Source organism: Sus scrofa, chromosome 1 (genome assembly GCF_054392235.1).
Source record: "Sus scrofa isolate SSC_HxYL_T2T_F1_AM1 chromosome 1, Sscrofa_HxYL_maternal_Yorkshire_Landrace_v2.0, whole genome shotgun sequence".
In the NCBI taxonomy this organism is placed as follows: Eukaryota; Metazoa; Chordata; class Mammalia; order Artiodactyla; family Suidae; genus Sus; species Sus scrofa.
This window is the reverse complement of record NC_139383.1, coordinates 206,992,097-207,136,275: the sequence shown is the minus strand read 5'-3', so window position 1 is coordinate 207,136,275 and position 144,179 is coordinate 206,992,097. Positions and strand designations below refer to the sequence as shown.

Here is a 144,179-nt window from a genome sequence, read left to right as displayed (position 1 = left end):
ATGTCTTCCCTGAGATCTGAAAGTTTCTGATCCATCATAGACCTGGAGGCACTCACAACTCTCAAGCAGATTTCACTAAAACCTGGAGGTGTCTGGGAAAAAAGTGAAAGTTCACATTATCAGGATTATATCATTTTTTAGAAGACAGCTATCATCTATATATCAACAAATGGAGCCTAAGGCAGCACTTTCTTCAGTACTTTTCTGTGATTCCATCCCCTGACTAAAGGAATATTGCAAAGTCTGTGATAACTTGCCATGTCCCACATATTACCCACCATTAACATAAATCAAGGCTTCATGTTTGTAATTTATGTTTCAGCACTTAGAGAATACCTTGCAAGTTATTTTAAATAGATAAATCAAATCAAAATTTTGTTAATAAAATATTAGAAATGTCATAAGACCTCTGATTTATTTAAGGATGTCTAACATTCTTGATCTCCATTTATTTCAAGTTTTAGGAAGAAAAATGGTTAGCTAGATCATCCTGCTCTTATTTTTATTCCTTCATTTAGGAGATTACATCTCAGCTCCAACACCATTTTTAATAATAAGATATGCAATTTTTAACTGTTGATATTTTTTAAAAGAATAAACATGATTAAGATTAATCACACTGTCTAAGATACACTCAAATAATAGATTAGTCTGTATAGCACATTTGATTCATGTCTGATAGTCAAGGTTTTTTCATTTTAGCTTCATCCATATATACAGAAATTTACTCCTTTGTTTGCTTAAAAGCCAAAACTACTTATGCAATAGAAGGAAATGAATGTAGACTGAACACCGCTAGGTAGAACATACCAATTACCCAGCTTACAAATTGTATACATTTACAGGCAATAACTAAAATATAGTCATTATAAATTATAAAACAAAGGCAAATGGTGTCCATGGATTACAGAAAGTTTCTTTTCAAATGTAGAGTGTCAGGAGATAAGAATTAAAATTTAAAAAAAAAAAAAAGTAAAGAGGGCAGCAGAAAACTTTTGGATGTGATGGGTAGATTTAAGGCATAGATTATAGTGACAATTTCATGAGTGTATATACATCTCCAAACACATCAGGTTGTATACATTAAATATGTACAGCCTTTGTTATGTCAATCATACCTAAATAAAGTGATTTAAAAAAAAAATAATTCGATAATTAGAAGACAGTGAAAGGAAAAGACAAAACCCAGATAAGCACACAGATGAGGAATAGAAGAGATACTTTCTTTTTCTAGAAAAAAATTAAATCCAGGGAGTTCTTTTGTGGTGAAGCAGGCTAAGGATCCAGCATTGTCACTGCTGTGGCCCACGTTCAATCCCCGGATCCATATTCTGAATAGTGTGGACGTGACCAAAAAAAAGATACATAAATCCATACCAGGTCTCAAGCTAAAAACTGATTCTCCATTTTAGGTGCTGCTTTATTTATATTTTCCTTCTGAAAGTCTGAGGGGCAAAAGTTTTATGGTTGACCTTGGAAATAATTACTATATGACTCATTTTTGTACTCCCTGCATTGGTGAATATATATATTTTGGATGTTGATGAATACTCAGGCATAACAAAATAAAGGAGTTAGTCACTGCTTTTACAATTTCAGAATGGATAGCAAAAGGATTCATGGTCTGTCATGGTGTTGGAGGAACTTAACATATTGCTTTTTAAAGTATTTGCCAAATAATAATAAGGAAGAATATTGGACATCAAAATAACATTCATTATAAAAATGAGAAATAATTCATGATAGGAAGTTTAAAAATGCAAAAGGAACCTGGTAGTTCTTAAGGTCATTCCTACTTAGTGTTACTAAACAATGCATAGTGATGGGAGAGACTTAACTAGATTCAGCAACCAAGTAACCAGGTAACAGAAAACCTCAGGAGCTTCAGTTTCACTTTGTACAAGGAAAGAGTATGAAACAGTATGACTTCTTAGGTTCTCTTTTAGCTCTAAAGTTCTATGATTGATCTAAGGGTCATGATACTGTTGCCTTCCATTGAGTACAGAACCTTATACATTAGTTTCTGACTTTTAAGTATGCTTAACTGACAACTTACTGGCTAGTCTAATAAAATACTACACTCTCCAGCTTAGGTCTTGCTACTGATGACTTTAAAAAATACATAAACTAAAAGTTGAGAGTTAACTTTTATTGGGGACAAAATGAGGACTTGAGCCTGGGAGGCAGCATCTCAAGTAACCCTGAGGAAACCTCTCCAAGGAGGTGAGGGGTTAGTTAGGATATATAGGAGTTTTGTAACAAAGAACAGGTAGTGGGAACAAAAGATTACTGCTAATAACAGAATACCAGATATCTTAAGGAATTTAGCACTTTTCTGAGGGAAGATGCAAAGGTCTGGGTTCACTGAAATCATTCCTTGATAAGCACTTCAGCAATCTAGGGCCAGTATCCTGTGTTTTCACAGCCTGGGTTTCCTTAGGGCTCACTGTTAGGAGTGGCTACAGTCTGATGGCTGCTAGATGACAGGTATTCTTTGTTTCCTTCCTAAGGTCCCTTAGGGCTCACTGGCTCCCCCTTGGAAGTGGCTGCACTCTCTGATGACTGTGACATCTTTTGTTTTGTATATACATGTGATAAAGGGAAAGGGGGAGGTGCATGCAGCCATGCAGACATTTTACAGAAGTTTGCTGCTGGTTTCATCAAGGTTACTACTAGTAATGAGGAGATTTCACCATGAAAGATTTTAGTGTTTTTCTAGATATGAGGAGATGCAAGAATTGGGCTCATAAAATCTTCTCCTAAAAATATCTGTCTCTCTGAAGACCTGTTCTGCCAGTTTTCTCAGAGCACAGAGTGCCTCACTCCTGATCTCCACCCTGAGCTCCACTCAGGGGGTGTTGCAGGTCAGCAGCTGGAGTGGTTCATGATTCATTCCAGGTAGAGGCAGATGGTAAGGGCAATCTCCAGTTCACAGTACCTTTGAGAAATACTGGACCATAATATTGAAAGAGATCTTTAAAATTAGTTAGTTGTATAAACTCCAGCCTGAAGCAACATCCTCCTTTCAATTTCATTTCTATTCCTTACATGACTTATTCAAAACCAAAAGAAGCCAGGCACTGTTCTCTCCTCACATTTATAGTAGTTCAATACTCTATTGCACACACATTACTGATTGTATTCATACCAGTTCTTACACACACATTACCTATATACTTCCTGCACATTCATTATAGAATTATCAAAAGAGTAATAAGAATCATATAGTCAAAGAACAAATGATGCAAACGGTGCAGTTTGCCACAGTAGCAATTTAAAAACCTCTAAACACTGTAAAGGTTAAATAAGAAAGAGAAAGAATTGCTTACTATGTACAAAGAAGCATACCTGGGGACAATTAGGATAGAAGAGAAGAGTAACAAGAATTCTAAGTAATATCTAATACATACCAAAGCCATTTCTTAGGGAAAAAAAAAAAAAGGTTAACACTAAGCTTAAGCTGGGAAAAGATCAAGTTGCTTAATATAATTTTAAACAGAGATTTACAGGATGAAACAAACTAATGTCTTTTTTTTCTCCATTTTCAGATTTGCAATTTCTGACTCCTTCCAGTGAGGCTTCCAATACCACACAATGGTAATTGAAGAAAACAAATGAGCCAGCAGAAGCTGAAAGAATGAAGACTGTCTCTGTATTCCTACTGCTCAAAGTAAAAATCAAAAGTCGCCATTCCATAGCCTGTCCAGTAAGATAAAAGAGAAAAATTTAGATATTTGAATTTAGTCCCCAAAGAAGAGTTGCCCCGTTAAATCAAGTGCTTCCCAGTCCTCCTCTCTCTGAAACTACTGTCATTAGCCCTTTTCATCTTTGTTCCCATTAAGACAATAATGTAACTGCCTCTGGCACATATGTGAAAAATATAATAGCACCATGATCTAGCATTTCCAGTTGCAGGGAATCCAGGAAAGAAGGGTATGATAGGAACCTCTGTCTTCTCGCCCAGTAATGCTGGGTTTTACCTGTAGAGTCTGAGTGTGCAGAGTGTGAAGATGCGGCGGAATGTGGATGATGTGACTGTCTAATGACCTAACAGGAAAGCCATCTACGCCCTGCAATTTCTTGGGACCAGAGGGAAAGGAGAATTGCTCTGCCTCTCCCAATTCCTGGACACCCAATTCCTGGACACCCCTTTCCTCTGGCAGAATTTAGGTATCATGTGGCCTCAAAGAGGTGCCTCAAACCCCACGTCTAAAATACAAGGAGGACTGTGTTATCACGAGATAGGGAAGTGCCCCACTCTCCTGCTCTAGCCATGGATTCCTTATTGCACCCAGAGATTTAGAGTGATGGAAGAAGATTCCTCAGAACTTATTGCTTTATGATGGCCTTCAACATTAACACTCTTTAGACACCTCATTTAGACCACCCTAAACTCAGAATATAGAGGCAGAAAAACAGATGTGTGTCTCAGCCTTTGTCTAACCTGAAAGACATCATTATAATGATCATACCCAACCTCCCTGAATTTAACCTGTGAACAGAATATTCAGTGCCTAAGGTTGAGCACTTCCTCATTTATCAATTATTCCTCTTTCACATCCAGGTTTTTCTGGTGCCTTTAACAGCTTTGAAGAGTATTTCAGACAATTCCTAATTTTCTACCAAGGTTGAAGGGGCTAGAATTAAATTGGTTAAAGTAAACACTGGATGCCAGAGCAAAAGAGGCTGGGACTAGTAAGGATCCAGTTACATGCATTTGACATGAATGAGTTTTTATTTGAATAAGTCTATACAAGAGACTTTCTAACAGAACCAGAAAGAAAAGAAGCTTAAGATGCGGCAAAATGTTCTGAGAAGTATGCTAAGTTTGACCTCAAATTGAAAAGGACCCTATTATAAAACTATTCTTTCTTAAAAATTGAGTCACAGAATTCCTGCTGTGGCATAGCCAGTTAAGAACCTGATATAATGTCCATGAGGATGCAGGTTTGATCCTTGGCCTTGCTCAGTGGGTTAAGGATCTGGCATTGCTGCAAGTTGCGGCGTATGTGGCAAATGCAGCTTGGATCTGATGTTGCTGTGGTTGTGGTATAGGCCATCAGTTGCAGCTCCAATTCAACCTCTAGTCCAGAATCTTCCATACACCACAGGTACAGCCCTAAAAAGAAAAAAACAAAACAAACAAAAAACCCAACTCTCAACAAATTAAGAATAGAAGGAATGTATTTCAACACAATAAAAACCATATATGAAAAGCCCCAATACCTGGCATGTAGTAAACATTCTATAAACAATACTTATTATTATTGTCATATTAAAAGTGGGAGAGCTCTGAAAAGAAAAGACAAACCTGATGATGAAATGACTGCAGATTTTTCTGGTAGTGTGGCTTTTACACAAAAAATGAAGATAAGGCAAAATGCAAGGATAAAAATGAAGATAAGGGTAAAATGCATGGATAAAAATGAAGATAAGGCAAAATGCCAGGGCCAGTTGGAGGTAAGGGCTAGCCAGAGAGAGGCCAAGGCTGGTATGAAGTACTGGTGTAATGAGACAAAGGAACTCAATGAGGAGGTGAATAAGAACAGGGAGCCATGTAACACCATGCCCTGTTCAAAATACCCTGCTGCTTCAGAACAAAGCTGTAGTTCTTGAGGAAGGATGAGGAAAGTAGGGAACTAAGAAAAAGTATCTAGAGAACCCCAAATCTGAATAAGGTACAATAAATGTTTCAGTGTCTTTTATATGGGGATTCTTGGCAATAACAGACAACCCCTAACTGGGAATATTATAACAGATGATAGAGTTTCAGAGCTTCAGTGACCTGGAATTCTTGAGAATTATCTCATCTTGTCTCTCCTTCAGAAAAGTAGGTTCAGAAAAACGAAAGGCTCCAGGGACTACAGCACGATTCTATGGCAAAGCTATGACCAGGATGCTAACTTATGAACCCTGAGACCAGTGCCCTTGTCATACATCATTATGCCATCCTCCAGAATTGCTCATCCCATGGCCTCAACGAGTCAATTATTTTACCCATATTTATTAAACATATGTAGCTTTCCGTGTCTTAAATAATACAAGCACTTATTTTCTTCATTAATGCCTCACATGTCAAAAGCTCCCTTCTAACTTCAAATCACTTTGTTGCATGAAACAAGAGAATGTATTGAATGTTTCTTCAGCAAATGTTCCAACAGCGCCTCCTACGTACCAAGAATTTAAAAATGAATGGCACAGACTCTGTCCCCAGGGAGCTGACGATCCAGTGAAAAAGACAAGCATACCTGCACATAAGCATAATCCTGCAGGTACAGGTTTCAATGCTCAATGTGCTGAGGAAATAAAGAAAATATAGCTCATCAGACCTGAGAAGGAAGAGAAGACAACATTGAACAGGTATTGCTGGAGGAGACCCTGAGTCAAGGACAAGAGGGTGGCCAGTGCCAATAGGTGCCTGGCACAATAGTGGTTCACTGGTTAATGAATCTGACTAGCATTTATGAGGACTCAGGTTTGATCCCTGGCCTCACTCAGTGGGTTAAGGATCCAGCGTTGCTGTGAGCTGTGCTGTAGGTCACAGACGTGGCTCAAATCCCGCATTGCTATGACTGTGGTATAGACTGGCAACTGCAGCTCCGATTTGACCCCTAGTCTGGGAACCTCCATACGCTGCAGGTGAAATATGGCAAGCTTATAGAGGAGTGAGAATTGGGTGGGGCTTGTGGTAGGAAAAATTTATCAGCAAATTGGCAGCAGAGTCAAGACCAAAGTAAAAACCAACCTCTTTTAAGTTGTCAGAAAACATAAAGAGAAGGAGAGAGAAGAAATGTATTTCTAGGCTCTGAGCTCTAAGTGTAATCAGGTAATTAAAAGTGAATCATTGGAGTTCCCATTGTGGTTCAGTGGTTAAGAACCCAGCATAGTATCAGTGAGAATGTGGGTTCAATCCCTAGCTTCACTCAGTGGGTTAAGGATCCAGCGTTGCTGCAAGCTGTGGTGTAAGTCAAGATGTGGGTTGGATCTAGTGTTCACCATGGCTGTAGTGTAGACCTCAGCTGCAGCTCCTATTTGACCCCTAGTCCTTTTGTTTTTGATTGTTTGTTTGTTTGTTGCTTTTTAGGGTCTCAGTGGTGGCATATGGAGGTTCCTAGGTTAGAGGTAGAATTGGAGCTACAGCTGCCAGCCTATATCACAACCACAGCAACGCCAGATGCAAGCCACATCTGTGACCTACACCACAGCTCACAGCACCACCAGATTCTTAACCCACTGAGCAAAGACAGGGATAGAACCCGCAACTTAATGGTTTCTAGTTGGACTCGTTTCCACTGTACCTCTATGGGAACTCCAGCCATAGCCCGTTCATATGCTTCAGATGTGGACCTAAAAATTTAAAAATTTTTAAAAATTAAAGTGAGTCATTGCCAGCTGAATTGTAAGAAGCCTCCAAGAACAGAACTAACTTTGGTGCAGATTTCAGCTGCTATCACCAAAACTACCTCTGGTGGTGTCAGTCCTGAGGCATGTATGCATACAGGTTCTGTCTTCCTTGTAAAAATTCCTTTGTTCCCTTTTTTCTAGAATCATGCCTCTTTTCTTCTGGCTTTTCCCCCCTTGCTCTAGAGATCCATTGTGGTATTTAGATTAGAAATTCCAACTGAAAAATATTTGTTCTCTCTGGACCTATATGGCTTTCAACAAATGATCATTCAAAGCCACTCAGTGATGAAAGCCCTCAATAGGCAGACCCTCTCTCTCTGAAGAACAACAATGGGCATCAAATCATAGGGACATATTATTACAAGAGAGAACTATCAATGCACCCTCAAATCCAAAGTCTACTCCAAGGAAATTTTTAAGAGTGCCACAAAAGGAAGGCGAAGCAAAGATTCCTGAGGAAATGGGCCTCTCAGAAGCAAAAAAAGAGCAGGAAAACAACACTGCTGCAGCTCCGATTTGACCCCTAGTCTGGGAACCTCCATACGCTGCAGGTGAAATATGGCAAGCTTATAGAGGTACTTTACGCATGTCATTTAATGTTTTCCTTTCCTTCTTCCCTGATGTCATTCAGTTTTATTCCTCCAAGTATCTCTCAGTAATTTATACACATTATAGCTTTTTTATTAAGGATGAATTTGGAGATGATTAGAATAAGGAGACTGCTGTGCTAGAATCAGAGAAAACCTATTTCTTCAAATTCATATATACACAACACACACACACACATGCATATACAAACATATGCATATACCTGTATACATGTGTGTGTATATATGTGCTCTTTTAAGAGTTCACACTATGTTTCAGATGACAGAGCACTTAATGATATACATTAACATAAACACTGAAATTTCTTAAGATACATTGTGGGCATAATGGATGCTAAACATTCTGGAATTCCCACTGTGGCACACTGAGTTAAGAATCCAGCTATAGCAGTTCAACTTGATGTGGAAGCATGGGTTCGATTCCAGGGGGATCTGGCATTGCCTCAGCTTCAGTGCAGGTCATAGCTGTGGCTCGGATTCAGTCCCTGGCCCGGAAACTTCCATATGCTACAAGTGTGGCAATTATTTTTTTAGAAAAAGAATGCTAAATGCTCTGTGTGTTTTGCCTCGTACTAGCACACCCTCCTGTTCAAAATTAGTACATTTTTTGGAACTGGGTACTGAGATGAGAACAAACACAAGAGAAATTAAGAAAGCTTTACAGGCCTTAGCCCTCCCACCTGGTGGACTCTCTTGAGACTGCCCAGCAACCCTGACCACTGATTTACATTCTTCCTTACTGCATGCTTGCCTGGGCTTATTAGACTATTAAAATATTAATAAGGCCTTGGTATCTGTCATTATTAATTTTAGAGAGTAACAAGGTTATGCTGAGCCAGAGTATTGATAGATTTGTAGAATATGTTAATTGGAGCACTCATTACTCAGCTAAGTTACCATTTTGGGGGGGGATATTTTTTCTCCACCAGTCATTTCTGATATTGAACAATTTGTCATTTCCAACTGTGCACACTTGTTCCTTAGAAATCTATTTATATGTGTATTTTGTAATGTCTTGATAGCAACAAATATTAAATGATTGTTGTGCCCCATCACAGAAGGAAAAATAATCTCCTGACAAATATCTGGAGAATTTAGCTAACAAATGAGTAGATTATGAAACACTGCATAAAAATAATAGGTTTCTGCTTTTGAAATGAGAAAACTAAAGCAAAAATCTAGCTGAGCTCCTGAGAACTAACTTGCATGAAGATCTATACTTTTCTAGTTCCAGAAGCTTGACATGTACCAAGTTTAGATTTTGAGTATGGATTTAATGAAGGCAAACTCAGCTATTTCTCTCGGTCAGGGCAAACAACTCAAATATAATTTAAAAGATAACTTGGAAGTATTGTTTTTTGTTACCTAAAACACAAATTCTCTCTTCAGGTAATGATTCTTATCCTTCTTTGTGTGTGAATGCCATCATATCCACATGGCTCCCCAGTTTTGTTTTGTTTTTACTTCTCAGTCTAATTCCACTATCATTCCTAAAAGATCAGTACTTGGGAGAGTATTCTTGCAAATGAAGTGACAGACAAGGCATTTATCTCCAAAATATACAAACATCTCATGCAGCTTCATACATTTAAAAACAACCACCACCACTACCCAGTCATAAAATGGTCAGAAGGGGAGTTCTCATCGTGGAGCAGTGGTTAAGGAATCCGACTAGGAACCATGAGGTTGAGGGTTCAGTCCCTGCCCTTGCTCAGTGGGTTAACGATCCGGCGTTGCCGTGAGCTGTGGTGTAGGTTGCAGACGCGGCTCGGATCCCGCGTTGCTGTGGCTCTGGCGGAGGCCGGTGGCTACAGCTCCGATTGGACCCCTAGCCTGGGAACCTCCATGTGCCGTGGGAGCGGCCCAAGAAATAGCAACAACGACAACAACAACAACAAAAATGGTCAGAAGGGAGTTCCCATTGTGGCTCAGGGGTAATGAACCAGACTAGTATCCATGAAGACTTGGGTTCAATCCCTGGCTTTTCTCAGTGGGTTAAGGATATGACATTGCCGTGAGCTGTGGTGTAGGTCGCAGACATAGCTTGGATCCAAAGTTGCTGTGGTTGTGGCATAGGCTGGCAGCTGCAGCTCTGATTCAACCCCTAGCCTGGGAACTTCCATATACATGCAAAGACAAAAAAAATTAAATGGTCAAAAGATCTAAATAGACATTTGTCCAAAGACAGAGAGATGACCAAAAAAGCACATGAAAAGATGTTCAAGATCACTAATTTTTAGAAAAATTCAAATCAAAATACCAATGAGGTATCACTTAACACCAGTAATAATGGCCATCATCAAAAAATCTGCAAATAATAAATGCTGGAGAGGGTTTGGTGCAAAGAGAACCCTTTTACAGAGTTGGTGGGAATGTAAATTGGTATAATCACTATGGAGGACAGTACAGAAATTCCTCAGAAACTAAATAAAGAACTATCACATATATGATCCAGCAATCCCACTCCTGGGTATATATCCAGAGAAAACCGTAATTTGAAAAGATACGTGAACCCCAATGTTTACTGAAGCACTATTTACAATAAATAAGACATGGAAGCAACCTAAATGTACATCGAGAGAGGAATGGATAAAGAGGATGTGGTACATACATTCAATGAAATATGACAGCCATAAAAAGCACAAAATAATACGATTTGCAGGAAAGCAGATGGTCCTAGAGATTGTGATACTAAATGAAATAAGGCAGAAAGAGAAAGACAAATATATGATATCACTTAAACATGGAATCTAGTTTAAAAAAATTATACAAATAAACTTATTTACAAAACAGAAACAGACTCACAGATCTTGAAATCAAACTTACGGTTACCAAAGGGGACATATGAGGGGAAAGGATAAATTAGGAATTTGAGATTAACATATATACACTACTACATATAAAACAGATAATCAACAAGGACATATTGTATAGCTCAGGAACTCTACTCAATATTCTGTAATAGTTTATATGGGAAAACACTCTGGAAATGAATGGATATATGTGTATATATAACTGATTCACTTTGTTGTATACTTGAAACTAAGACGACATTGTAGAGCAATTATACCCCAGTAAAATTTAATTAAAACGAAACAAAACAAATAAATAGCATCATCACTTTATCTGCCCATAAAAGGGATGATGGTAGCAAAATGTATAAGCTACAGTCTTAAATCAGAAAAGCTTATGCCTCATACCCAATTCCATGTAATACAGTCCATATCTAAATGCTCAGGATGGATCGATATTCATGTTGGACTTCAGAAAACTGTGGTACTTACTGTAGTAGCCTGGCTCTCCAGGATGAGGGCTCTAATGAAAGGGTGAGGAATGCAGGTGGAACAAGAGAAGAATTTGTCTGTTTGCAACATCATCATCACTATTTACGAAATACCCCTTAATATGGCTTCAAGCAAAAACAGAAGTTTTTCAAGTTGGAGGCTGAAATAGCCTCAATTGAGCCAAATCAGATTGTGATATATCTTTTTTGACATGGCCATGGCTGTTCATGGACCAGACTCATAAAACTACAAGTTAAAATAACAGGTTGCTTTGCTTGTCCTCTTGAGCCACAACTAAAATTCAAAAAAAAATCCCCAACTCACCCAAACAACCAAACAGTTGAAGGAAGTGTTTTCTATTTTTCAATATTGTTCAGTTCATGTTCAAATCGACAACCCAGATCTCTTCTCATGACCTTGAAGATGCTTAAAATTTTTCAGTTGTAAAAGGTAAATCTCAGCCCCCCCCCGCCACACACAATAATGAATAATGAATTCTGTGAAAGAAAATGTTATATAAAATGGGATGCTCTGGAAATAGGGTGTTATAATAAACCCATGATTCTCCACAAACTCCTATGTTTTTTTGTTTATTTTTTGCTTTTTAGGGCCACACCTGCAGCATATGGACATTCCCAGGCTAGGAGTTGAATCATATCTACAGCTGCTGGCCTATGCCACAGCCACAGCAAGTCCAGGTCCTTAACTCACTGATAACTGAGCAAGGCCAGGGATTAAACCTGAACCCTCATGGATACTAGTCAGGTTCATGACCCAGTGAGCCGCAATGGGAACTTCCACTCCTTCTTACTTTCCACTCCTCTCATTAGAAGTCTGAAAATCAGTTCTCTCTGCATCCTTGGTATTCAGAATATAACTGAAAACTCTTAGGTAAGTGAAGCTCCTAAGTGAGTTCATTTGTTATTCTAAAATGAATGATCAGGAGTTCCCATCGTGGCGCAGTGGTTGGCGAATCCGACTAGGAACCATAGGGTTGCGGGTTCGGTCCCTGCCCTTGCTCAGTGGGTTGACGATCCGGCGTTGCCGTGAGCTGTGGTGTAGGTTGCAGACGCGGCTCGGATCCCGCGTTGCTGTGGCTCTGGCGTAGGCCGGTGGCTACAGCTCCGATTGGACCCCTAGTCTGGGAACCTCCATATGCCGCGGGAGCGGCCCAAGAAATAGCAACAACAGCAGCAACAACAACAAAAGACAAAAAAAAAAAAAAAAAAAAAAAAAAAAAAAAAAAAAAAATAAAATGAATGATCAGTCCGTGTTACTGCAAAGTGTAATAGAAAATATTATTGACCTAAAAAAAATATGCACAATCTAAAATTTGAGAATTAAGTTTTATCTGGGGACAAAATGAGGACTATAGCCCAGGAGGCAGCCTTTCAGATAGCTCTGAAAAATTGCTTCAAAGAGGTAGCAGAGAAGGTCAGCATATATGTGATTTTGGTGAAGGGGGAGGTACATGCAATCAAGCACACATTTTGCAGAAGGCTGCTGCTAGTCTCATGAAGGTTACTACTGGTCACAAGGAGCAGATGTCACCATGAAGGATCTGAGTGCTTTCCTACATACAAGGAGATGCAGGAATTGGGCTCATAAAATCTTCTCCTGAAAACATCTAACTATCTGAAGACCTGTTCTGCCAGTTTTCCCAGAGCACAGAGTGCCTCACTACTGACCTCCACCCTGAGCTCCACTCAGGGGGTATTGAGGGTTGGTGGCTGCAGAGGCTCATGATTCAATCCATGTAGAGGCATATGGCAAGTGTCAGTCTTCAGTTCACAATACCAGAGAATGTTAACGTCATAAACATCCTGAAGTTAAGGCTTTCTCAATTCATTCCTGACACAAACACTTTCTCTTGTGATCTTTTCCCTAAGAGTGGAAAGTGGTTTGGAGGATGGGTGAGTGCATATATGGGTGTGTGTAAAAAGGAGGGGTAAAGAATAGGGCCATCAAGGGCTCCAGTTAATTGACATTTGCTCCATCATGGACCAAATTATGAATATTCTCCATGCCGGCCTTCTTGGCCACACAGTGGCTCAGTCTCAAGCCTTAGTAATTTTGCCACAATAAGATGACTGGATGATGCTATGAACTGAAGTGTATCCCTCCAGATTGATGTGGTGAAGTCCTAACCCCCAAAGTTCTGGTATTTAGGGATGGGGCCTTTTCCAAGTAAAAAGGTTTAGATAGGACATGAAGGTGGGGTGCTCATGATGGGACCAACGTCTTTCTAAGAAGAGACACCAAAAGTTTGCTCTCTCCATGCGGATGCACATAGAAGAGGTTAGTGAGCACATGTGGAGATGGCCATGGTGTGCAAGGCAGGAAAGAAGACCTCTCTAGATCTCAACCATTCTGGCACTCTGATCTCAGACTTCCAGCTTCTGGAATGGTAAGGTAATTTATTTCTATTGTTTACACCATGCAGTCTATAGCATTTTGTTATCACAGCTTGAGCTGACTAAACCAGGTGAAGAGACAGAGATATTTTGGGAAGAGTGGTTTCTATAAAAATAGAGTTGTTTTAAATGCAATGGATGGTTATTTCATCTCCTTCATACTCATACTTATTCAAAGTTTCATTTAAAGAGACATCCCTTGGCCAGTGCCATGGCTACCACCCTTAGAAAAGCCAACAAAAGCATAGGAACTGAGGAACAACAGGGTGAATATGGCCCTTCCCTGAAGATGAAGCAGTTGATGCCATTTTCTACACAAAAAGTCTTACTCCAATGGTAGCAGGTTATAAGTGAAGGCATTTCCTGATCCTTCCATTGGAGAGGCCAGCACTGCGGCAGAATGTAAGCTAAACAGCCCTTCTGCCCACCACTCCCATGCCCGCCCTGCCTTGCATTTCCCCTTGCCTCTGTAGTACCCAGTAAACTGAAGGGAGTTAATCAAAGAGATCACTGGCCACCAACAAAGAATAACTTAAAGGAGAAGCAAACTGCTAGATCCCACTATACAAACCAGGTTTGATAAGTTCTGACTTTTGCCAATCGGAAGCTTTCTATTATACTCCTTATCATTCTGTTACATTTGGCTTGTGCAAGGCCAAGAGAGACAGCTAGTTTCACTCGTTGCCAAGGGTCAAAAGTGGAGAAGCTCTCAGAAAAAAATCAGTTTTTAATAAACAAAGTTTTCCCCTGCTTCAGAAAAAAAAATAAGAATAAAGTGCAGTGCCATGCAAGCAAGTACAGAGATGGAAATGAAAGCTCTATCCCCGCAAGCTTTATTTTTTAAAGATAAAATTGATTTGGATCAATGCGAAGTAACTGCTGGGAGATGCCAGGTTTTATTTTAGATACGTCATCTGTTTTTGTTTCTGATCTGGGCTCAAAAAGGAACATTGCCAGTGTTTTTCCAGTGGCACAATGCAGTTCTAGAAGAGTTAAAATAAGAAACCTTACCTGCTTAATCTGCGAGAAAACACATGAGAGGAGCAATCAGCACTGGGAAGAGTTGCTCTGAATGAGGTATGCCTGGCTGCTTTAGGCCATGCTGTTTGTCAGTCTTTCAAAATTCAAGTCATTACCAGATGCTGATCTACTATAATATTGTGATATTTTATCTGATTACACATACCTGATTGTGCCTTATCTGCTATTTGCCTTCCCATTCTTCCATGTATATTAAATGCAGGTGCTTTTATTATTCTGAGAGCTGGAAAGTGTTGACTGCTCTGAATATAAATGGGGATATTATATCATTAACTTGCTCCAAAAGCAGGGCCATTCACTGCATAAATCACATGCAAGGTACCTTGTGGAGACACAATAAACCATAATGTCTTGAGAAAGAAAGCAACGAGGAATGGATAAGGAGATAAAAATTTAAGGCATTGTTAAAGAAAGGTAATCTTCAAAATCCTATTTGGTTTTTTCAAACTAGCATTTGTTGATAATACAACCTTCATATTAGGAACTTTTTAAGTTTCTAAAAAAAAAAACTTTGAAGGAGGCATCATGATATGGAACATTATAACTTATAGGATTGCATAAAAACACCATCAATAGCCTTCTATGGCTTGTCTAGGTTAGAAGAACATTCTGGAAATACTAGTCTAATCGTTCAGAGACATATACTCTGCTTTAAAAAATAGAGTCTTACTCTACCTGAGTGTACAGCTTAAACAAGGTGAATAAATGGCCAAATGCTTTCAGCATTTCCAGACATTTAAAGCTGAATAGTTTAGAATATGGCTACAAATTTCAAAAGAAGTAATATGCAGAGATTTAAGGCAGAACCATGACAATGTGCAGCTTCCCAAGAGTCTGGGGTTACATGCTCTGCTTAGTTTCTACTATGCTGGCCTCACTAGAAGTTAATCCACAGCTATTTAAGTGGAGAGTTTCAGAAAATCCATTTTCGGAGCAAACATTATGTGAGAGATTAAATGAATCACTGCCCTCTGTTGGACAGAATATCAGACGGCCTGTTCATTTATCAGAGTGTCATATTCTTCCACCATGTAACAGCTGGGAGCCAGGCCTTGTAAAGGAACACAAGTGACACTCTTTGCCTGAAGCAGGGTAGCCAGAGTCATCACCTGACTATCCGATCTGAATGTGTGAGACAGAAAAAACAAACTGTGAGGACAACTGGGAACATGAGAAGTAATCAAGGAGGATGTGGTGTCTGCTTCACTTTCCTCCCAAATTCCACATGAACAGAGAGAAGTACAGAACATGGGTGCTACCCATGTGTCCATGCCACTTACCTTTCCTTAACAAATGCCCAAAACAATTCATTTTCTTTTAGGCGAACAAGTGTATATTTCAAACACCTCTTTAAGTCAAGATCGCTCTTTAATCGGAATCCCTTATTATTCTTAAATTATATGCTTGAAAACAAAGCAGGAATATGGAAGATGGTCTAATCTTTTCAAAAATTCCATATTTATGTATATTTTCTCTGGAAAGACGTTGTCATAGGTTTCTTATAACATGATGCTGGGCCTCAGCAGGGGGCACTCCAAAATATGCCATACTGGCATCTTGATTATTTTGAGATGAAGTTGCTTGAGAAGCAGCAGATACAAGAAGGAAACAATGACCCTCCTCTGTCTCCCTGAAAGTGGGACATAAATCTCTCATGTGAAAGGTGCACTCTCTGCATCTGGAGGTAGGACAGCCTTATCACCAGAGACAGGGAATTGGGGCCAAGACCCCACTATAAACAAACCTTCTTACTTCTTTAATTTACTACCCCAAGCCCAAATTCTGTTTAGATTCTTCACTAATTAAGCATCCCAAACCTAAGTTTCTTTGTTCCACCAATTTTTCACAAATTCCTTTTTTCTTTGACAGATCATACAACTCAATATTAAAAACAAACGATTAGTCACAAAATGGTCAGAAGACCTAAATACATTTCTCCAAAGGAGACATAAAGACATACAAATAAGAGATACAAAGATGGCCAACAGGGATCTGGAAAGATGCTCAACATCACTAATAATTAGAAAAATGGTATAAATCAAAACTACAATGAGGTATCACCTCACATTGGTCAGAATGGCCATCATCAAAAAGTCTACAAAACAAAAAAATGATGGAGAAAGTATGGAGAAAAGGGAACCCTCCTACACTGTTGGTGAGAATGTAAACTGGTGTAGCCATTATGGAAAAGAGTATGGAAGTTCCTTAAAAAACTAACAATAGAGGTACCATATGATTGATCTAGCAATCCCACTCTAAGGCATATATCCAGAAAAGATGAAAACTCTAATTTGAAAAGATACATGCACCCCAATGTTCATAGCAGCACCATATACAATAGCCAAGACATTGAAGAAATCTAAGTGTCCATCAATAAATGAATGTATAAAGAAGATGTGGTACATATATACAACTAAACATTACTCAGCCATAAAAAGGAATGAAGAATTGTCATTGGCAGCAACATGGATGGACCTAGAGAATATCCTAGTAAATGAAGTAAGTCAGATAGAAAAAGATAAATATTATATGATATCACTTATATGTGGAATCTAAAAAAAAATACAAATTAATTTATTTACAAAATAGGAGTTCCCGTCATGGCGCAGTGGTTAATGAATCCAACTAGGAACCGTGAGGTTGCGGGTTCAATCCCTGGCCTTGCTCAGTGGATTCAGGACCCGGCATTACCATGAGTTGCGGTGTAGGTCACAGAGGTGGCTCGGATCTGGTGTTGCTGTGGCTCTGGCATAGGCCAGCAGCAACAGCTCCAATTAGAACCATAGCCTGAGAACCTCCATATGCCATGGGTGAGGCCCTAAAAGAACAAAAGACAAAAAAAACATTATTTATAAAACAGAAACAGACAGACATAGAAAATAATCTTATGGTTACTAAAAGGGACAGGAAAGAAAAGAGGGATACATTAGAAGTATGGGATTAATAGATACACCCTACTATATATAAAATAAATAAGCAACAAGGATTTTTGTATAGCACAAGGAATTATACTCAATATATTATAATAATAATAATATATGAGAAAATAATCTGAAAAAAATATATATATATATATCACTTTGCTCTATATCCGAAACTAACACAATATTGTAAATCAACTATACTTCAATTTTTTTAAAAAAATGTATTGTTTGTCTAAAAAGTATAAGAGCTGCCTGCCTTAGCCCTCCTTAGGTCTTATTTCTATGAGATCTCTGTGTGCATAAATTAAAATTTGTTTCTGGAGTTCCCATCATGGCACAGTGGTTAACGAATACGACTAGGAACCATGAGGTTGCGGGTTCAACCCTGCCCTTGCTCAGTGGGTTAACGATCCGGCATTGCCATGAGCTGTGGGTAGGTCGCAGACGCGGCTCAGATCCCGAGTTGCTGTGGCTCTGGCGTAGGCCGGCGGCTATAGCTCCGATTTAACCCCTAGCCTGGGAACCTCCATACGCCACAGGAGTGGCTCAAGAAAAGGCAAAAAGACAAAAAAAAAAAAAGCACATGATTCTTTCAGCGGCAAATAGGATAAATACCTAAGTAACAAAAAAATGGAGGTTTCTTCCACCTTCCTGAGCTTCAGATTCTTCAACCAGATAAAATAAGGAAGTATATTCCACGATCTCTATGACCACTTCCTGTTACAAAATTTTGGTATTAGACCAAAACAGGGCTGGTTGGTTTGGAGAAAGTCTCATTCACTTGGTCCTTAGAAAGGGTGCTAGACACCAAGTGAAAATCAAGGTTCACTTTCAATAAACACTGGCCTAAACTGAGCAGGAGAGAAGGTCAGGGGCATTGCACAAAACTGTGAATGTGCCTATACATGATGGGTACTCAAACCATTTAATTAATCATAGTTACCATTTATTGAACACTTAGAATGTGTCAGGAACTGTCCTAAGAAATTTACATGTATTAACTTACTTTAACAACTCCTTGAGGTAAATATTATTACTCCCATTTCATCAATGAGGAAACTGAGGCACAGAGAAATTTGAGGCCAAAGATCACAAAGGTGGCAGAGCCAAGATTAGAACCCAAGCAGTCTGACACCAGAGCAGAATTACTATTAGGTTATATTCTGAAAAAATTACTCAGCACTTGAGGGTCTTTCTGGAATACATTTTAATGTCCTAACAAGAAGTGATAAACTCATGGCACATTGTCCTTTCTGTATGTAGACATCATTAATAGAAGGTGGCCTCCTGGAGGGTTCTCAGAGTCTTTTCCAATACAGAGCTCAGAGCAGGCCTTATTGTCATTTGGGGTGGACATGTGAGAAACCTACTACTCCTCACATAAAATAGACAACTGACTGAAAAAGGGATGTATATACAGTACTAGTTCCCTGCCCTTGCTTTCCTTCCAATTAAAGGACCATACCCACATGGCACTCTCATGCACCATCTACGATTAGTGACTTTTATGCTATTAGAGCACAGCTAAAAAACATAAAATGCCTCCATCAATGATTAATGATGCTCTTACCCATTGCACACAGCTACTCAAGTAGGGAGATGTTGCTTCCCCTGACATTCACAGAAGGGCACAAATGGCATTCGTTCAGCAATAAACAGGAGCAAAGTGGTTGACGGTCCATGGGCACCATGCTTTCCCAGGGCAGTATTCCAGTGAGCAGACAAAACCGCCTGTCATCATCAAGGCATTTTATTTGTTTGTTTATTTTCTTGGCTCATAGCTCCATCATACATTTTAATTTACTCAGAGCCTCAGAGCCAGGAGAAATTTGTATGGTATGTAAAAGAGTCCCTGATTCCAGAATTAACTTTGTCTCTTTGTAATTTAAGGAGGTTAAGAAGAGTACCTATCCTAAAATTATGTCCCCTTGTGATGTTCAATATTCCAGTTAAAATTATGTCCCCTTGTGATGTTCAATATTCCAGTTATCAGTCATTCATAGTGGAAAATGCTAGCACAAAGGAAAGAGCCTGGCTTTGGCATAAGACAAATGAACATTGTCTCTGCATTTTTCTGTGTTATTGTGGGCACGGAACCCAAGAAATGGGGAGAAAAATCATTTTCCACTGTTTTCACGAGGGAAGACAATGTATATAAAGTAGCTGGCACAGTGCCTGACACACAGGTAACTTATTATTAGCATTACCTTTATTGCTATCATTGCCATTTCCCTGGATTCCCTCTTAAAAGGACACTGCTCTTGGTATGGTTAATTTATGAAGTCCCCACTGTCTTTGTTTGATGAGGTTTCTTCCCTCCTTGGGGCCCAGGCAGCACTGATGGCACAAATCCCTTTAGCAGGAAGGACACTTCAAAAGAGGCAGTGGGTTGCCAGAAAGGCACTTGGCTTATTTTACAATTCTAAGGCCATCCATTCCAAATTAGTTAACATTCCCCATACAGTGGTTTTGTCCCTACCAAGCGACATACAGAAACAAAAATCTTTTTTAAAAATACGTGTTTGTCCAAATGTAAAAAGGCAATAAAAATCAGCGCAAAGGGCCAAACACTGTATGAAGACTATTAAAAACATGACATAATTTTTTAAATTCTGTTTTCAAACTTATAACCACCCTAACTGCCTCAACCTGCCAAAGCCTGAGATAGCAGCTGATGGCACCTTAGGGACCATTTCCAGGCATCGCCTGCTTCCTCATTCCTCATCTGTAGAGAGGCGTAAAGGATTGCTTGGGTTCACGTCTCACTTGAAAGTTCACATCATATTCACTTGCTTTTAGATCATCTCTTAGTTCATTTATAGAGCCAGGGAATGTTGCCAGGTTCCAAACAGGGAAACAGGGGTTATTAGGCAACATACCTATCAAACAACTTACAAGTTTATAGTCCCTGTGGCATAGTTACTAGAGAAACATGGCAAGGGCAGGAAATGCTTTTTGGCTACCAAAGTTATACTTTTATACAAGGTAATTGACACACACACACTATATATATATATATATATATATTCAAAGGCAGTGCAGAACCCATCCTCATAAATGTGCCAAAAATAAAACCACCAAGCCAAACAATGATTTTACTGGCAGTTTTCACAGATCACTGATGCAATATACACTTTCTCATCCCAAATCATCAGGGTCAAATTCAACTCACTAAACAGTCATGGCAAATTTCCATAACAGCAAGTTAAGGAGTAGAGTTTCTAAAAGCAGTACAGGGGTGTCTCCTGCTCAAATCACAATGTACCTCCACACGCCAATGTTCAGCTGCTGACCTGTTAGTCTTTGTTAGCCTGCAAAAACTTCATGATCTCCAGGGACTCACTGAAATCCAAGGGTCTGGATTAGAAAACCCATAGAGCATTCTTAAAAGTCAAACGAAGTTGAGCAGCTATTTGCTTATAGACTGACTCATCCATCTAGAGATTGATCTCTGCCAAATTCTCCATGATTCTTTTACTCTGTTATTTATGAGGACTGTAGCATCATGCTTCAGAAATTACCAACCAGTCAGCACTGATGGGTATGTATTTTTCTTGCTCACTCAGTGGCAAAACACATATATAATACAGTCTGAGGAACTTTATCTCTTTCAGCAACAGTCAAAATAACTGCTGACTCAATGATCTGCCAAGAACCTATTCCTGAATAAAAGGAAAGTAAAGTATTTCAATACTGCAGCATTTCTTTCTTTCTTTTTTTTTTTCTTTTTTCTTTTTAGAGCCACACCCACAGCATATTGAAGTTCCCAGGCTAGGGGCTGAATTGGAGCTACAGCTGCCAGCCTGAGCTATAGCTGCCAGCCTGAGCTATAGCTGCCAGCCTACACCATAGCCACAGCAATGGGGGATCTGAGCCACATGTGCAACCTATACCACAGCTCACAGCAATGCCAGATTCTTAACCCACTGAGCAAGGCCAGGGATTGAACCCACATCCTTATGGATACTAGTTGGATTCACTTCCACTGCACCACTATGGGAACTCCAATATTTCAGCATTTTCTAACAAGAACTGAGATGTATCAATGAGAAGCAAAATAATAAACTATGTTCCATGACTGATAAATTGTGTCTGAATATTTTTATATCATTTTTAATTTGTTCTCAATGGAAAGATAGCAACAAATTAACTGCCAACATGTTCATTTGATTAGAAAAAATTTAAAACAAACTTATTTTTTTAGATGCAGATAGAAGTTATTAACCATCTGCTTTTGTATTATTTAAACATTATACAAACTTATTTTACAACCAGAAAACAGTTAGTCATAGAATTGTACATTTATTCCCCAATAATTCTTCTTTGCCACTTTAATAAAGGGCTAAAGTTACCATCACTTCAACTCGCTTTAAAATTCATTATCTACAATATTAAGAGAAACAGATGACAATGCAGTTACTTCACTGAAAATGAAGGAGGCTTTAAAAAGATTTTTTTTTAATTTACTAGGAGTATTAACTATCTCCTTTTAAGGAAATATTTAAAAGGGGAAAGATGACAATCAAAATCATTACTCACACTGTTAAAAGAAATGAGGGTGACACAAATAATTACCAGTTGACAGTTTCACTAATACTCTTACATAGGCAAGGATCATCTTGCATAACAACAAAACATGGATAAACAAACCCATGTTTTGCTTCTCTACTTCTATGAAACACAGAAATGAGTATGTCTCCAGAATTAGACCATATGTTACATAAGATAAATAGATAGTTCTTTGCAATGTATATCAAAGAAATAGAGAAAATTAGGGGAAAAGACAGGTGGAGAGAAAAGGCTTAAGATCTCCTGAAAAGAGTATGATAAATCCAGATTTATTAAGAGTACATAGAACACATGCCAATCCCAGATATGCATATTGAGGTGTGTGGAATAACTGGCCAATGCGGACCTGCTGTGTAACACAGAGAACTCTACCCAATATTCTGTGATAATCTATGTGGGAAAAGAATCTGAGAGAATGGATATGTGTATGTGTATGACTGAATCACTGTGTTGTACAGCAGAAATTACCAAAACTTTGTAAATCAACTATACTTCAGTAAAACTTAAACAAACAAAAAAGACTACATAGAACACAAAGAAATTTACTCAACACTGTGTGGTAATGTATATGGGAAAAGAATCTGAAAAGGAATGTGTATATGTAGAACTGATTTACTTTGCTGCATACCTGAAATTAACACAACTTTGTAAGTCAACTGTATTCCAATAATTTTTTTTTAATCTTACAAAAAAAAAGGGTACAGAAACACCCTAAAGAACAGAAGTCAAAAAATTCTGATGTGCAATTCCAAACCAGATATAAAAGAGCAACACAGAAAGAGCACTGGAAAAGTACAGAGGCTTCCTCAAGTACTCAGCTGAAGTTGAACAGGCAATGCAGATACCAAGGCCAGAAGGAGAACCACCTTAAGGATACAAGGTGACAGTGCCCAGCATTCACATAAAGCTAGGAGCAGCACCTATTCACAATAGCCACACTTGAAAACCTCACGACTCACAGGGCATTCGGTTAAGAATTCAGGGGGCTGTTCTTCAGTAATGGGAGTTAATTACACCTAGAATAAGAATATTTCTGCTGAGGCTTAACAAACCTTAAAAACAAGAATGGAAGGGATCAAACTATTTACAAGTAACTTTACTGTGTCACAGTGAAAAGGCTCAAGACTGCTTATATGCATAAAAACATCCAGCATCCATCAAAGTAAAAGTCACATAGTCTGGCATTCAATCAAAAAGTGCCAGGCTTGTTATAGGAACTACGAAATACGACCAATCACTAGGAGAAAATACATCAATTGAAAATGAGTTGCATTTCTCTAATAATTAGTGATGTTGAACATCTTTTCATGTGTTCTTTGGCCGTCTGTATGTCTTCTTTGGAGAACTGTCTGTTTAGATCTTCTGCCCATTTTTTTGATGGGTTGTTTGTTTTTTTGGTATGGAGCTGCAGAAAGTGTTTATAAATTTTGGAGATTAATTGCTTGTCAGTTGATTCACTTGCAAAGATTTTCTTCCATTCTGTGAGTTGTCTTTTTGTTTTGTTTAGGGTTTCCTTTGAAGATCCAACATCACTCATTATTAGAGAAATGCAAATCAAAACAACTATGAGGTACCACCTTACACCAGCTAGAATGGCCATCATCAAAAGGTCTACAAACAATAAGTGCTGGAGAGGGTGTGGAGAAAAATGAATCCTATTACTCTGTTGGTGGGATTGTAAATTGGGGCAACTACTGTGGAAAGCAGTATGGAGATTCCTCAGAAAACTAAACATAGAACTACCATTTGATCCAGCAATCCCACTCCTGGGCATCTATCCAGAGAAAACCACGACTCACAAAGACATATGTACTCCGACGTTCATTGCAGCACTATTTGCAATAGCCAAGACATGGAAACAACCTAAATGTCCATTGACAGAGGAGTGGATCAAGAAGATATGGTACATATACACAATGGAATATTACTCAGCCATTAAAATGAATGAAATACCAGCATTTTTAGCAACATGGATGGACCTAGAAATTATCATGCTAAGTGAAGTCAGTCATACAATGAGACAGCAACATCAAATGCTTTCACTGACATGTGGAACCTGAAAAAAGGACAGACTGAACTTCTTTGCAGAACAGATGCTGGCTCACAGACATTGAAAAACTTATGGTCTCCGGAAGAGACAGTTTGTGGGGTGGGGGGATGTGCTTGGGTTGTGGGATGGAAATCCTGTGAAATTAGAGTGTTATGATCATTATACAACTACAGATGTGATAAATTCATTTGAGTAATAAAAAAAGGGAAAAAATAAAAAATAAAGAGAGTCATCACACCACAAGAGAAGAGAACAGGAGAAGAAGGGAAACAAAAAACAAAAAACCAACAAAAACAAATCCAAGACAAATAACAGGAGTTAACTAGACAGTGAGAGACAAACATCATATATTACTTATGTGTGGAATCTAAAAAAAGGACACAAATGAACTTATTTGCAAAATAGAAGCACACTCATAGACTTTGAAAAACTTATGGTTACCAAAAGGGACAGGTTAGGGGAGAAAGGGGTGCCCTGGGGTTGGGGATGGAAATGTTCTAAAATTAGGATGTGATAATGGTTGTACAACTATAAATATAATAAAACTGATTGAATCATTTAAAAAAAGAAAGAAAATGAGAACTGACACAGAATAAGTAGACAAGGAGTTTTAAAGAGTTATAACTATTTCCTATATTCAAAATTTTAAGCAAAGATATGGAAAATATAAAAAAGATGCAAATCAAACTTCTTAAATCAAAAATAACAATGTAATGATGGAGGATAATGTGAGAAAAAGAACGTATATATTCATGTGACTGGGTAACTCTGCTATACAATAGAAATTTACAGAACACTGTAAACCAACTATAATGGACAAAATAAAAATCACTTAAAAATACAATGTAAAATGTGAGAAACTTTTAAATAGGATAAACAGCAGGTTCGATATTACAGAATAAAAGATTGGTAAATTAGAAATGTAAAGACAAAAGAGAATTTTTTTATATATATGCAATGATTTTTTTTCCATTATAGCTAGTTTACAGTGTTCTGTCAAAATTCTACTGTACAGCATGGTGACCCAATTATACATACTTGTATACATTCTTTTTTCTCACATCATCATGCTACATCATAAGTGACCAGACATAGTTTCCAGTGCTACATAGCAGGATCCCATTGCTAATCCATTCCAAAGGCAATAGTCCACATCTTCTAACCCCAAGCTCCCAATCCATCCCACTCCCGGTCCCTCCCCCTTGGAAACCACAAGTCTATTCTCCAAGTCCATGATTTTCTTTTCTGTGGAAAAGTTCATTTGTGCCATATATTAGATTCCAGATGTAAGTGATATCATATAGTATTTGTCTTTCTCTTTCTGACTTCACTCAGTATGAGAGGCTCTAGTTCCATCCAAGTTGCTGTAAATGGCATTATTTCATTCTTTTTTATGGCTGAGTAGTATTCCATTGTGTCTATAAACCACATCTTCCTAATCCAATCATCTGTCAATGGACATTTGGGTTGTTTCCATGTCTTGGTTATTGTAAATAGTGCTGCAGGAAGTTCCCATCGTGGTACAGTGGTTAACGAATCTGACTAGGAACCATGAGGTTGCAGGGTTTGATCCCTGGCCTTGCTCAGTGGGTTAAGGATCTTGCATTGCCATGAGCTGTGGTGTAGGTGGCAGACTTGGCTCACATTCCACACTTCTGTGGCTCTGGTGTAGGCTGGCAGCTACAGCTCCAATTTGACCCCTAGCCTGGGAACCTCCATATGCTGCAGGAGGGCCCTAGAAAAGGCAAAAAGACACACACACACACACACACACACAAATAGTGCTGCAATGAACATGTGGGTACATGTGTCTTTTTCAAGGAAAGTTTTGTCCAGATATATGCCCAAGAGTGGGACTGCAGGGTCAAATGGTAGTTCTAGGTATAGTTTTCTGAGGTACCTCCATACTGTTTTCCATAGTGGTTGTACCAGGTTACATTCCCACCAAGAGTGCAGGAGGGTTCCCTTTTCTCTACAACCCCTCCAGCACTTGTTATTTGTGGACATATTAATGATGGCCATTCTGACTGGTGTGAAGTGGAATCTCATGGTAGTTTTGATTTGCATTTCTCTGATAATCAGCGATGTTGAGCATTTTTTCATGTGTTTGTTGGCCATCTGTATATCTTCTTTGGAGAAATGTCTATTCAGGTCTTTTGCCCATTTTTCAGTTGGGTTGTTGGTGTTTTTGCTGTGGAGTTGTATCTGTTGTATAATATTGTTTGTATATTTTAGAGATTAAGCCCTTGGAGTTCCCGTTGTGGCTCAGTGGTTAACGAATCCAACTACAAACCATGAGGTTGCAGGTTCGATCCCTGGCCTGGCTCAGTGGGTTAAAGATCCAACATTGCCGTGAGCTGTGGTGTAGGATGAAGACATGGCTCAGATCCCACGTTGCTGTGGCTCTGGTGTAGGCCAGCAGCTACAGCTCCGATTTGACCCCTAGCCTGGGAACCTCCATATGCCACAGGAACAGCCCAAGAAATGGCAAAAGACAAGAAAAAAAAAAGAGAGAGAGAGAGATTAAGCCCTTGTCAGTTGCATCATTTGAAACTGTTTTCTCCCATTCTGTAAGTTGTCTTTTTGTTTTCTTTTTGGTTTCCTTTGCTGTGCAAAAGCTTTTCAGTTTGATTAGATCCCAATGGTTTACTTTTGCTCTTATTTCTGTTGCATTGGGAGACTGGCCTAAGAAAACATTTGTAAGGCTGATGTCAGAGAATGTTTTGCCTATGTTCTCTTCTAGAAGTTTGATGGTGTCTTGTCTTATATTTAAGTCTTTAAGCCATTTTGAGTTTATTTTTGTGCATGGTATGAGGGTGTATTCTAGTTTTATTGATTTGCATGCAGCTGTCCAGGTTTCCCAGCAATACTTGTTGAAAAGACTGTCTTTTTCCCACAATTTTAGCCAACTGAATCCAACAACATATCAAAAAGATCATACACCACGATCAGGTGGGATTTGTCCAAGGTTCACAAGGATGGTTTAACATACACAAATCAATCAATGTCATACACCACATTAACAAAAGAAATGTCAAAAACCAATGATCACCTCAATAGATGCAGAGAAAGAATTTGACAAAGTCCAACATCCATTCATGATAAAAACTCTTACCAAAGTGGGTATAGAGGGAACATAACCTTAACATAATAAAAGCCATTTATGACAAACCCACAGCCAATATAATGCTCAGTGGAGAAAAGCTGAACGCCTTCCTACTAAAATTTGGAAGAAGACAAGGATGCCCACTCTCACCACTGTTATTCAACATACTATTGGAAGTCCTAGCCACAGCAATCAGACAAACGAAAGAAATAAAAGGCATCCAAATAGGAAGAGAAGAGGTAAAACTGTCACTGTATGCAGAGGACATGATACTATCTATAGAAAACCCCAAGGACTCAACCCCAAAACTACTTGAACTGATCAACAAATTCAGCAAAGTAGCAGGATATAGGATTAACATTCAGAAATCAGTTGCACTTCTGTATACTAACAATGAAATGTTAGAAAAAAAAAATACAATACTTTTAGAAGAGACTTTTTTTTTAATGAAAAGAGTTCTCTTGTGGCACGGTGGAGATCTGGCATTGTCACTCCAGCACCTAGGGTCACTTCTGTGGTGTTCAATCCCTAACCAAGGAATTTCCACAGGCCATGGGTTTGGCAAAAAAAAAAAAAAAAAAAATCAGTGAACTATGAGAAAGGCTTAAATTTCACTATGTATGTGTAATTGGGGTCCCCAATAGAAGGGGGCAGAAAAAATTATTTGAGGTAATAATGGCTGAAAATTTTCCAGGTTTGATAAAAATAAACTCACAAATCCAGAATACCAATGAAACCTCAAGCACCAAAAAAATGAAGAAAACTATACAAAGCCACATTATAATCAGATTACTCAAAACTTCTAATAAAGAAAACTGCAAAAGGAGTCAGAGAAAGACATGTTATACACAGAGGAATAAAGATGACAGGAGATATCTCATTGGAAATGCCAATGAAACCACAGTGAATCAATGTTTTTTAAAATACTAAAAGACAGTCATCAAAACCCAGTGTGGTACTGGTATCAAAACAGACAGACAGACCAATGGAACAGAACAGAAAACCCAGAAATAAACCCTGACACCTATGGTCAATTAATCTTTGACAAAGGAGGCAAGAACATCAAATGGGAAAAAGAAAGTCTATTCAGCAAGCATTGTTGGGAAACCTGGACAGCTGCATGCAAAACAATGAAATTGGAACACACCCTCACACCATGCACAAAAATAAACTCAAAATGGCTCAAAGACTTAAAAATAAGACAAGACACCATCAAACTTCTAGAAGAGAACATAGGCAAAACACTCTCTGACATCAACCTCATGAATATTTTCTCAGGTCAGTCTCCCAAAGCAACAGAAATAAGAGCAAAAATAAACCAGTGGGACCTAATCAAACTGAAAAGCTTTTGCACAGCAAAGGAAACCAAAAGGAAAACTTATAGAATGGGAGAAAACAGTTTCAAATGATGCAACAGACAAGGGCTTAATCTCTAGAATACACAAACAACTTATACAACTCAAAACCAAAAAAGCCAATCACCCAATGGAAAAATGGGCAAAAGACCTGAATAGACTCTTCTCCAAGGAAGAGATACACATGGCCAACAAGCACACGAAAAAATGCTCAGCATTGCTGATTATAAGAGAAATGCAAATCAATACTACCATGAGATTCCACCTCATACCAGTCAGAATGGCCATCATTAATAAATCCACAAATAACAAGTGCTAGAGGGGTTGTGGAGAAAAGGGAACCCTCCTGCACTCTTGGTGGGAATATAAGCTGGTACAGCCACTATGGAGAAGAGTCTGGAGATACCTTAGAAACCTATACATAGAACTTCCATATGACCCCGCAATCCCACTCTTGGGCATCTATCCAGACAAAACTCTACTTAAAAGAGACATATGCTCCCGCATGTTCATTGCAGCACTATTCACAATAGCCAAGACATGGAAACAACCCAAATGTCCATCAACGGATGATTGGATTCGGAAGAAGTGGTATATATACACAATGGAATACTACTCAGCCATCAAAAAGAATGACATAATGCCATTTACAGCAACATGGATGGAACTAGAGACTCTCATACTGCGTGAAATGAGCCAGAAAGACAAAGACAAATACCATATGATATCATTTGTAACTGGAATCTAATATACAGCTCAAATGAGCATTTCCACAGAAAATAAAATCATGGACTTGGAGAATAGACTTGTGGCTGCCTGGGGGGATAGGGAGGGAGTGGGAGGGATCGGGAGCTTGGGGTTATCAGATGCAAACTATTGCTCTTGGAATGGATTTACATGAGATCCTGCTGAGTAGCACTGAGAACTATGTCTAGATACTTATATTGCAACAGAACAAAAGGTGGGGAAAAAATGTATACATTTAAGTGTAACTTGGTCCCCATGTTGTACAGTGGAAAAATAAATTAATAAAAAAATAAAATAAAATACTAAGAGAAAAAAGACAGACAATAACAAGTACTGGCAAGGAAACTGGAAACCCTGATACAATGCTGATAGGAAAGTCAAATGCTACAGTCACTTGGAAAAATGTTTATGAGTTCCTCAAAAAGTTAAACATAGAGTTACTATATGACCTAGTAATTACACTCCTAGGTATTTATCCAAGGGAAATAAAAACATCTGTCCACAGAAAAATTTGTATGTGAATGTTTGTAGCAGCATTATTCACAATAGCCAAAAAGTGGAAATAACACAATTGTCAAACAACTAATGAATGGATAAACAAAATGTGATATACTAATACAATGGAAAACTAGACATAAAAAGGAATGAAGTACTGACATTTGCTACTATATGGATGGATCTTGGAAACAAGGAAGCCAGATACAAAAAGCCACCTATTGCAAGATTACATTTATATAAAATGTACAGAATAGGCAAATCTGTACAGAGAAGGTATATTAATGTTTCCTGGGGCTGGGAGAAGATGGACATGGGCAGTGAATGCTAATAGGTATAAAGTTTCTTGGGGAGTGATGAAAATATTCTAGAATTAGATAGTGTTGATGGATGCACAGCTCTGTAAAAACCTCTGAACTGTACACATGAAAACGGTTAACTTTATGGTATGTGAATTATCTATCAACAAAACTGTCAAAAGAAATGATAGAAATATATTGTGGAAGGTATATAAAAGGTGAGAGATAGTGTTACAAATGATATGATATCTACAAATACTACAAATAGAAAATAAACTGTAATGAAATTTTAAAAAATAAAGGCAGAGAATGCAATATTGGATAAAAATTAAGACCAAACCATACACTGCCTGTAAGAATCACAATTTAAATTTAAAGACACAGATTAAAAGGTAGGATAAGATATACCATGCTAACACTAATCAAAAGAAAGTAGAAGTAGTTATAATACTAATACAGAAATAAATTTCAGAGCAAAGAACATTATCGGGGATAATAATGTTATTCCATAATGACAGAGATCATTTTTTAAACAGGATATAACAATCTTAAATATTTATGCACCTAATAACAGAGCTTAAAAATACCTGAAGCAAAAATGATAGCATTACAAGGAGAAACAGACAAATCCATAATTATTGTTGGAGATTGGGCAGAATTCTAAAAACATCCCTAGCATTCTCACCCCACTGCTATACATGCCCTGTATGAAAAAATCCCTAGTTAAGACCCGTAAATATGATGGAATTTCACTCCCATGATTAAGTAATGTTATATAGCAAAAGTGAAGGGATTTTTCCAAATATAATTAAGGTCACGTACTGGTTGACTTTGAGTTAATTAAAAGAGAATTGTCTTTGGTGGGTCTGACCTAATTAGGTAGGCCCTTTAAAGCAGAGTCTAGCAATAAGAGATGGAAGAAGTCAGAGAATCTATCCTATTGGCAGTGAAACAAACAGGCTGTTATGAGTTCTAAAGCTGCAAGGCAGTTAATTTTGCCAGCAACCACAAGCTTGGAAGAAGCCACCAAAGTTCAGAGGAGACACCAGCCCTTGCTGATACCTTCATTACAGTCTTCTGAGACCCTGAGTACAGGATCCACCTAAGCCATCTCCAGGTTCCTGACTTATAGAAACTGTGAGATAATAAATGTGTGTTGCCTTAAGCCCAATTTGTTGTAATTTGTTATATAGCAATAGAAAACTAATATACCCTCTCAATTAGTAAATATAGACAGAACATCAGTACAAATACAGAGGATTTGAACAATACCATTAACCCACCTCACATTAGTGAGATTTATATAAGGTTCCACCAGACAACAGTAGAAAATGCATTCTTTTTAAGTGGGCAAAGAATCCTTAACAACATAGACCCTATTTTAGGACATGCTACAAATCTCAATAAATTTAAAAGGATCCAAGTCATACAAAGTATGTCCTATGACCACAGTAGAATTAAGTTAAAAAATCAGTACTGAAAGATTTAGAAAATCTCCCAATATTAGGAAATTAAGTAACACATTTCTAAGTAATGCATCAAAGAACAAAATTAAGAGGGAATGATCCTATCAGAATATTGCAAATCACCACAAAGACTGAGCAATTGTAGCATCCCAATGTTTTATGTAAATGAACAACCAAATGTGGACTTAATTATTGTATTTAAATATTTTAAAACGCAACTATTAGAAGACAATGAGCTTCTATTGCAGGTGTAAAAGCACTATCAAATATTTTTCCCATAAGCTGACAAAAAGCAGCTGTCTCAGTTTGATGGCAATGAAAGACAGAAGATGAATCATCGCTTGTAGAAATCAATTTATGTAGTCATTTTGGACTGCCGTTATTTATTATGTGTCAGCACATGCTATTAGTTCAATTAAATACAAAAATCTAAAACTCTTTTTCAGTCCCTATCCCCATCTTTAAAAAGATGACAAAATTTAAAACATTAAAAGAACATTTTAAATTTGTGTGTTTCTACTATTTTACTTAGGCATTATTTGTTAAACATTCTACAACAAAAGAAAGCCTTTTTCATTGTTTTGACTTGTTTAATTTAAATGTTTACAGGGACTGAATATGGAAATCTGATTTGGAAGCTCTCTTTTCAAGATAATACAAATGCAAAAATTTTTTAAATAAGGCACTCAGAGAAAGTGTTCATTGCAACACTATACTGAATTGTGAGGAAGCTGGAGAAAGCGAACTCACAGTTAATAAAAAGTTTGATTTCTTGACTTAAGATAAATACTCATACTTGTTATATAAGAGTTTATGATATTTCACTCTGACCATACCACAGGCTTCTTAACATTTAACTGCAATCAAACATTTTCAAAATGTCTTGTTCATATTAAGTATCAAACATATGGGGGCACATGTTGCCATGGAAAAAAATGATATTTGGAGAACCTGTCAAGAGAGTAATATTAAGTACTGTATGTTAAGTAAATGCACCGCCTACCCCTGCCAAGCATAAAAGCCTGTTATGCCTAATTATGTTCCTCATTGGTTTTATACCTTTAAAGTGTCAAACACGGCCCAGCAGTTCTGGGGCTAATTTCAGCTTTCAGTGATAAACGCATCTTATGCTTCAAATGACATTAAGTGGCCACCTACCAAGGAGTACACAAGTCCATTTTCTTTATTCTATTGTTTCAGAGAACAGAAATTATATATATTCAGAAAAACTTAAAGAGTTTGACTACAACTAGAACTCAAGCAGATATAAGTGAATATAATAGGGTGTTTCCAAATAGTTGCCTAAAGAGAATGCCTCACAATCAATCAAAAAAAGAAGCTGCCTGTATTTATAGTCTGCTTACACCAAAACATCTTTTTACACATTTTTACAACAAAACTTAAATTTGCAAACAATTCCACACGTATTCCATTTCTTACAGACTCCAATTCATCATTAGAAACATCAATTATTACATTGTGGTGTGATTCTTAAGAGCAAACAAAACCTCCTGAGTATGAAACTATTTGCCCTTGAATTAGTCTCCAAGGACCACATAAGCAGAGTTCTCTGACTTCTTTCACTGAAAGGTGTCACTTTTCCCTACTGTATGTATGTGCTTTCTCCCACCCTCCAATATTCTCTGAGCTTGAAGAGTCAGCAACCACAATTCACACACAATTCTACCACACTGACACTCTGTGCTTTCTTGATTATATGTATTAGATCTTAATATCTTAAGGATATCAACTCTATGGCTTTCATTTGTACAAACACTTTTTTTCCCTCCAGATTGTTTCCCTTTTATTTTTTTTATTCCTTATACAGATGGTCTCTAACTTATGATGTTTGACTTATGATGTTTCAGCTTTATGGTAGTGTGAAAGCAATATACATTCTCAGTAGAAACATACTTTGAACTCTGATCCTTTCAGAGTGACATTCACAACGATACTCTCATGATGCTCAGCGGTGGTCGGAACCACATCTACCAGTCTGCCAGATGATCATGAAGGTAAACAAATAGTACCTTTACAGCCATTCTGTAACCATATGACCATTCTGTTTTTCACTTTCAGTACAGCATTCAGTAAATTACATAAGATTCAACACTCAGTTATAAAAAGGCTTTGTGTGAGATGATGTTGCCCAACGGTAGGCTAATGTGAGTATTCTGAGTATGTTTAAGGTGATCTTGGCTAAGTGCTGATGTTCAGTAGGAGTATTAAATGCATTTTCAGTTTACAGTATTTTCAACTTACAATGGATTTATCAGAACATAATCCTGTCTCAAATCAAGGAAGCTCTTGACAATACTGAGTATCTTGTGTGTGTGTTGCTAATTTGATCAACAGAGGGATTTTAGATTTTGGAGAACAAGGCAAAATAGCCAACAGATTACATCTGGACAATGAGATTCCTCTTTAAACTTTTCTCTTTTGTCCAAGTTATCTGTGATGACAAATGACAAATTAGGAAACAGAGCTTGTCTTTTAAAAAAAAGAAAAACCTTTCAACTAAAAATCACCTAGTGTTCATGTACTTTTGATAATTTAAATTGAAGCTGTGGGAGAAGATAATTAATATTTGAGCGACATTTGTACTGACATTATTGTGGGAAATGGGGGAAGGAAGTGGCAAGGCCAAAAACTTTAATCTTTTTTTATAATGGTAAAACACTAACTTGACAATGAAATTTTTTGAAAAACATATACAAAAAAAAAGACATTCAATTTGTTGGTATTTTGAACCTGATCTTTAATATCCTACTCAATCAAAAATTCTGTTTTCTCTGATTCTCTGTCACTATAAAATTCTCAATTGTCTACTTTAAAGAAAAACAGGTTTCTAAACATAAAGTTGGGAGGAGTTGGTTGGTTTTTGGTTTTGTCTGTTTAGGGCCACATCTGTGGCATATGGAAGTTCCCAGGCTATGAGTCGAATCACAGCCACAGCAATGCCAGATCTGAGCCACGCCTGCAACCAACACCACAGCTCACAGCAATGTCAGATCCTTAACCCACTGAGCATGGTCAAGGATTGAACCCGTATCCTCATGGATACTAGTCGGGTTTGTTACCACTGAGCCACAATGGGAACTCCTGAACATAAAGTTTTCTGACATTTTTTTTAATTTGCAGGGTGAAAATAAAACAAAGAATTTTCTTTTTAAAGTCTCAAATAATGATCAGTTACTGAAGAAAATGCAGACATGCAGAGCAAGAAAATGACAAAAGAGCAATGGAAAGAGTTAATGTCAATAGTGAAGTGAAAGAAAAAAGGGAAGAAAAGTAGACAAAAGACTGACTAAAAATGTTGGTTAGGGAGTTCCCCTTGTGACACAGTGGAAACAAATCCGACTAGGAACTATGAGGTTGCAGTTCTGATCCCTGGCCTCGCTCGGTGGGTTAAGGATCAGGCATTGCCGTGAGCTGTGGTGTAGGTCACAGATGCGGCTCAGCTCTGCTGTGGCTCTGGTGTAGGCTGGCAGTATAACCTGATTAGATCCCTAGCCTGGGAACCTCCATGTGCTGCAAGTGTGGCCCTAAAAAAAAAGCAAAAAAAAATAAAAGTTGGTCAGTAGGGATGGTTCAAAACAGACACACCAACCAAGCTAACGTTGGATCCCTAGGCCTCCTATCAATCTGCTAATTCCACGTACTCTAAATATAAAGTTCATTCTCCTACCAATCAAGACTCTATTTTCTGATAATACCTAGCTAATAATGACACTTAGTTTTAAATTAATTCACAACAAAATGTGCTTAAGATTGACAACTCGAAATGTTTAAATAGTTTTGAGAAAGAACTACAATTTAAAGTTTCTGATTTCTAAATCAATGCACCTAATAAATGTTCCTTTTGGAACTCAAAAAATACCTACTAACAAATGCCTATCCTCCACTAAAGACTAGCAGCCTTTTAAAAAAAAAAATCAATTAACATACAGGTGGATATGAAAACCAAGTTCTTATAGTTGTCACTTGTTGATGTAAGCATGTTCCATAACTGGGAGGGACTAATTACATTTAATCAACACAGAAAACAGTAAGTATTTATATGAGAGTAATTTTTACCATAGGCTAAAAGTCACATTAAATTCTGAAAAAAAGAATCTACAGATTAGGTAGAAAAAGATGATATCTTAAGGTGTATTTTAAAAAGAATAATCAATTGCATGAACATATATTTTTAAAAAAGAAAGAGATGGAATGACCAGCCAGTGGGGACCTGCTGTACAGCATAGGGAACTCTTCCCAATATTCTGTGATAATCCACATGAGAAAAGAATGTGAAAAAGAATGGATGTGTGTATATGTATAATTGAATCATTTTGATGTACAGCAGAAATTATCACAACAATGTAAATCAACTATACTTCAATAAAACTTTAAAAAATGAAAAAGCAAATAAAAATAGGAGTTCCCATTGTGGCTCAGTGGGTTAAGAACCTGACATAGTGTCCATGAGGATGTGGCTTTGATCCCTGGCCTTGCACAATGGGTTAAGGATCCAGTGTTGCCACAAGTTGCAGTGTAAGTCACAGATGCAGCTCAGATCTGGCACTGCTGTGGCTCTGGCATAGGCCTGAAGTTGCTGTTCTGATTTGACCCCTGGCCTGGGAACTTCCATATGCCATGGGTGCAGTCTTAATAAGAAAGAAGAAAAAATAAGTTAATAAATAAATATATACATAAAGAGAGAATTCCTTGTCCTCCACAGTTTCATGAATATACAGTACTTACAGTTATCATCTTTGGTTCTGTCTCATGTGGCTACAGGAGAAGTTTGATTAACTAGTATGCAGCAAAAATCTTTTTGCAGAATGCATAAGTATTCCATTTATGCACATAAATGTTAATGGAAAGAACTTATAAAACATGAAACCTGATCTAAAAATGAAGTATTTTAACCCCTGAATTTGGTTGTAAGTAAGATAAACATAATAAACACTTTTTCTTTTTACATACTGCATATTTGATGTAAACATAAACGTGGAAATTTATGTAACTGTGAATAAACCAAAGGTATAATCAGATTTTAATTTGATATCCTAGTGTTCTTGATATATTCTCTTCTTCCATGTTTACTAATAGAAAAATTCCACAAATAAGCTATTACACAGATATTACATAGTGTAACATTGTTTCATAGCTCTCAACCTATCTTTTAAACTAAAAGACAGAAAAAATTTACATAATAATGGTACTAATATTTTCTGAATCTCTTTTCAGGCAGAGAGTTTGATTTTTTGTGACCATGTTATAATAGACTGACAAACATATGATAATACCAATTTTTCATTAATGCAGTGATTTTAAATATCACATTAAAGATAAATCTTATTAAAAATCCTACACCAATTGTATTTAGAAGGAAAAAAAAATCAGTTACCAAAATTGTCACTCTCTTTGGGACTCCAAAAAAATATGTTCCAGGCAGAGAAGATATACTAAAACAGAAGAATAATGAAAAAATATAAATTATTCTAAGAAAAAATTATTTATCCTTTGAAAGTGACACAGTGAGTTCAATTCTCTTCCAAAAACATTTAAAACATTAAAATATTGGTTCTCTGAATCTATAATGTCATTTTTTTTTACAAATGACTTTTAGTCTTAATAGAGTAAAAAAAATTTCAACTGACAATAACTGTTATAAGAATATACCCAAAGCTAATTCCTTTGCTATTAAGGAACAATGCTAATTTGTATTGTTACATTTAAGCTAACAAATACTTCTACTGAAGAAGATAAAAAACAAGCTTTGCTTTTAAATTTTTTTTTAAAAGTAAAAACTTAAGAAAAGACCTGTCAAAATTAACAAAATAATTGTAAGAATACTTTGAAATAATTCAGTAAGATATATATACAAATATATATCAGGTCTCCTTGATATAAAATACATTTTTTATTTGTATACAATGAAGACTAAATATCTATTTTAAAATGACATTTTAAACAGCGGAGCATCCTGGGAAGATAGTGGTAGCAAAAGCAAGAGTTTTTGAGTCTACATAAAACCAGGTAGAGCAATGAAAAGAAGAACCAAAAGCCACAGGCAACAAGACTAAGTATAGATATGGCACAACCTCAATATAAAAGTATGTGAAACAAACCACTAACAAGTCATTAAGACCATACTATTAGCACTTCTATAGGAGAAAACAAAAGGAAGTCAGCTGGGCATCACACAGACCTGATAACAGGAAACGCCCAAAATGAGTAGAAATTAGGTGAGGCAATTTAATACAGCAGCTGAAGCTGAGAGGGGTTTTCCCTCTAATAACAGCAGGTGAATGCAAGGATAATAGTGAGACAAAGGAGCCGGAGCTCTCTAGACTCTAAGCACTCCTGAAACAGACCAGCCAGGGCTTTCTTCCAGGACAGAGTCCCACTAAGGAGAATCACTTGGTTGTGGAATCGAAACTGATCAGGATGGAGAAAATCGACAGATGGAAAGTGAAGTTCAGGGAAAAGTCGGCAAGGGAAACAAAGCTGGGAAATCTCTGAAAGCAAGGCACCATATTTTGAACATTACAGAACAAAAAACCAACAAAGGAGCATGAAGGTAGAAAAACTAATCTTAACTAAGTTCCTTTTAAAAGTTCAGAAAAATGATCTCCATAAAAATGAGAACCAAACTATCAAGGTCAAATCCTATGCTATATTGTTATAAACTTAAAAAGAGAGATAGCGAATAAGGAACAGAATAATATCCCTCCAGTCATTAAAAGTAATGTCCAGAAAGACCTATAAGAATATATCAAAACTGTTACTTTATATTTTAAAATGAGATTAAAGTCATTAAGAAAACAATACAAGCCATAAAAGAACGAAATAGGAATCAGAATTAGATATGAAGGGACAGAATTCAGGGAATAATTACACATGAAAGAAAAAAAATCATTCCAGAAATGAGAACGAAACTAGAAGGAACATAGGAGTGAATAAACACAGCAGATAATGCCTTAAGAGAATTAGGTGAAAAGGAAAAAAATTTAAACACAAAACGAGGATCAAAAAGATTCACAAGAACTTGATATGTACTGAAGATAGGCAAAGACACATGGCAAATGACAGGAAATCCAGAAGGAAACCCCAAAGCAAGGGCAAAAGAACAAATCCTATAGTAATTCAAGCCAACGTTTGTAAAATTAAAAAGAATGTGAAATTATATAATAATACAGCACAGGTATATTTGAAAATATCAATACAATACCTAACACCAACACATATTATAGTAAAAGTCACAGGTGAAGGAAGAAAAACATATGGTCACACACAAAAACCAGCCTCAGGTATCACCAATTCTAATCTGCCCTCATCCTTGTCTACACTGTTCCTCTCAGACCTTTCCACTTGTAATCAATTAAACATGAATTTAAAAAACAAAACAACTTAGAATTGACGAAAGCAAAAGCAAGTTAAAAATTCAAGTAACAACTGCTTCAAAGTATACTTTGCCACTGCTCGCTCATAAAAGTCTGCTAAAATGACAAGAAAATTTCAGAAGCTGAAGCACAAATAAATGAGTGGGATTGACTTAGCATGTGAAGAAGGTTGCAACCTTAAGGCCTGTAGGAAACCCAGAAGCAACTTGATTCTAAGCAGAAACCCAAGTAATTGCTCAGTAATGAAGGCCCCAGGTTCCTCCAAAGTCAGAGCAGAGAGGAAAACATGCAAGTTGATCTCACAAACCCACTCATTCACCAACTCCACAGAAGACTCTGGGAAAACAGAAGCATGAGACTCTGAACTCAAGATACCAAGCCAGGGTTAGCCTACTGAAACAGGGGTGTTTAGTAAAAACCCTTAGAATAAACTGTGGCTATCCTCAGCCAACCCAAAGAAAAGCAAACTCCACCAATTAACAAGCCTCATCCACAAACAGGGCATCCAGTTTTTTAGTCTTACTCTTACTTACAAAAGCAGCTAAATATCACCACAGATTTAAGAAAATTTAAGAAAACATCTGAAAGCAAAACAAACAAGAGGAAAAATTAAATTGAAGGAACAAGAAGGCAAAAAGCAGAAGAAAAGTGAAATCAACCACTAAAACTAACATCCTCAGAGAGGTAAAATGTTACTTTCAGGAAACTACAGAGCACAAGGCCAAGGCAAGGGCTAAGCAAGGCCTGACAGAGTTAGCCATTAAAGAAAAACAATGAGCTCTTTTTAGATTCTGTCAGCTTATTACTTACACAGTGAGAAAAACAGTAGTCAAAGGTGTCAAGTCCCTGTGGCCCTTGTGTAGGGTGACACCAGTAAAAGGAACCAGATGTAACAGGACTGACACCCTGGTGCTGAAGCCCCAATGCCAAGCTGCATCAAAACGATTTTATAGCTTGCAGCTGTGCCCTAAATGGGGCAAGATAGAAAGCCTCGGGTCTCCAGGGAAACAGGGAGGCAGCTGGGAAAACTACATTCTTCTGCAAATCAGGAAAAAATGGAGATGAGAAAATGTTCTTTTGACAGCTCTTCTTAAGACTGCTTGTCTGACCATGTTCCGGGAAGGATCACAGTGAGTTGTACCAAGACTTAAGCCAGGAGGTTCAAGTCTCCCTCCACAGCCTACCATGATACGTGCAAGGTCACCAAGATGACCTATGTTTCTATAGGACAGGATAAAGCCACTGTCCTTTAGAAACAACATACTGCTACTTTTAAAAGGGAAATATTCAGAGAATAAGAAAATCTTTTGGATATTAAAAATATGACAAGAAAACATTAATCATTGGAAGAACTGGAAGAGAATGTTGAGAAAGTTTACGAGAAAGCAGAAAAGGACAGTGAAAAATAAGAAATTTAAAAATCAGGCCTAGATATCCACATCTTAATAAAAGGTGTTCTAGAAATAGCAACTAGAAAAAATTAGAAGAAAGGAAATTATCCAACAAGTAGTATTTAAAAACTTCCCAGAACTGAATGACATGAATTTCCCCCTTAAAGAGTCCATCAATAATTAAGCAAGGATGAAAAAAGATCCATCCTCTAACACATCATCAAGAAATTTCAGCATACTGGGAATAAAAATAGGACCCTAACAGCTTCCAGAGAAACAGGACACAAATGAACTCTCGACAGCTTCACGGAAGTTGGAAGGCACTAGTGCAATTCTGTAAAATTCAGAACAATTTCCAGCCTAGATGTCAACACTTACATTTCAATGGAGTATATAGATAGAACTGAGCAATGCTGAGTCACACCAATGAATCAAAACAATTTGTTTATGCATTCTTTCGCAGGAAGCTGTTGGAAGAGGTACACCACCAAAATGAGGGAGTAAACTTAAAGGAGGAAGACAGGATTCAAGAAATGGGATGTCCAGGAGTTCCTGCTATGGCTCAGTGGTTAACGAATCCGACTAGGAACCATGAGGTTGCAGGGTTCGATCCCTGGTCTTGCTCAGTGGGTTAAGGATCTGGCGTTGCCGTGAGCTGTGGTATAGGTCACAGAGGTGGCTCAGATCCCACGTTGCTGTGGCTCTGGTGTAGGCCGGGTCCCCTAGCCTGGGAACCTCCATATGCCGCAGAAGCGGTTCTAGAAACGGCAAAAAGAAAAAAAAAAAAAAAAAGAAAAAGAAAAAAGAAAAAAGAAACGGGATATCCAGCATGAGCGAGGTGAAAAGCAACCAACCTAGACTGGCACAGGACAGCAAGCTCCAGGAGGAATGTCTTTAAAGAAAAAAAAAGGTAGATTATATAATGTGTTTGAACCTGAGAAGACAGTGATGCTTCGGGGGCTGGGGGGAGGCAGTTAGGGTATAATTTAACAGCTACTACTGAGAACACTGAGCAAATGAAATAAGGTCATTATAAATTAATTCCAAAAAGCTTAAAACAAAAATTAGAAAAAAAAGGAAATTAGAGATACCTCATAGCCTAGTTGTGAATAATATTCACATAGTCAAATTAGTATAAATATTGAATGCTAACTTAACCAAAACCCATGATGTAACTTCACTGTATTGGGAGGATGAAAGAAGCTACACTTTTAGGGAAGAAGAAGAAGGAATAGAGCTTAATCTTCATATTCCAAAACAGATGAACAGATAAAATCTAAGACTGAAATATCAAGGAATAGCAAAAATTCATGTTACTTAGAAATACAAATTTGTAAAGGGGATAAAAGATTTGAAAATGGTTACCTCTCAGTAGCAAGAAGTGGTGTAAAAAGAATAGGAAAGACGAATACTGTTGTTCATTAAAAGCTTTGGAAAAAATTTTTTGACTTAAATCTATCTACTATTATTTTGAAATAAAGCATTAAATTAAAGATTATCTAAGTTTATGGGCCAAAGTGAATAATTCTAGACACTATACTTAACAAGTGATCCTAACAATAAAGACTTATAGGTAAAAGAAAAAAAACAACCCCCAACACTATATCTAGCAACACTATAGGACCAAGAAAAATCAGATTGTTTCATTTTGAATAGAGGGAAGGGGAGGAGAAGAGAAGTGGTAAGAAATACTTGAACTCAAGAGTTCTCTAGGTTTACTAAATGTTATAGTGTTCTCTACTGGAATCACAAGATATATCATTACAGCAGAAAGAAACCATCTATTGGCTAATGATTCATTTCCCCCATTTTATAGTTTCTTATCCAAAGTTACACAGATGGATTGGGCAGAACCAGAACCCTCTGTTCTTAACTCTCACCCTCTTTTCATTTTATCACAATTCATTTTAGAATAATGATTAAATATTAAGGAAATTGAGTTCTTGATATATTCATTATCGCTTTTTATTTTAAAAAGGAAGCCTACCTGAAGATTAAAAAATGTAAAAATATCTATTAAATTAAAGCATATGGAGTTCCTGTTGTGGCGCAGCAGAAATGAATCTGACTAGTATCCATGAGGATAAGGGTTTGATCCCTAGCCTCGCTCAGAGGGTTGGGGATCCGGTGATGCTGGAGCTATGGTGTAGGTCGCAGATGAGGCTCAGATCCCCGTTGCTGCAAGCTGTGGTGCAGGCCAGCAGCTGTAGCTCTGATTCAACCCCTAGCCTGGGAACTTCCATATGCCTCGGTGCGGCCCTAAAAAAAAAAAAAGTGTAAACCATGTTAGTCTTTTACTTCTAAAGAATTAAACAGATACAGACTCTCTTTTCCTACTTTCCATGATGAAGTAGAACTGAGAAATTTTTTTTTTTAAAAGCTTTTAGGCTGCCATCTATATTTTGCCTGAATTGTGGATTCACTCCTGCTTAATCTGCCTTGAAAATGGCATTAAATTCTACTCCAGACAGATGTTGGATATTTGGCTATGTATTTTTTAATATGGCAGTTCTTTGAAATTTGTTATGATATATACTTTATGTAGGTATGATTTAAAAAGTAATAATTATAACTGAAAAAAGAAAATGGCATTGAAAAATACATGTTTTGACCCCACAATCCCACTCTTGGGCATATATCCGGACAAAACTCTACTTAAAAGAGACACATGCACCTGCATGTTCATTGCAGCACTATTCACAATAGCCAGGACATGGAAACAACCCAAATGTCCATCAACAGATGATTGGATTCGGAAGATGTGGTATATATAGACAATGGAATATTACTCAGCCATAAAAAAGAATGACATAATGCCATTTGCAGCAACCTGGATGGAACTAGAGACTCTCATACTGAGTGAAATGAGCCAGAAAGACAAAGACAAATACCATATGATATCACTTATAACTGGAATCTAATATCCAGCACAAATGAACATCTCCTCAGAAAAGAAAATCATGGACTTGGAGAAAAGACTTGTGGCTGCCTGATGGGAGAGAGAGGGAGTGGGAGGGATCGGGGCTTGGGCTTATCAGACACAACTTAGAACAGATTTACAGGAGATCCTGCTGAGTAGCATTGAGAATTTTGTCTAGATACTCATGTTGCAACAGAACAAAGGGTGGGGAAAAAAATGTAATTGTAATGTATACATGTAAGGATAACTTGATCCCCTTGCTGTACAGTGGGAAAATAAAACAAAAACAAAAATAAAAATACATATTTTATTGCCATTTGTATTACTGTTCAGATGATTCAGAACACCTTTATTCAGAAACCTAATCACGCCCTAGGATCTAACAATTTGTTGAAAGTAGATTTGGGGAACAAGATTCATAAGGAAATGGTATACTGCCCAACAGTTTTAAGGAACTAATGGTATTCAACAAAAGGATTTGAGGAGGTTAGCTGATTTTTCCATACGTAGTATATTACACTCATAACCTAGTGATAGGTTTTTAGAATATATCTGAGTGTGTGGATTAGCAGGAACGTCAAAAAGTGGGTCAAGGTCTAATGCAGAGGACCCATGATTATCAGTTGCCATCTATCATTCAAGACGGGTCAGTTCCTAATCAAATATCAGAATTACCCGACTTTGGATGGAAAATTAGGTTGTCAATTTTTTCTCTTAATTACTAATTAAACATTGACTAAAAATTATCTTTACTTTAGCACATGGGAGGAACTAGGCATAAAATGAAGTAGCGCTCACATCTTTCTTTGTCTTTTTTTTTTTTTTAAGGGCCATGCAGCATATGGAATTTCCCAGGCTAGAGGTAGAATCAGCTGCAGCTGCTGGCCTTCGCCACAGCCACAGCAATGCAGGATCCAAGCCTTGGCTGTGACCTACACCACAGCTCATGGCAACATGAGATACTTAACCCACTGATCAAGGCCAGGGACCGGACCCACATCATGAATACTAGTCAGTTTCGTTACCACTGAGCCACGCCGGGAACCCCAGCACTTGCACCTTTATTAATCAGTCTATTTCAAATCTACACCATAATGCTCCTATACCTTAACAGTTTAAGATTCTGAACAGGACTAAACAACTTAGAGGTAGTCAATAAATACCTATGAACTGATGATTTAAATGACAAACCGATATATATTCTGCCATTAAGTAATGTCTAAGGCATTTCTAAAATAACCTTATTCCTATTCTGTAAAGGCATTCATTTTCAAAACCTCTCAAGTCTTTCAACATTATAAAAAGAGAGATAGGGTAGATATTCCAAGGTAGGAGTCTAAGTAGCCTCTAATATGTTCAGCTCATTCTACCTCACACACACCCACTCTAGCTCAAAGTCCCCTAAACCATTCTGCACACTGAATAGAGCAGATACACAATGCTTCATGAAGGTAGTAACTTTAATCAGCTACAAAGTACTCAGACCTTTTTCTATTCCTTCATGTTTAATCAAACAAATGTCATTTACTGCATTTTATAATTAGTAAGCAGCAATAAAGTTTATTCCACTCTACTTTGTTATTATTCTTTTGGTTAAAGTTGAAATAGAAAAGTGATTTTTTCATCTTGAAGCAGCAACTGTGAGAAAATTTAAATCATATCCATGTTTATCAGCCTAAGAGGAGTATTTCAAATTATATAGGCCTCTGTGCTTCATTAGAAGGATTCAGAGAGGGAAAAAAAAAATGACAGAATTATTTATTTATTTATTTATTTATTGAATTTTAGAATTATTTAAAGGCATGTTCAGGTAAAACAATGAAGATGAATTTCTAACTGCAAATCTAGTGTTTCATAAATACTATTTCCATAAGAAACCCTCTAAAATTTGCATATAATTAAGCCAGCTAATAAAATACAATCCCTGTAAGTTTTATGTATAAGGAAAATCCTCATATGACACTAGAGCATGGTTTATATGTAAAATATACTGTATTTGTTAGCAAATATAAAAACAACAGTTCCAGACTTATATTTTAGAAAAAAAATTAATTTATTTTAAGAGTCTCAACCTAAATTCATTTTGGTATCAAACAACTACAATTAGTGGTGGGGCAAAAAGCATCCATAATTATGGCAGGATGTTAATTTATTTACAAAAACTATACAAAATTAGATTAATTATAACATCAACTTATCAATGCTTCCTGAAATTACTTTTGGTTTTGGAAATATATCAAAAGTCTTTAGCTCCAGAATGATAATCTTTATTATTTTTAATTCATGGAATTATAGCACATCAGATCTTCAAGCAAAAACATCAGATGAAAGCCAGTACGATAAAATAGTCTCCTTTTCCTAATAGCTTGGAATGTAAATGAATACATGTTCCCTTTTTATTGAAGGAAAAAAAAAAACGACCTAATGTCCAATAATAGCAAATACCTGTTCGAATGGCTTGTCTGCTGGAATTAAATTTGGGCAATTACTTCTACATTGTTAAAAACTGCCTTATATTAGGTCCTTTTTCCTTTTATTAAAAAAAAAGCTTTTCTCATTCATTTTGAATCTCTAAGCCTTAAAACTAAAAATGTTCCTCAGTTTTTTTGAACTTTATATATTTTAAAAGTGCATAAAAGCATAACTAAATTTAACTGTTAACAAACCTAGGAACTGTAATTTAATATTCTATCATTAAATATAGGTAGCCTAAGGAGAACATGCTTGGTCAATCTTTCTTAAATGTTTAGGTGTGATGCCAAAACATTTCAAAATAAAGAAAAAGAAAAAAAATATATCACCATGACTCCTTCCTAATGGCTTTTCAGATATTAATTTGCAGATATAGCTGAATATTCATCTAACAAAGTATCCAGGTTACCCAATGATATTTGCCATGAATTCTGAAAACAGCAACATTATGTAATACAAAAGTAACAACACAACAACAAAAACATGTATTTTAGACATAAGGCAAATTTATCTAATAAGAGTTACAGAGAAGTATCATGTAAGACCCCAAAATAAACTTTAGATACAAAATTATATGACATGGCTTTGTTCAAACACATCTAATATTCACTCAATTTAAATAACTAGGCTGGCTTTTTTATATCACCAGCTTTCATGAGGGCTTTAATAGCTCTTGCCCTCATCTCAAGTTCTAGCAGCTCCAGCTGCTGTGCAGAAGGCTGAACATCTTCAGGTGGAGGAACAGTCAGGGTGGCTGCTTTGGGTTCTTTTGGGCTAGATTCTGCCAGTCCCAGAATTTCATTCACACTTTTCTCAATGTCTTTCTCCAGGTCATCTATCTGACCAGCTTCACTTTGGACTGTATTTTCTGGGACCTCAGGAGCAGCTGCTTCTTCATTGCATGGACCTTCTATGTCGCTGTCGTAAGCATCTGCATTTATACTGAGTACATCACTATCTTCCCCTTTGCCTGTAACAAACAAAAAAGGGAAAGAACCATGTAACCTAAGAGGCCTGGTCAAAATTTCCTTTCTATTTATGCTGCTTTAACCCCACCACCCCTCATGCAGTCCCAAATACATTCCATAATACCCACTTTACCCCCTTTTCCCCTGACTCAACTTTGAAAACAGATCTAATTTAATGTAAACTTTAATGTAGTTCTCATTCCAATTCAGTAGAACATGGAAGCACTGGGAAGTGAATACCATCATATGGATGTCCACAACCAATTTTCCTAATTAAAATGTCATAACACTCTAGACCACAGAGAAGCTTCTAAATTACAAAACGTTGACAGCCTTTGGATAGAGCATTGCTTATTACTGAAGAAGTAAAATTCCATTCAAGATGGAGTTTAAAATACTTTGCCTTATAAACCACAAAAAATGAAAAAAACATCACTGTTAAGCTGGACACCATGTGCATTGCAATTGTACCAAAGCTTTTCATATCCTTTTTCAAACACTTTGTTCTAAATCAATAAATTAAAGAAGAATGCCTTAGGCCATTTTCTAAGATAAAGTAAGTTTTCATCAAGAGGATTTTAATTAATACAGTTAGTATGCCATAATTTTTAAAAATGCATTTGTTACAAAACTTCTAAAACTGATGCTAAGAACTTGCATATAAACACAGATTGTACAGACTGTAGCCGTCAACCACCTTGGCCGTGGAGCATTATTAAAGTCCATGAGTCATTTACAACGGTGAGTGCTCCTTTATACCTCCAATTTGCTTTTTCCTTTTTTTAGGGCCACACCACAGCATATGGAAATTCTCAGGCTAGGGGGTGAATTGGAGCTACAGCTAGCTGCAGGCCCACGCCACAGCCACAGCAATGCAGGATCCGAACCACATCTGGGACCTACACCACAGCTCATGGCAACATTGGATCCCCAACTCACTAAGTGAAGCCACGGATTGAACCTGCATCCTCATGGACGCTAGTCGGATTCATTTCCGCTGTGCCACAACAGGAACTCCTATGCTTCCAATTTATTTGTCTTTTAAATTCCAACTATGATTTTTAAAAAGAAAGTAATTATCCCCCAAATGTTGGCTTTGTTTTCTTATAATAGGGAAAACATTTACAAAACACAGATTGACAGATGGAAAATTCTGATAGTAGAATCATAATTCTACTCCACGGATTTTAAAACAATTGCTTTACTGAACTTGACTGATTTTCCTGCATCCAAATTATTAAAAAACTACCTCTTACTCCACAATTAAAGTGGAAAATGAATCAACAAATTATCTGTGTCCACAAATAGAACTTGTAAAAAAAAAGTTCCATTTTAACTATTTAATGCCAAAGAATATTTTACATAACTCCTCAAAGCAACAAATAATCTACAAATAGCTACAGAAAAATGAATATAGCCTTTTAGGGTAAAGAAATAAATGTTTTACATAAGTATTCTAATTTGAGACAAAAATTTAAGAAAAGTAATGCTAAGTTGTTCACAGTCTCAAAAGGTTAATAGCCACTGATTCTGAGTGAAAATATGCTGTTTAAAAGATTATAAAAGTTTTTAGAAAAAATGTGACTTGGTTTTTCAGATTAGAAGCTGTTGCCTAATAATGAATGAAGAACAATATAATGAGTGGTGGGGAGAGAGGGAGATTCTTAGAATATCTGAGTACTAATCCTTACTCTGCTATTAATAAGCATGTGATTTGGGGAAAATCCCTTACTTTTTCGGTTTTTCTCTTCTGCAAAAATTAAGGCAGAGTTCCCACTGTGGCTCAGCAGTAATGAATCTGACTAGTATCCATGAGGATGAGGGGTCGACTCCTGGCCTTGCTCAGTGGGTTAAGGATCCGGAGTTGCTGAGCTATGGTGTAGACTGTAGACACGGCTTGGATCCATGTTGCTGTGGCTGTGGTGTAGGCCAGCAGCTACAGCTCCCATTTGACCCCTAGCCTTAGAACTTCCATATGCCAAGGGTATGGAACTAAAAAAAAAAAAAAAAAAAAAAAATTAAGGTAAATTCTCCTAGGATATCCCTAAAGTCTAGTATCATACAAGTAAATTAAGTCCATATAAAAATACATAAAATGGTAATATTTTATTTTTTTATTTTTTAAAAGGCAATATTTTAAACTATTTTCCTTTTTTCTCCTCCTAAGATATAGATATCACTTATCTTTCACTTAATGTATTTGTCATCTGGATAATAATCCACAAGAACTTCCTACTAGCCAATGAAAGTAGCCAATGAAAGATCAGTAACAAGTCAGTAAATCATTGTCTGCTAAAATTTTTTTCACCAGAAAATCTTTTTGGCAACAGATTTTCTAGTGAAAAGAAGTATATTTGTAATGTTAAGGCATTATAACTAAAATTCACTTTTTATCTTGGGTCCAGGGCATCAGTCTGTAATGACACAACTATGGAATATCTTATATGCTAAATCACAAAATTTGAAGTAGCTGTACTTTTATGAAATTAATCTGTTTTGATCTATATGCGGGTAAATAAAAGAATGATAGCAAGGAGTTCCTACTATGGCATAGTGGGTTAAGGATCCAGCATTGTCACAGCTGAGGCTCAGATTTGATCCCTGGTCCAGGAATTTACAACTTCCATATGGTGTTGAGTGAGGCCACAAAAAAAAAAAAAAAAAAAAAAAAAAAAAAAAAAAAAGATGGGGTAACTTAATTTCATTAAGTAAGTAGAGAATATACATTAGTAGATCCTGAAAACATACATGGAAAATCTTCTAGCTGACTGTCATAGTCATAAACTATCAAGCTTATATTTCCTACCTAAAAGGAGTATAGGGGTATACATAAGTACAGATAATTTTAAATGAAATGGATATTATGTTCATCTTTCCCCCCACCCTCTGGGAGAAGGTCCACAGTTTTCAAACACTTTTCAAATAGCTAAGAATTTGAGCTATATATTTTCACTTAGTTCAGATCACTTTTTAAGCCTACTTATAGAAGCTTATTTTAAAAGTGGCCACAGCTAAAGAGCTCCTCTGTCCTAAGCTTAAAATAATGAAATCCTGGGAATTCTCATGTAATACAGTGAATTAACGATCCAGCATTGTCACTGCAGTGGCCTGGGTCACTGCCACGGCATCAGTTGATCGCTTGCCCAGAAATTTCCATATGACATAGTGTGACAAAAAAAGATATAATAATAATATAATAATAATATCCTTATTTTATAAAGTTATCAGCACCAGAGATTCACGATAAAAATGGTATACTCACCCTTTCAATGCTTCAAAAGAAGAAAATCTTGAAAACATTTTTTGATTTGTATTTTCTTTTTTCTTTTCTTTTTAGGGCTGCACCCATAGCACATGGAGGTTCCCAGGCTACAGGTCGAACTGGAGCTATAGTGGCTGGCCTACACAACCGCCACAGCAATGCTGGATCCAAGCCATGTCTGTGACTTACACCACAGCTCATGGCAATGCTGGATCCCCAACCCACTGAGCAAAGCCACAGATTGAACCCTTATCCTCGGATATTAGTCGGGTACCTTAACCACTGGGCCACAATGGGAACTCCTGATTTGTATTTTCTATGGGTTTGTTTCAAACATTTTTAGGGGTCAGACATGGAGTTTATTTATTTTTAAAACAGAAACACGTATACATATAATTCATTGAAGAAATGATGCTCTATAAATTCATTATTTTCCTCTATTTACAATTAAAACTTTCCCAAATCTAAGTGATTGAGTTCTCTGTAACACAGTATTGGTAATTGCATTCACAAGTTCCATCTTCCCTTACTACCTGCACCATGGAGGCCAAAGCTTTGCAGAATTTGTACCTGAAATAATTTAGCATAAGCACTTCATTTCACAAATGTGAAAGCAAGATAAGTAACTTGGACAATAAATACAAACTATTTGAAGGTCTAGGGTCATACTTCAGGTCTTTTCACTATTTCTTAATTTTCTTTATTCTACTGACTCACTTTTAAAGTATAGTTTGCAAACATGAGTACATTTTCAAAGATAATTTAATCTCATCCTATTAGGAAATTGTAGGATTCTTCATTACCAATTATGATCCTCAAATGGGAAGGGAGTAAAATGTGTACATTCTTTCTTAAAATTAACTTTAACCTACAATGCCTCATTCTAAGTCCTCAAAATATCAGTGTGGTCATGTTCTGTCCCTCCACACCCCCTATTCTGTGTGTGTGTGTGTGTGTGTGTGTGTGTGTGTGTGTGAGTGTGTGTGTTCAGGGAGAACTGAGCACCCATTTAAATTATATGAGAATTCTACAAACAAAGAAGCATCTCAAATTTTCACACAGACTTGGGAATCTGAGAGTAACAAATCAATCTCAGGAAAATTATTTGTATTCTCTAACTGAAATAAAAACTTTCAATGTATGCATGATGTTAAACTAAGACTATTAAAATCCACCAGGAAAAATAAAAGATAGTTGGGCCTGAAGTAAAATAGTACAAATGTAATTAAAAGTTATTGAGAAAAAGTATTCAGACTATTAACTGTTAAAGACATCATAATCAAAAATGACTCAGGGAAGAGAGCAAGCATAAAATTAGATCCAAGTTACTGATGTCACAGAGGAGCAAACTAACTAAAGTAACTTTATGCACAAACAAACAAGAGGATATGACATACTCCTTACATTAATTATGCTCCTTTATATATCTAGTAACATGGGTTGTCCCTAAAATACTACATCTCATTTAGAGAACTTCAGAGAAAAGCAATATAAAGGAAGAAATAAAGCAAATAACTTAAGAGGAAGGATTAAAGAAGTTTAAGAACTTGACTAAGCAATAGTTACAGGAAGACAAAGTACAAGTTAAAATATTTTTCAAGAAAAAAGTAATAAACGAGTTCAAGGGTTTACTAAGCACTCATCTCTTATGGTTGATACCTTAGCCAACTACTCACGAATATACATTCTATTCCATTTTACTCTGGTCTCCATAAGTTCATCATTTCTCTTTTGTTTTCCAACTTGATTCAGGCCCTAGTCAAACTCTGAACTCAAGTACCAAAGATTTATTTAAATAACAAACCAATCCACCTAGATTCAATATCTATAGACAGTAAAATGAATCAATCATTATCAAAATTCATCACTAACACAGATGAATAAATGGAATAATTTATCAGAGAAAATATTTACTTATAATATTTATGAGTCATAGTTATAAACATGAGATAAAACCATAAAGGGAAAATATTTAGCAACTAAACAGAACAAGAAGAAAAATTACAACCTCAAAAAATAGTACAGTTTCAGTATTTAGAAAAGAGTACACTACATAATAGGAAAAGTTAAAATGCAATTCTTGTATTATCATCTGTAACAAACCCCAATGCTTGAGAGCTACAGGGATTTCCTAAGCCAGATAAAGGAAAATATTTTATGTTTTAGGTTTGCTTTTTGTTAAAATAGAAGTTTTAATTACCTAATGAAAGTAAACAAACACAAAAGAATTACTAATCACACATTTTGAGTGATAAAAATTAAAAAGAACTTTTAAGTTATGCCAGCATATTTAAACCTTGATAGGGCCTAAAATATTTCACTTGCTAATAATTCAACATGTCAGAACAGTTTTGGTGCAAAAAATGAAAGCATACCTAATGTTATGAGTGACTACATCCTCATGAAACTTCTTGATACGGCTTTTTTGGCATGTGAAAGTTCCTGGGCCAAGAGTTAAACCTGAGGCACAGCAGTAACCCAAGCCGCAGCAATGACATAACCATTAGACCACCAGGGAACTCTGCGGGTGAGTTATTAAATGAAGCCAAGAGACAAACCCTAGAATGTGGAATGATTAAATATCTGTCTGAATTCCTGCTAAAGGGCAAATTGAGCACATGTATCTAACTCCCTTCCCTATAAGGAACCCACTGAAGTGACAGAAGATACTTAAAAATAATAGCAAGAAAACTGTAAATTAACTGAGGTTGAAATTAACAAAGATCAATCATTCCTAAGTGAAACACAAAATGGAAAATTCACAAAAGAAACAAATCAACAAAGCTAAATAAAAATGTAAAACTTCTGAGAAAGAAAATACACTATAAAGACAATTTTCAGACCTACAAGAAAATATCAGCAAACCGTATTTTTTAAAAGGACAATTGTAAGATATATATGTCTAGGTATCATTAGAAATAACTAAAAATATAGGCAAAGGATTGAAATAGCTTAAGCATTTCACAAAATATGAAATATAAAGGATCAATAAATATATGAAAATGCTCTAGGGAGTTCCTGTTGTGGCGCAGTGGAAAAGAATGTGACTCATACTGATGAGGACGCAGGTTCGATTCCTGGCCTGCCTCAGTCAGTTGGGGATCCTGAATTGCCGTGAGCTGTGGTGTAGGCCACATACAGTTCTTGGATCCTATATTGCTGTGGCTGTGGTGTAAGCCCACAGCTGTAGCTCCAATTCAACCCCTAGCCTGGGAACTTCCATATTCCACGAGCGCAGCCCCAAAAAAGCCAAAAAAAAAAAACCAAAAAACTTTTATCTTTAAGAGATATATATCATTACTAAAACATTTACAAATGAACTGAAAAGCTATAGTTTTTGCTTTAAAGTAATCTAGTGGTAGAAAGCAGGTAGGGGTATAGATGAAAAAAGATTAGATATAGGTAGATAACTGTTGAGGATGGAACTGAGTACATGGGAGTTAATGTTCCTACTCTTTCCTATTTTTGAAAGTTTCCAAAATAAAGTTTTTTTAAGCTGATTTTTATTGAGAAACCTGAAACATCTCTGAAAATATTTTTAAAATATATATACATCTTCAAGGAGAAAATGAGAAAATCAAAATCCAGTATTCTTAATCAAGCAATCAGAGAGCTGGTTATTAAAGGGGTTAAACTATTTTACTTTGTTTTCTCTTTTAATTAGTTTTCTCATCTGATTTTAAGTTATCCATGTTCAGTGGTTATGCCATTTAGAAGAGCACATTTCATCATCCTTCCCTCTAGAATCTTAACTCTCCAAGGACTCCAGTGTTATCAATCTATTGGAATCTCATTAGTAACAAAGCCTATGATACATTGGACAGCACTGTTATGCCTCCATGGATGTCTTCAACTACAGATAATTTTGGTTTTATAAAATTTTAAATTTTAAGTTATAAACAACACACTTTTATTGTACTCTCACTGTAGAAAGTTGGCTTGGTAACTTTTTTTTTCTTTTTTTTTTTTTTGCCTTTTAGGGCTGCACATGTGACATATGGAAGTTCCCAGGCTAGGGGCAAAATTATATCTGCAGCCACAACTACGCCAGATCCAAGCCCATCTGTGAGCTACACCACAGCTCACAGCAACACCACAGCTCACAGCAACACCGGATACTTAACCCACTGACTGAGGCCAGGGGTCAAACCTGCATCCTTATGGATATTAGTCAGGTTTGTTACCACTGAGCCACAACAGGAACTCCAGATAAGTGAAGTTTTAGTGAGTTCCAGCCTTTTCAAGAAACCAAGACTTTATTTTCTGGGGAAAAAAAAAAAAGTCTTTTTAACATATAAGAATAATCTTTCCTGAAGAAGGCTTCAATCTTCCCCTGAGCAAAACTCACGGAACTTGGCTATTTTTTTTATGTAGCATTTTAAACTATCGTTATAAATTTAAGTCCATCATGTTAACCATCATACTCAAAATTTAATCATGTTATAAACTGATTATTACTCATAAAGAAGGAAATGCAAACAACTTAACAAAGAAAAACTGTCTAGTATTCTATCAAACCCCTTGAACTATCCATTGAACTTCTGGATAACTGAGTGTCTACTAGCCTGTGAACCTAATTAACTTTCAAGAAACACAAACCCAGGAGTTCCCGTGGTGGCGCAGTGGTTAACGAATCCGACTAGGAACCATGAGGTTGCGGGTTCGGTCCCTGCCCTTGCTCAGTGGGTTAACGATCCGGCGTTGCCATGAGCTGTGGTGTAGGTTGCAGACGCGGCTCGGATCCCGCGTTGCTGTGGCTCTGGCATAGGCCGGCAGCTACAGCTCTGATTCGACCCCTAGCCTGCGAACCTCCATATGCCGCAGGAGCAGCCCAAGAAATAGCAAAAAAAAAAAAAAAAAAAAAAAACCACAAATCCAGAGATTATTCTAAGAATCAATTTAAAATTAATCAATATCTATTACATACGCCAAAGTGGTGCTATAAAGGCCAGAGAAGAAGTAAGCCTTACAAAACACTACAGGTAGGATAGACCAAATATGTGTGGCATGATTTAAGACCAAAGTTTTGCCTTCATGGTGCTTGTGTATGCTTAAGACATGAACATCACACTTTAAAGTGCTAAATTGTACAATATAAAGTATAATAGGATTTCAGAGTATGTGTGGCAATAGGGAAAAGACAAGCTCTTTATAGACATGTATTATGAAGCAGGTCTTAGAAGCTAATAAGTGATATTGACGGGAAGGAAACTCCAAGTGTAAGGGGCAGAATGGACAAAGGCAAAGTGCTAGGTGTAAACTCAGTACAATACATGAGCCTAACAGAATAAAATGTTACATGTGAGAATATATACAAGAGTATTACCTAAAATTACTGCCTCTGAAGACATCACTATTCTATGACAAAAAACAGCATATGGACCCCTGCCAGCCTTTAAAATGTATCATGAAAGTGAGTATTTGTGGTCTCCTCGGGATGCACAAACAAGCTAACACATGAGAGATTCTGACTATAATCTTTCCTCTAGTAATCTGAAAGTAAACAGGAAGAAAAAAACTTTAAATATAATGCATCATTTCTCCTACCATCTGATTAAAAGCAGGATTTCAACAGAATAAAAGCCTGGTATCAAATTCTTGGAATGGGGGATTCCCTGGTGCCTCAGCAGGTTAAGGATCCAGCATTGTCTCTGCTGTGGCTCAGGTCCCTGCTGTGTTGCAGGTTCGATCCCTGGCCCAGAAACTTGCAGATGCCATGGGTATAGCCAAAAAAAAAAAAAAAAAAAAAAAAAAAACCTAGAAAGAAAAGGGGGGAAAATGAAAAATGAAGACAGAATAGGATATTTACAAGCACTGGGGTTTAGAATCAGGCAACTATTCTTCCCAAAGATCTGTTGGAACTTAGGATTTTTTCTTTCTTTCTTTCTTTTTTATCTTTTTAGGGCCGCACCCACAACATATGGAAGATCCCAGGCTAGGGGTCAAATCGGAGCTGCAGCCTCCAGCCTATACCGCAGCCACAGCAATGCCAGATCTGAGCCATGTCTGTGACATACACCATAGCTCACTGCAATGCCGGCTCCTTAATTCACTGAAGGAGGAAGGGAACAAACCCGCATCCTCATGGATACTAGTTGGGTTTGTTACTGCTGAGCCATGATGGGAGCTCTGGAACTTAAGAATTTAAAAGGACATCACACTCAAATATTCTACCAGTAACATCTCAGTGCTCTACAATCTATCCATCCAAGGAAGGTGTGCTCAAACTCATTGTCTACTTCACAAACTGCCATGTTTTCTGTGGCATTGCTCTAGCTTGTTTAAATATAAATATAAGCTTAGAAGGAGATACTAAAGACTTGATTCAAATTTTAGATAATGTAAAGCTATATTTCATATATACATGAGGTAGGCAGCCAGTTGCTATCAGTATGCCAAAAAGGGGGTAGTACATTTCATAAAACAGAAATCCTACGCTGAAACTAAAAACATTTTCATTACAGAAGTAGGAAAAAACAATGTATTAACTGTCAGTTTCACCCTAATTCTTTCTGCAAAATAAAATGTGTGAAAAGCAGGTAGTGGGAACCTTTGTAAAAAATAACTATGCCATTTCAGTGTATGGTATTGAAGGTTGAAAATGAAGTAAAAAAAGTACCCTGTATGTTTTTAAAATGGTTGGAGAAAAGGTATAATCTCATAGGGAAGGATAGTTTAAGAGTGTAGAAAGATGCTCAAAAATAAAACTCTAGCCAAACATCAGTTATCCAAATGAGGGAATATCCAAAGAAATAAAAGCTACAGAAGAACCTCTATGATGACCACACATTTTACAAAGGGCACATAATCATAGATTAATGTAAAAGACTGGAATGAATCTATACAAGTAATATAAACAAAGTTAAAATCTAAGGGTAACAAACTAAAAAATGATTCAGTTTTGTTAAGACAAAAAGGAAAACAAGCTTGTAAGCAATTTACTCTTTGGGGTAGGTGGTAGACTATTAATGGGTGAATGTAAGTAGTATTCTATTTCATACCTATCTCCTTTTAAGAACAAGGTACTTACTAGACAGGGTAGAAGAGAAAGAAGGAATTCTTTCAATCATCTATCCATCCATGTACTTATTCAAAAGAATATAGGTAACCCCTATGAACAAGCACTGAAGACTTAAGAATCCTAAAACATAATCCTTTGCCCTACACTACCTATATTTAGGAATTCATAAATGTTTCCTGAATTGAAAACAATTATTAATTACCAGGCAGCATAAACTTATAATAGAAGTAAATAAAAAGGCAATAGTGGTATGAATGAGGGCACTGAGAGAAAAGGTGAAGTGAGTACATTAGGAAAGACCTCACCAATTTGGAGATGTTTGATCTTAAAGAACAAGTCGTTTGACCTAAATAAGAGCACAGCTCAGGTGTGAGTAAATATAATCTCAAATTTGAAGAAACTGTAAGACAGGTATTAAAACTTGTAGTCACAATTGACAGATTTCCAGGCATATTGTGAGATATACCGGGAATTAGACACATGATACAGCAACACAGGTCTGGTTTTCAAAAGAAGTTGACTTCTCTAAGACTACAGTACAGTAATCCTGACACCAATTCCCAGTAAACTCAAGATTTATCAAGAGTAATGCTAATTAGACAGATTAGGTAGCATTTGATCAGGGATCAAAGTAATGTGTGGCGACTCCCATGGTTATCTTGGGGCAGAGCACGCAGGCAGAAGAAATAGCAAAGTCCCTGACACAAGAGTGCTTAGACTGGAGATGAAAGCAAAGATGAAGGAATAGAGGGAACAGAGGGGAAAATGACAGGTCACATCACATGGTACTACCCATATCATACCATACCATACCACATGGTACCAGCCGTAAGAAGGACTGAGATGGAAAGCTACTGCAAGGCTTTGATAAGAACAGTGACATGACCATTCCTACAGTTTTCAATAGTCATTCAGACTAGTGTGTGGAAAAAAGACTATAGGAGAGCCCAGGGAGAAATACAGTGATCAGGATGCTCTAAAGAATCAACGCCAGAATACTATGGCTAAGAAGAAGTGTGAAATGGTTGGATTCTGAATATTCTGAAAGTAGAGCTGACAAATGTTATTGACAGAGAAAAACAGACTCAAGAATGAGTTCAAGGATCTTGGCCTGGACACCCAGGATGTAACTGCTCTTTATGGAGATGGGAAAGACTGTAGAAGTAAGGTTTTAGGTTTTGTTTTGTTTACTTGTCTGTTGCTTTTGCGGGGTCAGGGAAGAATTAGGATTTAATCTGGGACAAATTAATTTTTAACATGTTTATTCAACATCTAATAAGTAAGATGGATATACAAATGTTAGAAAGAGGCCTGAATTGAAGAAATAAATTTGTAGTTGCCAGTCTTGAAACTACATAAGATCACTACCTGGGAATGTAGAAAAGAAGAAAAAGTATGAAGAATAAATCTTGGGACATTCACCCTTTAGAAGTAGAGGGGAGCATAATGCAAAGGGGATTGAGAATAAAGACAGTGTCAAGGAAGGGGGAATAACCAACAGTGTTGAACATGGCTGGTAGGTCTAGATGAGGATTCAGCAATGATGAGCAAAACAGCTACTGGCAAGAGTTCACTAGAGAGGGGGGCACTGATAAAGGAAATAGAGGAAACAACTGCAAGTACCAAAAGGGACTATTATCACTACACAAACACAGGGGCTGGTCCCAGAAACACAAAGATGTTGCCCATTTTAACAGGAAGAAGGGGAATATATAAGCTCAGGTGTTCAGGTATAAGTGGATATGAAAAATTAATTTACGCACCTGTTTTTCTTTTTTAGGTTCTTTTCAAGTCAGGCCAAATTTTATTTATCTTTCTATCCCTGGTTCCCAGTGCAAACAACTAGGAGGGATTAGCTTCAAAATTTGAAGAGATTATTTAGAAGAGGTATTAAATTCATTTTCTACAATCCAAAGAACAAAGAAGGACTAAATAGGTAGAAGTTACACAAATGAGAAACTATAATTCCTATAGAGACTTTTTTTTTGGGTCTTTTTAGGGCCGCACCCACGGCATATGGAGGTTCCCAGGCTAGGGGTCAAATCAGAGCTGTAGCCGCCGGCCTACACCACAGCCACAACAATGCCATATCTGAGCCACATGTGCAACCTACACCACAGCTCACGGCAATGCGGGACCCTTAACCCATTGAGCGAGGCTAGAGATCAAACCTGAAACCTTATGGATCCTAGTTGGATTCATTTCTGCTGCGCCACAACGGGAACTCCCTAAGACATCTTCATCAGTTAGAGACAGCCAGAATGATACTGAGGGGATGAAGCAGAAAACATTAATGCCAACAATAATAATGGAATAATGGTAGAAATAATTATAATGAGAGCTAATATTTATTGAGCACTTAGTATGTACTAAGCACTCCTCTAAAGCACTTTACATATATTAATCCACTTATTCCTTTAGGTCAAGACAATGGAATAGACACTCATTTATTATTTCCATTTTATAAATGAGGAAAATGAGGAACAGAGAATATAAGTTACTTGCCTAAGTTCACATAACTAAAGTGGCAGACCCAAAATTCAAACCCAAGTATATTTTGAAAATTTATGCATTTAAACTTCTATACTGCCTCCCAGATCTTAACAGAATCAGAATGACCACAAAGCCTTCACAGATTAGAATGTTGGTTCAGTGTAAACTTATCTTCTTGAGGGTCCCTTAAACTCAACTAAATAAATATAATATGTAGGAGACAAAGACCTAAAAAATATTCATTAAAAGTGAACAAATATTAAAACAATAAAAAGACAAGCCACAAACTGGGAGAAAATATTTATAGAACATATCAAGTAAAGTACTGATATCCAAAATATATAAAGAACTCTTAAAACTCAACAATTAGAAAACAGACAACCAAAGTTTAAAATGGGCAAACAGTATGAAGAGATAAATCATCAAAGAAGAGATACAGATGGCAAAGAAGTATGGGAAAAGATGCTTGACACCACATGCCACTAGGGTACTGCCAAAAAAATAGATACCCATTAGCACAGCCTAAAGCTAAAACACTGACAACACCAAATGCTAGCAAGAATGTAGACAATAGAAACTTTCATTCATTGTTAGTAAAATGGTCATGTAAAATGGAACAGCACTTTGAAATTGTTTGGCTGTTTCTTAACAAACTAAACTTAGAATTTACTCAGAATTGAAAACTTACATCCACACAAAAATCTGCATACAAATGATTACAGCAGGTTTAGTCAGGATTGCCAAGACTTAGAAGCAACCAAGATATCCTTCAATAGGTGAATGGATAAGCAAATTGCAGTATATCCCTATAAAGAAAGATTATTCAGCAATAAAATAAAGGAATTATCAGGAGTTCTGGCCATGGCTCAGCAGAATTGAATCTGACTAGGATCCATGAAGAAGCAGGTTCAATCCCTGGCCTCTTTCAGTGGGTTAAGGATCTGGTGTTACTGTGAGCTGTGGTATAGGTCATAGATGTGGCTCAGATGCCACATTGCTATGCCTATAGAACAGGCCAGAGGCTACAACTAGATTTGATCCCTAGCCTGGGAACCTCCATATGCTGCAGGTGTGGCCCTAAAAAGACAAAAGAAAAAAAAGGAAAAGGAAAAAAAAAAAAAGAGCGAGAAAGAAATGAGTTATCAAACTATAAAAAGACATGGAAGAATCTCAAATGCATAATGCCAAGTGGAAAAAGCCAATCTGAAAAGACTATATCATTCCAGCTATATGGCAGTCCAGAAAAGACATAATTACAGAAACAGTAAAAAGATCAGTGGTTGCCAGGAGCCTGGAGGAGAGAGAGAGGAAAAAAGGATATGATACTCTCAGGGTGGATACATGTTATTACAGTTATCAAAATTGACAGCACATACAGTAAAAAGGATGAACCCTAATATAAACTTATGGGCTTTAGTTAGTAATAATGTATTAATATTGGCTCAAGAGTTGTAACACATTTACCACACTAATGACAAATAATAACATGGGAAACTGGGAGAAGAGATGCTAAGTGGGTATACAGGAACTCTATACTTTTCCTTCCACTCAATTTTTTTTTAAACCTAATGCTGTTGAAAACATTTCTTAAATATTAGTTTTAAAAATAAAACTTGCTAATAACCACAAACTCGATATGTATCAACTATATGATGTAGCAACCAAAACTGCTAATTAAATCATATATTATGGTGTGAGATGTAAAAAAGTTCAGGAACTGGTAACAAAATTTGATTTCAATCCTCATATTTACTATCTTTCCTTTGTTAGAAGCACTTCTGTATAAGGAGGTACTTTTCCCAATGAACTGGATAAAAACATAATGACTGAAAAGCATAGAGGATCCAAAGGGGATCCAAACACCTGAGGAAGGTTTGGGGTATGTAACTTCCAAAATAGCTGCCCTAAGACTATGTCTAGGATCCTATGAAATGCATCATAAGACACAAAATTTAAAATGAGTACAATTTAAAGAAACATGGAAATAAAAACTTCTCTCAAAATACTAAATCAAATTCTTCATAATTTCATTTTTGATAAAATACAGAGTATTATGGATCCAAAAACCTTGTCAATTTACTTTAAAAAAAATAAAATCCAGAAAAGTCTCACATTTAAATGTAACAGAAAGGCCTTCAAAAGGTACAGGAGCAGTATGGGCTAATTTGCCATATAAAATGTAATTTTCACCTTTTCACTCAACTACCACTCATAGAAAGAGATAAATTAAAAAGCAGGGAGGATCATGTTTGGTGTCACTGTTGGTAATAACTTGTGAAAAAGCTCAAAGGACTGAGAAAAGAAATGTAAATTCTTACACCACAATCTCTTTTTACTTCACCAATTGCTGAACTGGACCACATTTCCCCAGAACAAGTTTTTAAAAATCCTTTAAAGAAGTTAACTTATGTTGAGAAGCTACATTCCGCAAATACTTACGTGTTAGAGCCAATCAAGGAGATAATCAAGGGCTAGGAAGAAAGGAATTAGGCTCAAACTTCTGGGCTCAAATCAGTAGTACATTCGTTTCTCTGCTTCCCACTCCAGGACAGCATTGGAACACCTTCTTTTCAATCTCCCCACAGCTCTAACAATCTTGCCTACAAGGTAGGTCTTTAAAGGAAGAAGCGGCACAGAGTTCATTTCCCAATCCACAGATTTTTTTCATGTAAAACTCTTGGCCTACAAACTCTACTTAATTAAGTGATGATCTTCATTCTCTCCTCCTTCACAGAGCAATAAAAGTCTCTGATGACATTTTTCTCACTGTCTTTTGAATTTTTTATAACTTGTATTTATTCCTTCATGGTTGTGAAGTTCTTTTAGGCAAAACTCAGTCCCTTTGTAACTGCAAATTCATTCCTTCATTCTTTTTTATTCTAGTTCCCCTATGTACCTACCTTTGCTTCTAATACTACTTTAGAATAACAACAAAAGCAACAAGAATAAAAATGAGTTTTTTTAATTTATTCCCTACTTTAAGGATTCAAATAGTCTCATATAGTTTTATGTTTAATATCTTTGCAAAATGATGGGAAAAATCTCATATTACATTTAATTTTTTGGAGGTAATAAATGAGTAATTATGGCCACCATCAATCCTTTTTAATAGACTGAAAGAGTAGTCTCTCAACTTCATTATTTATATAAAGCTATCAGCGAAAACATTTTCAAGTATCTGTCCTACTACATAATTTTTTACTCATAAATTAACACAAACTAGGAGTTCCTCATGGTGACAGGAACTAGGCACCATGAGGTTGCAGGTTCAATCCCTGGCCTCGCTCAGTAGGTTAAGGATCTGGCGTTGCTGTAAGCTATGGTGTGGGTCACAGATGCAGCTTGGATCTGGCGTTGCTGTGGCTGTGGTGTAGGCCAGCAGTTGTAGCTCCGATTAGACCCCTAGACTGGGAACCTCCATATGCCTCAGATGTGGCCCTAAAAAAAAAAAAAAAAAGAAAAAAAAAAACCCTCACAAACTGTAACAATAAATTAATATGTACCATTACAATTATATATATTCAGTTGGAAATTTTAAAAGGGAGAGATTGAAATATTAAATTTATGTGTATTTATTTACTTTAGAAGTTCTAATATTTTCAGCTTGCCATTCTCAGGGAGCACGTATAGTTTTACACTTTGGTGACCAGTGGTTTAAAAGGCTGGAAAAAAAGATGAAAGAAAATACCTACTCTGAACTTTCATCACATAGTGTAACCACTGAAAACAATTTTCCCCTATTACAGTCTACTTTTCAACTTCTTGAAGCTTTTAACAAGGTAATTCTTAAAGTTGTCTATCATTCACTAACTCCTGAATTACAATTGCATGAGGCAACTACTTTAAAAAAAGTGAAGAGGAGTTCTGTTGTGGCTCAGTGGAAAATGAATCTAAGTAGTATTCATGAGGACGCAGGTTCAATCCCTGGCCTTGCTCAGTGGGTGAAGGATCTGGTGTTGCTGTGAGCTGTGGTATAGGTCATAAACGTGGCTCGAATACCTCATTGCTGTGGCTGTGGTATAGGTCAGCAGCTACAGCTCTGATTCGACCCCTAGCCTGGGAACCTCCATTTGCCACGGGTGCAGCCCTAAGAAGACAAAAATAAAATAAAATAATTAAAAAGTGAAGAGATCTGGTCTAACCAAAGCAAAAGTCTGTGTGCATATTCTGTTTGTGTTTGCACATCTTTCTCTAAGAGAAAAAAGGGATAATTATCACATGAGAAAGTTAATGTAAAAGATTCAGAGTAAAATGTAGTCAATGTCTTATTAATTTTGATCATTTCATATACCATATGGTTATATTATTGTTTTTTTACGACTATATTCAAATGAATGCATTCTGAGGCACCATCATAGAGCTTAAGACTAAACATCAAGCATCTTCTCTAATAGAAAAATGTAGAAATAAAAAAAATTTGTATATTTTATTCTGCTTCCATTAAACAATTTAAGAAAACAGTTACTAAGGAGCACTCTTCCCAAGTGCAGACACAGCACTAGGCACTGGTTTTTACAAAATCTGTTAGAAAGGAAATTATTAAAGAGGCCAAACCTGCACTTTCAAACACTACTTGAATCTGCTCTACAAGAGCACCACCAAGTGGCCACTTATGTAACCCACATTCAAACACCTTCAAACACTCAGAAGGCAGCCCAATGTTATTTTCTGATACATTTGATTATTTGAAATAAACTGAACCAAAACATATCTAATGATAAACTTACTTACTGGCTCTACTTTTATTCTCATAGGCAATATAGAACAAGCCTAATCAGTCTTCTTCTTGACAGCCCTTCAAATACTTTAAACTGACACCACAAACCTCAATTCTTCCTTTCAACCTGGATACAAAATTTCTATTTAACTATTTCCCATATAGAGTTAAAAAAATTCTCATAACAGCTTCCAAGAAGGAACACAAACATGAGCTTAATTCTTGAGATTACAAAGGAGAATAATTTGTAAAGTTATACATATCCCAATTGTAAACTTTAAAGCAACAATTTAAATTGTTTTAATTATTTTAGTACTGAGTATCTTAATCTATAAATATAAAGAGATTTATTAATATTAGCAGAAATTTGTTTGATATTTAAAAAATATTTTCTACATATTAAATACCTTTGACTAATAGTAGTTTTCATTTTAACTGTAGCACAAACGACCAATTTAGAAAATTTATATAAACCATTCTTATACAACTACCATTCTGTAAAAATAAACAATTTAGGACACTAATTCTAAGAGAAGAATTTCTATTTTACTATAGTACCAATATATCAACTAGTAGATTACATTTATGTTTAAATAATGTTTATTCAGTGAAGGTAGAAGTTAGTGTACAATCTGATACTCATCTTCAGCACAGCCAGTTTCATAAAAGAATATCCTATCAGGAAGATAAATAATACCAGTACTAGACAAAGAAATGCCAATTTCAATATACCTAATTCATAGTTAATATTTCTCAATATTGAGTATTTTAGAAGCTGAAAAACTGAAAATTTAATTTAAATAACTTGCCAGTATCATATACCATTAATGGGGCACGTAAGATTTATTTTATTCTGAAGGAACAAAGAGAAAATTCAATACTGCTTTATATTTTGGTCTATTGAATACATGGTTACTTTAGTACTAAATAAGATTCAATGAATTTTCTTAAACGGTCAAGCCATTAAATAAAATGACAATGCATTCACAAGGAGAATTATGTTCTATTTTTATTGAGCTAAGTGTGAGAAAAATAGCTAGCTATGCAAGAAAAGTTAGAGATAATATAAATCAACTTTGAAAGTTTTGCATATTAAATAGAGTCAACTTGAGTTCATTTAGAAAAAAGCAATAATCTTTACTGAGCCTAACAGGATTTCCGTTTCCTGGGGTAGCTCAGCTTCTTGGGTAACTCCAAGCAAGTTACTATCTGGTTCAGATTTCAGCTGTACTAATATTTGTAAGATGTTTCACATAATTGAATCTTCTAAATAACTTAACATTTATCTGATTATGCAACAAAATTTTACTTATTAACAACTTTTAAAGGCATTTTTCTTTTTTTCTTTTTTCTCTTTGGCTGTGCCCATAACATGTAGAAGTTCCCAGGCCAGGGAATGAACCTGCACAACAGCAGCAACCCCGGTTGCAGCAGTGACAATGCCAAATCCTTAACCCGATGTGCCAAGAGGGAACTTCTAGACGCATTCTTCTAAAAAACTTATTTCCTTGCTTTCTAAAAGAGCTGAAACTTAATTTAACCATTTCATACAGATTTAGTACAGCATGAACATGGACTGTACTGTACAATGGTCTTGCTATGCTTGAGTATCTTGTTTCTTCACCTCTGCTTGCTGTCACTTACTGATGACAGTGTGTTCCTCATGTTTCTGATGCCAGGACGAAAACTTAAGAGTGTTTATAAAGGCTCCTGAGCACAAAAAAAACACCTGGGCTTTGTGTTATCTGGCTACTCTGAGTTATTTCTCTTTTCTTCTTTGCCTCCATCACAAACTTTCAAATGACTAAAGTTACCACGAGAAAAGAAAAAAAATCACAGCAAAAAGGGCTATTGGCACCAGGGAGGGAATTCTGAAGAAAGCTGTAGGAGCTTGAACATGGGAGCAGGTAAACCCCCTTCCCTGAGAGAGCAGCTTTAGCTAATTTGCACAATGAGGTTTCCATTTCTTTTTCCCTGAGAACTGTAATTATCTTGCCCATTCTAGACTTTTCTACTCTTACATGGCATTCTTCTCTCCACAGATAATCTAAGAGTATACCCTCCATGCCACCTGCTCCTTAAATACAAAGAATAAAAAAAAGGCAGAAATGATAGATAGCAGTGTTATCAAATTATACACAAGGTACAAGAGTCAAATGACTATGACTACATTCTATGAAAATTATATGTGCTTAGTATGTATTTATACATGACAAATAAACATAAATGAAACTATGAATCTGCATTTACATCTGTAGGATTGTTAGAATACAAAGGTATAATGGTATCTGGTTATTTAAGAAGTTACCATAATAGGACTTCTGAAAAGCACTGGAATTCTCGAAATCACTAGAAATATTCATAAATGCAAGAATACATAAGTTAGAATTACAGAAACCCTAGATTTTGTTCTCTCTATATATAAATTGAAGGAATCATGAAATTAATTAACCAATTTTTTTCACTTTGTTCAAAATTAAGCACTAGTAATATAGGCCATGGCTTAAAAAAAGAAATACTGCCTAAATATGACCTGTTTCTTTCTACCAAAAAAGTTCCTATGAATAGTTTTAGAGAAACTATTCTAAGCCATCAAAGATTAGCTGCTTACATAAAAACAACACAACCCTTTTGGTTGTAATAGATTTTCACTGCTCTGAAGTAATTTTATAAGGAAAGGGGAAAATGTGAGGTAGTCCTTGAGTAATTAATAAAAATTTATTTTTACATTCAATTCTCCCTACTAGGCATGAGAAAAACAACAACAAAAAAGACATCTAAAAGATTAGTCCTATTGATCTACCTGGCTTGAATGAGTAACAAATTACCACTTCTGTTAGCAGGTAATGTCAAAAATTACTGATTTATAGATAACAATATATGAAGAGGAAAGCAAATAGAGACAAATTATCTCTCAAAAGAAGGGGAGAGGGGGAGAAACAAAGTTATCCTGTAAAACTTTTTTTTCCCCTCATTATAACCCAAAGCTATCCAGTTAATATAGCTACAATATCTTGTAGATGAGAATATAAAATAGATTACTGAATTAAAATATTCAATATTCTGGTGATAACTATGCATCACTAAGGCAGAAGCACTCCAATGGCTAAGGGAAGCATGAAATAAAAGATGTATTCCTTACTCTTGATCTTGGACCAAATAAATTACTTTGTTTTCCCATCTGTAAAACAGGGACAACCTGGAAGACTGAAAATTTATTATTGGTAAAATGCTTATAATTTTCAGGTAAATGTTATAGAAAAAGTCAGTGCTTGAATCATACCTTGTTTTAATTCCAAACCTTCAGGTTGCTTGTTCTCTTTCAGGGATGAAGTAGAATCTGTACAGATGTCTTGTCTGAGGATTAAAAATAAATTAAAAAAAATTTTTAAACTACATTCATATAAATAATATTTATTACTGAGTACTTAGAATTAAGCTATACATTTGAGAAGACATACTGAGTTCTTCTCAGCTCCCAAGGTACCATTTAGTGCACCCTGGAAACTGAGAAACAAGTATACAAATGTCAGAAACAGTAGCTATAAATCACTACCAATTTAAGCAGTGTACCTCTCTAAAAACAAGGGGCAAACATGGGAAGAATATAGAGCTAATTCTTTTCTCCCTTCTAACACTCCACAGGGTAGCTGAGTATAGGAATCATTAACTCACAGAAGAATCCAGTAATTCTTCAATTGTTAAATTTAAAGGGCACTTTGGCATTCATATTATTTTCATTTGGAGTTCCCACTATGGCTCAATGGCAACAAACCCGACTAGTATCCATGAGGATGTGGGTTCGATCCCTGGCCTCAGTTGGTTAAGGATCCGGTGTTGCCATGAGCTGTGGTGAAGACTGCAGATGTGGCTTGGATCCTGCATTCCTGTGGCTGTGGTGTAGGCCAGCAGCTGGAGCTCTAATTTGATCCCTAGCCTGGGAACTTCCATATGCCACAAGTGCGGACTTTAAAAAAAAATTTTTTTTTCTTCTAATCTCATACCTCAAATACTTCGATGTCGATAATATGTAGGAATATACATATTTTACTTTTAATATACAAGTAATCAAAACAAATGAGTTAAGTAAAAGATCATGCCATAAAAAGATTTTGATTCACTATGTTCTGCAGAAGAGTCACAAACTAAAGTAATACTTTCTTAGAACTCATTATACTGTCTTAATATTGATGTTACAAATATTTTTCAGCAAAAGTCAAGAAATTAACTGTACATGGATGCAACTAGAGATTATTATACTAAGTCAAAAAGAGGAGGACAAATACCATGTGATAGCACTTATATACAGAACCTAAAATATGGCACAAACAAACCTATCTACAAAACACAGACATAGAGAACAGGCTTATGGCTGCCAAGGGGAGAGGGGAGGGATAGGAGGGACTTGGAGTTTGGGGTTAGTAGGTGCAAACTATTACATATAGGATGGATAAACAATAAAGTACTACCGTGTAACACATTGAACTATATCCAATCTCCTGGGATGGACCATAATGGAAAATAATATTTTTAAAAAGGATGTATGTGTGTGTGTGTGTGTAGGATTGAGCCACTTTTTATACAGCAGAAATTGGCACACTGTAAATCAACTATACTTTAATTTTTTTTTAAATTAAGTAATTGTAAATATTCAAAATAAATTTTTTTTTTTGTACTACGTATCTATTTACCTTCTGAGATGGGTTTTTTTGTTTTGTTTTTTTGTTTTGTTTTGTTTTGTCTTTGTCTTTTAAAAGGGCCACACCCGCAGTATTATGGAGGTTCCCAGGCTAGGGGTCCAATCGGAGCTGAAGCCTACGCCATAGCCACAGCCACGGCCACAGCCACACCAAATTCAAGCCGTGTCTGTGATCCACACCACAGCTCAGTCATGGGAACATAGTTTCTTATTTTGCTTCTCATTGATACATCTCAGTTCTTGATAGAAAATGCTGAAATACTGGAGTTCCCGTTGTGGCTCAGTGGTTAACAATTCTGACTAGGAACCATGAGGTTGCAGGTTCGATCTCTGGCCTCGCTCAGTGGGTTAAGGATCCGGTGTTGCTATGAGCTGTGGTGTAGGTTGCAGACATGGCTTGGCAGTAACAACTCGATTGGACCCCCTAGCCTGAGAATCTCTATATGCCGTGGGTGTGGCCCTAGAAAAGACAGAAAAACAAAAAAATAAAATAAAAATAAATAAAAATAAAACTTTCCTAATATAAGTACAAACTCAAATAGAGACTACAAAAATATTTGTATTTGATATTAATTATGACATCTTAAGATTTATAATTGAGATATCTCCATTTTCTATACTCCTTTCTGTCTAATATCACCTATTTGGATTTTATCCTTTCACCAGAATGACTAGCTGATCCCAAGAAGGCTATCAACAACACTCTTTGAAAATCTAGGGACAGATTAAATGCCAATATAGTACATTAAAAGCTTTGCAAAGAATAAGTTAAAATGTGCTAACTCAAGTCTTTCGTTAAATTGGATTTTACCTACTAGGAACATTAATATATTTCCAAGTATATTCCTTTAGAGAAAATGTTTGTTTGCTCTTACACATCCCTGAATGGCATTTCTCTCTTTTTCTAAACATATACATCCAAATTTACAAAAAATGACTTGAATGAAAACACAATGTAACATCACCATTAAAAGGACCATGGGCCATATGTAATACCTTCAGAAAGACAAAATATCATCCATGTAATATTACAGCTAAAAACGTATAACCTGTATCATCAGGAGTCATCAGACAAACACAAAGTGGATATGAGTCAAGTTCTATTAAAAGCAGGGAAAAGAGTTAAATGATCAATGTTATAAAACACACACAAAAAAGTTCAGGAAATAGTAAAGGCAAAAGGAAGCTAAAAAGCGGTGACAATTAAATGTTATCACTGACTTGCGACTGCTGAACTGGGAGGGGGAAAACATCATAAAAGATATTATTGAGTCAAATGACAAAGAGAAACACTGATGGCAGATTGGATAAAATATTACTTCAATGTTAAATTTACTAAAGCTAAATATACTGAAGTCAATAGTGTATTGTGGTTACATAAAAAAGAATATTACTATTCTTAGGAAAAGTGCAATGTGGTATCTAGAAGTAAAGTGTTACAATGTATATTACTTAGCCTCAAATGTTTCAGAAGAAAATACACACATATATAAAGAAGTGTACAGGAGTTCCCGTTGTGGTGCAGTGGTTAACGAATCCGACTAGGAACCATGAGGTTGTGGGTTCGGTCCCTGCCCTTGCTCAGTGGGTTAGCGATCCGGCGTTGCCATGAGCTGTGGTGTAGGTTGCAGACGCGGCTCGGATCCCGCGTTGCTGTGGCTCTGGCGTAGGCCGGCGGCTACAGCTCCGATTGGACCCCTAGCCTGGGAACCTCCATATGCCACAGGAGAGGCCCAAGAAATGGCAAAAAGACCAAATAAATAAATAAATAAATAAATAAATAAAAGAAGTGTACAAATGGGACAAAATATTAACAGATAAATCTAGGTAAAGGGTATATGTATGTTTCCTGTAATATTCTTATTTGCTCAATATTTTAATAATTCCGAAATTACTTCCAACTATAAAATTCAATAGCAATGTAATGAAATGGATTATTTTATGCATTATTTTATTTTCTCTGTGAAGGCTCCTTGAATCCCCTTCAAACAAAATGGATCCCTCTATAAAGACTATCTGCTATCATAAACAATTTCTTTTACTGCCCAAAGTGAACTTTTAAGATGTTCTGGTTTAAGATGGGTTTGATTAGGTTGTTGAAGTAAGTCACCAAGAATCTCAGACAGTAGGTATAGTGTACCACCTTGTGGCTGAAAAGTGAAAAGCTAGATGCTCTTAGATCAGCATCATCAGAAGAGGGAAAAAATTCCAGAACAGTTTGAAATTTTAGTTTTTCCAAGACAGATTTGCAACTAAAATTACCACACATATTCCAAGTTCTCGAATAAAATTTAAATATTTTCACTAAAGAGCATGAAAGGTAAGACAGAAACAAAAAAGGAAATGTCTTAAAACGTACAAAAACTATGTGTACATCTTATTTCTAGATTTACGAAAATAAAAAATGTCTTACCCACAGATTATACGACATACTAAATGTCAGAGTTAGGAAAACTAAGAAATTTCAGTTTATATTTAAATGACATTTAAATATTTCTACCAAACACTTTATAAGTATGTAAGAATTTTATAATTGGAGAGAAAAGAGGCAAAGAGAGAAAAGGAGGGAGGGAAAGAACACACAGCTAAATTTGGCTTGGGTTAAGAATCTTGTGATGCTTTTTATACTTTTTTCATTAAGAAAAAAAAAGCCCGTTTTTATTTTCCCAATTCTCTTTCTCCCTCTGCAATTCTCCTTAAAGTGGCTTAATCTACATCTTTGGCCTTGAATTATGAGAGCCTTTGTTCTCAAACCAACATCAGTCCTACTCCCTTTTACCCCAAGTACAGTTCCACTCTTGATCCTTTCTTATAATTTCAATGAATTTGTTTTTTTTTTTTTTTTTTTTTTTTTTTGATCTTTTTGCCATTTCTTGGGCCGCTCCCGCGGCATATGGAGTTCCCAGGCTAGGGGTTGAATCAGAGCTACAGCCACCAGCCTATGCCAGAGCCACAGCAATGCGGGATCCGAGCAGCATCTGCAACCCACACCACAGCTCACGGCAATGCCGGATCGTTAACCCACTGAGCAAGGGCAGGGACCGAACCTGCAACCTCATGGTTCCTAGTCGGATTTGTTAACCACTGCGCCACGACGGGAACTCCTGAATTTGTTTTCTAAAATCAGAGTAATACGCTGGGGAGTTCTGTATGAAAACAGAAAATGACACACGAATTCTGGGCCTAGGTTTAAAATGTATTTCTAAACAGAAACAAACAAAAAAATCCCTATCTTGTCCAATAGAAAAACTGAGAGAAGATACATCAACAGAAGGATAAACAAAACCAAACCAGAGGAATTAGTCCTATTTTGGCCAGAGTATACTAACAAAAAACCAAGCAAACTGGCGTAACAATAGGTATAACCTCTGATTTTCTCCACTGTCTTAGGGTAAAGTTAGAGGCTGAATCAAGCCAGCTGATCACCTATGAATTTTCTATTAAAAAATAAGAGACAGGCAAAGAAACTAGAGTTCCTAGAGCCAAAAAAATTTCTTAAAAGAATCACACACACACACACACACACACACATTACTGGGAGTTTTGTTATGGCCCAGCGGTTAATGAACCCAACTATCATCCACAAAGATGCCGGTTCTATCCCTGGCCTTGCTCAGTGGGTTAAGGATCTGGCATTCCCGTGAGTGTGGTGTAGGTTGCAGACTTGGCCAGGGTCTGGTGTTGCTATGGCTGTCAAGGAGGCCGGTAGCTACAGCTTCAATTCGACCCCTACCCTGGGAACTTCCATATGCCATGGATGTGGCCTAAAAAGGCAAAAAAAAAAAAAAAAAAAAAGAATAACAAAGTTTAAAGATGCATACTATTACATTGCAAGACTATAAAGCTACAGAAATCAAGACAATAATGATATTGGAGAGAGGATAAACATCTAGATCAATAAAACAGAAGAGTCCAGAAACAGACCCAAAACATATGTGATCAATAGTTTAAAACAACAACCAAAATGTGTATCACAGTTCTGTAGGTCAGAAGTCTGGGATGAGTCTCACCAGACCACAACCAAAGTGTATGCAGACTGCATTCCCTTCTAGAGGCTCCTGGGGAGAATTCAATTTCTGTTCATTTAGGTTGTTGGCAGAAATCAGTTCCTTGACATGTCACAGGGCCAAAATCCCTGCTTCCTTGCTTGCTGTAAGCTGAGGATCATTCCCAGCTTCCAGTCAAGGTGTCTAAACTACTCTTCTTCTGCCTTCCCCTTTCAAGCATTCAATGTGATGAGATCGGGATAACCTGGATAATCCAAGATGATCTCCCCATCTCAAAGTCTTTAACCTAAACCAAATCTGGAAAAATCCTTTCGACATAAAAAGTAACACTTTCTCAGGTTCTGGAAATTACAGAATGTAAACATCTTTGGAGGCTCATTTTTTTGCCTACAAGATTATCTCAACTGGAGAGTGAATAAACAAACTGTGGTACACCCACACAATGAAATATTAACTACTACTCATCAAGAAAAAGGAAGGAACTATTGACATACACAGCGACAAAAGTGAATCTCAAATGCATTATGCTAAGTGAAAGAAGCCAGACTCAAAAGGCTATATAATGTATTATTCTATCCTATATGAGGTTGTAGAAAAAGAAAAAATATAAGGAGGGAAATCAGATCTGTGGTTTTCAAGGGTTGGGGACAAAAGAAGGAGTGGATTACAAAGAGCCATGGAAGAAATTTCAATCAGATGTGACAGAAATGGTCTGTATTGTGACTGTGATGGTAGATAAATTACAATCTATTTGTCCAAACCTGCCTAACTGTATAGTTTTTTTATGTGAATTTTACTGTATCTAAATTATACCTTTAATTTTTTAAAAAAATTTTATTATAGTTGATTTACAATGTTGTGCCAATTTCTGCTGCACAGCAAAACTGACGCAGTCTTTTTTTACACACACACATCCCCTTTCTTATCTTCCATCATGGTCTATCCCAAGAGACCGAAAATAGCTCTCTGTGCTGTACAGCAGGACCTCACCGCGGGAACCCCAAGAGTTTAGTTTATTGAAACTCATTGAGAGCTTAGCATTTGGCCATTGCCAAATGAGTTCTATGGCCCATTTGAAAGTTACTTATACATACTATTCAAGGAATATGCGTTACTTGAATTGAAACAAATCAAACTCTTGGAGCTGAGCTGAACCCACAAGACAGCTATAATTCATCAAAAAAGACACGGATGCTTCTCTCTCTTACTAATGCAGCTACTAATCTCTAGGTTTTTATTCAACTAACAAGAGGCATGAGTTTTACCACAGATCACTGCTAGGGTTAAGCAACGTTAAGAGTGGTCATACACACAATCCTAGTTGCACAATTAATTCTAAACTCTCTAAAGCCTGTTTAGGGGTATCTTAAAACCTACTAATTTCAAGTTTCAAAGTAGTACACTGTCAAAAATTTCTTATATGTGTGTATCATCTCATGTAATTGTCTCATGTAAATCTTTCTGCCACAAATTCACTCATGGCTAATATTAGGCTTGTTACCTTTTGCTTGCAAGTACTTCTTCTAGATCTCTTATTTGGTTATGACATATTCTAACATTCAAATTTTTAAAAAATTATCACACAAATATATCTTCTTTCACAATTTGTTTTTAGTTTTATTCAAGAACTCCCTCACCCATTACTACCACCATAGATTACATAAGTATTCTATTTTTTCAGATCATGATTTTTTGGTCTTTCAGTAATATTTTATAATTTTCTTCATAAGTTCCCTGTTAAATGCATTTGAGAGCATTATCATAGTTTTTGTAACTATTACGGAAAGAATTTTTTTGTTTTTAATTTCCTGTGATGATTAATTTTATGTGTCAGCTTGACTGGCCTAAGGAATGCCTGATAGCTGGTAAAACATCATTGTGTGTGTCTATGAGTATGTTTCTAAAAGAGATTAGCATTTGAATTGGTGAACTGATTAAAGCATATGACTTTCCCCAAAGTGAGTAGGAATCATTCAACCCTTTAGAGTAGAGGCTAGAATAGAAAGGCAGAAGGGTGAATTAGCTCTCTGCTTGAGATATATCCTTTTTTTTTTTTTTTCCCCACTCTGGTTCCCAGGCTCTTGGAGTCCAGTTGGGACTTACTACTGGGCACCACATTTTCAGGCCTTCAGACTCAGACTTCATCATGCCACTGGCTTTCCTGGTTCTCCAGCTTACAGATGGCAGACTGGCAGATTGTGAGACATCTTGGCATCAATAATCATAGGCCAACTTCTATAATCTACTCTTTTTTATATCTATACATATCTTATTGTTTCTCTGGAAAAATCTAATACATTTGCTTTTAGATGTTTCTGCCATAAGAGAGAAAACCTAGAATCTCTTGGGTGTTCTAGGTTTGTAATCTTATAGAGATACTTTTATTTCTTTTCCAAATATTTCAATTACGCCCTACCAGCCATCTTTTTTTTTCTTTCTTTCTTCCTTTTTTCTTTTGGTCTAACTGCATTTGCTTAAACCTCCAAAAAATACTGAAAATTAATGGTCCTGTTTTGATCCCTCATTTTTAACTCACAAGAGGGTAGTTAAGTTTGGTCAAATGGTCATTATCTTATTTAGGTAGTTATCTACCACATCTTTTCTAACTATAACTTATATTAGAAATGTCTGCTGAGTATTATCAAAGGTCTTCTTAGCATCTACTTATCTGACCATGTAATTTTTCTGCTTTACCTTTTGATATGAATTATGCCAACAGACTCTCAATTAAGTCTCCTATAAATTCCTGGAGTAAACCTTACTTGGCCAATACTATAATTATTAACTTGATACAATGCAGGATTCTATATGCTAATGTACTTATAATTTTTACATCTGTATTCACAAGTGAGAAGGCCTATAATCCCCAACATACTTTTTTGGCACCATTTCTAAAATGTGGGATGTTAAAGTCATGCAGAAATCATGAAGTAAATTGAAGATCTTTTCATCTTTTTCTAGGGCTGGGACTAATTTAAATAACACAGGTATAATCTGTTTGAAAATAATAACAGATGGCACTATTGAATGTTTTATTAGCTGTAAACACATTACATGTATTGACTCATGTAAGTAATAATTCAATTGTTCCTTAATTAGCCCCCAAAAAAGTTTACCTTATTTCCTTATCTTTACAAAAATCAAATTCATAAATTTAGGTTTATTTCTACTTTTTTGTTTTCTATTTCTTTAGTTTTCTTTTTTCTTATTTTTTTTTTTTTTTTTTTTTTGGCTATGCCCACATGGCATATGCAAGTTCCCAGGCCAAGGATCCAACCCATCCCACAGCAGTGACATTATGGATTGATTCTTAACTCACTGAGCCACTAGAGAATTCCTTTAGTTTTCATGTTTACCTCTGTTGTTTCATTTTTCCAATATTCTTTTAGTTTATTTATTTATTTAAAGTTTCTTTAAGATGTGAACTAAATTCCTGGGCTAGTCATTAAGCTTTTATCTCTCATATCTGAATCGTCTCTTTAAACTTAGCTTTGTAATGCTAATAATCAAATGGAACACATGAATTCTAACTGAATCTTGGATCAGAATCAATCAACAAATTAAGATAAATAAATACACTAAAATTTTTTAGTAGTTGGGGAAATTTTACATGGGTAATACATTAGATGATATTATTTGAACTACTGTTTATTTTCAAGAGTGATGATAGTATTGTGTCTATGTAGTAAAAAAAAACTTATTTTTAGGAAGTGCATACTGATCATTTAGGCATGAAATGTTATGACCTCTGCAACTTATTTTTGAATAGTTTATGAGCTGAACTGTCTCCCACAAAAAAAATTGATATGTGGAGACCTACCTGAGAATGACTATGTGGGAGATAGGGCCTTTAAAGAGTTAATTAAGTTAAAATGAGGCCATTATGGTGGGTCCTAATCCAATATGACTGGGGTCTTTATAAGAGGAGATTATGACACAGGGAGAGACACCAGGGGAACACACACACAGAAAGACAATGAAGTGAGGAGTTCCCGTGGTGGCGCAGTGGTTAACGAATCCGACTAGGAACCATGAGGTCGCGGGTTTGGTCCCTGCCCTTGCTCAGTGGGTTAACGATCTGGCGTTGCCGTGAGCTGTGGTGTAGGTTGCAGACGCGGCTCGGATCCCGCGTTGCTGTGGCTCTGGCGTAGGCCGGTGGCTACAGCTCCGATTCAACCCCTAGCCTGGGAACCTCCATATGCCGCGGGAGCGGCCCAAGAAATAGCAACAACAACAACAACAGCAAAAGAGGAAAAAAAAAAAAAAAAAAAGACAAAGAAAGACAATGAAGTGAAAAGGCAGCAAGAAGGTGGACATCTGCAAGTCAAGGAAAGAGGCCTCAGAACTGTGAGAAAATAAATTTCTGTTAAGACATCTAGTCTCTGGTATTCTGCCATGGCAACTGAGGCAACCTAGTTCAAATGGCTCTGTAGGGAAAAGGATAAATACAAGCAGAGGAAGAGCAAAAATGGCAAAAGGTTAATGTTATGGAATCTAAGTAGAGGATACATGGATGTTCATTAAATCATTCTTTCAACTTTTATGTAAGTTTGAAGTTTTCCCAAAAAGTCTGTGGAAAAAATTTCGCAGGGACATGTACACACACACACACACACACACACATCTATATTTGCTTGCTAGGGCTGCCATAAGAAAATACCAAAGACTGGCTGGCTTAAACGACAGAAGTGTATTTCTCATAGTTTTGGAAGGTAATAAGCAGAAGATCAAGGTACCTACAGGTTTGGTTTCTTCTGAGGTCTCTCATTGGTTCGCATATGGCTGCCTGCTGCCTGTGTCCTCAAAGGGCTTTTCTCTATGTGTGCCAGTCCCAGGTGTCTCAGTACTCAAATTTCCTCTTCTAAGGACACCAATCAGACTGGATTAATTTAATCGCCTCTTTAAAGATCTTATCTCCAAATGAGACTATATTCCAAGGTGCTAGGGCTTATGGACTACCAGAGCATGTATTTTGGAGGGACAAAACTCAGTTCATAACAAGCAAGGTCTTTTCTTGTTATCTTTATCCTTACAGTCTTAATTCTTCAAATAAAAAAATTTAATTCTAGCATTTCTACACTACTTCTCTAGCTATTTATTTTTCTTTGTCAGAATTTCTAGTATGTTCAGGATAGGCCTAAAACTGTCTTCCAGGTGACCATGAGTTATACGTAAGGACTTACACTTTTTATATGTGCTCTTTCTCTGTTATTTTGTGTATATTTACTCATGTTGATTTCTTAGGACAAAGATTTAATCCCTGGTCATAAATAATCTCTTTATCAGTCTGTCTTCTAAATTTAGGAGTTCAGAATTTTTTTGTTCCTGAAACTTTATTTGTGCTCTAACTGCATTTCTTTGAGAGTTTTCATTACTTTGCTCAAGCTTCCTTTCCTTGAGCAGCCAAGTTCTTTCCTATAATCTATCATTCCTGTGTTCCACAGAAGCTACCTGCTCAACTTAATTCAGTTTAGTTTTACTCTCTCAAACTACTGAATTGCTTTCTCATAACTGTTCCCTCAGCAACTAGACAGGTCTGACTACTGGCCTCCATTAAATAAATAAATAAATAAATAAAAGAGTAATGGAAAATATGAAAATCTTCAGCACTATGTACCAAATATATTAAACTTAACTCTCTGGTGAAGCACCAGAAGGAGATTTTTATGAGACGGCCCACCAGTTCCAGTTGAGTTCCCCTCTATACAGATTAACAGGACTAAATTGTCCCTCTAAACACAAGGCAGATAAAATGTAATACATTCTGAATGGATACAAAGGATTCAGCTGGCTGAGCCCTCTTAAGTAGCCTCTTAAGGCTTAGAGAAAAGGCAAATCAATGTCTTTACCCTGTGCCTCAGAAATGAAGTCCCCTATCTAATCTCTCCTGGATATCTACAGGAAACTGCAAACTTAAGATCCCGTTCTTTGGCTCCACCTGTTTCCACATTTGGGTTATTCTATTGCTCCAAAGATGAAGTACAGGAAAGAAAAGTCACATATCCCCACATTATCTCCCTTTCCCATCTCCACTGTTTCACATTGCAGTATATCTCCCCATTCACAACTAAGATTATTAATAACAAAATAGTAAAGAATAACAAACTAGTCATATCAGCTCATTTAATCCCAATAATCCTATGGAAGCAAGGATTACCCACATTTTACAAGTAAAGTGATTTTAGGGAAGTTTAAGTGTTTCAAAGCCAAGTTCATTTGCATAAATGCCTATAGTCTCTTCATAACTAACATTACCTCTTATTTTACTTTCATATTCATTTGTGTGACCTCAGGCACACAGATCTTTGTGGGCCTTACTTTTCCATCTGTAAAATGATGATGCCAATACCACCCACTTTACAAGGCTGTCATACAAAACCAATGAGTGAAGGAAAGCATATAAAATGATGAGAACAGTGTCTGGAAAACAATGTTTAGTAAGTGTTAGCTTTAGAATTATTATTTATTTGGCATCATGTAGCTTAGAAATTTCACCTTTTTAAAGTCAATATTCTCAAATAATTCAAAAGAATGTCAATGATTTGGTACTTATCAGGTTCACAAGTGGATACTTTGACAATTTTTGGTAATACTTGTGGATTATTCAACATGCTTATTGCAGCATTTACAAGCTAACATGACCTGTCATGTTCACATTGTAAATATGGGCTCTTCACAACAGTCACAGTGAATCTAATCACCATTTTTTCATTAACAAGGTAAAAATTTAAATACTACATTTTGGTGTAATTTTTTAAAAGAATTAAATTTCTAAACTAATTGGCTATCCATTAAATGGCTTTTAACAGTGTGAAAAAAAAAAGGAGCACTAGTGTTCAAGTGTGAAAAATAAGCTGGGAAAAATAAAGAGATTTACACAAAGGCAAAACAAATATAATCAAACAAAAGTTCAATTCAGGATCCTCTATAATAAGTAGCATCAAGAAGCAAAATTCCCGTTGTGGCTCAGTGGTTAACGAATCCGACTAGGAACCATGAGGTTGCAGGTTCGATCCCTGGCCTTGCTCAGTGAGTTAAGGATCCTCCACTGCCATGAGCTGTGGTGTAGGTTGCAGACGCGGCTCAGATCTTGAGTTGCTGTGGCTCTGGCATAGGCTGGTGGCTGCAGCTCCGATTCGACCCCTAGCCTGGGAACCTCCATATGCCGCAGGAGCAGCCTAAGAAATGGCAAAAAGACAAAAAAATAAAAAAGAAGCAAAACCAAAAAAAGCAGCAAAACGATTAATTAATTACTTTATTTATTTATTTATTTAGTCTTTTGTCTTTTTAGGGCCACACCCGCAGCACATGAAAGTTCCCAGGTTAGGGGTCTAATAGGAGCTATAGCTGCCGGCCTACGCCACAGCAATGCCAGATCCGAGCAGCATCTGCGACCTACACTACAGTTCACGGCAATGCCAGATCCTTAACCCACTGAGCTAGGCCAGGGATCGAACCCGTGACCTCACAGTTCCTAGTCAGATTGTCTCCACTGTGCCACGACAGAAACTCCCCAAAACGATTAATTTAAATAATTTAAGAAACTTAAAAGTACTAAACTGTGACGAGCCTTGTAAATGCTTAACCTAGCTAAATTCAGATTAGTAGTATTACATATAAATAATTTAAAGCTAAGTATTTTGAAGGAAAGCCAAGAGTAAGATTTTTTAGAAATGGGTACATTTTCTACTGTGTAGTTAAGTATAAATCACTCTGTGACACTCCTAGGCAAGATGTGTGATGACTAAAAATATACTGATTATGAGGCAGGAAAGCAATAAGTTCTTCAATGCAGTTCAAGTAGATTATTTGATGCTCTCTCTAGTTATAACATGAAATGGAATGGTCCTTTTTCAGTGATACCCAAGAGTATTCAATTAGAAATGAAAAAATACTCAACATTTCAGGTTAAAAATATGCTAGATATTTACACTACTGCCTCTGATTATCTGTTTTTATTTGTGGTAATGCCTATAGCCAGACTTTGCAAAGAGAAATACAAGTCAGTCTTTGGCAACTGCCAAAAAAAGTAACTGCTTTAGTCAAAAATCATCAATAGATGCTAAAATTAGTGGGTAAAAGTTTGATGAGCTGTGGCAGAGAAGAATAATCTAGAAAAAAAAAATTGCCATGTTGTTTCTTGATTAGTCAGCATCCCAAAACATTGGGCATTTTTTATCATCATAATAATCAAATTAAATATACCTATATAAAATGAACCACCCTACTATCTCACCTGTGAAACAAGGCTCTTAACACCAAACATTAAATAGGTATGTAAGATAATTCAGTGAGATAAAGTACTTTAAGCTATTAACAATGTTTGGCAGAGTAAGTAACTTAATAAATAGTGGGTATCACTAGTAGTGTATATATTCAAATTCCAAATAGCAGATATGATTGTGCTTCAGGCTGGTATTGCTGTTCTATATCTGAGTAAGAAAATCATCTTAATCCTGAAAGCAATTAACTCTTTCCTCACATATACCAAAATGACAAATCATTACAATAAACAAATCAATCCAACATTGTTGAATCATTTTATATAAATACAACACAGAAATACAATCACATTCTTGAGATAAATCACCAAAGGAATAACAAAGAAATTTTAAAATGAAAATGAAAGATTTTAACTTACTGACTAACTAACTCAGATCCCATCTTAGAACCATCGTCTGCCTCTTCTTCCATATCAGAGTCCACAGCATTGTCACCTTATGAATGACATAAATAACACTTTTTAAAAATTTGAAAGCATGCTTATAAAAAGTCAGAATGATTTAATCATTTTCCAAAAAAAGTTTCACCTATAAAAGTGATGTAGATTAAAGAATTTGATAGCTGTTCAAAAATGCCATTTTAACTGCTAATATTAAAATGCCTTATTATGTATTTCTCATTGCTTTCCCTTTATCTATTTTATAAACACATAAAATACATAACATGAATGTGTATACATATACTTACAGACTATACAAACATGTATATATTATTAACAGAGTTACAGATTCCATAAACCATTTCACATTTAAAAAAGACGTTATCTCTGGAAATTAAAGTCTCTAGTTTTTGTTCCTTCTCTTATGATGTTAATGCTACAATCCTTGTAAAGTTAAAAAAAAAGCTTAAAAATCCAAAAATTTACAGGTAATGTATCACAAAGAAGAGTCATACTTTGGGCAGACAGATAAATGTTGGCAACTGGCAAGAAATTCTTCTAACTCTGCATCTGGGTTTTATGAGAGCAGAAAGAGTATAAAACAAATAACTAAAAGCAATAAGAATAAAAAGCAAAAAATAAAAATTATTTTAAGAAAAATTTCTACCTCCTCAGTAGTTATTTTTTTTTTTACAGCATTTTGAGTAAACATTTTTTATTTCATTTTCTTATTGTGCACAAAGTTATGTTCTAACCTATACAGTTGATTTGGAAAAGCCATATACATACATCAAAAAGTCTATTCTTGAGATGCTATTCTGATATGTAAACTACATTTCTCTACAAATAGAAGTAAAAATACTCAATGATTACCCAACAATGAAATTAGTTAGGTTAGAAAAAGAATATCTCAGGATTTACTTATGTTAAATACAGTATTAATAAGTTATCAGAAGGTAGAAATATGCACTCTTACCCTCAAGAATCTTCAAGATTTTTTTTTCAGACAGGAGCTCTAACTGTTCCTGGCAGAGTTTTTTAATTTCTTCTATTGAACAGTTCTAAAGAAAATGACATTTTAAAGAATACATTTATATAATACAGCAACTATGTAAATTAAAAAACAGGAATCATTTTTAAAAAAGACTGCTTAGCTAAACCTTACAACAAAACAAAAGCCCCATAAAATTTTTCATGGGATGAAATCTGAAGAACTGTAAGTTAACATATAAACATAATTTACAGAGATCTGATGTAAATACATAAAGTCAGTTTATTATTAAAAAACAAACTAAAGTCAGGTACCCAAATGTTCTTAAGAGCAAACTAGGTTGGGTAATTCCTCCAAAGGCTTAAGTATTCAAGTACTGGCTCCATACACCTTAGACATAGACATTGCATTTAACTTGCTCAAGCCTTATCCACAACTGTAAAATTAGAATACCATGTATTTCCCTAAATAGTTTTCAGAAATAAACATATGAAAATTTATAAATTTTATGAAATATAAACTATTACCAATTATTATTGTGTATTATTACACAGTATGACATTATTTCTTAAAGTACCAGAAAGAATAATTATGCTTCTAATTTAGTTATTTAAATTGCTTGTATTTAAAAGAATTATTTCCAAAAGGTTAAAAAATTCCTTACCTAAATACAATAAATTGCCCCATTTCTTCTTGGAAAATTTTTAAATATACAAGGCCATGAATGGTTCTCCAAAATCCCTTTTCTTTGTACCTTTTTGAAGTAGCTTGTTTTAGTTGAAAATATCCAATTATAACTTCCACTAAGTAAAATGACTGCAAAGAAGGTTTTTGTATATTTCTGTATATGTGTATAGTATGATCATATATGTTATAAAGTACCTTTAACACATCAGGAAGCATCTTCTGTAACTTCTTCTCTCCTATGATACAGAAACACTGCTGAAGCATTTCCTTTTTGTCTGAGATATAGAAACTAACTGGTTTTAATGCCACAGTCAGGTCCAATCCACCTTCTTCAAGGTCACTGTGCTCTGCCAGGAATAACTCTTTATCAAGAGTTGGCAAAAGATATTTGGCTTCCTAAAATTAAGACATGAAGAGCCATTAAATAATAGAAATGTTTATAATGTCATACATTTTCATTTAGTAAAATTTTCATTAAACATTTCCAAATTCTTTTTGTTTTTGTCTTTTTAGGGCCACACCCTAGGCATATGGAGGTTCTCAGGCTAGGGGTCGAATTGGAGCTACAGCTGCCAGCCACAGCCACACCAGATCTGAGCCATGTCTGTGACCTACACCACAGCTCACAGCAACGCTGGATCTTTAACCCACTGAGTGAGGCCAGGGATCAAAACCACAACCTCATGGTTCCTAATCAGATTCATTTCCACCGAGCCACAACTGGAACTCCTTCAAATTCTTTATTTGCATAGATAATTTATTTAAAACCATAGGAAAGGCTACTTAATTGCTCGGTATTCTTTGACCTTACTTTACCTTACTTTCCACACTGTAATTAAATCAATAAATTGATTTTTAAAAAAGCAAAGCAATAATGCCTTGGGACACACAGATGGAAAATACACTCAATAATGAATGATTTCCTATAATTTTAGACTTCTGAAAAATAGGATATTCCTCCAACAGACCATTTATCCAAGAAATTTATGTATGCACTGTCATTAATAATTCATAAACAGAAATAGGATGGAGTTCCCGTTTTGGCTCAGTGGTGAAAAATCTAATATCCACGTGGATGGGGGTTCATTCCCTGGCCTAGCTCGGTGGGTTAGGGATTGAGTGTTGTCATGAGCTGTGGTGTAGAGAGCAGACATGGCTTGGATCTTGCATCACAGTGGCTGTGGTGTGGGCCACAGCTGCAGCTCCAATTTGACCCCTAACCTGGGAACCTCCATATGCCATGGGTGTGGCCCTCAAATGCAAAAAAAAAAAAAAAAAAAAAAGAAAAAAGAAATAGGATACCAGAAAAAATGTTACAAACCACAAATATTATATAAGTATCACTGCTTACCAGGAACTATTATCATTTTTTAAACTGTTATATATCTAATCATATTCAGGTAGGCAAGTAATTTAAGACAATCAATTTTACCTCTGATCTCCCAAATCTATGTAGTCTCTCAAAATCTACTGCTTTTATCCTGATCCAAGGTACCACTCACTCTTTTGCCTAGATTACTTCAAGAGACACTTAACTGGATTCCCTGTATCTAATCTGAGGTCTCTCCAATGTTTTGTATACTGTTACCAGAATGGATTTTATAAAATATACATATTATATATATAACCATTCAATGAATTCCAACTGTTCTTAGGGTGATACAGCCTATCAGGTCCTTCATGCTAATTGTGTTCCACACACAATGACCTCATTTCAACTACTCACACATAAGGTGTTCTCCCTTCATCTCATTCAGGCAGGGCTTTCATATACACTGTTCTGCCTAGGAGAGTCTTTCCACCCCACTTCCCCTACCACACTAAAACTCCCAAGATTAACAAACTCAGATATCAATTTAAAAGTCATTTCTTCAGGAAAATCTTCCCTAACTATATAGTTCAAATAAGTTTCCCTAACTATATAGTTCAATTTAAAAGTCATTTCTTCAGGAAAATCTTCCCTAACTATATAGTCAAATATATATATATGTATTTTTTTTCTTGTCTTTTTGCCTTTTCTAGAGCCACTCCTGCAGCACATGAAGGTTTCCAGGCTAGGAGTCTAATCGGAACTGTAGCCGCCGGCCTACGCAAGAACCACAGCAATGCGGGATCCGAGCCACGTCTGTGTCCTACACCACAGCTCACGGCAACGCCAGATCCTCAACCCTCTGAGCAAGGCCAGGGATCAAACCCGAAACCTCATGGCTCCTAGTCGGATTCGTTAACCATTGTGCCACGACGGAAACTTCAGTTTCCTTTTTATATTTTTTAATGCAATAGTTTTAAAAAGCTGTTTAAAAACAGGCTAATTTTAAAGAATACTGTAATATTTACACTGAAAAAGGTTAGTGAAGATGTAGAGGAAACAGAACTCTCATATGCTACTAGTAGGAATATAAAATGGTACAGATGTTTTGGAAAACAGTTTGGCAGTTCCTTAAAAAGTTACTATGACTCAGTAATTTCATTCCTAGATACATTTCCAAAAGAAATGTAACCGTAATGTCCTCTCCACACAAAAACTTGTACACAAATGTTCACAGCAGCATTATACATAATAGCCAAAAGGAAGAAATAATTCAAACGTCCATCATATGATAAATAAAAAACTCAAATATGGTATTAGCCATATAATGAAATATTATTCAACTATAAAAAGGAATGAGGTACTGATATGTGCACAATATGGGCAGACTCTGAAATAAGATTATGCTGGGTGAAAGAAGCCAGTCCCCAAAAAAATCACATATTATGATTCCATTGAGAACAGGGAAATCTCCAAGTCTGTAGAGACAAAGTAGATTAGTGATTGCCTAGGGATGGAATGGGGAGGGAGTAGTACAGATGACTGTTAAAAGTTATACATAGGGCTTCTTTAGGGGAATTATTTTAAAATTGACTATGGTGATGTTTGCACTACTCTATGAATGTACTCAAAAGCAGTGAATTGTATACCTAAAAAGAGGGAATTGCATGATATGTGAATTACATCCCTATAATAGGAAATAATAGGGAATGCAACACGCAACAGATATAATGGAATTCTGAGATATTACCTGTATGTCTAACGCATAATGATTTCTTTTATCCTTCACAAATACACTTACTTCTCATTAGAAGAAGGGTTTAGTTCTGTATGCAAATGCTTACAAAATAGTTAGCATTACTGGTCTCCCCATCATAATAAGGAATACTAAAGATATGAAAGTATTTAAGATAAGAATGATGATATCAAAAATTGAATCTAGAAAGGGTAGAAAAACAGAGCTATAACTATCAAGAGATTTGAAAAAAAAAAAGATGGGGGTGGGGGTTAAGATTTAAAAAAAAAAAAAAGTACCCCTAAACAAACCCACCAGACCTAAACAGCTGTATGTTCCACTGGTCAAGTTCTGGAAAATCCTGGGAAAAAAGAAACACACCAAAATAAAACGGGGGGGGGGGGGGGAAACAACAAAGCTTTCCAACTCAATCAATGAGGCTAACACAACCTTGATACCAAAACCAGACAGAATAACTACAAAAATAAAAACCATAAACTTAAGAACATAGACACAACAGTAAAAATACTTAATTTCAATCAAGTACAATAACCAAATCAATAAGTCAAGTAACATCTATTCCAAGACTGCATACAAGAACAGTTCAATGAGTTAATTTATCAATAAAATTACATCATATTAAAGAAGGAAAACCATGTGATCCTCTCAGCAGAATGCAATGAAATCATCTGATAAAGCGCTACACCTCTGCAAACCAAGAATTTAAAAAAATGTCAACTTGATCAAAGGTTATCTTTCATTACCTATGGCAAATATACTTATTGGCAGAAAATCAGAACTGTTCCCACTATAAAAATGGGGAAAGAATGCCTACTATCAATTTCTGTGTTCAACACTACACTTAGATAATGTAAAAGAACAAAAACTAAGAAATATTAGGGCTGAAAAAGAAGAAACAAAACTCAATGTTAGTACATATTTTTCCTGAGTCATTTTTAAGCTAATAATTAATACTGTGGCCAAATACAAAAAATACATAAAAATAAGTGGCCTTCTATATTTCACAATTACCATTTTAAAGAGGTAATGTTTAGGGAGTTCCTGTCGTGGTTCAGCGGAAATGAACCCAACTAGTATCCATGAGGATGCCAGTCTGATCTCTGGCCTCGGTCAGTGGGCTAACCGATCAGGCATTGGCACTGCCATGAACTGTGGTGTAGGTTGCAGACAGGACTCGGATCTGGCATTGCTGTGGCTGTGGTGCAGCTCCAATTCAGCTCGCAGCCTGGGAACTTCCATAGGCTCAAGGTGAGGCTCTAAAAAAACCAAAAAGAAAAAAAAAAAAAGACGTAATGTTTAAAAGTATAAGAAGTAGGAGTTCCTGTTGTGGTGCAGTGGCAGCAAATCTGACCGGTATCCATGAGGATGTGGGTTCGATACCTGGCCTTGCTCAGTGGGTCATAGATCCCGAGTCACTGTGGCTGCAGTGTAGGCCAGCAGCTTTAGCTCCAATTCAATCCCTAGTCTGGGAACTTCCATATGCCACAGGTGCGGCCCTAAAAAGCAAACAATAAAAATTTAAAAAATAAAACTATACGAAGAAAATGCAAAATAGTTTTATACCCTTCAACCGTTTCTAAAAACACACACAAAATCCAGAAGGCAAAGAAAAATAGTATTTGTCTTGACCACAAAAAAACCAAAATCTTCAATACACCCTAAACAAAGTTATGGTAACATTCGCAATATACCTTACACAAAAGATTAAAACCAAGACTTTTCATAGAAAGATTCAGAACTTTTAGTAAAAAGTTAAATATACCAGAAAGACAAAAGGATAGAGGATGTGCAGACACAATTTACATAACAAAACAAATGAAAAATAAAAACAATAAGATGCCAGAGTTCCCTGGTGCCTCAGTGGGTTAAAGATCCAGCAGTTGTCCCTGCTCTGGCTCCAGTGCCTGCTGTATGTGGGTTTATCCCTGGCCCCTTAACTTCCATATGGGTGGGAGGTGGGGATGGAGGGCAAAAAAAAAAAAAAAAAGCATGAACTTTGTCCCAGCAATTTCACTTCTGACGGTCTATCCTAAAGTAATTCTTGCACAAGGCTGTTCATGTTCATATTATTTCTGTAAGGCAAGAAAACTGGAAATATTCATCAATAAAAATGAAATGGAGTATCATGCAGTCAATAAAAACTAAGGTACCGCATATAGAAAGACCCCGATCCCAACAATGCTGTGACATTAGTCAATTCAAGAGAGGGAGTATCACAATACAACTTATGTGTAGGAACTTAAACACATATCTGACAAGAGTTAACGAAGAGACTGCGTATCAAACTATTAACAGGGAGGCTGAAAGAGAAATTTCCACGCTTTTCCCTTTATTTCTGTGCTGTATATATTTAAATTGTGTATTCATGCATTTGTTCTATATTATAAGCAAACTTTTTTTAAAAAGGGTAATATCTTGCCAGGTCGATGGCCCATAAAGAACATGGCTTTCATAATCAGATACTGGTTTCAGATGTAAGCGTTATTAACAAATTGTAACTTTGAGTAAACTTCCTAAAACCTCTTTGGGTCTCAATTTTCTCAACTTGTAATGTGGAAGAAGAGAGAAATAAAGCGCAGCTCGCAAGAACCTTGAAAGGACCTGACTCACACTTTTCAGGGAGACAATGAATGAAAGGGGGCAAAAGCAGTATGAAGTTGATGATCAAACCCAGAAACTTTAAGTTCAAGACGTAGTAGTGTGAAGTTCATCAGAACTTAGGAACATGAATTTCAAACACGAACCACATGGGACCCCTTAGGATCGCAGCAGTTAACAGTAAGGTAAGGCGGGCTCCGCATCCAGCCGCCACATTCGTCGCCCGCCTTCTTCCGAAGAAAACGCAGGAGCTTCGAGAAGGGCGCTCACGCACCTGCTGCAGGGAGCCCGAAACACTGGAAGATGAGTCAGTGCTCCTCCGCTTCCGACGCTCGCTGCGCTCCACGCCGCTGCCACCCCAGCAGCTACCACCGCTCCCAGTGCCGGTGACACTTCCACTGAAGCTGGTGTTCCCACAGCAGGTGACGCTCCCGCAGCCGCTTGCGCTACCGCAGCCGCTGGTGCTTCCACTGCCGCTGCCGGCGACGGCGGGGACAAGTTCTGGCGCCGCAAGCGCCGCCGCAGCCTCCTGACCGCTTCGTTTGCGCCGCTTTTCCCGGGAAGACTTCTTCCCCGTCATGATTCCTCTGCTGCAATCATCCAGGGGAAGCCCACAGTCTACGGAACCACCGAAAATCTGCAGCAGCAAGCAGAGTAAGCGCTGGCGTCGCAGCTATGGCGTCACTTCCGGCCGAGTCGCATACGCCAGGAGGTGTTTCTGGAAGCGGGGCAGGGGCCAATCACGCTGTCTCCGCCTGCTGGGGAGGGCTGCTCGAGTTTAAGGGCGGCTGAGCAGTTTTGGTGCGTTTCCTAGTTTTCCTTCTGCAAAGAACAGAAGATGGAGCATTCCCGCAGGTCCTTTCCCGGTAAAGGTGTAGTTTTTGATTCTCCAATTTCACTTGTTTTCCAATTTTTAAAACATTAAAACAAGAAAGAAGTTTAGGGAAAATCATATCACCTGGGGAGATTGTTTTCTAAATGTGTTTTAGGGAATTGTACAAGTATCAGATCTTCCTTGTTTTTCCCTATTAACACTAATTTCTAGGCAATGATTTCACTTTTAAAGGCCCTTAGCTCTAGTATTAATTCTATTTATCAATTTAATATTCAGATACTGGCGTTTAGCCTATCACATCCTGCAAAAAATTTTTAAAATTACATTATTTTGTATCCAAAAAGGGAAAAAAAGAAATTAATCAAAGGATTTTAGCATCTTGGAGTTCCCGTCGTGGCTCAGTTAACGAATCCCACTAGGGTTAACGAATCCCACTAGGGTTAACGAATCCCACTAGGAACCATGAGGTTGCCGGTTCGATCCCTGGCCTTGCTCAGTGAGTTAAGGATCCGGAGTTGCCATAAGCTGTGGTGTAGGTTGCAGATACAGCTCGGATCCCACATTGCTGCGGCTCTGGTGTAGGCCGGCATCCACAGCTCGGATTCAACCCCTAGCCTGGGAACCTCCATATGCCGCCAGAGCAGCCCAAGAAGTGGCAAAAAGACAAAAAAAAAAAAAAAAAAAGGATTTTAGCATCTTACTTTTCCCTGTTTAATCGAATTCCTTTGGAAAAAAGTGCTGAGCCAACTTTAAAAATCATCCATATACTGAAAAAAATTTTTAATGTGTATTAATATATAATATTAGGGTTTTAACTTAGATTCTTGATTTACAATGTTGAATACTTGCCACTGATTGAAATACATTTCCTCATCATCAAGTGATCTGGTTTAACCATTTATCTACTGAAATAAGTATAGCAACCTTCTAAATGTAAATTCTCTATGTTGGGGAAAGGGGAGCAGGAATAAAACATTATTGGCATATCACGTTTCTACCTTTCTTCTCTTCCTTCTTTCCTCAAAAATTGCCTTTTCACAACACAGCAGGTCTTAATTTTTTGAAGGAGAAGAAAACAGGATTGTAGGAGTGGAGAGACCACTAAGGAGATTCTAGGCTAATTTTAGAAAGAATTTGAGACAAGAAAGATAAAAGGAGGGTGTGAAATGTGTGAGAGCAGGAATGGAAAAGAATAGAATTTAGGGAGGATTTCTGGAAATTATGTATTCCCTGCATAGAGTGAATGAAGGACCTGAAGAGAATGAGTGAGTTTTTGAAAATAGGTGATAAGTCATGGTTTTATGATTGTTAGGTTTTGTGAGTTGCTCTATAGGATTTTAGATCTAAACACAAACCAGGTTTTAAATCAGGAATCAAGATTAAAAAGGGGGGGGTGTCTTGGCTGGGGTGGTATCAGCTGGGGTCTTTAGCCATAGAAGGAAAAAAGTTAGGGCTGGGGCAACACTGTGTGGTAGTAATTTTGTAACTTTCATTAAGGTGATAGCAATTCAAAAGAGAAGCCTCTTTGACCACATTCCCTACCTGTCTCAGTCACTCAACAACTATTTAATAAGTGCCTAAACCAAACTTGGTTGCAGGACCAATCAATCCCTGCCCCCTGGGAAAACAGCTGACTTCACTCCCTAGCTTTGCTTTCTAAGGTAAATGGTGAGGCCAAGCCTACTGTGCTCTGAGTAGGCTTCCATATTGTCCTCATTCAGTACCATGCCTAAAAGGAGTGGGATTATTATGTTCACAGACAAAATAAATATGTCAAATCAATAACATTTTATGTTTATAACCTCTATTATGAACTGAATTATGTCCCTCCAAAATTTATATGTAGAAGTCCTAATTGTGAATGTAACTATTTGGAGATAAAGCATTTAAAAAGGTAATTAAGATTAAATGGGGTCATAAAGACCAGGGAATGGCTTTGACTCATGGTGTGAATATGGCAGAGACATTGGAAGGTTGGTTTTAGAGTCAATGAGATGCCATTGTCTATTTAGGTTGAACCACATGAAATTGCCTTTATTGTAGGTCAAAACTGGTTGAAGGTTGACAGTTTCATATGGGTTCAACTCAATATTATAGAGCTTAGGAGGCACAGTACTAAATACTGTTAAGGACTTAAAGATCTGCAAACAAATGCAGGACTGCTTTTCTGTCCTAGAACAAATATATGGGAGGGTAGGCAGAGACTGGGATTTATATGTCATTTTCATACCTACTCTTCAGCAGTCAAGTGAGCATCAAGCACAGTGACTGGCTAAGGATAGTATGCATTATTGGCTAGAGAGAGTGTAAAATTCTCTGGAATTTTATAAAGAGACAGCAGGAGAAAAATTCACTCTTTGACCTTAAGTGATGAACTACAAGGAAATTATCTCATAGCTGCTAGTTTAGTCCTAGGGGTGTAGTTTTTCATCAGTGAGCCAATTAAATTTTTGTTCCATTAAGCTGATCTGCTACTTTCTATCTTTTGCAACCTAGAGCACTAATTTACACAGCATAAAACATGTAAGATCTTCCATGATCTGAACAGCATTTTTTCTGCTGCCACATGTTTCCTGCAAGATACCCTCCAAGACTATTCAAAAAACCCCGCCTCCACTCACCTTAACCACATCTAAATTTTCAAGAATCACTTATTTAAACCTTCCCCAAGTCACTTCCATACTGAACCCTACTTAAATTAGCCACTTCTTCCTTTGCAACCCACTTTTCTCCCTATAGAGCAACCAAAAGTCTTTATTGCAGACACTTGCTCAATATCTTTTTCAAAATACTGTTAGTTCTCATGAGCAGAGACCATGTATTACCTATCTTTGAAGTCTCGATACATTATAGAATATCTGGCATATGCTAGAGACTATGTGCTTATTAAATTCTGAGACATCGTGGATCCCCACGGAACTTCTATGTCACCATTGTGGTAAATGGCATTAATGTCTCCAGGTCTTCACCTCTTCTTGTGTTCATGCCCTTTGCTATGTAATGTGGTAGTGTCCTTCTGCCACAGAGTAGAGACATAATTCCCTGCCAATAAAGTCAGCCATGTGACTTAAGTCAAGGGGATGTTAAGCAGATGTGCAGCAAGCAGACTAAAAAAAAAAAGCTTGGACAGGTTGGAGGGGTGGGGGAATGCTCGGGGTTGGGGATGGAAATGCTATAAAATTGAGTTGCGATGATCGTTGTACAACTATAAATGTAATAAAATTCATTGAGTAATAATAATTTTAAAAAGCTTGCACAGTTAGGATGGATCACTCTTGTGCTTCCACCATCATCATGAAAATTATAGACTCGGACTAGCCCATTGGTTCCAGGAGAAAGATGAGACAAATAAGTCTCAGCTACCCCAACTAAGCTATTCCGTCAAGCCCAGCCTAGAGCAGAGTCATGAATGAGCCTAGCCAGGATCAGCCAACCCACATGCTTGTAACTCCTGAGCTAAATAATCACTGTTGTTTTTGTAACCGTTTTGTGTGTGTGTGTTTGTGTGTGTGTGTGTGTGCGTGCAGTATTATTGTGGCTATAGTTAACTGATATACACACTTTCTAGACCCTCCTTTCCTTGTGTTTCTTTGCTAGTTATGAGAAGGGTCTTCAAAGCTGGTTTGATATCAAAGTCACTCACTGTTCACTGCCACGTCTGTAGTATGGGTAGATATGATTCTTATATTCCAACAGAAATACCTTTATATTTCATGGTAAGGTTCTGTGCCATTATAAAGAAATATAAGGATATTTTTATTTAGAATTCCAACCAACCGATTTTATTAAAAATTCATCAGGACACACTCCCCATGGGCATTTTTTACACTGTAGCCATGAAATCTAATACTTTTTTCTTTTGAATGTTCCTTGTTCACAGCAGTCCCTTTTATGATGAAGACAGTAGGTAGCCTTGTTTATCTTTTAAAGGAATGCTTGATAAGCACTTATTATGTGGCAGATATTTTACTAACCTTTTACGCAAATATTTTATTACTTTCTTTTATGAAATTCCATGTACAGATGACCAAACTTGCCTTAATTTACTAGTAAGTCATAGAAATGTCATTGAAATATATGGCTTTCTAACTCCAAACCCAATACTCTTTTGCTGTATTACACTACATATCTGGTTGCTTTAACTATTGAAATGTTAAATGATGTAGAAATAAGTAAACATTTCTTGAATTTATTAGTTCGAGGACACAAGAATGAAAGAAATGTGGTTTGAGGGCTTGTTTCACACTGCCCTCTGCTTTATGCATCAAGCTTATGTGCCACTATGTCACCATAGTTGCTAATATTATAAAGTGAAGTGGCTACTACAAATTGAGATTTTTATCCATATTACTATCCAATTTTGCCAACATCATTTATTAAATATAATTCCATTGATTTGTTACTACTGATTTGTCAGTTTTACTCCACCTCTTTCAGTTTCTTCACCTATAAAAAAAGTAAGATTATGGAGTTCCCGTCGTGGCACAGTGGTTAATGAATCCGACTAGAAACCATGAGGTTGCGGGTTCAATCCCTGGCCTTGCTCAGTGGGTTAAAAGATCCGGCATTGCCGTGAGCTGTGGTGTAGGTCGCAGACGCGGCTCAGATCCCACGTTGCTGTGGCTCTGGCGTAGGCCAGCAGCTACAGCTCCAATTAGACCCCTAGCCTGGGAACTCCATATGCTGCGAGAGCAGCCCAATAAATGGCAAAAAGACAAAAAAAAAAAAAAAAAAGTAAGATTACTTTTATAGCAGTATTTGCCCCATAGGTATAATGAGCATAAACTTAGAACTGGCATAAAGTAGCTTGCTTAACATGTACAATATAATTTACTTAAATTTGTCTGTTCTTTACAATGCTTCTGAACTGGTTGGTTTTAAATCCAGTTGCAAACCACTCTGTGGAATGTTGCTATATCATATGCCTTAAATGTAGAGTGATGTTATCTCTAACACATCTAATGAAACTATCACTGCCATTTGGACGTTACACTTTTCTGACTTATTACAATGTGTCCAGGAAACCTAAAGTCAAGTTTTAAATCCCAAGACCTCATCTTAGGCCTAGCATCAGTATCAGCCTACCTAATTTACAGAAAGATGTTGGTCAGCTTTTTCTCTAAAGAAGAGGATATTTTTCTCCATGACAGGCACCAGAGTTGTTTGTTACCTTCAAAATCTTGCCTTTCTTAGTAACCCTGGAAAGCAAGCCTCCTAATTTTCAACATTAAACAAATAAAACCTGATAACCACTTTGGGAAGCAGTCAGAAAGGTAGAAAATAAGACATGTAAGAACAATTCCCTCATCTTTGTTGAGATGAAAATTAGAATGCCAATTAGTTCTTATTCTCCTAATTTCCTTTAGTTAAAGGAAGGGAAACATCTTTAAGGAAGCTCAGATATTAAAGTAAAAAACCAAACCCAAACAGACAAAAAACTAGTACACATTAGTTGGCTCTGCTAGCAGACCCACTCCCTGGCTGGCATATAACAAAATAACTAACTACAATACATAATCATTGATTATTTAGATCTTTCAGCACAAAAATTATAGAAAGGAGATCCTTTTGTGGCTTAGCAGGTTAAGAACCAGAAACAGTATCCATGAAGATGTGGGTTCGATCCCTGGCCTCACTCAGTGGGTTAAGGATCTGGCATTGCCACAAGGTGCAGCATAGGTTACAGACATGGCTCAGATCCTGTGTTGCTGTGGCTGTGGCATAGGCTGGCAGCTATGGCTCCAATACAACCCCTGGGAACCTCCATATGCCACAGGTGTGGCCCTAAGAAAGAAAAAAAGTTATGGAAAACATTCTTAGGGCAATGAGTAAATCTGTATATGGACTGGATATAAGAAATGACAATTCCCTTAAGTATGATAATGGTGTGGTTGTCAATAAGAATATTCTTTGACAGAGATCCCGTTGTGGCGCAGCAGGAGTGAATCTGACTAGGAACCATGAGGTTTCGGGTTGGATCCCTGGCCTCGCTCAGTGTGTTAAGGATCTGGTGTTGCCCTGAGCTGTGGTATAGGTTGCAGATGCGGCTTATATCCTGCATTGCTGTGGCTATGGCGTAGGCCGGCAGCCTTAGCTCTGATTCCACCCCTAGCTCCAGAACCATCATATGCCACAAGTGTGGCCCTTAAAAAAAAAAAAAAAAAAAAATTCTTTGTAATGTTTTTATTCTTAGAAAGGTGCATAATGAAGTATTTAGTTGATGAACATGTTTGTAACTAATTTTGTTTGTTTTGCTTTTTAGGGCAACAAGAACAAGATAACACGTTCACTTTATCACAACTTTTCTGTATGTACAAACATTTTCATTTAAAAATCAAAAGGAAACATGGGAAATGATGTTAAATGAAAGTCTCCAAAATTGTATTTATAACTACAAGTACATGGTGTGCTATAGACTGAATGTACAGCTTCAAAATCCATGTTGAACCTAATCCCCTATGTGATGGTATTTGGAGGTCCAGCCTTTGGGAGGTGATTAGGTCTTAAGAGTGGAAGCCTCATGAATGAGGAGTCCTTAGAAAGCTCCCTCCTCCCTTCTGCCATGTAAGGACACAGGGAGAAGAAGGCATCTAAGAGCTGAGAAGTGGACCCTCACCAAACACCAAAAAGGCCAGTACCCTCATCTTTGACTTTAAGGCCTCCAGAAGTGTGAGGAATGTTTGCTGTCTTCCAAAATTCCAACATATGGTATTTTGTTGTAGCAATCCAAACAGATAAACACATTGTGTATAATTTTCTACAGGAAAATGCATTTGAAATTAGATTAAAATTATTTTCTAAAAAGATTGAATAACATTTCCTAATCTCAGGTGGGTAATTTTTATCTCAAGGTCTCTAGGAAGGATGGCATGTCACAGATGATCCTCTATACATTATATATTTTCTTCACAAAATAACCGTGATACAAGTGATACTTGCTAAGGCAGCTATGACCCAGTCTTTCCCCCAGAATTACCTTTGTGAAGAATCTTGTTTTTAGCTATGCTTTTTCCATCATTTAAGAGGATTATGAAGTAAAAAAAAACTCCATTGTATTGCTATACAGTTATGTATTCAGCTAGTCATGTAAAAAGTTACAATAAACATGCTTATTTTTAAAAAATGTAATGCCAGAAGGACTGTAATAGTTATGAAATAGAGACAATGACTTAGCTCTTTGCAGGCAGCTATTGCTAATGCAATAGGAAAGACATTAACTCCAAGAGACTTTTACCACTGGAGGTGGTTTGGGGACCTATCAAGTTTAAAAATGTGCATTAACTTGACCCACCAAATCCAAGTGTAAAATTTACCCTAAGGAACTAGTAAGACATTTGTGAGATTTTCCATAGCATTGTTTGATAGTCAAAAATTGGAACCAATGTCAGATAATAGGAAATGGGAACATCAGTATAATGTAATATTACATTTATTAAGGTAGAAATATGCATACTATATGTCAAGTTAAAAAATCAGGTTATTGAACAATGTGTATCATACAATCCTTTAAAAAATAAAACATGTTTTCACACCAATTGATATGGCACATGTCAAGAACAGTTCTCTCTGGATAGTGGAATTACAGGAGATTTTTATTTAATATATGTGTGTTTTATTCAGTGAATGTATTTTTAGTCAGAAAAAATATTAAGGGGATCATGGAAAAAAATAACTACAAAAGAAAAAAAATATGTAAAATAATTAAATCACCACTTAACACTTATCTTTTAAGTGGTATTATTTTTTCTTTACTTTTTGGCTAAATTGTATTTTGTAGTTTTTCAATAAACGTGAAAAAGGTAGTTATAAAAAGACTTGTACACTAATAGGAAGCAAACACTGTTTACCATTTGCTACCCCATACACATTTAGAAGAGTAAATTCATATTCTTAACCAAAACTCTACATCCTACCATTATTCTAAGGTACCTAGTATTTCAAAATATTGCAGATAAATTGTACTTTCAATTGCATGCTAAACACAACATGTTAACAAGAAAGCAGAGTTGTAATGGAGACAGACTCTTAACTTTGTCATTTGACTTAACCCTCTAAATTGCAATCCAACAAAAGTAAAGCATGAGTTACTAATGGAACCAGCAAACAATATTTAAAGTCTGGGTACACACCAGAAAATTGCAATTTAATACTTAGAAAAATACCCTTCCCCTTGATTTATATTTTATCCATTCTGTTTTGATATTTCAAAAGTTTTCCTTTGGATTAATCTGGATAATGGAAATTCATTAAGCCAGGAAATTCAGGGTTCTATATATATAGTACCAACATAAATGTTGGGAATACTGCTTATTTTAGGCAAAGTATTTGTTATGAAAAAAATCTCACCCACCTTAATAAATAATTATGCTTTTCTTAGGATGTTGAAGCTCTCTTAGAAACAACAAATTATGTAATTAATGGGATGGTTCCTTGTGTTAGTTGCTAGGATATTCAGACAAATTTGTGAACCCCCACTCTCTGCTGTCTAGGAAGTATAGCATGGTATATATACATTTCTCTTTTTCCATTAAGATCTATCCCACCATCTTTACTTCTGCAGAGATAACATCATCCCATATTTAAGGGATTTGGGAATTAAATATCAAAGTGTTTAGCATAGGATAGGGACCATGTTAGGGGCTCAAAAATACTAATTTCCCATGACAGCCTCTGAACTTGCAAGTAAGTTTGATGTATTCTTGCTTGAACAACTGCCTGATATTATTCAACACATTCCAAATTCCCTTTGATAAATGGAAATGACCAAAAATAAACAATCAAATATTGACATGGAAATGAGTAATGAAGTTACCTCAGTGAAGGGCAACAGAAACTGAATCTGAAGCCTATAGTCCATCTGAGGCTTCAATCGTCTGATGTTATATATAACCTAACATAGCTCAGTAATTTGCTTTTTACTTCATGTAAAAAGGAGCCATCAAACAAACTTACTATTTACAAAGGATTTAAATGAAGAAATTATATATTTTCAATATGTGGAATAATTTATAACATAGTTAATTTAAAAAATTCTAAAGTAGGAGTTCCCTGATGGCTCAGCAGGTTAAGGATCCAGCATTGTCACTGCCGTGGCTCAGAATGCTGCTGTGGTGTGGCTTTGATTCCTGGCCTGGGAACTTCTGCATAATGCAGGCACAGACCAAAAAAAAAAAAAAAAAAAAGTAGACGTCCTAAAACAAGACCTTGAATGAATCAGTGCTGTTGAAAGTATCTAGCAATGAAAATGAGTACAGCAGAAATTAAATTTTAAAAAAAGGGGAGTTCTCTGTGGCTCAGTGGTTAACTAACCTGACTAGGATCCATGAGGATTTAGGTTCGTTCCCTGGCCTCACTCAGTGGGTTAAGGATCTGGTGTTGCCATGAGCTGTGATGTAGGTCACAGACACAGCTCAAAGCCCATGCTGCTGTGGCTGTGGCATAGGCCGGCAGCTGTAGCTCTGATTTGACCCCTAGCCTGGGAACTTCCCATGTGCCGCGAGTATGCCCCTAAAATGAAAAAAAAAAAAAAAGATACACGCACAAAAAAGACAACCATCAACAGTAGTTTTGGGTATATAAAAATAGCAAAAGCGGATTACACAAATAAAAGCCCTCATCTTTTTTTAGGTGGCTAAGGTAATGGAATTACATCGGTGTAGTTGTTGTGTTGTTATTGGTCATAGCTCATTCTTAATTTATTTCTAAACTCTTAAAGACCTACCCACGTTACACAGGAAAATTTCACAGTTCATCAGTGCAAAAATTTTATTTCTCCTTCTTTGTTTACCCTTCCCCCCACTTTACAAGATCTGAAATTTTACTTAATCCACAGCAATCTTTTTTTTTTTTATCATCTGTAATCAGTCATGTAAAATGTGAGGGAAAAAAACACTAATCAATTTAAAATCTCAGCCCCCACCCCTCTGTTACAGCAAATTTAGGATAAGCCTACAGCATTCACTTACTTTAGCTGGTTCTGATACCGATGCAAACTTTTTTATTTGAGAATCAACTCCTAAAGACTTGGCTAATTGTACAGCATTTGAGTCATCACTGATAAGTGTCCCAAGAGCCACAAGAAGTCTAAAAGTGGCTTCCAGGTCTTGTACAACTTCCAAGACTGTGCTAATTACAGACAAGCATTGAGCCTTCCCTTCAATGTTATGGTCTTTATGAAAACAAACAGAATAGTTCAGGGTCAGTGTAGCCAGAGCAATGTGAATGTTCTTATTGCTCCCTGATTTCAGTTCTATTGCCTGGGACATTAGTGATTCCCTCTGGGACATCATGAGCTTTTGTCCTGCCTTGCCAACAAAACAATTGCAAAAAGTCCTGAGGGCAAGCAGCTGGTTTGCTGGCTTTCCTTTAGGGTTCAGAAGATTGATAAGATGGCTGCTGAACTGAGTTCCTTCTTTTTCATTGCAAAAGTTCTCATTCACACTGGGATGTTTAATTGACAACCGAAGAATGTCAAGCGCAGGAAAGACAATATCTATCAAAAAAAAGAAAAATATATTGTCAAAAAATTTTAAATGTTAAAAATCATATGCCTGCTTTACAAAATGCATATATTTCTAAAACCTTGTAATAACTGATTTTTCATATTTATGGAGACTGGATTTATTGCTACAAAGATCACATATGCTATAAAAATATGGTAATTCTCCTGGGTTACTGAAATAGGTCTACATACAGTGAGTATTCAATAAATCCTTATGGAGAGAACAGAATTGGGATGTAGTTTTTTGGTTTTTGTTTGTTTTTTTTTGTCTTTTAGGGCTGCACGGGCAACATATGGAGGTTCCCAGGCTAGGGGTCTAATCGGAGCTGTAGCCGCCAGCCTACGCCACAACCACAGCAACTCGGGATCTGAGCCACGTCTGCAACCTACACCACAGCTCATGGCAATGCCGGATCCTTAACCCACTGAGCAAGGCCAGGGATTGAACCCACATCCTCATGGATGCTAGTCGGGTTCATTAACCATGAGCCATGATGGGAACTCCAGGTACGTAATTTTTAAAAAATCCTAAAAGAAGACCAAAGAGTTGAGGAAAACAGAAATTACTGCCCCTGTGATATAAAGGTAGTATGCATCATCACTCATAATGGATATTCACCTGAAAAAAACAAAAAAAAAAACAAAAAAAAACCCACGAAAATACTGAACCAGAATCTAATTATGCCTAGCAGGAAAAATAGAGATAGAGGAACACGTTACGTGATCAGCCAAATCCCAAATATGGGACATTCTGCAGGACAAATGATTTTTTTTTCTTCAATAAATCAATTACATGAAAAACTGATAGGGAAGAGGGCACTTTTGGAATAAACAAAAGTAAATTAACTAAATAAGAGAAAAAATACTTAGAGCAAATGTTTGTAGCCTATGGTTAACAGGTCACAAAGAGTTTCATGGATGCCTTGCAGGGGACCCACAGATGCTCTGAAACAGTACACAATGGTCTGTGTATGGGGATCATTATATTACCTTCAGATTCTCATAAGGTATGTGATCAAAGCAAGACTATGAATTACAGGGATACAGTGGATCCTTTTTGTTAAGTTGTTCACAATGTGTGTTTCAACTACCCATCTTAACTTCTAAATCTAGAAACACTAAGAAGTATGGATAGAAATAAAAAGATAAACTTTCTGTTTTCTAGTTACATTTTAAAGAGTGTTTTCATACCTTCAGGCCAGTTAACAGCTTTCCACAAAGTCTGCAGTTGCTGCGCTGTAGGTTTTTCTGAAGAATTATTACATATTAGAGACAGTATCTTTTCAAGAAGTACCAAGTCTTCCTCAGTTAACTTCTTATCTTCAGATGCAGTTCCATTAAGTTCCTTTAGTTTACCTAGAAACCAAATCCAAACCTTCAATATTCCCTGACTGTAATTTTAATAAGAGTATTCTATCACACACTAGGGGGAGTTAAGATTTTTCACAGCAGTTATCAAAGGCCATAAAATAAGGCCTGTGAGTATTTTTAAGCTGAGTTAAGTATAGAAAGAGAAAGGTTACTGTGATGATTTTTATTTACCTGTTATCTTCTAAGACCTTCAGGCTTTAAAGCTTTCTGCTTTGAGTAAGTTTTTTTGGTTTTGTTTTGAGTTTTCTTTTTGCTTTTTAGGGCCACACTCAGGCTGGGAGTAGACTTGTAACTGAAGCTGCCAGCCTACACCACAGCCACAGCAATGTCTGATCTGAGCAGCATCTGTGACCTACACCACAGCCTATGGCAATGCCGGATCCTTAACCCACTGAGCGAAGCCAGGGAACAAACCCACATCCTCATGGGGACTAGTAAGGTTCATTACTACTGAGCTACAACAGGAACTCCTGACCGTATGTTTTTAATCTGCGACCATGGACTCCACAGCTCACAGCAATACTGGATACTTAACCTACTATTCGAGGCCAGGGATCGAACCCGCATCTTCATGGATACCACTGAGGTTCATTACTGCTGAGCCATGATGGGAACTCCTGAATAAGTTTTTAAGTATATGTTTGTTATCATTTTGAATGGTTTTCAGAGCCATGTTATATGCCATATATTAGTCAATCTCCTACTTTCTCAGTGATAAAATCTATAACAAATTTTAGCCAACTTATGTCAGCTTCTATGATTGCCAATGAAACAGTCAAAAAGTTAAATGTATATTTATAATATTTACTTTATTGACTTAGTTCCATCTGCACACTTGACTTCATCACACTATTTTAAAAATGTATTTAGGGGAGTTCCCATTGTGGTTCAGCAGAAATGAACCTGACTAGCATCCATGAGGATGCAGTTTTGATCCATGGCCTTGTTCAGTGGGTTAAGGATCCAGTGTTGCCATGAGGTGTGGTGTAGGTTGCATACACAGCTCAAATCTGGTGTTGCTGTGGCTGTGGCAGAGGCCTGAAGGTACAGCTCTGATTTGACCCCTAGTCTGGGAACCTCTATATGTCACGGGTATGGCCCTAGAAAGACAAAAATTTAGAAAAAAAAAAAAAATTAAAAAATATATTTAATGGCAATATTGTCTTTGCTAGCATATTCACATTTCATGAAAGTATTTCTTTTTTTTTTTTGTCTTTTTTTTTGTCTTTTGTTGTTGTTGTTGTTGCTATTTCTTGGGCCGCTCCCGCAGCATATGGAGGTTCCCAGGCTAGGGGTCGAATCGGAGCTGTAGCCACCGGCCTACGCCAGAGCCACAGCAACGCGGGATCCGAGCCGCGTCTGCAACCTACACCACAGCTCACGGCAACGCCGGACCATCAACCCACTGAGCAAGGGCAGGGACCGAACCCACAACCTCATGGTTCCTAGTCGGATTCGTTAACCACTGCGCCACGACGGGAACTCCTCATGAAAGTATTTCTTTCAAACTCTTCACATGCATCATCAATATCAGCATCTTTGTCATAATTAATGCTACTTTGAGTCACCTAACACTATTTCCTCAAAAATCTTTTTTTTTTTTTTTTTCTTGTCTTTTTGCCATTTCTTGGGCCGCTCCCGTGGCATATGGAGGTTCCCAGGCTAGGGGTGGAATCGGAGCCATAGCCGCCGGCCTACGCCAGAGCCACAGCATTGTGGGATCCCAGCCGCGTCTGCAACCTACACCACAGCTCATGGTCACACCGGATCCTTAACCCACTGAGCAAGACCAGGGATCGAACCCGCAACCTCATGGTTCCTAGTCAGATTCGTTAACCACTGAGCCATGAAGGGAACCCCATTTACTCAAAAATCTTTATCTCAAAGAATAAAAAAGCCCAAATTCTCATCATGAAAGTCTTTTTTTTTTTTTTTTCCGTCTTTTTGTCTTTTAGGGCCACACCTGCAGCATATGGAGATTCCCAGGCTAGGGGTCCATCTGGAGCTACAGCTGCTGGCCACAGCCATGCAAGATTCAAGCTGTGTCTGTGACCTGCACCACAGCTCATGGCAACACCGTATCCTTAACCCAGTGAGCAAGGGCAGGGATCAAACTCACGTCCTCATGGATGCTAGTCAGGTTCATTACGCCCTGAGCAACAATAGGAACTCCACAAAAGTTTTAAGAAGATAGAAATTTACAAATTTTTAAGCAATCATAACAAAAAACGTGGACCTATTTCACTATTCTTTGGCATTAAAATTGCTTAACACTAACAGAATATTAGAACAAAGTTTATTTAAGGAATGCAAAAAGCAAGAGACCTTTCTTATTTCTACAGGAGTTTTAAAATGTCAAGTTGTCTAAAAGTATGCACATACTTTTTATTGTTCAAAATCAAGCAATTAGGAAAACACCTAAGAGGAGTTTAGTTCTTTTGTGGCTCAGTGGGTTAGGGATCTGGCACTGTCACTGAGGCGGCTTGGGTTGCTGCTGTGGCATAGGTTTGTTCCCTGGTCTGGGAACTTTTTTTTGTTAGGGCTGCACCTGCAGCATATGGAAATTGCCAGAGTAGGCATCAAATTGGAGCTGTAGCTGCTGGCCTACACCACAGCTCATGGCAATGCTGGATCCTTAACCCACTGAGTGAGGCCTGGGATTAAACCCACATCCTCATGGGTACTAGTCAGGTTCATAACCTGCTGAGCCACAACAGGAACTCCCTATCTGGGAACTTCTGCATGCCTTGGATGTGGGGGGGGGGAACACCCAGAAAACACAGGAAAAAGAAAACACCTGAATCATCTTCATAAAGATAATATGAAGGATAATGACAACTCACACCCCACCCACAAAAAACAGTAACACCTCTGTCTTAAATGAATGTATGTTATCTCAGTTAACCCTCACCATAATCTCTGGGGCAAACAGAGCTAGTCCTAACCTTAGTCAAAAACAAACAAAACCCAGTCATTTTAAGAAAAACAAACAGGAGTTCCCGTCGTGGCGCAGTGGTTAACGAATCCGACTAGGAACCATGAGGTTGCGGGTTCGGTCCCTGCCCTTGCTCAGTGGGTTAAGGATCCGGCGTTGCCGTGAGCTGTGGTGCAGGTTGCAGACGCGGCTCGGATCCCGTGTTGCTGTGGCTCTGGCATAGGCCGGTGGCTACAGCTCCAATTGGACCCCTAGCCTGGGAACCTCCATATGCCGTGGGAGCGGCCCAAGAAATAGCAAAAAGACAAAAAAAAAAAAAAAAAAAAAAAAAAAAAAAAAAAAAAAAGAAAAACAAACAGAAAAAGCAATCAAAGGCAACTCAGCCATTTCATTTTTACAGACAAGATCTTTACTGTTTAAATGCTTTATTCTTTCATTATTTTTTCTTTATCTTTTTTTTCCCTGAAAAAAGCTTGGGGGATGGGATTTCTACTTTTCTCCCTTAACTTTTTTCTCATTAATGTCATTGAAAAGCATTTACCTTATATTTGCATAAGGTTTATAAAGTATTAATGTCCATTGTTAGACTGTGATTTTTTAGTCTACTCAGTTGTGCCATACAGAAATACAAGTCTCTGTCTTGTAAGCACCTGGTTCCCAGCACATGCTTAAGAGAGAAACAGTCTTGAGAGCATTTCAAAGAGGGTGTGGATATATGAGAAAACTATTTAAAATACACTTACCTAATATTTGCGTTGGGTTTGCTTGGTCAAAAGTAACAGCCTCTTTTTTAGGGAAATAAATATTCACTGTTTTAGATGCAGCTGATTGGTAGGCACTGTTCCCTATTTACGGAATAGAAGATGAAAATCATTTGGAGTGGTCAAAAGTGAGATTTTTCTAACTGGACTTCTGTTTTCAAAATTACTGAGATATATAACTATTCAGTGTATGCAATAAAAATAACAGGCAACTCCAGAGGGGAAATAAATCTTTTAAGATTTTATATACATATTTGTTGATATAATAACTTTTGTTTTTAGAATAGAAGCTTAAACGTAAAACAAAGCCTTTCTACTTCATATTTTCTACTCTCATGTTTAAAGATTCAATCTAAATTAAAAGTTTCTGGAGTTCCCGTCGTGGCGCGGCAGAAATGAATCTGACTAGGAACCATGAGGTTGCAGGTTTGATCCCTGGCCTTGCTGAGTGGGTTAAGGATCTTGCATTGCCATGAACTGTGGTGTAGGTCGCAGACATGGCTCGGATCCCTCGTTGCTGTGGCTCTGGCATAGGTTGGCAGCTGTAGCTGGGAACCTCCATATGCCGTGCATGCGTGCGGCCTTAAAAATTAAAAGTTTTCAAAGGATAAAAAACAATTATGAGACTTTCCATTCCTTTATTCTCTAGGCATACTGATCTCTTTCTCCTCATTCCAAATGACATAGCAGGCACTGTCATTTTCTACATTATTTTTATAAATCATCCCAAGTTTTAAGCTCTTGAAGGGCAAGGGTCCTAGTATATTATATGTATTTACTTCTTAAATCCCCATTTTAAGTAGCTGAAACTCAGTATCTGATCATGAGCAAAAAACTGCCACAAGATGAAAATTCAGCAATTTTAGTGAACAAAGCTACTTCAATTAAAGCATAATTTAAGTCTAATTTGTCTTTCATTTCATATCTTAATTTACGCAAAATTTTTGTTCTGATGTAAAATTAATACATTTGACAAAAATATGAAAAAACATTTTAATCTTTTGATTATATTAGAAACAGAAGGGGAAAGATAGATAAAGAATGAGGTAAGCACACAAAATTAATTCTAATTTGCTTACAAAGCATAAAATATTTATTGACATGATCAAAGACACTTTCTACACTCTTGGTTTTTAGAGTCTAGTTGTGGCAAGGAGGTTGCACATCAAATATCATTTAAAGAATTAAGTATAATGAAAAGTTCTCTAAAGGAAAACTATAGGATACATTGAATGCTTAAGAGAGAGTAGAGGATCTAGCAAGAGGCATATGTGAGTGTCCAGGAAAGTTTCACTGAATTCATTTATAAGTACTATGCTGCAAAATTAGAAAAAAGAGGGAAAAAAAAACAAACAAACAACAATTTATGGTCTAAATAATAAAGCAAAGGGTGCAAATATTACAAAAGAGAACAGCATATACCAAACTCCTAAGACAGGAAGACAGCATGCTATGCTCAAAACACTGATGCAGGTCAGCATGGCGGAAAAGAGGCAGAGAGCAATGTGATGGAAGGCAAGAAAAACCAGTCAATGGGAAGTTATTAAAGAGTTTTGATCAAGAGAGGGACATACAGGGTTTATGTATAAAGATAGCTGGCTGCAGTATAAACCACTGAGAGATCAATTCAGAGGCTATTATTTGATTAGTCTAGGCGATAGATGACAACAGCTTAGATAAGGTCCAGTACATAACCCAACTGTTAAAGATTTCAATTTCTGAAAAATGGGAGGAAGCACTGTTAACTTTAAGACTTTTATAATACAACATGTATAGCTAACATTACTAAGCATTTATTCTGTATAAAATGATTTATGTACATTTTATAATTTCAAACTCTCAACTCTAGTAAGTATATATAACTTTACAAATTGAGAAACAAAGACATAGAAACAGAATGACCTGTTAAAGGGAAAACACGTAACATATAGTGGAACTGAGATTTGAATCTGAATCTGAGCATTCTCACTCAAGTCCTTAATATTAACTACTATGTTATACTTTAATACTATCAGCCAATGTTCCTTTTTTTTTTTTTTTTTTTTTGTCTTTTTAGGGCTGTACCCACAGCATATGGAAGTTCCTAGGCTAAGGGTCAAATTGTCAAATTGGAGCTACACCTGCTGGCCTATGCCACAGCCACAGCAACATGGGATCTGAGCCTCATTTGAAACCTACACGGCAGCTCATGGCAACACTAGATCCCCGATCAGTGAGCAAGGACAGGGATAGAACCTGCAATCTCATGGATACTAGTAAGATCTGTTCCTGCTGAGCCACGACAGGAACTCTGCCAATGTTACTTCTGCAATGAAAAAATAGCTTACAAAATCATATACCAAGTTAGTTCTCAAGTAGAGTGGTAGGTTTATGAATATTTATTTCATTATGCTCAATAACATATGCCACACATATTCTCTTGTATATAATAACAAGTAGGGAAATATATATGCCAAGAAACCTGTCAGGCTTGCAAGAGGTAAACCACAAATTCATTCCTGTGTTTTTACTGGCAGCCAATATAGAGGAAAAAAGCATGTGAGTATATATTCAATAATGATGAACAAGTAAGATGTGTCAAAGTCCAGGCTAAGTATTAAAAGTTAAAAAAAAAAAAATTAGTTGCTCAGGAGAAAGCCTTTAAATATTCCAGGTCTAAATCATAAAAGCAAATTTTCTTCTGAGTCCTTTTAGAGAACAATGTGTGACGTAGTGAACAGGGGTACTCTAAACACATTAAGAAAGAAGAAAGGGGGAGAGACTGGAATGAACTCAGATTTTGTAAGGATAGTGAGGAAGCCAGCCTTAACACAGTAGAACAGCAGTTTTCAATCCTGGCTGCACAAGAAAAAAAATCATAAAACTGCCCTTACTAATGGGCAACATCAGGTCAAGTGAGCATCACTGGGGATCAGGTTAAAATGCCTTGTTTTAGTTCACCAAACAGTAATGGCACAATTCTGAGAATACTCTAAAAGCCAGATCAAGAAGTTTGGTCTTGATTTACCATATAAGAAGTTTTCCAGCAAGAAAAAGATACCAATTTCCTTAAACTTCCATTTCATAAATGTTCTAATAAATTTTTAAAATCCAAAAGAAAAAAGAGAGAAAAGGAAAAGTACCTGTAAATGGATCAACTCCAGCCATCATAGTTCCCATATTTGCAGATCCTGGCACATACCGGCCACCACCTAAAAAGCAGTAATATTCCTAGTAAGCACAGATAATGGCAAACTATAACACAGAATGACTTATTTTCATTATTAATCACACCTCAGAATGGTATCTTAATAAAAGGGCTGTAAATTTAATACAGAAAAATGCTTAGAACAGTGTCTGGCATTTTAGTTAGATCTCCATAAATGTAAGCCAGAAAAATCATTCTCAAGTTATGAAATAAACATCACATGCCTTATACACTATAAATATGGAAATTTAATGAATGACCAAAGCATTAACAGCCTGGAGAGGAAGTCAAGGTTTTCATAATGAAATGTGAACACTACTCTATTGAAAAACAGAGGTAGAATTAGCTGATATATAAGACAAATAAAAGAAACTAGGTTAAGAGTTAAGGATGCTATCATAATAGCCCAGTTTCACATTTAAGAATACTTGCAGTTGCTTTACTGAAAATAGGAAGACAGAAAAAGGAAAAACAAGTGCAGAGAGATAATCAGCAGGATTTGGAGATGTTCAGAGACCTGGATCAGCCTTTGTGGGAAAAAGAAAGATGAGCTATTCTAGCCCCTCTGAGTTTAATATCCAGGAGTTGACAGAAACAGTGTAACACATACAGAAAAAGCAAATCAAACTAAAAACAAAACTGCAGATATGAACAGGATTCATTAAAGTAAAGAAGAAAACAGAATAGGTAGATTTCCTGTTTTTACTATATGCTGGTTAGAATGCTAAGCATCCTATATACACAAATTTATTTAAACACTGATTAGACACAGTTATTATGCACAGTATTTTAGAAGAAGGCTGAATAATTTGCCCAAGGCATTATGAGGCAGAATGCAGTCCTACACTGTTCCAAATGTGGTTTGCTGACCAACTGAATCAGTCACTGTTTCAATATGCAGATTCCCAGGGCCCGCCCATAACAGCCTGGTGGCTTTCCAAATTAGTTTCACTACAGAAACCAAGAGGGAGCTTTTAAAACTACCTTAACAGTAAACCACATTTAGTCAGAATTGCTGAGTAAAAGGGATCGGACTGTGAATGTTTTTAACTTCTTCACTAATTTAGTGTACCAGAATCTCTGTGGGTGGGACTTTGCAATAAGTTAACTTAAACAAGCATCCCAGATGATTCTAATTGACATTAAAAGTTTGAGAACCCGGAGTTCTGGTCATGGCACTGTGGAAACAAATCCCACTAGGAACCATGAGGTTGCAGGTTCAACCCCTGGCCTTGCTCAGTGGGTTAAGGATCCAGCGTTGCTGTGAGCTGTGGTGTAGGTCGGCAGCTACAGCTCTGATTACACCCCAGCCTGGGAATCTCCATATGCTGCGAGTGCAGCCCTAAAAAAAAAAAAAAAAAAAAAAAAAAAAGTTTGAGAACCACATAAATAAGAAAAAAGAATTAAGATTGACCTCAAGTTGGAAGCAAGATAGGACTCTGTGCTATCAGTAAAACTGCAGAAACAACATTAACAATAATAATAACTAAATATATTGAGGGCTTAAATATTTCCAGGCATTTTGCTAAATACTTTATATGTACTATACCATTTGATTTTTATAGTATCTCAATATGGCAGATGTTGTTATCTATCTTTTATAATAGTATGGTTCGGTTAACCTACTAATTCCATAATTCTTTTAAGACTTTCACAATGCTATCTTGCATATTTCTATATTCACTGCTTCTTCTGAGTTACTGACACTGCAACAGTGAGACATGCTCCAGTTACGGTGGCCCCAGGAGTTCTCTTGATTTTGTTGGTACTGTTTGAAGCTTGGTATATTCTTTCTGTTCCAAAAAAAGCTGCTAATGAGATTTAGGAACTCTGTTGTTCTAAGTTTCAGGGAATCACTATGCCTGAATATTCTGAGAGAAAGTCAACATCTTATCTATTATTCAGATCTTTACTACCTTTTCAATGTCACAAAAGACTTCCTCAATGGCCAACATGCTATCACAACACTTAGTTTGGTAGTTGGTTTCTGGGTATACTGGTTATCAATGCACAGGATACAGCTATTTGCATCCGGGCCACCAATGCATTCTCAGAAGGGACGCTCACTGAGAGCAAGTCACACTTCATGATACTGACCCAAGTTTGAGTGTTGGTCCAATTGATGGTTTAGTACAGTATCACTTTTAGAGCTCACAGTACTAAGTTTGGAAGGCCGAAAGATACCATAAATGCTATGAATCTCTTCCCAACTTTGGTATATTGTCCAGGAACTCTGGCTGAAGATCCAACAACAGCATCATAAGATATATTAAATGCTATTCTGAAAACAAAGATTTCTTCAGCTGTATTAAGGTCCAATTTTTTTCCAGTAGTGTTGATGCTAAGGCATGCATACCTTGGTAAATAAAGTCACTTTGAAGAGACACACCAACACTTCCAGGGCTTCATGAAGGCCATTAATAACTTAGATTAGGAAGACTAATCCTGGGTAGCTGGGTGGACTGTCTCCTTCCATGCTAAAGGCAAAATATGCCTGGGCAAACTTCTTGACTGCACTGCTCCATCCAATATCAGGGGACTCACATGGCTCCTTCTCTGCTCATGATCAGTAGATCTCGCCAGTGATAGCACTCATGCTGTGTCTCGGTTGGTGGATTCCCCTATTATCTAATTTCACAGATAAAAAAAATAGGCTCAGACAGGTTAAGTAACTTGCCAACTTCTTACAGCAAGTAAGTGGTAGAGCCAGATTTTGAATCAAGGTCTATCTGACTCTAAAATCTATGCTCTTAATGACTCTGCTCTCCTTTCAGGAAGGAATCACTGGAGAAAATGATGAATTTTAATAAATATGCTATTTAAAAAGTCATGAAGAAAGCTATAAAAGTACTCGAGGAAAAAGAAAAAATTAGAAGTTAAGGAGATCCATCAAAATTGGAAATATAAAGGGAATTATCAGTTATTGGATTCTTCAAAACACAAAATCATATAATGTAAAATGCTATAAATTTAGTGAAGAAAGACGTATTGATCAAAACTGCTTCCCACCTGTAAAAGGATCTGCTACAGGGAGTGTGTTAGAAGATCCTGATGAAGAGCCTGGAACATATCGACCACCACCTGTGCATGCAAACAAAGGAAATTTGGAGTACGCCCACGTAGAGAATTTCATAAATGGCACAATACTTACATTAGAATTAATGTGTGGAGAAATATAGAAGAACATGGCTGCTACATGACAGAATAAAAGGAAATACAGTCAGAAGTCTTACAGTTGGAAAGACTACTGAGAAACTAAAATTTCAGTGATTCTTCATGTTTTGCTTTTGTTAACATTAATACTTCATTATATCCTAGCTTCTGCATTTAAATATTAAAATAACTAGGAATTCAAATACAAAAAGATAAATTGTAGTTGGTCTCTGACCTAAATAATATACACATAAAATCAGTTCTTGTTCCTATCCAAATTCACTAGAACTCCTGCTGTTGCTGTTGCTATGAAAACCACAGGCATCAAATGTTAATATTTTAGAGAACCCCTGGGTTCATTAATTCATGTGTCAAATAGTGCATTCAGTGCTGAGATCCAGCAGGGAACAAGATTGCTTGTATCCACTGAAGCTTACAACCTACTGGAGAAGAAAATTACAAAGGGTTTGAGTGCTACAAAGGAAACAGATTTGCATTTATATGTTTACAAATGTGTGGTGTGTGTAAGTAGACTTTGTTAGTATCTCTAGAGGAATAATTAGAGACATCTACCAAAAAATATATCTAAGGATACTGATTTCAGAAGAGCCAAATTGTTGTCTATTTCCAGATGGAGCCAGTTGCTTTAATGTGTCCTCTACCCCACAAAACAGTTTACATGATACTGTAATCATGTGTTCACTCTTTTGTATTACAGTCTGATTCCAACCAACTGAAATATCCAGGTAATAAATAGTTTTTTTCCCTCTTTTTCTATCAAGTGTTTTTGTTGGGAGAGTTCTATCATTTATAGTTCAGTAATGAGTCAGTCTGATAATTCTGTTTAAGTCAACATGCAGGTGAGATTAGCTATTATGTAAATGGGCAGTGAAAGAAGAGGAGATAATTTAAGAGTATGAAGCATCTGCTAGGGAAAAAGAAGGAAAAAAAAACACACACAAAAAAAACCCTGAGATACGAAGAGGATATGGGATCCTTGTAAAACAAGGAAGAACAGATGTTATCAGAAATGATGATGAGACTATATTTAACAATTAAGTGCCAATTTCAAATTTTATTTGGAGCTGGCCCCATTCCCAGAAAAGGAGGGAGCATTTTGTTCCCTCCTGTACTATGGCCTCAGTTCCCAGGATTCAGAACTCAGGCTAATTATAATCCATTTCCTAGGATCCAGGACTCAAGACTAATGCCACTGGTTATACAATCTGTGGATTGGAATGAGAATCTAGTCCCACCTTTTAGATACTATATGTTAGAAACTTAAATGAATATGTGGAACACAAATCATATGTACAGGAAAACTCTCCACAGTTCAGCCCTAGATTTGATGCATAATTAATCATTTCAACCTCATGTGAAAACAGAATTTCTATTTGCTAAATTTCACCAAAATATATATTTTTAAAAGGAGCAAAAACAATATCAATTGCCCAAATTAGTTTATTATGTGAACAGTGTGGCTGTATTTTTGAAAGACAATTTATAATTGTTTCTATACCCACAGAATTACTATGTAATTTGAGGCTTAGAATTATAAAGCTGATGCAAAAACCTGTTGTAGATCTTGGTTTTCATTTAAACAGCTAATCAAAATGGGTGATTAAACACATCAAAAAAAAAAAAAAAACCAAAAACAAAAACAAAAAAAACAAGGATAATCAACTGACACTGATGGAAGTACTAAATACAAAGCCTAACTTACCTGTAAACGGGTCTGAAAAATTGGTGTTTCCAAGTCCCAACATCTGACCTTGAGTGTTATCAATAATAAATTTAGCCACCTGATCCAAAAACATAGGATTCAAATCATTCTTCTGCAAGAAGTTGTATGCAGTTAACCAAGGATCATCACTGATGTTATATGGCAGTTTATATGATGGTCCACCTTCATTGACATCAATTGAGAAAACATAATCGAATTCCTTTAATAGGAACATAAAAAGGCAATAAATGATTACTATCTACTCATATATATTAATGACAGATTTATTTTAATAATTATCGTACTAAACTTTCTCTACAGCTCAATGTTAAAATCTCCTGCTTGGCAAATAATGATTAATAGCAACCATGCACTGTAAGAACAGTATGTTCACTGGGAATGGAGGTAGGGGATGGGTTATGACTGCATATTAATTCTAAGGCCCAAAGGACAGTTTCCTTGGTTGATCTCAAGGCCAAAAGTATGAGTTGGTACCATGCCCCACTTGTGAAAACATGCTGGCATTATAAGCATAGCTGTGCAAGGTTCTTCTTGTCCTGTGAAGTTAAATACAGCTAAGCATGAAGCATTAAATGAAAGATGGCCCTGAAGCTCCTACTTGAAAATGGCTGGGAGTAGCATATGTATGTAACTACTAAAAGACATATAATGGCTAATCTATCACAAATGCAGCTCTTCTTACATGAAGAGTGATTTTTAAAAAATATTTTCAGGAGTTCCCGTCATGGCTCATTGGTTAACGAATCCGACTAGGAACCATGAAGTTATGGGTTCGATCCCTGGCCTTGCTCAGTGGGTTAAGGATCCGACATTGCTGTGAGCTGTGGTGTAGGTCGCAGACGCGGCTCAGATCCCGCGTTGCTGTGGCCCTGGTGTAGGCCAGTGGCTACAACTCCGATTAGACCCCTAGCCTGGGAACCTCCATGTGCCACAGGAGCGGCCCAAGAAATGGCAAAAAGACAAAAAAAAAAAAAAAAAAAATTTTTTTTTCAAGACAGAGAGAATCTCCCCATAGAAATGCTTTTTTTGGTTTGTTTTTGGCTGTGTGTCTGGCACGCAGAAGTTCCTGGGTTAGGGATGGAAACTGAGCCACAGCAGTGACAATGCTGAATCTTTAACAGCTAGGCCAGCAGGGAACACAGAAATATATATATACATAGTCTTTTTGTCTTTCCTAGGGCCGCACATGGAGGTTCCCAGGCCAGGGTCGAATCAGAGCTGTAACCACCGGCCTACACCAGAACCACAGCAATGCCAGATCTGAGCTGCATCTGTGACCTACACCACAGCTTACGGCAATGCTGGATCCCTAACCCAATGAGCAAGGCCAGGGATCAAACCCACAACTTCATCGTTCCTAGTCGGATTCATTAACCACTGAGCCACGACGGGAACTCCAAGAAATACATTTTTAAGTGTCAAAACACTAAATAAAATTTTATTAGCATGTGGAAAGGGAAACAAAAACCTTTAATTTGTCTAATGCTTTAAGGTAATAGTAATTAGAAAGAAGTTGACATACTTTCCCTTCATATAAAACTTTTCCAGATGTTTGCTGATTAGCACCAGATGAGCCAACAACATCACCAATTTTTATCCACCTTCTTTCACTAACACTCCACTGATAGGCTTCGACTTTCTCCCCATCTCTGATGAGACGAGTCTGTCCTTCTCTGGTACCTTAAAATAAAAATTTTAAGAATCAAAGGGAGAATGGCAGAATAAAATTCAAAAACATCTAGATAGAAAAGTTTTAACATTAAAATTTCTACATGAAATAGAATATGTATTTTGGTTTAAAAGGACATTTCATTAAACAAAATTTTAAAAATGTAATTCTACTGGACAGTGGCCAAAAAGAAAATGATGGCTTTAAAAAAAAAATTCTATGGTTAAAAAAATGTGATTCTACTAGGAAGTAGCTGACCAGGAAAATAAAACAACTTTTATTAATGAATATCTTCTGACAGCACTTGAATTTCAGTGGCTGGGTCTCCATTCTTCTAGCTCCTTAGGCCAAGAAGAGTAGAAGAGTATGATTCATCTCTCTCAACCCTAACCCTTCAGCAAGTTCTATCAGCTCTATTTTTAAAACATAGCTAGAACATTACTACCACTTCTCACTGTCTCTACTGCTGCTACACAACAGGACAAGCCACCATTATTTCTCAGTTGGACTGATTCCATGGCCTCCTACTATAGGCCCTAGAGCTGCCTAGAGTCTATATTCAACCTAGCAACCACGGAAATTCTTTGGAAAGTTTAAGGTGCTTTTAACACACCTCTGTAGGGAGACCCTACAATGACTTCCCATCTCACTCTCAGTTAGTTTAGTTCCTTACAGTGGTGTACAAGGCCAAATATAATCTGTTCCTACTATCATCTCTGATCAAATCTTCCCCTATTCCTCCCATCACTCCATCACAACACTTCAATCAGAATCTTTACATTGGCCTATGGACACTACCCACACAGATGCTTGAAAGATTTGGTCCCTTGCTTCCTTAAGGACTTTACCTGAAAGTCACATTCTCAAAGCAAGGCCTTCAGTGGCAGAGACAGGTAGTTCTCTAGAAATGCATGATCTTATTCCAATGGGTAGAACTGTAGCTGTCTAGTCAAGGACTATACCTTATTCCTCCTGCAGTGCCTAGATTACACACTGAGTATTGATCAGTGGAATCTGGGTGGGTGTGATATTTGCCAGTTCTAGGCCTAGTTCATCATCTTCTACCCTCTTCTCTTACGCTGTCTGATGGTGGAATGTTTACACCCAAGAGAACCCTGGAAGGTTGTGTTGAAGATGGTGGTTTAAGCTTGGGTTCCTGAATGACCAAGAGAGCAAAATTTTTATACAAACATGCCCCAGCATACCCTGCCATCAACTGAACTTTAATTCTGCAACAAATAAAAGTTCTCCTGTGTTAAGCCACTGAGATCTTAGGATTTATCTGTTACAACAACTAGTGCTATCTTAAGTATTACACTTTCCTGACCACTGAATTTAAAATTTTAGAACCCAACTCCTGCTTTACCTGACATATTTGTATATTTACTAATTAACTTTTAAAATATCTGTCTCCTCCTGTAGAACATAAATTTATGACAACAAGATTTCTTTTGTTACCTCTATATTCCCCAGAACTTAGAACAATGCCTGGTATACAGCAGACACTTAGTAAATATTTATTAAACTTGTATATAAAGACAAAAAGACTACATTTTTGCAGAGAATTTTAAGAATATTAAAAATAAGATATTTATTGAACACAACAGTGGTGTTCAAACTTGCGTTTTCAAGATCTCTTTATAATCATAAAAGAGTCATTATTTAGAAGCCCAAAGAGCTTTTTTTAATGTGGGTTATATCAGTTGACTTTGTTGAATTTGAAATTAAAAATGAGAATAAAATGTACGTACTTCATGGAAAATAGTACATGTTGAATAAATAATATTTTAGTGAAAAATAAGTAGTTTTAGGTATTTAGTAAGAAAACTATCATTGTTTTAGGCCTTTGTAAATCTTTTTACTATCTCTCTCAACAGAAGACAGCTGGATTATCATACCTGCCCCTGCACTTAATCATCTACAATCTGTTCTTTGGTTTTGGTGGTTTAAAGAAAATCCAGCATCACATGCATAATACAGTTGAAAATGAGAGGACTAATTTAACAGCCTTTTTGGAAAAAATGCGAATATTCTACAAGTAGTAGATCCTAAAGATTACAAATTTAGAATCTGAAACCATATTAATGAATTTTTTATGCTCTATTATAATAAAATCCGCTGGCCTATCTTATACATGTCTTACATATGTATGATTTTGTAAGACCACGAACTGGTCATTTGGAAAATACTGATTCACTGAACTATGCAGATCCTCCTACGTTTACACATTTTATTATTCAGCATCAAAAAATTGCATCTTCGGAGTTCCCGTCGTGGCGCAGTGGAAACGAATCTGACTAGGAACCATGAGATTGCAGGTTCAATCCCTGGCCTAGCTCGGTGGGCTAAGGATCCAGTGTTGCCGTGAGCTGTGGTGTAGGTCACAGATGCGGCTTGGATTCCATATTGCTGTGGCTGTGGTGTGGGCTGGCAGCTAAAGCTCTGATTAGACCCTGAGCCTGGGAACTTCTATGTGCTCTGGGTTCGGCCCTAAAAAGACGAAAAAAAAAAAAAAAATTCATTTGTTAATATTACCATTGATATCACAAGTTTTCTAAAATTTTGATTTTCACTTGGAAGTTTGAATTTTATCTTTGGCTACAAATACCATCACTTGTTTTCCTTAAAGTGACATGTTTACTTTGTTCATTTTCCAAAAAATGTCTGCCAAACAGCTAAGCCTGAATAATCACAGTCATTCTTTGAAATAAAAATGGCGTTCCATGAAACTAGTGATAGTTCTAGTTCAGTCTTCAGTCTTCTCAAATGACTGCAGAAATACTTGTCCCTGAAATAAGTATACCATGGTACTTTGGTATACTTTACACTTTGAGATCCAGAGTATTAAAAAAGACAGGTATCAAAGGGACAAACTGTACTAAAATTAAATTTTAATGCTTCATCATGGACATTCCTTTTTTTTTTTTTTTGAGGCTGAAGCTGTGGCAGATGGAAGTTCCCAGGCTAGGGGTTGAACTGGAGCCGTAGCCACAGGCCTACACCACAGCCACAACAAAGTGGGTTTCCAGCTGTGTCTGCAACCTACACCACAGCTCACAGCAACACCAGATCCTTAACCCACTGAGCGAGGCCAGAGATGGAACCAGCATCCTCATAGAACCTTGTCAGCTTTGTTAACACCTGAGCCACAAGGGGAATGCCCATCAAGGACATTCTTAAGGGCAGATGTCTTTTTTTTTTATTTTTTAAACAACAACCACGTGCCAGTGAAGAACACAATGACTACCTGAACAGTCTGATGTCACTGATTTGATCTGTGTACTAAGGAGCCAGCAGTTTTACCCACCACTGCTTTTATACCATAAATGTAAACATTAACATAGTATAAAAGTCAAATACCACCTTAGTGTCACAGTTTTGACCATATGGATATCCTGAAAGGATCTCAGAATCCCCAGGGGTAAATGGACCAGTAACATAGGGAATCACAGATATAACCAACACAAGATTTCTTTTGAGACAAAATCCTATGATTTTAAACTCAAAGATCCCCAACTCATTAAGCAGGCACTGCAGTATTTAAACTCATTTTTAATCTATACAGTCTCTCTCAGAGAATCCAATCAACCAAAAGGTATTAAATGAGTGACTTTTGAATACTTACTATATATGAGCTAAATTATTAAGAGATTTATTTAAAAAAAAAAAGATCCTTGTTCATGGGAAACAGCTCAAAGTCTTTAAAATTGTGAGACAGAGGCAAGAAGAACTTGCTTTCTCACTGTGATTATGGGTAATAATAAAAATTCTCAGAGTTCCTGTCATGGCTCATTGGTTAATCAATCCAACTAGGAACGATGAGGTTGTGGGTTCGATCCCTGGCCTTGCTCAGTGGGTTAAGGATCCGGTGTTGCCGTGAGGTGTGGTGTAGATTGCAGATTCAGCTTGGATCCCATGTTGCTGTGGCTCTGGTGTAGGCCGACAGCTATAACTCTGATTAGACCCCTAGCCTGGAACCTCCATATGCCACAGGCGTGGCCCTAGAAAAGACACACACACACACACACACACACACACACACACACACACACACACACACACAATCTCAAAAATCAGTATCTGGCAATGAGAATAATGCTAAATGACTTAACGAAGCAAGCTTTTTCCCCCCCATCACTCTAATTATTCCAAAAGGTAAGCATGGTAGCATTTTTTACTTCTAGATACACTGAAATATTTACCCGGTTCATTCAGATGTTCCCTTCCAGGAAGCTGTTCAGCATTAATGTCCCCTAAGTCACCAGTTTTGGAATCAATGGTTGCTTGAGAGAGTTCTCTTTCAAAAGCCTTGATTTCCTCAGCATTTGCTGTCCGATCCTCTGATTCAGTAAACACTCTAATAATACCATCACTGTAAGGAAACACAAACTGATTTTAAGTTATTGCCACAGTGTATTAACATCATCACACTTGAATGATCCAGGGCAAAAATAATCTGTATTTGTGAATATGAGAAATGTTACTATGCATTTATTGCTGAGTATAGAACTATGCTGATTTCAGCACATACTATGCTCTGTTACTTTCTAAAATAGTGGAAAAAGACTAAGGAAAAGGTCTCTGGTAAAGAATATATACATTCTATATCTATACATATACATATATATATAACACACACATATATTTAACATAGTTTTCAATTCCAAATTAAGACCTACAGGTTTAGCATATACTTTTAAAGTCATTATTACCTAAGTATTATTGTATAAAGAAGGGTAGTGAACTATCTAATTTATAAAGGGGAGTTTCTGTTGTGGCTTAGCAGTAACAAACCCGAATAGCATCCATGAAGATGTAGGTCTGATCCCTGCCCTCGCTCAGTGGGTTAAGGATCCGGCTTTGCCATAAACTGTGGTGTAGGTCACAGACATGGCTTGGATCTGGTGTGGCTGTGGCTGTGGCACAGGCCAGGAGCTGAAGCTCTGATTCGACCCCTAGGCCTGGTAACTTTCATATGCTGCAGGTGTGGCCATAAAAAGCAAAAAAAAAAAAAAAAAAAAAAATTATAAAGGGCTCAAATACCCAACATAGGCTTAGAAAATTGTAGATGCTCAAAATCCATTCATTAGAAAAATAGGCCTATCTTTACTATGCCATTAACTAGCAATGTAACCCCAATCAAGGAAAAAAAAAAAAAAAAAGTAAGCTTCACTTTCCAACCTCTCTTCTCAGAAAAATGACTTCTATGATTTCCATAATTTCTTTTTTCTAAATTTCAGGTTAGGGGAGGCAAATTAGTCCCTTTCAACTGTACTAATTCTACTCAACTCTACAGAAATCTTTCTTACTTAACTTTCCATTAATAGCTGTTTTACCCTTTCAATTCATTTATTCTTCTTTAAACAAACTTAGGGCGAAAATAACTAAATCAACTAACTGACCCCCAGCTCAGCCCAGAAGTAAAAGACATTCTCTTCTTTAGACTCTGTATCCCTTATGTCTGTTGCCCTCTTTTTCCTCTTGCCTCGATGTCAAAGTAGTCTATAATCCTTTCCTTTACCTGTTTCTTCTTTATCTGTCTCCTCTCATTTACCTTTTTCTATCATTTTCTATGAAAATGAGATGTCAAAAAAGTCACTAATAACATCTTTCAAAGCAAATCCAAAAGCTTTCCTAATGAAAATTCCTTAACCCCTCATGCATTTTCTGACACTAATCACAATCTCCCTCCAAAATCTTTTGCCATCTCTGAATTTCAACATCTGGATTACTTTTTCTGTTTGCCTACTGGTTTCTCTTTCTCTATGCACATTGTATCACAAGTTCAGTCTTCAGTTTTCTGTTCCTTGCCCCCATGTTTCTTTCCTCAGAGAAAAATGTCTTGTCGCTAGACTCTGGGAGTTTTGTGCCAGTCTTCAGTCTCAGTTGTTACACTAGCCTCTGGTCCAACTGCCCATGACCCACTGGCCCAGGAAGTCAGTGTAGCTTAACACCACAGGGACTCCAGGAAGTCATTATCTTCTGCATCAAACCAATTCTCCCACTTCTCCATTTTTATTAATGTGGACTTCTAATTACCAAAGTTTGAAGTTATCCTTCTTTCATCCCCTTTCTGACCACTTTCCCTCCGCATTAGCTCATTTTTTGGTCTCCTATCCATTAGTACTTCAGGGCCAGTATTTCCCAACTTTACACCTTATTACTAAAGTAGCTTACTAATTTGCTTTCCTTTCCACTGTCACCACTAGTTAAATCTAACCTACATACTTAATAATTCACAAGTTCTGCTTTAATCATATCATTTCCTGCTTAAGAGCTTCAACCCTATAATCCCAAACATTAAATCTAAAAAATGCCTGGCATTCCAGATTCCACATAATTAAGCCCCACCTTACCACTAGTATCCATTGTTCCTCAGCATTGGTCCTCTACCATTTTCCTTTGTCTCCCATTCACATCACTCTTGGTCCCGTGCCACCATTTTACTTGTGCCTGTACCTGTCCTTTTGACAAAAATGCTTATTGCTGTATTGAGTTGTTAACTTTCAAAACCCAGTTCAAATTTCTTCTTCTCTGGAAAGTTTTCCCACACCAATCCCTATCTTCCCTAATTTCTTTTGCATTCAGTGTTTCAACTGCACAACCTGTAGTTCAATACTATTGTAATATATTATATATCATTAGTGTGAAAGCTGTATACCTTCTATTATTTTGTTTGGTAATAGAAATGTGCTTGTGGTCTTCTCAATTCACCTGAAATTCCCAAACTCTCATCTCTGTGCACTCTTTTTTTTTTTTTTTTTTTGTCTTTTTGCCTTTTCTAGGGCCACTCCTGCAGCATATGGAGGTTCCCAGGTTAGGGGTCTAATCGGAGTTGTAGCCCCTGGAGCTGTAGCCACTGGCCTACGCCAGACCCACAGCAACGCAGGATCAGAGCCGCGTCTACAACCTACACCACAGCTCACAGCAACACCGGATCCTTAGCCCACCGAGCAAGGCCAGGGATTGAACCCGCAACCTCATGGTTCCTAGTTAGATTCGTTAACCACTGTGCCACGAAGGGAACTCCATCATCTCTGTGCACTCTTAACACCTACCAACAGCCTAGACATATATTATTGATTAACTGACTAGAATATAAATAAATACCTCGCACCAACCACAATGTCACCATTGTTTAGCACACAGCAACACCATATAGACTGAGCTGGAAGTCGGATTGTTTGAGCACATTCCCCATGCTTCCAGATTCTCAGTGATCTGTCTTCTCCTGTTGTCACAAAATCTAAAATTTAAGAATACAGGAAAAATTAGTTTGAATAAATGAAATTAAGCACATTTTTATACACTATCTTACTAAATAGGCATGCTGATTTTTTAAACCCCAAAATATTAAAAGATTACAATATAAAATTTTACATCATTGTCACTTATGCCATATACAACTTCAAAAATCACATTTTTATATATTTCACATTTACACACTATACTTTACACCAATAAATTATACAAACTCTTTCCTCAGATACCCAAGAACCTTTTACAAAACCACCAAACCTGAATTAATATAAGATGATCATAGTTTTCTCTTTTAGTAAAAAAGAAAGATACTTTATATGAAATAAAGTTTCATTGAAACAATGCTCAATACAAAATTTTAAATATGCAGTATCAGATAATCTCACCTTTACAATTTGGAAAGACAGATATGCTATAAATATAATTTGTATGACCATAAAATACTTCAAGACACTCGCCAGTGATCTGCCACTTTCTAATACTAGCATCATTTGCACAGGAGAGAAATTCTGTTTCACTCAAAATTGCCAAGCCTCTTACACAGTCTTCATGCCCTATATATATTAAAAAAAGAAAAAGAATAACATAAATCAGTAAAAATGGATCATTTGGTTGTTGGCTCTATGTATCTTGCTAACATTATAAAACAAACCAGTGATATTAAAAAGTGATTTTCAAGTTAGAGATATTCATTATTTTTTCCCATAGAAAAGCTTAGTAGCCAAAATTTGTATTTTAGCTTTGGCAATTTTTTTTTTTTTTAATTTTTGGCCACCCTGCGGCACATGGAATTCCCAGGCCAGGGATCAGATTGGAGCCATGTTTGTGACTTATGCCACAGCTACGGCAAGATCAGATCCTTTAACCTACTGTGCCGGGCTGGGGATCAAACCTATCCTGGTGCTAAAGAGACAGCTTTGGCAACATTTTCATCATCAGTCTTACCGTACAATACTGAGATTAATATTCATAAAGCAATAACAAAAGAAAAATTAAGATTAGAAAAAATATTTCAATTGTATAGGAGTCTGAAAATCTTCATCATAGAGAAGTAAACTTTATTAAGATATGAAAGAATAGGCTAAAAGACATAAATTTATGTAAAACCACAAAAATAGAGCTAAAACAAGAATTCAAGTTGCCTGCCTCTTCTTTACCTCTTCAGAGTCAAATAACTTCTCCTATCCTTTTGCTTTAACCAAAATGTAAACATAAAGCCAAACATTGCTGCTTTGTGAAGGTGAATATTTCAAAATTCATATAAATACAGGCATTAAAATAATAAATGAAAAAATGGTAAAATTAAAACTAATGACTATTGCTTCTTTTAAAAGGCAAGAATTTTTAAAATTAAAAACTTTTTGCATTATGTTAGTTGTTTAATATATATAAATATATATATATACATATATTCCTCATCAATAAATTTTTTTAAAACTCCAGAAAATTCAATTTTTTCCAATATTAATTGAGGCACTGTATGGCGATAGTTTTTTTTAAATGATAAAACATTCTCAGAAGCTTATGATCTAATAAAGGAGATCATAAGTTAAAACCTTCCCATGCTCAGTACTTCCTGATTGAGATTAACTATAACAGATTAATAAAAGCTTGACACAGGAGTTCCCATCGTGGCTCAGTGGTTAATGAACCCAACTGGTATCCATGAGGATGTGGCTTTGATCCCTGGCCTTGTTCAGTGGGTTAAGGATCCGGTGTTGCCATGAGCTGTGGTGTAGGTCACAGATGAGGCTTAGATCCTGCGTTGCTATGGCTGTGGTGTAGGCCGGCAGCTGTAGCTCTGATTAGACATCTAGCCTGGGAACCTCTGTATGTCGCAGGTGCAGCCCTAAAAAGACAAAAAACAAAACAAAACAAAAAAAACAACAAACTAAACAACTTGACACACATATTTTATGGTTGAAAGCAGACATAAGAGAGATATTTACTTATAACTCATTGCACATTTTCCATCTACAGGTGGCTCTCTTTTTTAGAGCCACACCTGCAGCATATGCAAGTTCCCAGGCCAGGGGCTGAATGGGAGCTGCAGAGGCCCCTACCACAGCAACAATGGATCCGAGCTGCTTCTGCAACCTATGTCGCAGCTCATGAAAATGTCAGATCCTTAACCCACTGAGCAAGGCCAGGGATCAAACCTGCATCGTCATGGATACTAGTTGGGTTCTTAACCCCCTGAGCTACAACAGTAACTCCCATCTACAGATAGTTTTATCTGCACAAAGGGACTTTTTGCAGTATTGTCCAGGGTGTTGATCAGCTTTTAAGGAGTAAGCAAAAATGAGAAAAAATAAACAACAAAAAAAAAATCACACCAAAAGTGGAAGTGCTATACAAATTACCAATACCAATATTAGACAACAGATACCTCAGTGTAGAAGTTATTTAATATCTGAGTCATTAAGAGACTACCCATCAGAAACCACAACCTAAAGCCTAAAATGTGTTATTATTAAACAATGTATTTCAGTATTAATAAAAGCATGGATGTTTTCCTCCATATATGAAGATAACACTTCTGACCCACTCTTAAGACTTATGACTGCAAGTTTTAGGCTGAACTTGTTCAAATGACAACCAAAATATAACTGAGTACAAAAATTACATACATAAAATACATAGAAGCACATACACATACTATAGTTTATCAAATAGGTAATGATTAGTCCATATTTGGTTGTTTTATGATGGGTCTCATTACCTCTTTTAAAAAGATATTAAATACTGTCAGAAAATATACATCCACCCAAATTAAATGGCTCAAATATTATACACAGAATCTTAAAAAAAAAGTCGATACAAATGAACTTATTTGAAGAATAGAAACAGACTGACAGAGTTTGAAAAACTTATGGTTACCGAAGAGGACAGGTGGGAGGTAGAGAGGGACAGACTGGGGGTTTGGGACTGAGGTATGTGGAATGACTGGCCAACAGGGATATGCATTATATATAGCACAGAGAACTCTATCCAATAGTCTGTGATAATCTATGTGGGAAAAGAATCTGAAAGAATGTATATGTGTATACGTATGACTGAATCCTTTGTTGTACAGCAGAAATTATCACCACCTTGTAAATCAAATAGATTTCAATAAAACTTTTTAAAAATGGCTCAAATACACTGATTTTTTCATACAACACTTTAAAACTGCTAAACTTTTGGGAAAAAAAATCATCTGAGCAAATGTGAAATGGAGAAATTATAAAAGCTGTCTACTCTGATCTTACCAGAAAAGGTCCTCTCACATCTTCCGGCTTTCCATAGTTTAATAGTCTTGTCTGCTGATCCAGTTAACATTAAGCCCTGTTCAGGTAAGATTTTTACTGCCCATACTGCAGCTGTATGACCCTGTGAGGAAAATGGCTATTACATTAAGATGCCAGAGAATCACTGTATTTAATTATTTTCTAGAATATTCACACAGAACTACGGTACCTGTAAGGTCATCATACATTTGTCATTCAGCCAGACTTTAGCAGTAGTGTCCCATGAGCCACTAAGTAATGTCCCAAATTTTCCAGATGAAAGACTACAAACTAAAGAGAAAAAAGGCATTAACACATTTTCATATAGAAAAATATTCAACCTTGGTAGTTACTGAAACGCCACAATTTTAAAAATGATTTTTGAAGTGACTATATTAGCCAAGAAAAACTTAACTCAATGGAAATGCAGAAGAGTTCAATAATCAAGGGCACAGACTCTGGTGCCAGACCGCCTAGCTATGTCCACTTATGAGCTGTCTGACCACAGGGATATTTATTCCTTAACATCAGATTTCTCATCTGTAAAATGAAGGAGCAGGATTAAATGGGCTGCACAATCCCGTCCAGTTCTAAGAAACTACACAGAAAGATAATGCAAATGATTTTAAAGCGCTATGTAGCTATTTAGGATCACTTTAGTTAAAATGACAAAAAAAACACAGCCAAGCTAAATGTTCAACAGCAATGGAATGGTTAACTAAAAGTTTTATTATCTTGATATAAAACTTACAGCTAAAAATTTTTAGGGAGTTCCCGTCGTGGTGCAGTGGTTAACGAATCCGACTAGGAACCATGAGGTTGCGGGTTCGATCCTTGGCCTTGCTCAGTGGGTTAAATAAAGATCAGGTGTTGCTGTGAGCTGTGGTGTAGGTCGCAAACGTGGCTTGGGTCCCGCATTGCTGTGGCTCTGGTGTAGGCCAGTGGCTACAGCTCCGATTGGACTCCTAGCCTGGGAACCTCCACATGCCGCAGGAGCGGCCCAAGAAATGGCAAAAAGACAAAAAGACAAAAAAAAAAAAAAAAAAAATTTTAGTATGAAAAATTATCTAAAAATATGGAAAAAAAGAGAGAGTTCTGATTAAAAATGGCAGATTGTCCACAGTAATGCTATAAGTGGTATAAATCTATAAGGACAAAGAAAACAGAAAACAACATCACTGACTTAGCAAAATGGAAGAGGTTTCAATTTAAACAACCACAGAAAAAGATTAGAAGAGAATAACTGGTCCCACAAAACTATGAGACCTGATATTCAGCCACTAGATTCCACGGAGAATGGGGATAAGCAGAGGATGTAAAAAATGAGAATAGTGATTCAAAGTTCGCACATGACACCATAACACGGTGAAACACTAGATCTCTTTTCTTAGCCTAGAGCGTCAGGAGAGTATATCCTCACTCCCTGCAAAAAGAAAACTGGAAGTTTATTCCCCAAAGGAACTGAAGCAGAGTTTCTAGACTAAGGCTACCAGACATAATAAAGGACTGGAATAAGAATCCCCAAGAAACACAAGGGGCATAAGTCTCCATCCTGTAATGCAGTACCTACAGCCCTCTGCTACCAAAATACCAGCAGCTAGACATATACTCCATCCATCTAAGTAAAAGGTGAGAGAATTCTTTTCTAGAGTATTGAATAATGCTAAAGAACTCCAGATGCAGACATTCGAGAGGTTTTTCCGTATACAAGTCAGACTATCAGATCATCCTCTAATGAAGCCTACCAATCATCAACCTCTACCTACATGAAAGAGAAAAACCAAAACAAAGAAACAGAAAAATAAGGGGGGAGGGTTTAGAGGGATCCATAAGAAATAAATCTGATTTCAGGAAGCAGGAAAAAAAAAAAATTCAATGTTATTTCCAAACAGATACTATATAAAAAAGGACTCATGAGACAACAAGAATAACAAATGCTAAAAACAGAAGAATCAAACTTAAAAAGAGGAAAGGATAGTTAAGAAAGTTAGAAAACAATTTCAGAATGTTCAACATCTAACTACGGGGATGCCAGAAAGAGAAAAATAGGGAGGAGGAGGGGAAAGATGGGGTAGAGAACACAGAAACAGTATGAGAAAGATTCCCAAAAGGGAAGGTAATGATTATCTAGACCAAATGAACCCACAAAAGTGCCCAGTGAAAGGTACTTTGAGAAACAGAGACAGAGATGCATCATGAAATTTTATAACATTAGAAACAGAAGATTCCAAAAGTTTGGGAGGGGACCAGAAAAGTGTCCCACGGGAAAGATGGAAAATCAAAACAGCATCAAACTTGTAAATAACACCTTACCCTAAAAGACAACAGAGCAATGTCTTCAAAATTCTGAGGTTAAATGGTTTTTATACAGTATTCTACAGCTAACTAAATTAAGTCAAATAAAAGCCTAGAATAAGGCCATTTTCTAATATGTAAATATAAAATATACTTAACCCCTACGTCACAGCTTTCTCAGAAGCTGCAACTGTTGTATTAAACTAATATGAAAGAGTTAAGAATGAAAAAAATATGGTATCTAGAAAATAGGGAAACCAGGATTGACATTAGCCCAGGGAGTACCCATCCAACAGGAGGCTAGAAGGTTACAAGAGAGAAGTTTCCAGAAAACACATGGGAGATATAAATATTTTAATGTATATGGCAGCCTTTAGTGATATTCATCAAATATTTTCTGCTCTTCATCTTCTAACCAAATGGTAAGAGTGAACTTCCCAAGTTCCTTTGGCTTTAGGCATGCTACATGACTTCTCCTGGCACTGAAAAATGAGCATAAATAATGTTACTTCCAGGTGGAAGCTTTAAGGACAGGTATACAATTAAGTCATGCTCCCTCCCCACTGCTCCAGTATCTGTGAAAGCACATGCTGCAACCAAGCTTCTGTCATTCAAATCCCAGACTGATTACAAGGAATAGAGCCCCTTGCTGCACTGGGCCTGTAAGATGCAAAGTAAACTTACTGCTTTAAGCCACTGTGATTCTGGAATTTTCTGTTGCCAAAATGTCACCTAAACTACCTGACTGATTCAGAAATTAGTAGCAAAAGCAAGGCACTGTTGAAGCAAAAATCTAAAATGCATGATAATGGCTTAAAAAGCAGGCAAGGAAGAGAATGGCATCATAGAACAGAAGACCAGGGATCCTTGGTAAGGAACATTTGGTAAAGTTGTTATCAGCCATAACTCAGGACATGATAAACCCATAGCCTAAAGAGGCTGGAAAATGGGACTTCAGTAATAGGCGTCACCTACTATTGGCCACATCTGGCTGGGCATTAAAAGAACGGGATGAGATCAAGAACTGGCAGGTTCAGAAAAGAAGATCCAAACTTAGGGATCTGCAGGGCTTAAGAGTCAACTGCAGGGCTTAAGAGTCAACTACTTCTCAAGATGTAATGAAAAATATAAACTCCAGAAGTCCTTTCAGCACTAAAAAACAATTGAAACCCAGCCATATAACAGGAACATGTCAAAAACATGACTATCCATCGTGCGTAGTGCCAAAACTTTCAAATGGATTTTAAAATTATTATTATTATTATTATTTTTCTTTTTGTCTTTTTAGGGCTGCACCCAGGCTAGGGGTTGAATCAGGGCTGCAGCTGCCGGCCTACGCCACAGCAAAGCTGGATCTGCGCTCTATACCACTGCTCAAGGTAACAATGGATCCTTAACCCACTGAGCGAGGCCAGTGATCGAACCCACGTCCTTTTGGACACTAGTTGGGTTCATTAACCACTGAGCCACGACAGGAACTCCTAAAAGTATTTTCAAAACCCAAGAAAAATAAGGTTGTTGCCATGAAAATAAATGCTTTCAATTGGAAAACTGGCTCAGGGAAAAGAACCTAAGGGTTCAACTTTCCAACTAAAGTCTGACAGGCACAAAGTTTCAGTAGTTAAATCTAGAGAGGCATGTAGGGAAAGAAGGGAGGAGAGAGGGGGAGAAATACAGCAAATCTAGACTAAACTGAGGGCATGACTACTGACAAAGAGATCTGACTGGAAATCAAATAGTAAGAAGCACAGGAAGTTTTTAAGAGTTATACTGCCAAAACCTAAAAAAGTCTGTGAATGTTTAAGACTTAAAATGACCCTTGTGCACCCAGCTCACATAGGCAGAAAACAAGTTGAGAAAGTTGCTTAGTCCCCAAGGAGGGCATATGCTTCAGTGTGATCAAGGAGAATAAGAGAAAAAAAGAATATCCCAGAGGGTTAAATAAGAGTACTGAAGAACAATGGACTGAGAACTCCTTTTGGAGACTAGAGGAAACTGACCACAAAAATCCACCACTCTATGAGGGAGGGTGGGATCTATCAAATAGCCACCCATTAGATTTCAGACGACTACAGAAGACTACTCTGCTGAGTTGCATTGTTCCCTTTTCTGAAAGGGAGTGTTTGCTCTGATTACCCTCAATGTTCCACAGTTGCATACTGGGGCTAACGGGTGAGTGATAACTTGTGTTTTTAGCCCACAGATCTCTGAATTTAAGAGGAACTATATCCGGATCTGATGTAGAAACACCTGAGCATCACTTCCCTGATGTTTAGAGTACTATGTATCATGCAAAGATTCTTTTTTTTTTTTTTTTTGTCTTTTTGACATTTCTTGGGCCGCTCCCAAGGCATATGGAGGTTCCCAGGCTAGGGGTCTAATCGGAGCTGTAGCCGCCGGCCTATACCACAGCCACAGCAACGAGGGATCCAAGCCGAGTCTGCAACCTACACCACAGTTCACAGCAACACCGGATCGTTAACCCAATGAGCAAGGGCAGGGACCGAACCGCAATCTCATGGTTCCTAGGTGGATTTGTTAACCACTGCGCCACAACGGGAACTCCAGTTTTTTGTTGTTGTTGTTTTTTTTTTTTTTTTTTTTTTTAAAGGGCCCCAGGTGCAGTATATGGAAGTTCCCAGGCTAGGGGTCAAATCAGAGCTGCAGCTGCCTGCTGGCCTATACCACAGGCTGCATGTGCCATTTACACCTCAGCTCATGGCAACGCCAGATCCTTAACCTACTGAGCGAGGTCAGGGATCAAACCTGCATCCTCATGGATACTAGCTGGGTTTGTTTCCAGTGAGCCACAACTGAATTTCTCACCCAGAGACTCTTAATTTTGAACTTGATGCTATAATTTGGTAGGACTTTTGGCTTGTCTGGAAATGAGAAAAAAAGTGGGTATATTTTGCTTGTGGAAGAGAGAGCAAGATGAATAGTTGGTGACCACAGAAGACTGTGATGGCTCTCTCTTTTTGGGCACTGGCACTTGCCCCAAAGTGGGGGATGGCACTTTCCTCCTCCATTACCTAGAACGGCAATTTATAATGTAACTGGAAAGTGTTATATATATAACATCAACTGAAAGATAGTACCACTATACCATTTACAAAATAAAATTTGGGAAAAAAAAAACAAAAAAAAACCTAGCCTGGGAATTTCCATATGCCACAGGTGTGGCCCTAAGAAGACACATACACATATGAAAAATAGAACGAACAAATAAACAAACGAACAAAAAAACGAAAGAACGAAAGAAAGAAAGAAAGGAAGAAAGAAAAAGAAAGAAAAGAAAGAAAATTTGGGCTAGAAAGCAGGCCAAAAAAGTCATGACTTAAGAATGCCAATCATTAATTTCTTCAACTACTCCTCACTAACATGGTATGTTTTAAATTAAAAGAAAAGAAAGGAAAAAAATGACATTTGGACTCTAAAACACCAAGTAACTTAACAAAATAACAAAAAATGACCTTATGATAAAGATAGACCAGGCAGAAAAAAACATCCTTAAGATGTGAAGCAGTATTTTTACTGCATAAGTTTCTATGAGAAAAACTTTAAAAAAAATCAAGATAGTATGTTTAAATAAAACAAGCCCTCACATTACAAAAAAAAATAACATACACAAAGTTAAAAAAAATAAAATAAAAAAATAAAAAAACTTGTAATTTGTATGAAAGGGTTAATAACTCTAATTTAGAAAGGACTTTTAAAATGGCCAATAACCTGGAGTTCCCGTCATGGCTCAGTGGTTAATGAACCCGACTAGTATCCGTGAGGACTCGGGTTCAATCCCTGACCTCGCTCAGTGGGTTAAGGATCCAGCACTGCCATGAGCTGTGGTGTAGGTGGAAGACATGGCTTGGATCTGGCGTTGCTGTGGCTGGGGCATAGTGTGTCAGCTACAGCTCCAATTTGACCCCTAGCCTGGGAACTTCCACATGTTGCTAGTGCGGCCTTAAAAAGCACCCCCCCAAAAAAAGCCAATAACCTCACATTACATAGGCAACATCTCCGCAAAAGATGCAAATAGCCCATCCCCTTATATGAAAAGATGCACCCCTCCATAATGAGACACAAATTGCTCCATATCATTTTTCACTTATCATTTTGGCAATAACCTAAAAATCTGACAAAATACTTTGTTGGTAAAGGAAATAGGTACTGATACACTGCTGTGGAAATGCAAAACATTTTATAATATTTAATGAAGGTATTTGGCAATGACTAACAAAATTTCATATTTATTTACCCTTTGACACAAAACTGTGTTATCATACCTATGTTACACTCACAAAAGAATAAAATGACATATGCCCAAAGACATTTGGACTAGCAAAGATCAGAAACTTAGATATCCATCAACAGGGGATCAACTGAATAAGATCTAATAGCCATAGTACACCTACACAATGAAGTAAAATGCCACTGTAAAAATGGATGAAGATTTCTATACAGTGCAATGAAGTAACCTCCAGGACAATATTATCAAGCAAAAATAGCCAGGGTAGAAAACTGCATATAGCACATTACCTTCTAAGAAAGGGGCAACATAAATATACATAAATATTTGCAATTTTTTTTGCAGAAAGAACAGAATTAAAAAAAATTACTTACTTATAAGGACGGTGCAAGGAAACAATACAGACAATCTCTAGACTTCTCTGTTTGCACTGAGTTGTTGAGTTTTTTCCTTTGACACTACATGTGCTTTATATAATTACAAAACAAAATTAAGTTTTAAAAAATCCTGGTAAGCACCACTAATTCAAACTCAAATTGAGGTTTCTAAATACTATTTCCCACTAAAAGAAAAACATAAGTCTTCTCAGCAAAATAGCTATTTCAGGTCTAGAACAAGAAATGCATAAATTGAGCATTGAACCAAGCAAGGAAGGCTAGTGAAGGTCTTATCAAGAGGACACAAGAGCCAATTTTTAGAAGCAGTTTCTAGTGACCAAATATGGGAGATTTTGAGAATCAAAAAGGAAAAAAAAAGACCTTAGGGAATAAACCTATTTCAAAACCTAGTAAAAGAGGTGGGAGGGGGCAAAGCAAGCATTTATCCTGTCTTCTCTGTATAAGTGTCTCATGTGGTAACCAGAGTTAATGTGGAAAACTATAAGATGCTTTTGAAAGAAATCAAAGATGACACAAATAGATGGAAAGACATACCATGCTCTTGTTCTAGAAGAGTTAATATTATCAAAATGACTATACCACCAAAGGCAATCTACAGATTCAATGCAATCCCTATCAAATTACCAAGGACATTTTTCACAGAACTAGAACAAAGTATTTTAAAGTTTGTTTGGAAGCAAAAAAGACCCAGAATAGCCAAAGACACCCTCAAAAAGAAAAATGGAGCTGGAGGAATCAGGCTCCCTGACCTCAGACTATACTACAAAGCAACAGTCATCAAAACCATATGGTATTGGCACAAAGACAGAAATAACAGATCAGTAGAACAGGATAGAAAGCCCAGCATTAAACCCATGCACTTACAGCCAACTAATCTATGACAAAGGAGGCAAGAATATACAATGGAGAAAAGACAGCCTGTTCAATAAGTGGTGCTGGGAAAACTGGACATCCACATGTAAAAGAATGAAATAAGAACACTTCCTAACACCATACACAGAAATAAACTCAAAATGTATTAAAGACCTAGATACAGTCATGGCACAAAGGAAAAGAATCTGACTAAGAACGATGAGGTTTCGGGTTTGATCCCTGGCCTTGCTCAGTGGGTTAAGGATCTGGTATTGCTGTGAGCTGTGGTGTAGATCACAGATGTGACTCAGATCCTGTGTTGCTGTGGCTGTGGTGTAGGCTGGCAGCTGTAGCTCCGATTTGACTCCAGACCTGGGAACCTCCATATGCTGCAGGTGTGGCTCTAAAAAAAAAAAAAAAAAAAAAAAAAAAAAAAAAGAAAGACCTAGATGTAAGACCAGATACTATAAAACTCTTAAAGGAAAACATAGGCCACTCTTTGACATAAATGACAGCAACATCTTCTCAGACCCACCTCTTAGAGTAATGACAAGAAAAACAAAAATAAACAAAAATAAACAAATGGGACTTAATTAAACATAAATGTTTCTACACAGCAAAGGAAACCCTAAACAAAACAAAAAGACAACCCACAGAATGGGAGAAAATATTTGCAAATGAATCGATTGACAAGGGGTTAATCTCCAAAATTTATAAACACCTCCTACAGCTCAATACCAGAAAAATAAACAACCCAATCAAAAAATGGGCAGAAGATCTAAACAGACAATTCTCCAAAGAAGACATATACGTGGCCAAAACACACGTGAAAAGATGTTCAACATCACTCATTAGTAGAGAAAGGCAAATCAAAACCACTATAAGGTACCACCTTACACCAGCCAGAATGGCCATCATCAAAAACTCTACAAACAATAAGTGCTGGAGAGGGTGTGGAAACAAAGGAGCCCTACTACACAGTTGGCAGGATTATAAATTGGTGCAACCACTGTGGAAAACAGTATGGAGATTCCTCAGAAAGCTAAAAATAGAACTACCATTTGATCCAGCAATCCCACTCCTGGGCATCTACCCAGAGAAAACCATGACTCGAAAAGACATATGTACTCCAATGTTCATTGCAGTACTGTATACGACAGCCAAGACATGGAAACAAGCTAAATGTTCATCAACAGAGGAGTGGATCAAGAAGATATGGTACATACACACAATGGAATATTACCTAGCCATTAAAAGGAAAGAAATATCAGCATTTGCAGCAACATGGATGGATCTAGAAATTATCATGCTAAGTGAAGTCAGTGAGACAATGAGACACCAACATCAAATGCTATCACTTACACGTGGAATCTGAAGAGGACAGACTGAACTTCTTTGCAGAACAGATACTGACTCACAGACTTTGAAAAACTTACGGTTTCCAAAGGAGAGAGGTTGGGGGGTGGGGGAATGCAGTGGGGATTTGGTATGGAAATGCTATAAAATTGGGTTGTGATGATTGTTGTGCACCTATAAATGTAATAAAATGCATTAACTAAGTAAAAAAAATAAAAATTTATCACTAAAAAATAAATTAAAAAAGAGAATGTGAAAAGTTATTTGCAGAAAAATGCTATTAAGTGAAGAAATAGAATTAGAATACAATCATTTTGCCAATTTTAATGAAATATTGGATCTGTGTAATGATCATCAACAGATGCTAACAACTGTTATCATCAAAGGCTGCTAGGAATTTTATAATGAATAGATGAATCTAATCACAAAAAGAGATAGGTGCTTCATGTTGTGCCACAACAGAAAGGACACAATGCTACCTGTAAAGTGTTCTTGCCAAAAACTTGAATCTGAATCTGATCAACCTTCTAGATCTAATAGTTTACGAGACTAGGGGACTGAGGAATATTATAAATAAGAAACAAGGCTTTAACCAGCAGAGTTCAGATTATAGGAAATTCTATATATAAAATAAGCTGGTTTCAAATAGAGAGGGAAATTTAACAAAAGGAAAAGAAACTGATAGATTGAAGGACATGGGAACTTAGTTGGGTCACAATTCAAACAAACTTTAAAAAAAATATGAGACGACTTGTAAATTTGAACATTCACTGAATATTTGGTAATAAGTAAGATTTTTAGTTTTTATCATTATTATTATTATTTTGCTTTTTAGGGCTGCACCTGCAGCATTTGTAGGTTCCCAGGCTAGGGGTCCAATCAGCTATAGCTGCCGCCCTATTCCACAGCCACAGCAACACCAGATCCGAGCCGTGTCTGCAGCCTACACCACAGCTCATGGCAATGCCGGATCCTTAACCCACTGAGTGAGGCCAGGGATTGAACCTGCAACCTCACGGTTCTTAGTCGGATTTGTTTCCGCTGCACCAAGACGGGAACTCCAGATTTTTTTTTAAGGTGTGATAATAAGTGGTTGAGAGAAAAAAAAAGTACTTCCTGACATGCGAAAATTACAACACTCAAATTTCAGTGTCCATAAAAAATGTTTATTGAAACACAGTTGTTTACTTGTTTATTTCTTGTCAATGGCTGCTTTTGCACACAATGGCAGAGTTGAGCAGTTGTGCAAGTATGGCATGCAAAGCCTAACATTTACTATCTGGCCATACACAGAAAAAGTTTGCCAAACCCTAGTGTACAATGCCACATACCAAAGTACTTACAAATGAAACAGTATACTGAAAATTTCCTTTAAAATAATGTGGAGGAGGAAGATGATACAAGATAGGCATGTGTGATAATCCTTAAAGCTAGATAAATACAGGTGTGGAAGATTATATTATTAATCTGTTACATTTGTTTAGATTATTATATTACTGTTATATTTGTTTATAACTTATTATAAAATACTGTATCTCTACCTTCATATATACTTGAAGATTTCCTTCAAAAATTTTTAACAATTCCTGGGAACTACGTCTAGTCATTTATGATGGAGCATGATAATGTGAGAATAAAGAATGTATACATATATGTGTAATTGGGTCACCATGCTATACAACAGAAAAAAAAAAAAAAAAAAATAGGAGTTCCCGTCGTGGCGCAGTGGTTGACGAATCCGACTAGGAACCATGAGGTTGCAGGTTCGATCCCTGCCCTTGCTCAGTGGGTTAACGATCGGCGTTGCCGTGAGCTGTGGTGTAGGTTGCAGACGCGGCTCGGATCCCGTGTTGCTGTGGCTCTGGCGTAGGCCAGTGGCTACAGCTCCGATTCAACCCCTAGCCTGGGAACCTCCATATGCCGCGGGAGCGGCCCAAGAAATAGCAACAATAACAACAACAACAACAACAAAAAAGATTCATTCATGTTGAGGTAAAAAAAAAAAAAAAAAAAAAAAAAAAAATAATGTGTTGGGGAAATAAAAAACAAAGAAACCCACAATTGATAGAATACTGTGAACCAACTATAATGGAAAAAATAAAAATCATTAAAAACATTTTTTTAAATTTTGTACCACTCTGTATTGTAGATTTCCCATATATACACACAAAACATTTTACAAACTTCTTAAAGGAATTAAGTTTAGAGTGCTTACAGGTCATACTATTTGTTTAGATGTCCCAAATTATTACAGATGCATTAAAAAAAAAAGTAATACGCGTACTGCACTGATTAAGCATATTATTTCATAACAAAGAGCTGTTAAGCAAATACCAGTCCAGGAATATCAGAGAATAAGAAATATGAGTTCCCGTCGTGGCGCAGTGGAAGCGAATCCAACTAGGAATCGTGAGGTTGCAGGTTCAATCCCTGGCCTCGCTCAGTGGTTAAGGACCTGGTGTTGCTGTGAGCTGTGGTGTAGGTCGCAGATGCAGCTCAGATCTGGTGTGGCTGTGGCTATGACGTAGGCCAGCAGCAACAGCTCCAATTAGACCCCTAGCCTGGGAACCTCCATATGACTGGGGTGTAGCCCTAAAAATATAAAAGACAAAAAAAGAAATATACACAAATCACAGAAAATGCTATTCAAAAGTATTAAATCTCAAGTAATGACATCAGAACCCTAAACACATTCCTTCTGGGTTTTAATATGCTGCTAAATACAGATGTAAGAGCCAAATGATTAAAGATGCGCTCTCAGTTTTCCTGAGTAAATCAATTCCTTGTATAAGATAGCTGAAAAACCAAAACTACAAAGTATATAAAACTATAATGGGAATTCTCACCATGGCTCAGAGGTAAAAAACCCAATGAGTATCCATGAGAATTCAGGTTCAATCCCTGGCGCTGCTTAGCAGGTTAAGCATCCAGCGTTGCCATAAGCTGTGGTGTAGGTTGCAGATGCGGCTTGAATCCCATGTTGCTGTGGCTGCGACGGCTACAGCTCTGATTCAACCTCTAGCCTGGGAAATTTCATATGCTGTGGGTACAGCCCTTTTTAGACAATAAAATAAAACAGAACTATAGTATCATCCTTTCATAAATGAACATTTTACTTTTTTTTTCTTTTTTCATTTTTGGCTCTCCTGCAGCATATGGAGCTCCAAGGTCAGAGATCTGGGCTGTAGTCTCGACCTACCGTAGCTGTGGCAATGCCAAATCCTTAACCTACCGGCTGGGCTGGGTATCAAACCCTCGTCCCAGCACTCCTAAGATGCCACCAATCCCACTGCACCACTGCAGGAGCTCCCTGAACATTTTACTTTTTACATATATAAGCAGGTCAACCTTTAGTGATGACAGTAAGTCTATAACAGAAATTACAGAACATGGAGTTCCCATCATGGCTCAGTGGTAAAAAACCTGACTAATATGCATGAGGATGTAGGTTCGATTCTTGGCCTCACTCACTGTGTTAGGGATCTGGCATTGCTATGGCATAGGCTGGCAGCTACAGCTATGATTCAAGCCCTGGCCTGGGAACTTCCATGTGATGCAGGTATGGCCCTAAAAAGAAAAACAAAAACTAAAACAAAAGAAATGAAAGAACAATGATGATCCAAAAGGTTTTCACTATAAAGACATAGCTATAGTTAAAGAAAACATAATAAAAACTAGGAAAAGTAGATATAAGAATTTTATCTTCAAAAGGAAGAAACTTATTTCAATAGAAAAATACCAAAGTATTATACTCACCAGTATTTTTGTGACCTTTTAGTACATAAAGTGGTGCTGGACTCTCCAGTGAGAAAATGCAAATATTGTGGTCATTTCCTCCAGTGGCGATTAGTCCATGAGGATACATGTCACTTGAAGGTATGATACATACACAAGAAACAAAATTGGAGTGGCCACTCATACAGTGCATTTCTGTAAAGCCCCTGTTTGGACTAGAAAAACATGAAAATTAATAACATATCTATTTCCCCAACTCAGCCCAGAACATAATTTGTCAAAGTACTCTTTTAGTTTCTAAGTTGAACTTTAGGGTGCATACTATTTTAAAAATTTATTGTTTTTGGAGTTCCCTGGTGGCGCATCAGTTAAGGATCTGGCATTGTCACTGATGTGGCTCAGGTCACAGCTATGGCACGTGTTCGATCCCTGGCCCCAGAATTTCTATATGCTATGCACCAGCCCCACCCCACCAAAAGAATCTAATATTTTAAATTAAGTATTAAATATATAATTTATATTAGCTACTTCAGAGGTTTACATCAGATTAGAAGTTTAATTAGTGTTTCATTGTTAAGTGTACGTTAATTAACAAAGAACAAGGAAGGGAAGGAAGGGAAACAAATATCCTAAGTGGCTTTCACTCATCCTCAATCTTTATCTCTACTTATCAGTGACTGGTACCCTAAGAAATCCCTGGTGAAGTGAAACATTCATGCAATTGGGATAATGGAATTCACTATCACTAAGCCTTAAAAACAGTGAGGACATTTCACACTATGAAACACTAACTTAGTACCCATTACTATAGTGTGTGTATCTAAACAGCTAGACTATCAATCACTCTCAATATGCATACTAAAGGAATACAGAGACATATAAATGATTGCTCTAGGGACACAGCATATTAATAACTGCCCTAGGAATTAGAATAACTACCATTTAAGAATCAGGATGGCTTCAGGCTTCTCAACTGTAACACCAGAATACAATGGAGGAATGGTTTCAAAATTCTGAAGAAAAATCATTTGGAAATTACAATGCTACAAGCATTTAAATCATTATTTAAGTAGCAAAGCAGACTAAAATCATTTTCCAATTGCAAAGTCTTAATACATTTATTATCAATGTATCTCAGAAAGCTTCTAGAGGATGTGATTCAATAAGGTGTCAAGGAAGAAAACAAAAAGAGAAAGTTACAGGACATTGAAAATAGAAATCCAACACAAGAGGTCCAAAAAAGGACTTGAGATGACAGTGAAGTGTGATTCCAGGACTAGCTGCGCATCAGAGGCAGACAGACCAGGTCAGAAAATTTTCACTGTCTGGAGGGTGAAACTAAAAATACTTAATGTGTCTTGGGAGTTCCTGTTGTGGCTCAGTGGTTAGCGAATCCGACTGGGAACCATGAGGTTGCGGTTCGATTCCTGACCTCACTCAGTGGGTTAAGTGTCGTGAGCTGTGGTGTAGATCACAGATGCAGCTCGGATCCGGTGTTGCTGTGGCTCTGGTGTAGCCCAGTGGCTACAGCTCCGATTAAAACCCTAGCCTGGGAACCTCCATATGCCATGGGTGCGGCCCTATAAAAGACAGAAAAAAAAAAAATTAATGTGTCTAGAGGTCTTGAGAGGAGATTGAGATAACAAAAAACATGAAGTTGAATTAGTGATAAATACATAGAAAATTAAGCATATGAAAACCCAAAACAAGGCTATTAGCTATGGGGGATTATAAAATTGTTGAGGAAGAGTTACCATAGTTTATTCCATAGTTCAGGTGTAGACAGACTCTGTACGGCCACAAAATACTAACATAGTCTAAATTAAATTAAATTATATCATAAGGCTCAGGGCATAGAAAGGATGCATATTGATGGGGGTTGGCAGAGGCCAGAAAATAGCTAAATTTTCATATTCCACAATAAGAATAGAAAACAAAAAATGTTAAATGAAAGGAAACAGCAGTATAGCAGTTTATATACTGATATGGAAGTAAAATTAAAAAATAAGTAGTTAAAAGAGATAAACATTTTGCCTCTCAAAAAAGGAAACAGTGGGTTGAAGAATAGGAAGGTAATGGCTCTAATTTCTTAACAAGTTTCACAGAACTATTTGACTAAGGACCCAAAGTGCTGAGTGTTTGCATAAGGGAGAGATCACTTCAACTTCAGCCCAGTTAGAGAATATTTAAGGCACAAAGTTGAATTTGAAGTTGGAGTCTTTCAAATATGGGTAGTTTTTTTAAAAGGCAAAACAATCATTGGTGACAAAATTAGTGTTAACTGAATACCACATTAATTTTGAAAAGCAAAACCAAAAAGCAACATGAGTTAAGTGAAAAGAACCAGTTTTCAAAGACAGGATCATTTCAGCTCAAAGTTCTCCAAGTTCCTGGAAGCCAATGTAACACAGTCCCACAAAACATGTACAAGTTTAAGGATTTAACTATTGAGCAGGCATCCTTTAGCTACTCCTTATGGCAATGTTTATATCTTACTAGATATGTGCTGCTATTGAACTCAGTTTAAAATGTACAAGCTTAATCAGTAATTTGAACTCAAATACACGGAAGTTTCATATCAGTGTTACCAAATGGTTTGGACTATCACCGAATCTGAGTTAGAGGAAATCTTATCCAATTTAATATAGAAATCTGCTCTACAATATTCCTACTTTAGTCTGTTATTATGCCTTGGCTATACTACTGCAAAAGCCTCAAAAGATCTCCTTCCACATTTATTCCTTTGCAATTCATTTTCCACCAGAAGCTAGCAGAAACTTCTCAACAGGTAAATCAAATCATGCTGCTCCCTGCTTGAAATTCTTGGAGGGCTTCCACCCACTAACTCTTGCCCAGTCCTCTTTCCATGGTATTATCTGGCCTCCGCCAGCCTCTAAGACCTGCCCTCACCTCACATCTCATTCCCTCCTGCACACAGGGTCTTTCCTTTCTTAATCCAGGGTTTTTGTGTTTGCTCCTTCTACTACCCAGTTCCCTGCTCCTTGACCAGCTCCATCTAGGTGTCATCTCAAAACAAACAAGCAAAAGAAACAAACGAAAACTTCCTTTGAGAGGCTTCCTTCTTTAAAATGTCTCTCTCCACTCAATTCTATATATTTATTTTCTTCACAGTGCAGATGCCAATATACAATTTATTTGCTTGGTTTTTGATCCACCTCGATCCAGACTTTAGGCAAGCTCTAAAACACAGAGAACTTGTCTGTTCTTTTATTCTTCTTCAGGATCAAAAAGCAAATATGAGGCACTTAATAGTTATCTTCTGAATTTATGGATGGTCACAAACTCTGAGTGACACCTCTGTTAGGAGACTTACTACGTAAAGGAACCCACTTCCATTTTTCTCTTTCTGAACTGAAATCTGTCTTCCAGGTCTTAAAATTCTAGTTACAAGCAGAAAAATCAGGCCTGAACCCTTGAACTTGATTCGGACTGGAGCTTAATCCTCTGTTTCCTAACATTTTTTTGATTGCTTTTTCTGACACTCTTTTGAAGGCAATGAGCTTTCTCTTTTCAAGAAAACCGTACATCTTGATACATCCATAACCATTTAAAGGGTTTCATCCCTTTCAGCCTTCCACACACCTCAAACTCTGACTCGGATAACATGGAGGGAGTCAATGCAGCTTTCTAGAACACAATTTTTGGAAACAAGGTTTTCAAATATTAAATTAGAGGGAAGACACAGAGCAAATTCTAGAGAAAGAGGAGGACTTAGTTCAATTACATGCCAGATGCTTTCACAATGCCTCACTTAGACGGGTGCATCTGTCATCAAATTTTTTTCAAATCGAAAAAAAAAAAACATGAAAAACCGTTGTTTACAAACTGAGGCCATAAAAAATAACAGCTTCGTCCAAGGTCACCCACTCGTTAATGGACAAGTTAAGAAAGTAGGTTTCTGTTCCCCCAGTTCGGTGCTCTTTCAACCTAAATCTGAGTGGTTTCTTACACTGGCCCAGACTGCCAGTGTTCTCAGTATTTCGGGGGAGCGCGAACCGGAGAGAAGGCCGGGAAGAGGGAAAGGGGCAGGATAGGGCAGGGAAGGGTCACTCTCTTCCCAGACGCGGCAGGAAGCTTTGCAACAGAGCCGAGGGGACAGCGGACGTCGCAGTGCTCACCTGTCCGGGACCCAGAGGCGGGTGGTGCGGTCTCGGGACACGGACACAAAGGCCCCCGGTGGATAGAGACAGCATACCAGGCCCCTCACGTCCAGCTCGTGGCCTGGGAGCGAGCAGCTCAGCCGGTACCTGGTGGCGCCGCTCGCCATGGCCCTAGCCGGTCCGGGACCAGGGCGCCCGGGACCAGGGCACAGCTCGACAACAGTCTGCAGGAGTGGCCCGGTGTGCGGCAGGAGAAGCCCTGCAGGTGAAGAGCGCTGGGACCGGAAGAGCCCGAGGGCCGGTGCGGAAGGGCGGCGAGAAAGTAGGCGCGCCGAGCGGGCCGAGTGACACAGCAACCCTGACTCGCACACCGGAATTCATCATCGGCCTCAGACCCACATGACGCAGAGAGTGTGCGTCCCGTGCTGAGGCCGACACAGAGTTGAAGCTCGCTTGGTTCCCACGCTCTGGACTGGGGGCAAAGAAAGACGCCACTGTCCCGCCCCGTTGCCGGAATCCGGGTCTTTTCCGAGCCCGCGTCCTCTCAGAGCCCTGGCTGATCTGTTTATACTGATGGCGGATGTGGGCAGGGACTACAAATCCCACAATGCCACGCGACACTGGGGCGTGGGCCCCAGGCGCGCGAAAGCAGGGTGTTTTAAATCTTCGTCTGCGGGGCGGCGTGTTGGTTCGTGGGTGATGAGTTCGCTGTGCGTGTATTGTTGGGGCAGTCTTACTTCTGTTTCCTCAAACCATGTCTACGTAGTCTGCGGGGTGTTGGGTTTTTTTGTTTTGTTTTTAACAGTCTAAACGTTTTTAAATTAAAATGAGAGAGCTTGGGGCCAAATCGGAAACAATGGCTTGTCTTAACTTCTATGAACATTAAACTGGGTTCTTGGTACTTAAAAGAAGTTTTACGTGTAAACGCAAAGATTTAAAGGCTTCTCTCAAGGCTGTCGCATCTCTATACAAGTACAAATGCTGGGTCACTTTTCTCTATGAACACATTGAGGGAAAAAGTCAGTAGCTTCTGTGTGACAATACATGTAATAATTAGAATCTGTAGAGGAGGAATTATCTTTTTCTACTCTTCTAACTTTTCTGCTGGAGCTCTGTAGCAAAAGACAGATTAATAACAAAAAAACAAGGTTTTTAACTTGTGTATCTCATATTCAAAGATGATTAACCCAAAGAGGTGGCTAGAATTTGGGCTTATGGCATCTTGACAAAGGGACAATAAGTTTGTACACAAGCAATAAAAAATGGAAAAGGGCCTTAAATCTTTGGAGGCAGCAAATTATGGGATGGCAACTATATGGGAAACAAAGGACAGATGAAGGTTTGTTAGTAAAGTCTATGTAGATTCTTCCAATGCAGTCTCA

At 37.0% G+C, this 144,179-nt stretch overlaps 2 protein-coding genes and 1 long non-coding RNA gene across 12 annotated transcripts; 1 reads left to right on the top strand and 2 right to left on the bottom strand.

Moving 5' to 3' along the window:
* Positions 1–45,501: 45,501 nt before the first annotated feature.
* CAAP1 (caspase activity and apoptosis inhibitor 1) lies at positions 45,502–89,798 on the bottom strand. 6 transcript variants are annotated; one of them, XR_014820564.1, is made up of 8 exons: positions 89,384–89,798; positions 83,642–83,842; positions 82,745–82,829; positions 81,748–81,823; positions 67,684–67,757; positions 62,123–62,296; positions 59,362–59,457; positions 45,502–46,909 (listed from the first exon to the last, which is right to left on the bottom strand). XR_014820564.1 is itself a non-coding variant. In XM_021062724.2 (7 exons), exons 1-7 carry the CDS (start codon positions 89,687–89,689, stop codon positions 46,563–46,565), a joined length of 1,185 nt encoding a protein of 394 aa, XP_020918383.1. In that variant the 5' UTR covers positions 89,690–89,798; the 3' UTR covers positions 45,502–46,562. The 6 variants fall into 6 exon arrangements, 2 of the variants coding, with proteins under 2 accessions (XP_020918383.1, XP_003121922.1); XR_014820567.1 differs by lacking the exon at positions 45,502–46,909 and adding an exon at positions 58,957–59,093; XR_014820563.1 differs by lacking the exon at positions 59,362–59,457.
* Positions 89,799–89,847: 49 nt separating this feature from the next.
* Positions 89,848–112,627, top strand: LOC102163685 (uncharacterized). Its single transcript, XR_298010.4, has 3 exons — positions 89,848–89,975; positions 96,207–96,251; positions 111,474–112,627. It is a non-coding gene; the product is annotated as an uncharacterized LOC102163685 (long non-coding RNA).
* On the bottom strand, positions 99,695–143,155 carry PLAA (phospholipase A2 activating protein). 5 transcript variants are annotated; one of them, XR_014820556.1, is made up of 15 exons: positions 142,816–143,155; positions 138,698–138,891; positions 125,985–126,334; positions 125,777–125,897; positions 122,912–123,079; positions 122,376–122,511; positions 119,468–119,637; positions 115,119–115,276; positions 113,576–113,795; positions 111,709–111,780; positions 111,056–111,327; positions 108,635–108,703; positions 105,495–105,596; positions 101,637–101,801; positions 99,695–100,436 (listed from the first exon to the last, which is right to left on the bottom strand). XR_014820556.1 is itself a non-coding variant. In XM_084983349.1 (14 exons), exons 3-14 carry the CDS (start codon positions 126,102–126,104, stop codon positions 99,871–99,873), a joined length of 2,067 nt encoding a protein of 688 aa, XP_084839475.1. In that variant the 5' UTR covers positions 126,105–126,334; positions 138,698–138,891; positions 142,816–143,155; the 3' UTR covers positions 99,695–99,870. The 5 variants fall into 5 exon arrangements, 3 of the variants coding, with proteins under 3 accessions (XP_084839475.1, XP_003121921.1, XP_013841474.1); XR_014820555.1 differs by having other exon boundaries at positions 125,985–126,085; XM_084983349.1 differs by lacking the exon at positions 111,056–111,327.
* Positions 143,156–144,179: the final 1,024 nt, after the last annotated feature.

What these genes read in the sequence shown, in the direction of transcription:
- CAAP1 (XM_021062724.2), bottom strand. Translation starts at nt 89,689, where the DNA reads ATGACGGGGAAGAAGTCTTCCCGGGAAAAGCGGCGCAAACGAAGCGGT. An exon ending in AATCTTGAAGATTCTTGAGG is followed by an intron (nt 81,824 to 82,744) that starts GTAAGAGTGCAT and finishes GTCATTCATAAG; the next exon opens with GTGACAATGCTGTGGACTCT. An exon ending in AGGTTTGGAATTAAAACAAG is followed by an intron (nt 59,458 to 67,683) that starts GTATGATTCAAG and finishes TCATCCCCTCAG; the next exon opens with TATCATTCTGGCTGTCTCTA.
- PLAA (XM_003121873.7), bottom strand. Translation starts at nt 142,964, where the DNA reads ATGGCGAGCGGCGCCACCAGGTACCGGCTGAGCTGCTCGCTCCCAGGC. An exon ending in TGGAGTTGATCCATTTACAG is followed by an intron (nt 105,597 to 108,634) that starts GTACTTTTCCTT and finishes TTCCGTAAATAG; the next exon opens with GGAACAGTGCCTACCAATCA. An exon ending in AGCTGTTAACTGGCCTGAAG is followed by an intron (nt 100,437 to 101,636) that starts GTATGAAAACAC and finishes TTTTTTTGATAG; the next exon opens with ATATTGTCTTTCCTGCGCTT.